Here is a 115,328-nt window from a genome sequence, read left to right on the forward strand (position 1 = left end):
TCAGATATTTGTGAATGGCAGTTCTTACACACAATATGTGCTCTTGGTTAACATGTTTTTAGATAGATAGATAGATAGATAGATAGATAGATAGATAGATAGATAGATAGATAGATAGATAGATAGATAGATAGATAGATAGATAGATAGATAGATAGATAGATAGATAGATATAGAAAATGAGCATTCACTTGCTTTTAGAAATTGGCTATATAAATAAATTTAGCTAAGTATGAGTAGCTCTCTAATGCTTTTTTGTGTAAAAGTAACTCACAGAACAAAAAAGGTTGGAGACCCCTGCTCTGTTAATTAACAATATAAATCCGTAATGTTGTGTTGATGGTTCTGAAAGATAAACTTGTAATGTTTAGAGTCCTAAGCTTTTAATCACAAAAAGAGAGAGAATATATAACTAGTTATGGATTCAACAATATGTTGTTTTTCTACACTGGATGATTAGTTATGTATGAAAAATGAAATGAATTTTATTCACATACTACATATAATGAATGATAATGATGAAGCAAAAACTTTATCTTTTATAAATATTACACATTTTACAATTTATTGAACAACGGCATTCACATTGTTATTGGCACTTTGCACATCTACAGCAGTTAAGCAGAGGTGGAAAGAGTACTAAAATATTTTACTCAAGTAAAAGTACTATTACTTTGTTGAAATTTTACTCAAGTACAAGTGAAATTACCTGTCTAAAAATTTACTCAAGTAAAATTAAAAAGTAGCTCATTTAAAATGTACTCAGAGTAAAAGTTACATAGTTACTTTTTTGTCAGCAGGAGGACAGCCTCTTCTGAGTAGTGCAAAAAAGACAATGGGATAAATCTCAAAGTAGTTGTTTTTTAATTAAAAGAAAAACTTTACAAATTAAAGTGCAGTGGCAGTTAAAGTGCAAGTCTATACATCAAAATGGATAATGGTCACCAAACCAACCAACCAAACTGTCAAAACCATATAATTCTTTTACATGAGAATGTGTCCTAAACTGTCAAATAAGAGAACAAGTACTGAATTGAGCCGTACGGCAGCTGCTATAAAAATGTGTTTTAAGTTTTTTAAACATAGCGCTGCTCTGTTAATTTTGAGGAGCATTTCAATTCAATTCAATAAAACATTATTGATCCTGAAGGTTGACCCCGAAGGAAATTGGGTTAAGGCTGCCGACCTTTGCCAGTGCCATCTTACCCTTCTGACCATACATACATTACACAAACATCACATGGGGAAGACAGGTCAGAGAGGTATAACAATGGAAAATGCACCACATGAGGAAAGATAAGGAGAAAAAAATAACTCTCCCCAGACTGAGCTCCAACAGGGAGATCAGTTTGAGAACAGAAAAAAATACCTCTGCACATAGCACATGTTATTCTTTTGCCTGCAGTGTGAACATATGTGGGTTAAGTAAGAAAGTAGCCGCTTCTGTCTTCTGTCTAATTTAACTATTTTTTTAAAATAAATTATTATTATTAACAAACAGGAAAAATGTAAGTAAACACATTTTCTTTTGACAATTTACAAATCCAGTAAAAAAAAAAGGTAAGTTGCGTGGACAACAACGTGCCCCATAAAAGCTTATGTCTTAACTTAATGTGATTAACTTGAGCACAGCGTTTTTGCTAAAATAAATGTACAAGTTTCATTTAACGTACCTCTACATGCTTGCGCAGGTTTGATGTGGAATTTTTAAAAGCTGCTAACTCGGTCTCTCTGGGCAAACACAGCTTACACTGCATAATAAAGCTGTTGCCTTTCTTGCACTTGAAGCCGAAATGGTCCCTTAAATACGGCCAGGGGTTCACATCCGTTTCTTCGAGTTCAGGGTCAGCAGAATTCAACGGGGTTTCTTTTTTCGCTGGATCCGTACCACCGATATCAGACTCCATCTTTATCGTGACCCAACGCCAATTTGTTCTACTACCCATCATTACCTGCAGTATTTCTGAAGCGCAATGTTGGGGTTTTTTTTGTTTGTTTGTTCTTTTAATTTACTCAGTAAGAGGTGTGATTGAAAATGTAGCAAAGTACAATACTTTTTAAAAAATATACTTAAGTAAAAGTAAAATTACCGACTTGAAAAATGACTTTAAAAAGTACAAATACACAAAAAATACTACTCAATTACAGTAACGCAAGTAAATGTAATTCGTTACTTTCCACCTTTGCTTTTAAGCATATAAAATATATTAAATTTCATTCATTATACATTACAGGGTGACATGAAAAGTTTTTTGCTGTACAATAATGTCTACAAACATACAGTTTGTAAAAATATAAATACAGAGATATTTCATGGTGGGCAATTATTATTATCCTTTAAAAAAATAGTACAGTCACTCTAAAAACTTTCATACCATAATTCTTTACAGGACTGTTTCAGAATCACTCTACATCTACTCAGGTACTTCACTATATTCAACCTCAACCATTTTATTTGAGTATCCTTTTTCCACATTGTGCATTAAATTTAACTTGAAAGCAAATGACTGTATAGCAGACACTTACTACTATAAGTGTCTGTTATACAGGATAGTATTTCACAACCCTTCATAGTGTGGCCTCTAAAAACACTGTCTTCAGGTGGTCTTCAGGTGCTTGTGTTAAATATAAGTACAGTTTAATTTGAACAATTTTATTTACTTTTTGGGTCCAGAAAAAGAGAATAAACAATTTCAGATTTACTTTTCAGATCTCTTCAGTTCATTTCATATTCCCATTGCGAAAGTCCCACATAGCAGACAGGTCTGGCCCGGATCTGGTGTCAAGCCGGCACTGCTGGCTGACCTCTGGAATGGTAAGTGGTGTCATCCAGATATGGGCCAGCCCTGGCATAGATGGCACTGTTTATGTGATAGCATGCCACATCTGGCCCGATTGTGGTTTGGTTTATGTGGCCCAGGCTCATAGAAAACAGGTCTGGCCCAGATCCGGCATCAAGCTGGCACTTCTGACTGACTGGTGTCATGGCAGGGTATATGTGAACCAGATGTGGGCCAGGTCTGGCAATGATGGCACTATTTATGTTCCTATTTTCCTATTTTAGTTAGAAGACCCAAATGCTATGTTGCAACACTATACTGCTATGGTAGCCAACTTTATCCAAAACCTAGTGAGGGTTTACTCATGTTTACCACTGGGTGGCTGTATCTCAGGTGGTAGAGCAGGTGACTAACTGATCAGAAGGTTAGTGGTTTGATCCCTGGCTCCTCCAGTCTGCTTGTCAAGAGTTTTAATGTGTATAATGTGGTTAGGAAGCATTCAGTTTGGAGAAAGTGTGTGATTGGCTGAATGTGGCATGTCGTATAGAGCACTTTGAGTAATCTCTGATAGTAGAAAAGCACTATATAAGAATCAGTCCATTCGCTGTCCGAACAGAGTTTCGTCATGTTACTTTTGCACTATTATGTTCTGGCACATGTTGTTATTACATGGCTTGATTAAGGTACACATTAGGCTGACATCTGGGGCCAGAGCTGAAATTGTTCTGGGCCAGCACTGGCCTTGTGTTGGCCCATGTGTGGGCCACCTCTGGCAAACCAGATCTGGGCCACCAAAGGGCCGTCATTCTTTGCGGTATGTGGGCCATTTGTAAGCACACTGTGTGGGCCAGATCCGGGCCATACCGATTTTGCTATGTCAGGTCCTGCCCACCAGGTAGGAAGTTCTATTGTAAGGAAATGGGCGAGCAGGGGAGGGATTTCAGACCTTCTTTGAAGATTAGATAGAGATCTACAAATATGAACCTTTGTTTTTATCCTGGACCATCTTCCGGTTCTTCAGTATTTACCTTGCTATATTTACTCTTGAAAAATCCAGCCTAGAAGTGCAAGGAAAAACATAAAATTCAAGTAACTGTGCATAAAAATTATGTTAATGAAAAGAAAATTTAATTATTTGTCCACGTTCTCTAATAGCTTTTCTTATGAAAAAATTAATTGAAAAAGTGTGATCATCATCTCACCTTATACAGGACAACTGTGAGTAAAATCAGAAAAATCAACCCTCCCAGACATCCTCCAATGATCTCTTTGATAAAATCTGGCTCAGGGTACACTTCTACCTCTGCCTCAATCTGAAAGATGAAGTGACAGTTTGTAAATAAAATGGAAACTGTTATTATTATTATTATTATTATTATTATATCAAGATAACATTATATACTATATATATTACAAGTGCTCACCTTGTGAACAGGAGAATTGTAGTCAGACCCTGTTGAAAAGTAGACGTACTTGCTTTGGTCGTACTTCAGACTGACTTGGCTGGTCAAGAGGAATTTAGCAGATTGAAGTCCAATCTAAGAAAAAATCAAGAGGGATGAGCTGAATTTGAAAATGAAAATATATATATATTGGAAAATATATATATATGAGTTAGTAGTACCAAGTAAGGAAGAAGTGTGACGTGAAAAAAAAACCCTAATGTAGCACTTAACATAAACGTCCCATCAGTTACCTGCTCTATCCACTGTGAAGTGAGGTTTCCAGAGATTTCATACGTCCTCTTCTCCTGCCTTTCCATAGATGCCAGGCACTCAAACACTCTACACATGGCCACAGAGCAGTCCTGTGGATCATTTAAAGAAGACTAAATGCAACAAAAGTTGATCCATTGTAATGTTAAATCTACAATGTTTAGACTAATACTTACCACTACTTTATTTTTTTGGATCTGAAGAACAAAGTCTTTAACATGTGGTTCTTCATAACTTCCTTTCTTACAGTCTGCAATCTATAATACATTTGATTTATGGTCCCAATGTTACCACATGCATGTATTACACTGCTAAGCATGAGCCATTTTTGTAGTCAATACCTAAAACAACATACAATACTGTGTACAAGCCTTGAGCCACCATCATTTCTCTATGTTTTGCAGGGAAAATGGAAAATAGTTGCAACAATTTACTGAAAAATGCAAACATACATCGATATATAGTAAATAAGACACAGTGTGTAGACTTTGGCTTGAAAGTCAATATTGGTATGACCTCCTCCTTTAATATTCAACACAGCAAAACCTTTAGAAAGCCTAAAGAACTATTATTCAAGACCACTTACATTTATCTTTGATAGCAAAATATAAAGAAATGAAGGGTGACTTAAGACTTTTGCACACTACTGCATATATATTACCTGTAGGTTGTTCGGATGCACCCAAATGTCTTTTCCCCCAAGCTTCACTGGAACCTTGATCCACACAGTGAAATTATGAAGTGCTCTGATATCATTTGTTAGCTAAACAAGAAAAGAAAACAAGAGCTAAGCATAATAGTTGGATCTAAATCATAGAATTACCTTTACAAAATACAGATATATACACATGTCATGTTCTACCGTGATTGATTGCTGGACTGGTTTCTGCAAATCATTCTTCCCAAATGTGAAATTGTTATAGCTGGGGGAGCTAAACAGACATATTTTAAAGATTGATTAAATACCATGTATTAGAATAGTTGTCACTTTCTATTTTTTTGTTTCCTTTTCTGTTACAAAGAGAACAACACATACCCTTTAATTGTCATAAAAATGCTGTATTTTACATCAATCAATTTCTTTTTGTAGAGTTCACTTGTAGGTGCATGCTCCTGATTTCCACTGAAAGAGAGAGGTGAACATATTTATACTGTATCTGTGGGTCTACTGCTTAAATGAAAAGTACATGTACCAGAGAAACAGTACCTGGTGGCATTTGCAGTGACAAATATCTTCCTCTCAAATTGACTATTGGTGTCAATCCCATAGCAGACAATGAAGGAAGCCTTAATGGAATGAGAGAGATGAGTGACTTCTCTTTGTCCTTAAGTTGTGCAAAAGTCAGAAAAAACAAATTGATAAAAGATTTTTTGTACAAATAAAATTAAAAAACAAACCTTAGTTTGGCTCTTGAAAATGGGCTTGTCAATAGTACAGTCTGTCCTTCCTCGTGATAAACCATCTTCACTGTCCAAGGAGTTGCATTCAATTCTTCCCTTTTATTAGGAAAAAAAGATTCTAGATGCTTTGGAAGAGCAGCAGATCAGTGATGAACTGATACAGACTTGATCCTGATGCCTTACCTGCTGACTCGTGAACTTCCTGTAGGAGAGTCCAGCTGGGTACGTGAGAATAACATGGCTGTTGTAGGAGTTTTCTCCTCTGTTCTCTACTGTGACTGTGACATTCAAAAGCTCATCAATGCCCACTTTAACCTCTGAGGATCTGTGGAGTATGAAGCCAGATGAGAATAAAAGGAGAGGAAAACAAGACGACAGCTGAGCTAAAAGCACAAAATGCTAAATTTATGGTAGTTTTCAATTGAATGTTAAAATGGTAACAACTTACAGATCCTAAGGGATGTAGTATATTAACTTATTGCATTAACATGTTAGCATCTACTGATTAGCCATCCACTCACTTTCTACTGCTATCACAGCTAACATTGGGCAAGGGCCAGCAGTATACCCTGGACAGATTGCCAGTCTGACACAGGGTAGGACAATGCTTAAAACTCGGCATTAGGAGGCAATATGGTGTTTATCAAATTGTACAATATTTCAGCTTATGACCTAGTAAAATTGGAAATAAAATATATAAAACGGGTTCAAATAGAGAAAAGTTAATTTTTATCTACATTGGGAGGTCTCTTAGCAGATAATCTCTGCCATCATGAGTAATTCTCTGATCAATTGTATTTCATTATATTGCAGTCTTTTAAATAGCTATGCTTTATTGTGCACCACAACATGATGAAATAGCATAAAAACTCAACCTGACATTTGTACAGTCATCCCACTAACAGGGGAAAGACAGACTGCACTGAGTATTGGTTATTTAATCGTCGTAGCAAGCAGAAAAATGATTTTACACATGGAGTCTCCAGGCAAATAGACATGCAAGAGTATTAGGGCCACATTACAAAAAATATATATTATTCATTATTAAAAAATTAAGTCTAAATTTCGAGAAACAGTTGAAATACTATTTGGGGAAAAAACAGTTTAAATGTGCAGATAACAGTTGTTGCTACAGATGCTATACCCTCTACAAGATGCCTTGAGTAGATGAATTAGTGAACCATCGATATCTTTACATCTGTCCATTACCTGCCTTTTCATTTTTTACTAATCCACTCTTCCTCTTGGTTCAAGGACTTTTGGACTTCTTTGTGCCTCTTTGTTTCATCGTTTGTTTCTTGTTCTTAGTTTCCTATTCATTTAGTCTGTTTCCTTTTGTGTTCTGTTTGGCATAGTGTTGCTTCTGTATGTCCTCCCCAATTAGGTGAGTGATGTCTTCATGTTGTGTATCTGCCGGTTTCTCTAGTGATGTCTATGCATGTCTGTTTGTTTGCTCTCTCGCCCTCTTTCCTCCCTCGCTTTCTCTCTCCTCCCTACAGTAGCCATGGCAGTTTGTCTTGAAACAACAATTGTAATCTCCACATTTCGAATTTTCTCAAAATAATAAATAACATTTTTTCTTCTGTGTCCCTCATACGCCATCGTAAACAGATTTATTATTTGTGTTAGTGTTTTTCTCTTCTTTTTATTTTTGTTTATTTCTCTTTCCAGCTTTGTTGTGACTTATTAATCATAAGGAAGGAGAATTTTGACAGAGTGGCTATAAATTTTATTCAAATGCTTCAGTAGAATAGTGTTTTTATGCTTCATGTACAAGCAATTAAAAGTAGCACATTTCCAGGCACACAAGTTGTCAAATTCTGGGGTGTTTTGTGAATTTGAGTTTAATCATAAATATGTCTGAGTTAGATTTTCAGCGGATGTTTTAATACTTATATTTTTCATTTTGGATTATTTTTTTGGTTTTATTTTGGTGTCCAGTCTTGGTTTTATTATTCTTGGAATGCTTTTAAGTTTTGTGACATAATTGTCTTTTGGGTTTTGGCTCTAGGTATTTTGCCTCCCCAGTGTTTCCCTGAGTGTGATTTTTTTCTTCTTTCTGTATTTCCCATTCCCTTGTGTTTTGGGATTCGGTCTTTTCTTAGGAATGTGTTATAATTTTTAACTTAGCTATTAGCATTAAATTAGGCTTTTTGTTGATCGTGTCTGCTTCCTGTGTTCTACATGCTGGGTCCTTTCAAATCCATGAGCCACACGGTCGCCTGACTGTGACACAAGTAAAGCTTAACTTTAGTAACTGGGCCTCACCTGGTGAAGTTGAAATCCACCTTCAGGTTATCATTGCAATTCTTGTCAGTGCCACAGTTGATCTCAAAATTTAACTGTGGAAGAAAGCATGGTGTATTTACATTATACATTTCACTCATTATAATTTCATTTTATTGTAATTATACCTCTGTACACCACTAAAGTCAGTGTTAAATCAAACAATGTGTGACTGAAGTGCAGATATTTAGCTTTAATTCAAAGGGTTGAACAAATGTCTGCATTAATGGTTCAGAAATAACAGATCATTTTTGTACAGTTTCAGAGGCTGAAGAGTAAATGTAATACCTATGGACCTTACTATGTATTACTATGTATTCCACAGCAACAATGAATGTATTCTCTTTTATAAGTTAGGTGAGTAGTGTTAGCTGGTTATGTCACCAAGCTAAGCAACTGCATGCTTATTGCTGTGAAATGGACTAACATTAACCAAAACTTTCTGTACTGAAGATAAAATTCTTTCTAACGATATTCTTGGTCCACTTTGTGGAGATACAGAAATTCTTTTATTGCTGCCATATAATCTGCATCATTATAATTGCATTAATAACATTCTTTACAGCATTATTTCATGTAATAATATTTCTCACAGTATTGATACTGCATTACAGCTGTTTATTGAAGATGTCCATTTGAGGATCCTTCCATTATGTTAACTTTTATTACAAGTACGGTTAGAAGTATTTTATACACATTGCATATCTGTGCCTATTTTGAGTTGATGTTCGGTTCATTAAGGGTCTTAAGCTTCACTGGCGTGACTGTCCAGGTGAAACATGCTGAGGGAAACTAGAACATAGAAGGATGATTGCATGCATGCTTACAATACATATAACACATATAATCTAGGAATGTGCCAGGCCTGAGGCCTTAACTCATTTGGTGTCTTAATATATTTTATTCTACTTGGTAACAGACGATCAGAGTCAATAATTAGCCTCAGAGACCCTGAGGGCTTGAAGTTTATTACCTTGTATGGAAGGTGTTATAGAAAAGAGAAGTTCTATGTCTGCTTATAGCTATTAAAGATGTACGATTAACTGTGACTAATGTCTGGAACCTATTTTAATCTGTCATTGACGCCATGGGGGGGCGTGTACCCCACTGGTTTATAAGTATCCACAAGATGTATTTTGGTCAGAAGACATATGTTGATGTTTTCTCCGGACTGTTAATAAACTCATCGTTTGATTGCACTTTTCTGGGGCCTCCATGGTTTGTGACACTGCTCTACATTGATTGATTTCGCGACAACTTGTTCCTCTGTAGGTGCAAGGACTCTAGTTAGAAAGGCTTGAATATTTTTAATTCAGTGTTTTCAGTTAGTGTTTGTCACTACTCTTTGAAGACCTGACAAATGCACAGGTTCTTCTCAATGCCAGACTTACATAAAAAGTAAAGGCAAAAGTATTAACTGTACACTTATAGTGCACATTGCTTACGGGATAATTAGTTGCTGTTGGAGCATGCGGGGAAAGACTTGGTGTGAGATTTTCCTCAGAAGGCAAACCATAAAAACTGAATTTAATCTCATTAGAAAGAGGACTGAGAGCATCTTCTGGACAGGCCTGCAAGAAGAGAGCAATGTCAGTGTTGCAGGACTACAAGACTAAAATTAAAATATTTTCTTTACTGACTTAAACATCTGTTGGTTCATTTGATAATTGTGATGTTATTAATAGAATTTACCTCAATAAAAAATGTTACATTTAAACACGTTTTCCCCAAGGTGACATTAATTGATCCAGACTGCTCTTGTTCTTTCACACTGAAGTGAGCTCGTTTTTTTGAAGGTTTGCGAGTGGTATCCAATGTTAACATATAATCAATCCTTGCTTGAGCTGGAATAGATCAGAGTTTGACTTAAATGTTACAAATGCACATGCATACATAAAGTAAACTGATGAATGGTTTAGTGATTTAGAAACAGATAAGAATAATAAACCTGCATGTAGCTCTTTCGTAGACAAGCTGCTCATGGTAAAGCAGACTGTAACGTTGTTCTCCAATGGTTTTGAGCAGTCTACATTCTGAGTAGAGATTTGGTCTGGGCTGAATGACACCTCAGACTTTACCTCTACAATGGGTCTTGATCTGGAAATGGACATAATAGGGAAAGGAGATGATGAACTAGACATGTGAATGACTATTACCTTTGTAATTACTACTAAGCTGACAGCTAATCTTCATTGTAGATGTTCTGATCAAGACTTCACAACTGTGTGCACTTTTCTTTGATTTACTCGCACTGCACATTTTATAAACCACTATGTCTACTTATTTCTATCAATATCTCTGCTACTAAAAGTTTGGGGTCAGTGAGAGATGTTAATTTTCTAAGTAAAGAACATTTTCTCTTATTATATGGCATCAACCAGATATGTTTTAAATGAAATTTAATGATTTAAGGAAGCATTCATTATAAATCTGTAATGCTTTCTAAAGAAGTATCTACAATCACCACCAAGTTTGTTACTGACACCTTGGTAGTACTTGGATGGACCCTCCTTTGCTTTAATTCTTAGTTGCATAAATTCAATAAGGTGTTGTAGACCTGTTCAACCACATCCCAAAGGTGCTATTGGACTGAGATCTGCTGACTGTGGATACCATTGTTGTTAGAGACCAGACTCATCAGAGTGTTTTTCCAATCTTCTGTTGTCCATTTTTGGTGAGTCCTATGCCCTTATGCATACCTTGGGAGTAACAAGTGGTTATGTGAGCTACTGCTGATTTTCTGTCTGTTCAATTTAGCTCGGCTAAACTCTATGTGTAGCTGCATGTGTGCATCACCCTTTTTTCTTTGCAAAAAAATGCATTTTTTCCTGTATGTTCCTGTACATTTTGAAGTAAACTGTGTTCTGCAAACAGAATTTCTAATTACATTAATGTGCCTTTTTTATAATTAGAAAATTTTACATTTACACTAAGTTTTTAGCAGTATTCTATTCATTACAATTGAACCTTCACAAAAAGTACCAGTGACAACAGTAACACATGGCTGGACTATCTTTGACTTACCTCAGCAAGACAACTTTACCCTTTGAACCCACCGCTAAGTCAAGCAGTCCATCACCACTCTGGTCAAAAGCCGACTGACTGATTGTCACTCCAAAGAACTTCAGTCCTGACTGGACCTCAGAGCCAGTAATTCTCTGTGTGAATGAACATATTTTAAATAATAAAGCTGCAGGTTGTATAGATGCACTTTTACATCACAGATAAGTTTAATAATCATTGTGAGTACTTTAATGCTGTGTACCTGTGAGTAAGTAGGACTGATTCTTTCGCCTCCTTCACTGTGGAAAATGTAGATGCTGCCTTCACCATTATTCTCCAAAGGTGCTCCAACTGCCAAATCCCTGAATCCATCTGAGTTTAGATCAGGCAGCACAGCAAGAGAAGAGCCGAACCTTCCTTTGACAGCTGCATGTCCTCTTAGTACTAATGGATCATCAAAATTACACTCCACAAACTGAAAGCAGGAGAGTGAATATTATATGATCATTAGGGAAGTTGACAAATAAAATAATTAATTTAATTGAAGTGGATAAAACTTTGATTTACCAAACCAGTTAGTCTGCAAACATAAACTCTTCCCTCTCTATCAGGCTCCATGTACATTGGGGCTGATATGAAGATTAGCTCAGTGATGTCATCATTATTTATGTCCATGGTACACACCTCTGCCCCGAAATATGCACCAGTCTGATACTGTGTAAGCAAAAAAATATACATTTTTATTTGAAAAAATAATTTATATATAATTTAGATGAGATGAGATAGCCTTTATTTTTCAGTTGCAGGTCTTTTGCCCACAACCGAGATGACAGACCTTGCCGACCGTACATACAATACACAAACATCACATTGGGGAGACAGGTCAGGCTAGGTAGCGAGGAAAAAGAAACATCGAAATGTGTAACACAAAAGGATAATACAGGAATGCACAGGTATCAACACACCATAACACAATAAACACAGACAAGCAACATGGGAAAGTGTTCCAGTGTGTACATCTGATCTGGGACCGCTGCAATCTTTTGACTGCGCCTCCAGCTGACCCGATGTCCACATCAGAGGGGAGGTAAGCGTTGGAGGTGGTGTTGGATAGGGAGGGTGATGTGTCAGTGAGTGCTTATCAGTATCAGTATATGTATGTGTGTGCATGTCCATAGTTCAGCTGAGACAGTTTCCTTCGCCCTGCCAGGCTAAGTAAACAGTCTTCCAGCCAACCCAGGTGGCCTTGCATGGAATGGGAAGGAACAGACTCAACACAGTCGTTATCAGGGAGTTTTTGTTCGGCTCCAGCATTGAGCCCACAGCTGGCGCCGAAGGGGTAGCCGGATTATGATGGTAATTTTTCTTTTTACAAGGTCATTCAGATCTGTCTTGCTGTAAATTCATACCTGTGATGCCAACGGCTCAATCGTTTGGTTTTCAAAGTTGTCTCTGTTAACAGAGACCACAACTCCTCTGTGTTTATATCTTGGAGCACCAAGAACTGTCAGAGAACCACTTTGGGTTCTAGCAATTGCCATGGAGTAACCTAGAATTTGGTAATCAAAAAAGGAAAGACAACTTATTTCTCCTTTTAAATTTTTTTCATGTGCAAACTGATCCACTTGTTTGTGTAAAAGAATTACAGCAGAGCTGTGTATATACATGATCACATGCGTTTGAGTTAGACTGTTAAAGCTGTAATATTCTTACCAAGATAGCTGTCAGGCTCAAAAGACACATCCTCATATGTTTTCACCTTCTGGCCTCCTGTTGTGTATTGCACGTAGCCTCCCCTCCACTGGTTTGCACCAACAATAGACATCTGAATTCCCTACAGTGTACACAGAAAATACATTTAATATACAATAATTTTTTTTATTTAAAATCTGGACTGTGTTCAATTATCTGGTTGCCTTCAAGTTACAAAAGGTGGCACATGTGAATCTCTCTTTCTCATCAGACTAGACTGTCTGATGAGTTTCATGTAGTTTTAATTACCTCAGGTGCATAAACTGTACTAAATCCCTCTTGAGACATTTCCATTTTCAGTGACTCTCCACTGCTTTCTGTGACAGAAAAATAAACAAGACAAAATTTTAATTATTCTTAAAGTAAAGAATTCAAATGACTTTTTGTTGTTTATTATAAATGTGCTGAGTATTTATTGCTCTTTTCATAAAGCAACAAGCTGTTTAACTTAAAATGAGACAAAATTTGTAACATGCAATAAAAAGAATACAATGTGACAGGAATTTTAACAAAGCTTTAATGTTGAATGTATATTTGTACCTTCAATGGGAAAAATTTTGTCCTGTAGATTCTGTCTTATTTCTTCAAGTGCGCTGAATTCCTTCACTTCAAACACATGTTTTTCTGAGGGAGATGATGCAATGCTGTGCAGTTCTTGTTTTGCCTCAGGTTTATCAAATGCATCCCCGACCTGGAGATTGGAAAAACTATGATTAAGTTTTCATACTATTCAAGATCATTTGCTGACTTTGGTAAAATACAGTCCTTAAATCTCACCTGATTTAAAATGAAATCTACACACAGATATTATACTCTCTAACACTGAAAAGAACTCAAATCAACAATAACAGTTATTTCTTGTTGACTGAATGGCAGAACTAATTCACAGCATGTCTGACAAGTGACAGCATCATCAATCAATACGAAACTCAATATTCTACAAGTTTAAATAACTGAAGTGCTTACCCCAATAACAAATCGAGCAATTGATTTATTTTTTGCTTGCTCTACTGCACCTTCCAGGTTCTCACGGTCATTAGATGCTCCATCAGTAATTACAATCAAGACCTTCTTCACATTTGGTCTGGAGCCTTGCTGTGGGCTGAAAACTTTTTCCCTATCAAATAAAAAATAATAATAAAATGAAATTTCAACACAAAGTATTTTTAAAAGTGCACCTTGTGGTCATACATATTTCAGTGTCATTCATATTTTTCATAATTTTTCCAAAATACAGATATTTTTGTACTTTGCAGATGCAGCATTAGATCTGCATGTATTTCAAATTGGCCTTGGTTTGTGCCATCTTGTCCACAACATAATACTGAACATGCACAGTAGTTACTGTGGTCAGATTCACTGAAAAATGCAATGCTTCAGTAATATCTTTGCATCACTTACACAACTTCTTTGATGGCCTTAGCCGTGAAAGTCTGTCCCGTGTGTTGCTGAATTCCTTTGATTTTATCTTCCATTTCAGTTAAGTTAAATTTTTGAAAGTTAAAATGAATCTGTGGTGCACTGGAGAACTGGGAAACAGAAAACTGAAAGAAAGAAAAAATATGTGAAACATGTGTTAGATTATATTTTATGGTGTTAAATGCAAACAAAGATGTAATCTATGTCATGATTTGCTGTTATTTAAGTAGCAGAGGGACAACAGTGTCTCACCTGTGTGTCACTTGAGAGAAATGATACAATTAGATCTCTCACAAACTTCTTCATTGTTCGAAAATCAGGACCAGATACGCTGCCTGAACCATCCAACAGAAAGGCAAGGTCGGCTTGTGTTTCACAGTCTGTCAAAGAAATGGATTCAAAATTAGATTTAGTTTTATGGGGTGATTTTTATATTTTTTCACTCATATAAAAAGCAAAGCAAAAGAATTTTGCACCTCAGTAAAGGCATTATGAATAACACAAAGACAATCTATGTAGTATGCATTTGCTAGTTAATCACTAAAGTACGTATGTTTGTCTATTTAGTGGCATAGCTCAGTCGCTGTTGTCTATGTTAGTTTAACAAGAGAGACAAGAAGATTAAGGGATTAAATGAGTTTGGTCCAAAAATGCTTATCAGGGTTTTACCAAAGTTAATGTATAGGATCTCCAACCACAATTATTGTCATGGTCCTGGGCCATGTTGGCCCAGTATTCTCAGTTTTGTGTGTTTTGTATTTTATTCCCTAGTCTTGCCTTGGTTCCTAGGATTATTTAGTTATGATGAGCCTTATTTGGTTACCTCCTGTGTGCCCCTGTGTATCTGTGAGCCCTCGTCTCTCCTTGTGTTTTATTCTACGTTTTCCCCAGCCCGTTATGTCTGCGTTCTCCCCGTGCTCTCTCTCCTCCTGTTTGCACCTCTGTACTTCCTGTTTTACTTTGGGACTCCCGCACCTGTATACGTCATGTTATGTTCACCCCGCCCTGTCTCGTTATGATTATCAGTGTCAGCTGTGTTCCCCATGTGCTCCCACTTCCCTCGTTAACCCTCGGTGTATTTATGTCTGCGTCTCCCTCAGTTCTGTGTCGCGTTCTCCCTCATGCTGTGTGTGATTCCCCCTGTGTTTCCTGGTGAACTTTATGTTAGTTTTTCCCAGTTTAGTTTTCCTATTATCTTTTGTCAGCAATAAAGCTGCATTTTGAGTTTATCCCCTGAGTCCGTGAGTTTGCATTTTGGGTCCTCATCCTGCCTGCCACACAGCGACCATGACAATTATTCTTAGTCTTATTGTTTACATTTATTTTTATTTCTTTATGAAAATACAGAAAAGCTTAAATTATTTGAAATCCCAGAAGGTTGATTGTGCTCATGTGGATGCAGTGTTTACGGTGGGTTTCATCACTCATCCAAGTGTCTTTCTCAGTCTCGGGTGACTACAGGATTTTCCAACCTTCTAAACATCCAGATGAACAGAATCGACTCTGTCACTTAGAAGCAAGACAAAACATCTCAGTTTCTTACACAAACGTCTTGTGAGTTAAAAATGTTTGTATAACATGACTCAAAACAATTAGTACAGACTACTAGACCTGTTCAATCAAGAAATAACTTAAGTAGAACCTGCATGACAAACTGAAGCATGCTAAAGATCTCAAAAAGCATTATGCCACGATCTAGAGAAACTCAAGAAGAGATGTGAAATATATCTTTGACATTTGTAAGTCATTTCTAAGTTTTCTGGACTCAAGCAAACCATAGTGAGAGCCATTATCTACAAATGGAAAAACTAAGAACAACTAAGAACAGGTGAACCTTCTCAGGAGTGGCCAGCCTACCAAAATTACTCCAAGAGCACATCGGCGATTCATCAAGAAAGTCACAGCCATACCCAGACCAGCATCTAAAGAACTGCAGGCCTCACTTGTCCCAGTTAAGGTCAGAGTTCACGATTCAACAATAGAAAAGAGACTGGGTAAAAATGGCATACAAATAGAGAGTTTGAGGAGAAAAATCACCAAAAAAGCACAAAGACTCGTCTCACATTTGCCAAAAAATATCTTGGAGATTCTGGGGAAATATTCTGTAGACTGAAACAAAACCTGAACTTTTTTAATTGTTTGAGTCCAGTTAAATCTGGAGAAAAACCAACACAGCATTTCATTAAAAAAGCATCACACCAACAATCAAACATGGTGATTGCAGTGTGTCTACGGCTGATTTTGCTGCTTCCTAATGATTTGGCGTAATTGATGGATCTATGAATTATGTTCTCGACCAGAAAATCCAAAATGATCATGTCAAAAGCTCAAGCACATTTGCGTCATGCAACAGAAGAATGATCTAAAACATGAATCATCTAAAACATGATCTAAAACAACCAGCAAGTTGAACTCAAGTTGAGAGAATAAAGGTTTTGAAGTTGCCTAGTCAAAGTCTGGACCTAACGCAGATTAACATGACATTAAAAAGGGCATTCACAGTCTAAAACCCACCGGCGGGCTGAATTAAAACACTTCTCAAAAAAAAAAGTGTGCTGTGGAGGTATAGTAAAGACAAAACAGAAGCCCTAACTTTCCACTCCGATTTTATTCATCACAACACATTAACTGAACACGTCGCGCCACACAACTCGACAAAACCTGTCCTCCCTACTTGGGTTTGAGTGGAGCCCTCTAGTGGGTGGAGCCCTCTAGTGGGCCGCCACAGGGCCAAAAATTCTCCACAGCCACGTGACACACTCATTGACATTTTTTCCTTAATAAATGGAATCATCATTTAAAATCTTTTTTTTTCTCAAAAACATTATTCATTGTAGGTACATTTTCACAAACTCTGTTTACTATTACCGTCAAGAGAAGATGGTATCGGTGGTCCAAATGAATTAGAACTGTCAATCTGAAAGCACACACCGTTGTACATGGTGATACTTTTGCAGTGCTTTGGGATGGATGGACAACACACCTAAAAACAGACAAAGACAAGTTCTGATTAGGCTGATTATTTCCTGTCCCTGTTTCCTTTATTCCATATAAAAATCAATCAGATCTGAAAAAAATAAATTCCCACATAAATCTTCAGTATCAGCTAATGTTTTTGTTTTTTTAAAAGAATTTCTGATTCTGCTCTCTTTCAGGAACATGCGTGTGAATATGTGACGGGTTAAACCTGTGGGAACTCTGGAGGTGTGGTACTCAATCCAGGCTACAGAGCTCACTCAAAATACAAACCTCACTTCTATTCCTTTGTCATCTTTCTACATTCAGAGAGACCTGCTTTTCCTCTTTATCTACACCACACTGAACATTATCTGTACCAGTAAATCATAGAAGGTCTGGGTCTTATGTAGCACTTTTCTTATACAACCTCACTCATTCACACCCACTCAAACAAATGATTTTTTTCTATCCTTTTCCCATGTAAATGCTTTCTATCTGACATTTACATGCATGTATACTCTGACAGATGCATCAGAGTGCAGCTTGGGGTTAGTATCTTGCCCGAGTATGTGTGGCATGCATTCTGGTGCAGATGGGACCACAGTCACCCAGTAACATTAAGCTAATATGTAAGATGTGTTGTTGTTTTTTTTAAATTAGCTGATTCTGTGGAGAACCACTGGGAGGTTCAGTGATTTTTCACAATGCAATTTTTAACACAAGACATTTTACATACATAAGACAGTTGAGTTGGATCATCAGTGATTTTAAAAAGTACTTAACATAAGGTCTGGAGCTAGCAACTCACCACAGTGTTTTCTCCAGAGGGATCACTTGCCATTGACATACCAAGGGACACATTAGCTGTCAAATCTGGGGCTGTATTTAAAGAATGCAATATTTGTTAAAACACAAAAAACTCCTTGATATTGGAAGAAACAGTGAAGCCGAAGACTACAAAGCACCTCAATTAATACACTTCCCTTTTTACATGATCAATTTACACGGCACATTTACAACAGAAAGGAATGCAACACAGAATTCACTTTCACTATAACTTCATTTCATAGCTGTAAAAATTTAAAAAGTAAGTTGATCTCAGTTTTGAAGGCTCAATACAAAGATATCAAACCAGGTTTCTGTGCCAGGGTCTGAGCAGAATTTTTGCAAAGGTAAAATAGTTGCTGTTGAGGTTTTAAGACATTTACAAATTAATGGTTACCTACCTTCTAGTTTTATATCTTGACATTTTGGAGGAGAAGTGGTGCAGCTATATATTCCCCCATTCTCGTGTTCAAGTGGGGCACTGACGATCAAACTGTGGAGATAAATCCAGACCACAATGTAAGTCTAGAGAGCAAACTGTGGTTAAATACACTACATATCTTTTCTGTTAAGAAATATTGCATGTTTGTTCATTTATTACTAACCTATTATGATGTTTGCTAGAAGAAAATTAGTAATAAATAGCAATATTCTTAAAAAGCAAATAGTCCAATTGCAAGGATAGATTTAACAAACATGTATGTGTGTGTACGTGTGATACACACACATACACACACTTTATCAATGTGTCTTGTAAATGGCCTGTATTTATATAGCACTTTACTAGTCCCTAAGGACCCCAAAGCGCTTTACATATCCAGTCATCCACCCATTCACGCACACATTCACACACTGGTGATGGCAAGCTACATTGTAGCCACAGCCACCCTGGGGCGCACTGACAGAGGCGAGGCTGCCGGACACTAGCGCCACCGGGCCCTCTGACCACCACCAGTAGGCAACGGGTGAAGTGTCTTGCCCAAGGACACAACGACCGAGACTGTCGGAGCCGGGGCTCGAACCGGCAACCTTCCGATTACAAGGCGAACTCCCAACTCTTGAGCCACGATCGCCCTTGTGACTTACTCTGATTTTCTTTGAATCACCTTGTACCCAAAACCAGGAGCAGAGCTACTCAGGGTCTTCCAAGCCCCAGGATCAATATTGAAAGAAAGTGCAGGATTTAACACTGAGAATTAAAGAAGCAAAAAAAAAAACATTTGTTTTACTATAAACAACTTTAATCTATTACTTATATAGTAATAGAGGTACTCTAATGTGATTATAGCACCTCTGTTGAATACCACATACAGAAAATTGTATAGAGTCTGTGTTTCTCTTTATTTTTGTTGGAGTGTAGCAGTTTGAACTGAGGTCTGCCTCAGTGGGTGATCTTTTATTACAACTAGAGAGCAGATAAGCTAGATATTTTTAAATTCTAAGAACTCAGAGCAATTATTGTCTTGTAAAACACACCCAAGACTTCAATTTGGAGTCAATTTTATGTCTTAAATTCCATATATACAGTCAAAAGTTTGGACACATCTTATTTAATAGTTTTTCTTTATTTTTAGTACTTTCAACATTGTAAAGACATACTAAAGACATCAAATATATAAATGATATATTGAATTATATAGCAAAGAAAAAAATATAAATAACTCTAAATATGTATTATATTTTACATTCCTGAAAGCAGCCACCCTTTGCTTTGCTGACAGCGCTGCAAACCCTTGGCCTTCCCTTAATGAGCTTCATAATGTGGTCAGCTGAAATGGTTTTCACTTCACAGCTGTGCCTTGTCAGGTTTCATTTGGGTAAATTCTTGCCTGCTTGATGAGATTGGGACCATCAGTCAGTGTGTTGTGCAGGAGTCAGGTTGATACACAGCTGACAGTCGTATTTGACAACTGCTAGAATTTATATTATGGCAACAACCAATCAGCTAAGTAAAGAGAATTGACAGTCCATCATTACTTCAAGAACTGAAGACAGTTGGACTGCTGAGTCTTGTCCTGTGGAGGTGGTCACAAGCGCATGGCACAACATAGAAGAGCCACCTCCACAGGACAAGACTCAGCAGTCCATCTGCATCTTAAGGATAAAGGTCACTCTTTCCAGGATGCCAATGTTCACATTTTGGACAGAGAGGACAGATGGTTTGAAAGAGGAGTGAAAGAAGCCACCTATGTCCACTGTGAGCGACCATCTTTGAACAGAGGCGGTGGTTTACGACACCAACTCTCTGCCATCTATAATCCAGTTTTGAGTTCCCTCCCCAGACGCCTTAACGCCCACTCACATCCTGGGCCATCTGACCTCAGGAATTCACATGATAAGGTGGGGCCAGGTTTCACAATGAGCTCACCCGAAACCCTGGCTGATTGGGACCCACACCCAGTTTCACACCTTGGCTCAGGCGATTAGAGGATCATCAGGGGGTCCTTTTGTCCCTCTGTGGGGGGTTACTCCCACTAGGTTTATATCTGGGACTCCCCACCATTTGACGTTAGAACTGAAGAAGCTTCTCGGATGAGAGGTGAAACGTCTTCAAGCAACTTAAAGAAGTCCAGACGCTTTTCTTTGCAAGCTCCTTTGACTACAATGACATGGATGACTGAGAACCTTCACAGACATGTTCAGAGGAGTGTGAGAATCAGGCCTTTATGGTCAAATATCTGCTAAGAAACCACGACTAAGGAAAAGAAACAAGGAGAAGAGATTTTTTGAGCCAAGAAAGACTAGGATTGGACATTGGACCAGTGGAAAGCTGTGCTTTGGTCTGATGAGTCCAAATTTGAGAACTTTGGTTCCACCTGCTGAGTCTTTGGTGAGTGTAAACGGATGGTCTCTACATGCATGGCTTCCACTGTGAAACAGGGGGTGTGATGGTATGGGAGAGGCTTTGCTGGTGACACTGTTGGGGATTCATTCAAAATTTAAGGCACACTAAACCAGCATGGCTACCAAAGCATTCTGTAGCGACATGCCATCCTATTCAGTTTGCATTTAGTTGGACCATCATTTGTTTGTAAACAGGACAATGACCCCAAACACACCTCCAGCTTTGTAAGGGCTATTTGACCAAGAAAGAGATTGATGGAGTGCCGCGCCAGATGGCCTGTCCTCCACAGTCACCTGACCTAAACCCAGTTGAGATGGTTTGGAATGAGATGGACCGCAGAGTGAAGGCAAAAGGGCCAACAAGTGTGCAGCATCTCTGGGAACTCCTCCAAGAATGTTGGAAAACCATTTCAGGTGACGACCTCATGAAGCTCATCAAGAGAATGCCAAGAGTGTGCAAAGCAGTAATCAAAGTAAAGGGTGGCGATTTTTGAAGAATCTAAACTATAAAACATGTTTTTGATTCCATATGTGCTCATTTATAATTTTGATGCCTTCAATGAGAATCTAATGTAAATAGTGATGAATATAAAGAAGAAACATTAAATGGTTTCATAACCCCCTGAAAAGTAAATTTATTAAAACATTTTATTACAATGCCATGTCCTCAAGTTTTTTTCTTGTCAACACAGTGTTAGTTAAATTATTCATCACAGGATCAAAAAGTACAATGTGACACTGGAAACAGGCCTCAAATATGTGATGATTGCATTAGCATAGAATTATTTGTGATTTAGCATTTACATATTTATTATGGATTAATAATCAAGAATTAAATTTTGCAAAATTATTTATGAAAGGGTTTTTTCACTCAGTGCATGCTAGAGGTGAAATGCAATAAAAATATTGTACTCATTAAGCTATTTTTACTCTCTGAAACTAACTGGGCTGATCACACGTCTCAGTAAGTTTGATTCACAGAGAAAAAAAAAAGGAAATGAGCACAACAGACATACTGCTCCATAATATTTTACTTAAAATGAAGGCATAACTAGACAATGAAAGATAAAAGGCACAAACTGCCTTACCTGACAAGAATATTGTAGCACTAATTAGCCAGTTCATTGTGTTACTCCCATGGAAAATCATTTTAACTGTGATATTTGGTTTTATTTTTAATTTTCACTGCTGAGCAAGGTGCCACTTCTGCTGAAAGCATGTAAGAAGGAGCCAAAAAGCAGAAATAATCAGGTGACTGATCAAAGCCGAGGCATCTTTAGAGGAACTCGATGAAGGAGGAGTTTCAATAGCGGCAGCGCTGTGTTATATAAGAGAGATTGTGGTGGTGGGTGGCCAACTAATTTAGTTTAAGCTCTAATTTTCTTAAACAATAGTATAACAGTAAAGTTTATTGACATGTGGACAACCAGATGAAATTATTTTAAATATAATTAAAATGTTAACATTTAAATAAAACCATCTGCCTCATTAGCAGGTCTAAGATAAATTTTTTGCTGAAAATTTGAGGTCAGTCCGATCAAATTCTTTTTGTTTATCACATTAAATTGTAAATAAGAAAAGGGAATGTTGAGCATCTAACATTATGACTATTACTTTCCCTGTAGTTGACTAGCAAGTTGAATTTGCTTCTTCAGATTTCTACTTAACACATCTATTCCTGTTGCATTGTTCAGCCCACAAGCCCTCCTGTCAGGAAGTTGGCCTCTTTTACGGTAAGTGTGTGCCACTAAAAAAGTGTAGCGTGCACTACAAAACCCAAAGTCTGAAACTGTGAGAACATCCGAGTTGCAAAATTTTATGTCTTTTCATGTCTGTTTTGTGCTTTCCCATGAGCTGAGTGAGAGACACAGAAACAGATGCAAAGTGCAATGTGCCCCGAAAATATGAACCTGCAACCTTTCCCTAGCTTGGCGGTTGACCTCTTCCTGCAGAGCACAGACGATCAAGAAAGGTCGAGAAAAGGTCAGGATCAGTGTGCTGTGTTGCTGCGTCTGGTTTGGATTTCTAAGGGCAGGTTGGCAATGTTGCAACATGCTCAACCCTCTCTCACTCTCACTCTGTTTCTGTGTGTCTGTGTGCACGCAGACACACACATTTAGTGCATTCTACATATACCCCCAAATTTATCTTCCTTCACATACTATTTCAAATGACCTCCAGATATTAGATGTTCTTCTTTGGTGAGGCAGCATATTTTACAATAACTGCAGCTAAATAAAATGTTTAATATAAGACAGAATGTAAAGGATGTGCTTGGAAGATGCATAATTTCGTTTAAGGAGAGTGTAAGAAACACTTACATAGTAGGCCATTCTTCCCTGCACATTTCTGGATAATATCGTCTACTCAACCCCTTCTATGTGGACTTCACCTAAACCCTAACTGCCTGTTATTCCATCGCATTTTGTGCCGTTCACTGAAACACTCTTTGCCCTTTGAGTGGCTGCTTGCTAGCACGTTACTCCAGCCCCAGTCCTGCTGAATGTCACAAGCCATCTCTGGTTGCATCCTGTTCTTTTTATAGTTGGGCAGCTGAAATGTGAGGGGTCACAATGGGAGGATAAATACAAGGGCCAGCAGGCTTGCAGGGGTGTCGCAGACGAAGGCCGGATCTTCTCCCTTCTTCTCTCTTCTCTCAGCTCTCCTCGCAACCTCAAAGGTAAAAGATTGAATTCATGCCCATGAAAAAAACAGCATTTCAAGTGGATTTGTTGGTTAGCTATTGAATGTTATGTTATAAAGCCTTGGCATAATGAGAGGCTTATGACCTGTATACCAGAGATAAAATAAAAACAGTGTTATGCATCTTCTTGTAGCTTTCACAACTGTGTGGTTAACATGACTCGAACTATATCAGTGTAACCCGCAGGTTCATGTCTGTTGGTTAAATGCAAGTGTGCGTCTTTTTTTTTTTTGTTACTTCAACGTCAATGAACCAGATGCTAGACAGATGAAAATATCTCATCACTTTCTATAGTATAACAACATTAAATAATGATTGTGATGAACTGTGAGAACGATTCTCCCTTGATATTAAACAAAGCTGATCATTTTTGGTAAACTTCAGTCACCTACCTTTATCTGATGCAAAGTTTCCATTGAATCGTTGGTCAGTGGTGACTCAATAGTCTGACTAATTTCTTGCTTTACTAGATAAATTCATCTAGACTGCCTTCTGCAATGTGGCATGCCTCATCAACAGCCGGGTGGAACGCTGCACATTTTCTTTTATGCAGCCCATTCATGCTACATGAGCTACAGTGCACTCACTGCCTCATGCAAGCAGTATACTGGGTACACTGGGTATATTTAGTCTAACGTATTGATAGTGGCAACAGGGTGACAGTTGGAGGAGGTATGCGATAGAGGCCAGTCAAGAGGAATGGTGAGGGAAGGGGGGCTGTGGAGGGGAATGGAAAGGTCAGGGATAAGAGGCTAGAAAATGGAATAGGTCACGGACGTGCACACGATTTTTTAAGGGTGGTCAGATGCATGGAGGGTGGGGCATGTGATGGTGGTGGAGGGGGATTTGTGGTAGTTCTCTGACACTGGATCCTCTGTGAGGTTACATATTGTGCCTGGGGAATAGTGTGAAACCAGCGCACAAGCTGCTGCAGCAGTTAAAGCTTAAACAGCTGCTGTCGCATGTAGGACACAAGCTGGTCTGGGTTGTTTTAGCAAAAGATAGTCTGACAGGAAAACATAAAACCATGAGCCAGACGTTTTGTTTTTTTTTTACCACTTCCTTCACACAATCAACCCGATGTTCTGTGCTCCTTTCATCTAGCAGTTTCCCACACATATACCCTGAAACTGTTACACTCAAAAGCAGATATGCAGTGCAGTATAACCTTTCGCCTTGGCGCACTGTAAAAATGTATAACCCCTGTGTCATGTTCATTATTAATTTCTCAAATTTTTGTCTTCCCTCTATTTATATCAAGAGTCAGGATGCCTCACGCATACCCTTTCCTCACTCCTGAGCAAAAGAAGGAGCTCAATGATATTGCTCTGAAGATTGTGGCTCCAGGCAAAGGAATCCTTGCCGCAGATGAGTCAACTGGTAAGAAAATGAACCTATATACTAACAATCAGTTCTTTGGGACAGTCAACTCAACAGTTGCCAAAAACTATGGCTTAAAGGATTGCAGTTAGGCTACAGTTGAAACTGGTTTCACTGTGTGTGTTTTCTCAGACCTGAACTGAAACATTTCTGCAAACGTGCAGACAGACTGTGGCTTCCAACACCTAATAATATACTATGTTTTTATAGTCAATCTGATTTTATCTGTTTCTATAACCTCCAGGCAGTGTGGCCAAGCGCTTCCAGAGCATCAATGCTGAGAACACTGAGGAGAACAGGAGGCTGTACCGCCAGCTCCTCTTCACTGCTGACGACCGCATCAATCCCTGTATTGGTGGCGTTATCCTCTTCCACGAGACCATGTACCAGAAGACCGACGATGGCAAGCCTTTCCCTCAATACCTCAAAGAAAGAGGCATGGTGGTGGGTATCAAGGTCGACAAAGGTGTTGTCCCCCTGGCAGGAACCAATGGCGAGACAACCACCCAGGGTGAGCACAGAAAAGATCCAGACATCATCCGTATTACATAATTATCTTTTAATATCTTTATCTAACGTATTGTGTATGTTTGTCCTTCCTAACAGGTCTCGATGGGCTTTATGAGCGTTGCGCCCAGTACAAGAAGGATGGTGCTGACTTCGCCAAGTGGCGTTGTGTTCTGAAGATCACCCCCACCACACCCTCAAGACTGGCTATCATAGAGAATGCCAATGTCCTGGCTCGCTATGCCAGCATCTGCCAGATGGTAAGACACAACAGACAGATAACCCAGTTTAACTGAATTTTACAAGATCTATTATTGGGTCTATTTAAAAAAAAAAACATTAAAATATTTTTGCTGTTTTTGCTTGTGCATTTGATATGATCATGCCACACGCATACTTCCTGCATGGGTAAAAACACACAATGAGGAAACCTCATAATGTGCCAACAAGCTCAAAAAACTTTTCTCCAAATTAATGCTATGTCATAGTATTATCAAGGCAGCATAACATTAAATTTTTAAAGTCTTCACTTTTGGATTTCAGGTCTTGTCTTCTTAATATGAGCTCCTATTTTACCCTGTCTTTGTGTCCTTGCCTTTCCTAGCACGGTATTGTCCCCATTGTTGAGCCTGAGATTCTTCCTGATGGTGACCATGACCTGAAGCGTTGTCAGTACGTCACTGAGAAGGTCCTGGCTGCCGTCTACAAGGCCCTGTCCGACCACCACGTCTACCTGGAGGGTACCCTGCTCAAACCCAACATGGTTACCGCTGGACACTCTTGCTCACACAAGTACACCAACCAGGAGATTGCCATGGCAACTGTTACTGCCCTGCGCCGCACTGTTCCCCCTGCAGTTCCTGGTAAGAAAGTACATCACACGCTTGCTGATATGCACACTTTTACACTTTTTTAGACATAATCTTTTATGACTAATCTGCATTAGATCTGCAATCTGGGTTGCTAAACTCTACCTGCTTTGCAGGTATTACCTTCCTGTCTGGTGGTCAGAGTGAGGAGGAGGCCTCTGTCAACCTGAACGCCATGAACCTGTGCCCCCTGCACAAGCCCTGGGCACTCACCTTCTCATATGGCCGTGCACTGCAGGCCTCTGCCCTGAAAGCCTGGGGTGGGAAGAAGGAGAACGGAAAGGCATGCCAAGAAGAGTTTGTAAAGAGAGCTCTGGTATGTCTGAATATGAACTGTGTAACTAAAATATAAAGCTATATGAAAGAGTTGTATTATTATTATTAACATCAAACTCATGCTCTAGAGTCCTCTTGTGCATTAAATAATATCATATTTTCTATCTTACAGGCTAACAGCCAGGCCAGTGTGGGCAAATATGTTTCCTCTGGAGCCAGCACTGCTGGTGGAGAGTCACTGTTTGTGGCTAATCATGCTTATTAAGCATAACCACCCTTTTTCCACCCCTACCCCTCCATTATTACATCATCACGGAAAAGGACACGTCCCTTAAGGCACCACCTATGAAATTCACACTCTACTATTAAACGCTACAACAGAAACAGCAGCACTTTTACATCTCAGTAGGAAGCAAAAGAGAAAGAAAGAAAAAAGCTTTGAGTGGTTGCTGCAGCTAGAAGACTAAAACACGTTCTTCCTCCATTCCCTTAGCTTTTATTTTTAAACACCTTTTTTCAGGTGAAGATTCCCACACTGTTTTTACACAACTTGTACTATTTTCCTTGGTCTGCTTCCAGTAAGTTCAGTATATGATTTATACTGTTACCATGGAATAAAGTATTTACCGTAGCGTGATGCTTTCCTTCCTTTTTCTGGTTTTACTTTGTGTTTTACTTCTCACTGCTCAACATTTAAGTTCCCATTAAACTAACACTGTCAGATGCCATAATAATTGCACTTCAAGCAGAAGTAGCCTTACGCGGTTTACTGATCTAGCTTTATTTTTATTAGCAAATGAAGTTTGCTGATGGGACTGTAAGGTAGCAAATTACCAAACAGAAGTAAAATATGTCCTTGTTACTGTTATTCTAAAACCTCTGTTCTAACTGTTTCGGATCCCTAGAGGATTGATTCTTTGTTACTAGTTGAACTGTTTGCACATAAAAAGTAGAAACATTAAGAAAAACAGTCAACGCAGAAACCTTCCCCTTATAGTCAGGGAATTCAGTAGTACTTTGAAAAAGTACATAATAACCAACTTCAACTGCAGGAGATGGAATAAATCCTAAATAACAAATAAATAAAATAATACATTTTATACTGGGGCTTTGGAGGCCCAATTTAATTCTCAGCTGTCTTCTGACTGGCTGCCCCTCATATATAAAAGGCTTGAACAGGAGTTTGTCTTTGTAGGTTTTCACTAATCCAGGTCATGATAGTCCAAGGAGCTTTGATAGAAACCTACTGGACTCCTTTGGGTCCATGAAGAGGTTTCACCTCTCATCTAAGAATCTTTTTCAGTTCTGAAACCAAATGGTGGAGAGTCCCAGCTATTTAAACATTAATGGGGGTTGTCATAGAGCAGCTGCTCAAATAAGTTCTATCATTAATTAATGTTTGAATTTTAAACATGATCAAATTGTCTGTATTATCTGGCTATGTACTTTTGTATTAGAAATTCTTCAGTAATTTTAAAACAACTGATCATCTGCAGAGCAATGGTTTATTTGAAGATTTTCAGTCAGGTTTCAGAGCTCGTCACAGTAAAGAAGCAGCTTTAGTGCAGGTTACAAACATCTTGGAGTTGTTGATCCCAAATGTTCCAGCACGAGTACTGACGGGGACTACAAAGAGACATCATCTTTCTCCTATACTGGCTTCCCTTCATTGGCTCCCTGTTAAATCCTGAATTGAATTTAAAATCCTGCTCCTCACATCTTATCTTCATGACCTTTAAAAGTAGAATGGGAGGCAGAGCCTTCAGACCCCCTCTCTGCTTTTAAGATTAGGCTTAAAACATTCCTTTTTGATAAAAGCACATACTTATGGTTGGATAAGGTGATCCTGAATCCTCCCTTAGTTATGCTGCAACAGGCTGCTGCGGGATTCCCATGAGTGTTTCTTCTTCAGTAACCTTTTTCAATCACTATGTTTTATACACCTCTCTAAATTTAATTATAAGTTATTATTAAACTCTGGCTCTCTTCCACAGCATGTCTTTGTCCTGTCCTCCTCTCATCTCCCTACCCGTCACCCCTCACTCAGCCTGGTTCTCCTGGAGGTTTATTCCTGATAAAGGAAGTTTTTTTATTCCCACTGTCGCCAAAGCGCTGGCTCATAGGGAGTCAGTATGATTGTTGGGGTTTACTATGTTTTCTTTGTAGTATTGCAGGGTCTTTACCTTACAACATAAAGTGCCACAAGGCAATTGTTGTTGTGATTTGGCACTATGAGTATCTGATGATTATCTAATAATGTAACAGGACATACATCAAACATAACAGGAGATAAGCCACTTTAACGATCCTTGATACATCCAGGTTTATTTAAGAAGCCTGAGTTTAAAATATTGTTTTCTTGATCTAAAATTTCCATTTTCTCTGATTAGATTGGAGCATGGCGTAACAGGAAGAGCTACATGTCAAATTTAAAGGTGTCAGCCGTTCTCTTGGACAAAGAAAATGTCATTGGGTGCATCAGTTGCAGTTTCAGATCAAGCCTTTGACCATAAAGTACGGTTTCAAAGAGCATAACTGGTGACAGCTCACAAGCCCGAGACAGAAGTCATCGTGACCACATCCATCAGTGTATCAATGCAGAACCTCTCTTAAAAATTGCTTCCCCAAATGTTCCCACCCACAATTTCCCTGTCTCCTCAAATACTCAGATCACTAAAATAAAACTCATATTTCAGAGTTCTGGGAAGGTTTAAAATGACATGAGCAGCCTCTGAATTAAAAATCTATAACAGGAAGAAAAAAAGCCAAAACCAAAAATCTAGTAGATGTTGTACGTTACGTCCAAACATACACAACTGAGCATATTTATATATTCATATATCTTCTGCATATCTCTTCCAGTCTTGTACATAATGTTCAGTAACACCAGCAAATCAGAATTAGAACCTTTAATTTTAGCTTGTTTCCATATCCAAGGCACTCTAGTTTGGCTGAAAACACAAATTGATTTATAAAGTAATTAACAAAAGAAAAAATATTGATGTAGTGAGTGTAGTGAAAGAAAAGAAAAGCTGATCCACCCGAGCTACAGTGCAGTTATGTTATAGTTGACTATAATGTTTTTTAAAATCAAAATACTTTAAAAAACAATTACCAATTTACATAAGTATTTTTTGAGATTATATGATAGAAAAACACTTTGTTGCAATAAATATACATCGATTAGTGTGCCATTACATCTAACAAATTCATGCATCGTCATAAACTTTATTCATTCAGTCAAAAATACATATGAGTGGGTGCTAGTTTATGCACTGTACCTTTAAAGACACCTTTAAAGACAAAAAGAGCAGAAGAGGAGATATTTTTAGTGTTAAACTAAAATGCAGTCTAGCAACATTTTCACTGAGAAGATAAAAAATCCAAGCTCAGGTGCAAACGTGGCTGAATTTCCAGAGTTAGTGCTGCCAGTGGAGTTGTTGCTGCGACACACAAAGCTGCTGTCTGTGTCGGTGCCACTAGAAGTAAAGCTCACAAAGCCCACATTGGCCCCCGCTACTTGATTTGTGATCCAAGTCTGGAATTCAGACACTCGAGCGTAGACCTCAGGGAAACCTGCCTGAGCACAAGGTACTCCAAAACTGGTAATACCAGCCTGAATCCACTTGGAACCCTGTTTGCACTGCAAGGGTCCACCTGAGTCCCCCTGAAAAGAGTAGGATAAAACACAAACATTAAGAAGGGGACTGAAACAGCATATTCTCAAAACTAAAAAAGCCTATATTTACATTATAGGGCTGAAATTGCAAAAAATAAATAAATAAATAAATAAACGGGTTTTTCTGTAAGGGAGAATACATATTACAACAATTTGCTTTTGTTTTAACCTGGCATGCTCCTTTGTTCTGTTGCCCCGCACAAATCATTTGCTGAGTGATGTTCGCATCTTTTGCTGGGATATAATTGCAGCTGCACTGTTTGTTTCCAATAACAGGAATCTGAACTTCTTGGAGGGGTGCATTAGCTGGCAAAGTCTCTGTGAAAGGCAAAACATGAAATGAGTCCACTCTCGTCCAGTCTTACGAATTCAAAAGTATTTTCAATGGATATGTGCAAACGATAACACGAATGATGATATGATTATTCAATATCTAAACTCCCACAAAAAACTGACATTCCCGTCAGCAACAAACAGTTTGTGCATCTGTCTAGCAGTTCAGGCACCAAAAAGTATTATGCGAATATGTGAACTGCGCACCTTGCAGGGTGAAAAACTTTAATAGCAACAACTTTTAAAGGAAGTAACAAAGAACGCGTTGTGTGTGACGTCTTCTTTTGCGCATGCGGGCCACTTTGAGGGCCATTTCAGGGGAAGTGGAAACACATGGAGAAACAGCTGACTGTAATAGACATAATGACACCACGGGGGAAGTCGAACAAAACACATTGAACATGAAAAATCCTGGCTTTTCAAAATAAAACAGGAAACATTGAGAGACATTACAAAACAAGCTTGACAATAAGAAACACACTGGGTCACAGACCCAGCCCCTGACAGTTGACATGCAAATACGAATTTAAGTGGCAAAGCGAGACTAGAAAAAACCTGATATGATGCTTCCACCTCCACCAGCTACACAGATTAAATAAAAATCTCACCATTCTCTCTGAGTTTGCCCCAGCCAGTGGACCAGCAGGATGTGGAGTTGTAGAACTGACTGGAGCTACTTGCCAGGCAGATAGGTCTGATGTAGTCAGTGAAGTTGACAGGGCTGCTGAGCTTCATCAAGGCAATGTCGTTGTTCAAGTAAGAATTGTTGTAGTTAGGGTGGACAAAGACCTGCGACACACTCTGTTTCACCTCATGAGTGTTAGGCCCAGCCTGAGTCTCTCTCCCAAAGTAGAGCGTCCATGCACTCAGTTAGTTTCTGTATTAAATGAATAATAATGAAATCAGTCCATGGATTTAGAATATTTTCTCAAACCTGTCATGACCTATTTTGTTGGCAATTGGTTTTTATTGTATTTAACCACTAGTGCAAACATACATCCATTATCTCATCCAATTCAGAGTCACATGAGCCTAATCCAGCTGTCATGGGGTAAAAGGCAGGGAACGCTGTGGGCAGGACAACCATTCACATGTACGGCCAAATTATAATGACCAATTAATCTAACTTCATGCATGTTTTTGAGCTGAGAGTAGACCCAGGTGCCACACAGACGGAGGCAGATGAGGCAGACTCCACACAGAAAGGCTTGAACCTGATTTGAACCCTTGACCTTCTCGGTGAATGGTGACAGCGGCAACACCGCAACTCCATGCTGCCCGATAGAAACATGTGTGCGAATTTACAAAAAAACAACAAAACCAGGTGTGACGACAGAAGCTTGTGCCCAATCAAAGTCAATCAAACCCAAGTGATGAACTAGATAAACAGTGTGTTTATGGGTCACCCTGACTTATACTAACTTCACAAACCACAGGGTCAGAAGCTAACTGTGAAAAAAACTTTCTACCTATGTAATCAAAACTTTTAACTATGCATATAAACCATCAATATTTCCCCAACTGAACTTGTACGTGTTGTGCAAACAAATAGAACTGCCACAGACCTTCCATAACCACTACTGAGTTAAATTATCTAACAAACACATTAATACAGAGTTATGACACAGAAAAGTAGCTTATATGGGTGGTAATTTTGTGCAAAAAGTACTTTCTTTGCATGTATACACTGGTACATAGGGCCCAACGTAGTTTTTTGTGGATAGTAAGAATTGATATGAGTAAACATGTTTTCCTTGTTCCTTGTTAAATATAGTGGTTCTATTGTGTTTCTATTTATTTCTTCGGCCTCCTGTATCCTCCAGTTTCCCACATCAGGTTTATTGTTAATCTACAGATCTCAGTGTTTTTGTCTTTTGTTTTTCTGTTTAATTCTCATTTTTCTCCTTCACTAGTTTCACAGCTGTGTATAGAGCACAGGTGTTGAACTCCAGGCCTTGAGTACCAGTGTCCAATTTTGGCCCAAATTGAAAGATCCAAACACAACACAACATGATCTTTGCATGATCCCTTTCAAATTTGGTTTTCTTGCAACTGTATAATTAAAACCAGCCCACACAGGGACAGTAACTTGTTATTTAAATTATTTACTGTCTATACTTGGCCACGTCTTGGTTTGAACATGAGACTTATATTTATAGAAGTCTATGTATGAGATCTATGTAGAGTGCATTGAGCTATCTTTAGACTGTAGATGTATCATGCAAGTTTAAAATGAAGAAACGCTTCATTTATGAGACAGTGTGTTATCAAAGTGTGTTACAACAAAGCAAAGTTACAAAGTAAAAGGTTAAAAAGTAATGCATCCCACTTATTACAGCGTCATTACAGCTGTGCAAAACATACTGTGGTCACATTCTGTAATACATTAATGTAGCACATTACTGCACTGAACTGACTAATCAGGTTACAGTTATAATTATGTGTTTAGTTGTGTTACCCAAGTTGCTCAGTTATCTGCATAATGTAGCCTAAGGTATATATTGGTTATTATGTGAAAATGTATATCAGGTCTTGTTATGCAGCGATGCAGAAGGAATGTAACAAGTAGTGTGACAATTTTTTTTTCAAGGGAGTAGTTAAGTAGTGTAATGCATTAGCTTTTTTTAAAAAGTAATGAGTAATGTCTAATAGATTACTTTTTTCTCCGACTTTCAAGTAAAGCCAAAAATGCTTTTACATAAGTAAGAATAAGCAATAAAACATAAAATTAAAAGCCCTTATCTTGCAGTATGCTCATGTATCACCAAGACTGGAAAGACATGAAGCATATAAATAAGGAATTAGGAGACCTTTATTTGGGTCATTACAAACAGTGTATTGGGTGAACCTGTTTGAGTCAAAATTAATTCCTGGTGACTGATCTGACTGCTAATTAAGCAGATATGTTGCTAATTAGGCAGTAAAATGAGCCACCACCACTAAGTTTCAGTTAGGTGTTGACCTGGATATTTGCCTTCTGGCAGAAAGACTAGGAAATCCTTCGAGAGAACAAAAAGACCAGTGTAGTGCAGGTTTTGCTGGATGAATGGGCCAGACACAAGACGTTCACCCAGAAGACAAAAGTCAAAACTGAATTCCCACTTGGGTTCATGTTAAGGGAAAGTAGGGCACTTTTATAAATGTAATGTAGAGGCTTTGTTGGATCAAATTACGCAAATTGCACAGAAATGCAGAAAAAAATAAGTTTAAAAAGTCTAAAGAAAAAATTTAACTTATTTTACACATGACACAATCTTGTGTGAGTGAGTGAAAGCCTTGCATTTGACCTACTTATGTACCAAGACTCACTTCCTTTACCACATGACTTTTGTATGTGCATTGTATCAAACACTGTGACAGAACTTACAGCGTGAAGGAACTGAAATAGATCGTGTGAGTTCCTGCCTCATAATACCCAGCAGTATTTACATAACAGCAAAGTCCATCCAGGAAAAAGAGCGTTTTTTACAGGACTCTGCGCAGTCCTGTAAAACTTAGCACATCCCACTGACTGGATAGGAATTACAAGGATCAGTAGCAATAGGTGCTTATCTGATCATCAGGAGTTCTGATGTTCTGGCAATTTGCTGGTCTGGAGCATTCAGGTGTGCATTCACACAATGGCACAATCTATCCAGGATTGGATGTCCCAGCAAATGTTCACTTTAAAAAAGGGGTTAGATCTCAGGGTATAGAGGCCCGGGTAGCGTGCTAAATGTTAGAGCTCATCACGGTACAATTAAAAAAAGACTGAAGAAAGAAGAAAGAGCTGCCAGGAGAAAGCGTCTTCTCTCTAAGAAAGAAACAAAACAAAGCATGGAAACATTGTTCATGTTTGCAACAGTTTCCTTTGAACAAACCACAAAACCTTTGCAAAGTTTCCTTTGAATCGATAAGATAAAAATGGAGAAAATGTGTCCATAATGTACACTTCCATGTATGGTAAAAAACAAACGCAGCATGTCAGCACACACACTTCAAACCACCAGTCGATCATGTGGTGTAGGCGTGACGATTTTAACACCCACAGGACCACAGCACCTTGCAGTCGGCCATAAAGTATTCTGTACATATACATGCTTCAACAAGCTACTGAACTGGATTAATTAGGTCAATTCACCCTCACAGCATCAGGTTTAACTTAGCATGTTATTTTCACTAAAGTCAGGGTGACTAGTCTGAATGTGTGACCTTTAAATGTACTGTGTATGACACGACAGGAAGACATGCTAAGAGGATATTTCTTCATCCGTTGGCAGACGCCTGTCATGGTGCAAAATTGTTATCACACAGGTTGACTATTGTGCAACAAGCAAAAGTTCAAGTTACGAGGAAAACATCTTAAGCGTGAAATTCTTGTTTATCAATCAGATGTCAAAGCAAAGCAGTGAAACATCACCAGGTTTGAGGATTAGATGTAAAGGAAAGAGCCACTTCTTGACAAAATTTTTTTACTGATTACATCTATAAAAGGTACCGCCAGCTAACACTGCTATCAGTGTTGACACCTTATCATTCTGTCTCAGGAACAAGCCTGTAGTCACACTTAGACAAACACTTCCTTCTGCACATTTATGGTTTGTGGCAGCAAGTTTGTAGAAAGAAAGTAGATCCTATGTAAAGCACAAATTGGGGGTTTTTGTTGCATCAGTACATTACTATTGTTTGCTTGCCTGTTCAGCAGTTTAAGCACCAGAAGACGAGTGCCACTTAGCAACATTGTATTCAAGATAACATACAGGAAATAACTCATTTCAACATTTAGAGGTACAAATAGCACTGAAGGCCAGACGTAAATATGTTAATTTGATTTTGTACAGCCGTTCTTTTAATAGTTTATTAACATAAATATTTGTTCTGATGAGCTGGAATCACCATTATTCACTGAAGAAACACCTTCTGCACAATAGTGAACTGGTTGAACTTGTATGTTAGTTATGCTAGTTATCTGTAACCAACAAGTATTGATTTGTATCAGCTAACTTTATTAAAACTGCTCTGTGAACACGTCTAGCAGGATATTTTACTCAACTTTTAATTCACATGCTTCACTTGTTTTTTGAGTCTCTCACTGATGTTTGGTTTTCTTTGAGGTCTGCTGGGCAACATAAATAATCTGACGGCTTTTTTTTTGGTCTCTAAAATACTGAATTTGAACACAATGTTCCCACATAGGCTTCCGGTAAAAACGTGCAATACAGAATGAAACAAAGAGTATATCTTACGTTATAATGCAGTGAGCTGCTGTGAGCACCCACTGGTCACTGATGAGGGTGCCTCCACAGATGTGAGATGATTGATAGTGTACGCTCACCTGCCAGGGCCATGACCCAGCTGGGGCATTCTGACCACCCACTATTCTTGTATTGAGAGGTGCCACCCCACAATCTGACAGAGCAAAGACAGCTGGGTGTCAGGTGATATGCAATAAAATTTCTCATGCTTGATTTTAGTCACACTGGAATATGAACATTCAGAGTATTTACACAGTTGTATGGTATATATGAAATGTGATGTGCTCACCCTGAGCCTTTGAGCCTGTAAGAATAAGAGAAGAAGTTACTAGAAATTATAACCTTTGTGAATGTTGCCATAAGTGTGTAACAACAGCCACATGGGGACACTAGAGTTACAGCTTTTTTCCCTTACTTTACCTTTTTTTCCTTAACTTTTCCGTAACTGTAAATACAGCTAAGTGGATCACATTTTACTCTCATTATTTCAAGTCAACAAATTTGACTTGATGCAGGCCGCACTGTATTTCTGTCGAATACATGAAAAACTTTCTGCATTGTGATGTTACATTGTGGTTTGTTCTGACACAGTGAAGACTTGTTGTTACTAAGTTACTAAGCAAAAGGTTAACAAAAATAGTTTAAGCATCGCTGATAACCAACAGTACGTCTGTTTAGTGAAGCAGTATTGCTGTAATTCCTGTTTTCATAAAGTTCATACTGACAGCAGAGGGTTTGTTTTGCTTTACTTTCTCTTACATTTTTTACACAATACACTTCAATACAAAACCATCATTACCCGGATTCTCAAACATTGTACAAAATAGCTCTAACAAAACCAAAAAAGCTGTTAAAGATTAGGGCTCACCTTGCAGAGTGATGAGCGCACACACCAAGAGGATCCAGGCTGCCATCCTGTTCACTCACAGTAAAGTTGTATTTACAATAAGCAGAGGTGTCATTGTGATAGTTTTCTTTCACTGCCTATTCTAACCGGTTTGTCAACATTCCAGCATAACTTAAGTGTCACGATTCTGGGTTTTGTACCCTGCGTTTTATATTTGGGACTGTTTTCTGTTTGATAGTTTCCATTTGACTTTGTTATAGTTTTCAGTTTAAACTTTACCTTTGCTTTGCTTGGGTTTTTATTCTGATTTTGCATTCATCATATTCTTTGCTATTCTTTTTCCAGCCCTCCTACGATCCCGATGCCAAGTCTGTGTTTCTGTGTTTCTTCCATGTTTTGTCTTTGTGTTTACTTTGGCCTGTCAGGTTCACGTGTGTTAGCCTCAGTCTCAGTGTTGCCTGTTATAGTTTGATAGTCTCTTCTCCTGTGTGGGTTGTTTTTCAGTTTTGCTTCTTTCTTGCTCATTAATTGGTTCTGTTCACCTGTGCCTTCTCTTCCCCAGCTGTGTCTCTTAATCATGTCTATTTAAGTCCTCAGTTTCCCTCTGTTCTTTGTCACACCATTGTCATTCCCACCTTGTATGTGTGCCCTGTCTGCTCAGTAATCAGTAAGTTCTAATCACATGACAGAATGACGTGACCATAACATGATAATATAATGCTGAAATGGCTTCCCAGCCCACATGCTTTCACTTGGTTTCAGTCGCTTTTGCCATGATTAATAATTGATACTGTTTGAAATGTTAAGGACATTTTAGAAGGCATCCTCTATTTTTAAGCTGGCTATTTGATCTGAGTGCTTCATATCAGGTTGAGTTTTGTGTTCCACAGTTGTGTCGGTTTGAATCTGTTCTCCATGTTTTTGAGTCAGCTTTCCCAGAAACTGTTTGTGCTGTCCCGCCTTCATCTATAGAAACTTTTTGTAATGTTTGACCAGTCGTCAACAAGACTGTTCATGCCTCCCAACCTGTGGCTGTGAAGACTGTTCGTCTTCCTGTGATCATCCCCGAGCATACCTGTCCACCTGTTCCTGTTCCCAGGGCGACTAAGGTCCAGCCATTTCCTGCACCCATACCAGTTCCTCAGGTGGGAACAGCTGATGTCCAGCCGTCACTTGGTTTGTCTGCCCTAACCTGGGCAGGTTTATATTATTGCTCAGGATGTCGGATGTTACCTATGTTAATAAAAACAAAATGTATACAGTTTTATATGCAAGGCAAGATGGTGAACAAACAATCCAGTTGGACTTCCACTAGGCTACTTAATAATGTAATGGTGCATGGTGTTGATGTGGGTATGGAATAAGACTGGGCTGACTATTAAAACCACATCACTTTAAAAAATGAATGTATAAAGCCTGTCATGAAAGTGAAGCCGAGTGATTCCCATGTTGTGGGTGGTTACTCACCATCCTATGTACTCATATTTTATCTTCATGCTGCACAGGGTACATGTCACAAGATGGGCACAACAGACTTCAGTCTTGCTAGTAGCGGTGAACTTGATTAGGTGATGTGCAAAAAGAACTAGAGTCACATACAGTATTTTCTTGCTGAGGACTTCTCTGCACCCACACAACCACAAATATAAAATGTAATTACCTTATGAGCTTTATCCACAAAACAAATGTACAACTTTCAATCAAGAAATTGTTACATCTAAGTTCTTTTGGGTTACTTATACACAGCAGTCATGTCTGCATAAGCCTGAGTGAGAGCAGGAAAACAAAGACTATAATTTGCAGAGCAAATAAATGGAAGACATCAACAAGGGGTCGGTGTCTGTAGTTAAGACTTTCTGTACACACCACTGAGGTTAACTGGTTATAGTTTTCATATGTCCACAAGTCCACAGTGGCCTGTTTTGGTCTAGGTAATGTAAATTTTGTCAACCTATCCACAAACCTATCTGAAACCCTACGCCTTAGCTTACGCCATAACCTGTCATACAGTTCGCTAGAAATGTAACCACACATTCACAGCAAAATCTCCAGTGTTAAATTAACACTAGAGAGTGTCTATATGGTTCCATACCTCTGGGTGTTAAATACAACACTGTTGAGTGTTAAATTAACACTTTTGACAGTGTTATATGTTTAAAAGTAACCTAGTCAGTTTTGAAGATTAACAATGACTAACACTGAGCAGTGCTGATTTTCTAACACTGGAAAATAACTCAAAATGTTAGAAATAGTCCAGTGTTAGAAAATCAGCACTGCTCAGTGTTAGCCATTGTTAATCTTCAAAACTGACTAGGTTACTTTTAAACATATAACACTGTCAAAAGTGTTAATTTAACACTGGAGATTTTGCTGTGACAGCATGTAATGACTATTATTGGCACGTTCAGTACCGTCATTTCCTCCTATGCATTCCTCCTTCAAATTGACAGGAAGAGAATAGATCTAATGGAAAAAAAAAACACTTGCTGTGTGCATTCGGAAGCAGTGCTCTAATTTTGTCCTGGGTTAAAAATGCAGCACACCTGTTTCTTTATACTGCTGCACTTTCACCCTGTGACCTCCCACAATGGAAGTTGCAACACCAGTTTCAGGCCTAAAACACTCAGTAGTCTTTCCTAAACGCCACCACCAATGCATTTCTAAACACCTTTCTGAATAACTGAATAACTTTATTAATCTAGGATATTATTAAGCTACAACAAACTGACAGGCAAATATTGCCTTTTTAAGTCCAGATCATGCCAGTTATTACCACCATTTTAAGAATAATCCTGCACAGAAGCTCAGAGATGTACAAATACACAGAGTGAGATGTTGTATATGTTTAGGAGCTTGAGTTTGTGGAAAGAAATTTGCAAAACAACAAGTCAACACTTAACAAAGTCTTGGCTCCTGGTTTTAACTTCTTATGCTCCCTATTAGCACGTTTTCTCCACTATTGACTAAATGGCGACACCTATCGTTTAGGACAATACTGCAGCGGCTTCTTACACCTTGGATGACAGCATCTGTGTGACGACAGCGAGGCTCTGAGCGAAGCGACCACTGCAGAGGGTATATTGGAAGCTTCGGGCTGTTTTCTTGAAACAGAAGAAATGGTTGCTGAGATACCCAGAAACAAACAAATCATTGAGTATGTCTTGATAATGATTCTTAATTATAGAAGTTCTGACAAGCTGGGAATGTGTGTTGTTTTAATAATCACACACAAACCATAAAGGCCTTTATAAAGCTGACATCTTTTTTTATTTCTACCTTGTATTCAAATCATAAACTTATTTTCCTCATACTTCAGCTTCAAAGGTTTTTGCTGACATCATGGTCACATATTGAATAAGAGCATCAATGAGACAAAAGCAAAATGTTCACAGTAGTTAAATAACTTCATTCCTTCAATCAGCTGGCCCAGATTCACATGCCCCTCCTCTTCACTCAATCTTCCAGCCTGATGAAAGCAGCGAGCATGTCAAGAAGAGAAAACACAAAGTTCAGTCACAAAGAGCTGGATGTGAGCACAGGTTCAAGACGAACAAGGATTTGGGACACATTAATCACACTTTCAGTTCTTGCTTTTGTTTCCTCCTCATGCAAAGTACAGCAGAAAAATACTGACTGACTACTTCAGCTCAGTGACGCACATCCCCTCTGGATCAGAAATTAACCCTTGACTGATGTGCGTGTTAAGACCAATTAAAGTGCAAAGTCAAACAATTTAAACTCCTAATCAAGTTAATGACTGTTAAGAGGGGGGATTGACTAGATAACACCTTTTGTTCTCTTCAGACATCAAGCGCTTGTTCTGGTTAAATATTATCAGAGGAGCTGACTGAAGAGACAGGGGGGCTTGTACAGAGGGGCATAAAAGAACCTCCTTTTCTCCGCAAAATTCATCGGCACCCGAACCCTCCCACAGACAGAAAAGAGTTGTAGTCTCGCCTGAGTGTTTGCCCACATAAACTCAGTGGGATTACTCACTCTGTTTGTTCATGGCAACACTGCACCAATGTAAAGTAGCCCCGAAACCTTGGCCTGAGGCCCGTCTGAATTTTAAGTGACCAGTTTCCCCATTTGTGCGTCCCTGCACATCTCCCTCCTTTTTTCCTCTCTCCCGTTTCCACCCTGTTGCTCTCCAGGCCTTGCTTGCTTCTGGAGGAACGTACACATATCAAGGGCCTCCTTTCACTCCCGAGGTCCAGGAACGATATTTCTTATTTCACCGACTTGCAGGACAATCCCGCCCACTGTCACCTCGTAGCTCTATATAAGACAGGGAAAAGGACCTGATGATAAGAAGTCGGTCTCAAGACAAGCCCAGCCATGCAGTGTAAAGTCCTCGCCTATGCTGTCCTCCTGACTCTGATAAAGCATGGTGAGTATTATGGATGTTTACAGAGGCGGCACTGATCTTACTCTGGCTGATGACAAGGTATGAGGTGGGCTACCTCAGGTGGGCTATAAGTGAATCTTTTAGTATGGATGGTGCATATTAAAGACCTTAAGTGTTAGACATTGTGAGCATCCACCTGACCTTTATGTTGTGTTGATTCCTGGATTAAGTTACAGTGTATGTAACGGTGCGATATGACAGTATGTGAAGTGAGACGTGAGTGATTTTTAATATTCATGTAGCTTTTGTTGTTTTCTTTATAGGCCAGTGTGGCCAGTGCTGCCTAATGCGGCTGTTGGGTTTATAATGTCTGGTGAAGTTCAGCCGCTTATTAAGTGGAAGTGGCACAGTATTAACAGCCCATCAGACACAATGCATCACAGCTTAACTTCTAGAAAATATGTAATATAAACCTGGTAATGCAATATAAGTCTCTCTCCACCATGTCGAACTTAAAGTGACATCAGTGAGTATAAATGAAAAATAACCTCTTCCTCTTTGGTGCATCAGCACGAAGTTTGCTATTAACTGATTCGAGGTGCTTTTCAAAAATAGCCTGTCAAAAGCGTCAACAGTACAGTTTGACCTCCATTCTTAGGTTGCTTGTTAATCTGCTTTGATCGACCCGTCATTTAGCGAGAAACGTAAATAAGCGCTTCATGCTGATGGAAATTTTTCCACCGCTTTGTGTTACACCTGCCAAGAAGTGTTTATTGTACTAGTTACTAATTAAGCTGATTGGATGGCCGGGCCTGTCTTAAAGGCCTTGTATTTGCACTGAATCAATAAAGTGTAGTCAGATTACTGATTTACTCTCAGGGATGAAAAGAGAGAATGTATTCACTGTTCATTTAATTTAAGTCAACAAACTGGACAAGTGTTATTTGTCCAGCCTTAGACAGCTATTTGCTTTTACGGTTTTACTTTGTTCTCGGTGCTTTCTAATGACATTTATTACATAATTAAGTCAAACACATTAGAAAGACAATTTTGTATCTTCCACTAAACAATATATGTACAAGGTGCATGTTTGCAGTCCTGGGTTATTTTCGTTTTTAAAAGAACTCAAATGGTTCTGTTTTGCATCAGCAAAAACAGGAAAATGCCATAAGGTCATGTAACTGGTTTGTCAGTCAGTTTCGCGGCAACCTTTCCAGTTGTAAGAGGAAGATTGTGATATTTCTTCTTTCTAAAGAAGAAGTTGTTTCACAAATGTTACAGGACAAGAGTTAAACAAAAAAACAACCCAATAACTCAAGAAGTCATGGCACTTCTTACCAAGTGCACTGGAAACATTTATTGAATATGTAACAACTTTTGATCATAACATAGTATTGTCTGTAACATAGTTTTTTTTGGTGGTGGTGTGGGGGTTCCTGAAATGCAGACCCAACCACACAAAAAAGGGCACATTGCATCTTACAAGCCCTCATGTGTTGAAGTAAGGAGCCTTAATGATTCCCGTTTTGTTTTTTTCCGTCCATCTCTCTCTACTTTCAGTGTCTTCGAGTGAAATTCAGGCCAGTCCAAATACAAACGCAACCCTCCCCTGCAACGTGACGCTCTTTGCTGAGGGGGACAACATAAACCAGTCTCTGATCGCAGTCAGCTGGATAAAAAATGGCTCTGAAATCGCCTCGTTTGGAAAAGCAGCAACCCAAATAAAGGAAGGCTTCAGCTGGGACAACGCTGACTTCGTCAATGGGGACTTCTCGCTGGTCGTCCTCAAAGCCAGTCTTGACCTGCAGGGGATGTATGAATGCACCATCAGCTACAACTTTACTATTCTGCACTACAGCAACGTTACATTTAGTATCATCGGTACGTCTTGTTTCCGTTCTCGTGGTTTTGATTCCTTTTTCTCACCTATGATCACATCTGAATCTAAAAATTAAGCTCAATTTAATTTCTTCTTCTCCCCCCATCCCCTTCAGCATCTCCCACTCTCTCAGTTCCTCATCAGTGGGTGGTGCTGGACACTAAGACCCAGCTTAAATGCCATGCAGACGGTTTCTACCCTCCTCCTGTCTCTTTTTCCTGGACCAGAGCGGGAGAAGTGATTCAACCTCCTTACCAGGTTGAAGTTGAACTGACCCCAGATGGGTACTACAGGGCTGTGGGGAACCTGACCTTCTATCCTTCCCACGAGGACCAGAATGTGACCTTTGGCTGCAAAGTCTCACACAGTGGAAACTATCAAGAGCTGGATTTTCAGCTCAGTATCACCCGTGAGTCACTGAGAGTCACTGTTTCCATATTAGTGGCCTTAATGCCTCATGGCCTGTCAGTATTTCTCACAGTACTTCTAATATTACATCCTCTATCACTCCATAACGTCACTTCTGTTCTTTAAAACCTTTAATCTGATGAAGCCTGTGACAAACCACAAGCTTTTTTTAAAAATACTTTCTTTACCCTTCTTCAGGTCCTTCCACTCTTAGGCTTTCTGTCCTGCCGACAACCTCCAAAAACTCTCCTCTTACTCTTTACTGTGACGTGGAGAGTTTCTACCCAGAGGAAGTGTCTGTGTCCTGGTATCAAAATGGCACAACCCTCCCTGACCTGCCTGTCACTGAGCAGAAACCAGATGGGAGTTACAGAACCAGACGCTACTATACTTTAAGCCCCGAGCAGAGGGCACAGCGTGGCAAGGTGGAGTGTGCCGTGAACCAGCCTGGTTTAGTGAATCCCGTCAGTAGCTCAGCATACCTGGACAAGCTGGATCCTCAGAGTATGACCCAGTTTTGAATGTGCAATTCACAAGATCATAATGAAGTAACACAATGCTTTGACTAAAAATTGCTTGGATTATTTTCTTACTGCCGGTCCTTCTTTGAATCATCTGATAAATATCTCTCTCTGCTTCCTCTTAGATGAGGCCCCAGTGCTGAATAACTCGGCCAAAGCAGCCGTGGCTATGATGTGCATCTCTATAGTGCTGGTCTTCCTGCTTTGCTTTGGCTTTTCTTGGAGGAGAAGAGATGGTGAGTCAGAGCTCACCACGCAGTAACTGCAGCAGGAGATTTGTGATACTCAAGGGATTGAAGAAATAAGGCAAAGTCTATTTTTGTCCTTTGTGACTAAGGAGGAACTAAATTTGTACAAAACCTTTAGAGAGGAGGAAGTTGTAGTTTTTTTAGTCTCGGAAAATACACATACTCGAGAAAAGCCTTGAAAAAGTTCTGAATAATAAGAGCGTGACTTCACGTTTGTCATTTTCTCCCACTGTAGTTTCCAAGTAAGCTTCATCCTTACAGAAAAGCTAAAAGCATTACAACACAACAGCGCCCCCTTTTGAATTCTGATCTTTATCAAAAAAAGGTCCACCGACACCAAAGAGTTGAATCTCTTCATCTGAATGCTGTGTTTTCACCACTCATCCAAATTTCTGGGATTTCCTTACGCGAATGATTGTGCTTGCATGAAGACATTTTAATCCACTGATGTTCACTATGGCATTATTCACCTTACTCCAAGTGTGGAGCTGTAGATAAGGAATTTAAAGGCATATTTGTATGTGAATATATCACCTTATCTCTCTCTCTCTCTCTCAGTGTCTCTTATTTTATAATTGCTTGTGACCCTGCTCAGAGAAACAGAAATCTCTCAGCGTGTCAGGGATCATCCTCCCTCCCCGAGTGATAGTAGGTCAAAAGGGGAGGGTGTCACTGAGCATTGAAGGCAGGAGGGTGGACCAGGTGCAGACCGCATGGTTTCTCAATGACACCCCTATTTTTGACAACTCCCTCGCAGGTAGGATGCGTCGCATTCTCCTTTTTTTTCTGTGCTCCAGCTGTTACACTTATTGTTTGAATGAAGGAATTAATTTACACATATTTAAAGCACAGCAGAATCAATCTTTAAAGCAATTTTTGGTGATGGAAGCTGGTTGTTTAGGGAACTGGGGAAATGAAATGCAAGTGTTGGTGCTACACATGTTGGATTTTTCTCGCAAACACCCTTTAACGTCCTCTGTTTCCCCCTCTTTAACACGTTGATCTAACAATTGACCACCTAACACTCACAGGGACTTCCAAAGCTAACTTTAACTGCCTCTGTAACCCCCTAATCACCATCCATCTACCCTATGGTCTAACTCTCACCTCCCCAGTGTCAGAGAAAGGTCCTCTGCTGCCCTCCAGAGGTGAAATGGGTTACTACAAGCTGCACACTCAGGGGCCGCTGCACTCGTCCAAAAACGGCACTCAACAGCTGATCTCCTCGCTCACCTTCATCCCCAAGATTTCAATCCACAAGGGTGCTGTGTTTAAGTGCCAGGTGTCCTACATAGGCAAGGACAAGATCGTGGAGGAGAGGGTGTCAGAGAAGTTCACTGTTCTGTGTAAGAACATGTTTTTTTCTATTATTCAGTTTATTTTTGTAAGTCCTGCAGCTGAATCACTTGTATGTTTTGTTGCCCAGCTCCTCCTGAGGTGTCAGAAATACAGCTGGCAGAAACACAAAGAGACTCGGGTAATTCAAGAAGACTATCCTTTTGTATTGCATATTTAAAGTTAACCTGTTTGCAGGAGGCTACCATTGATGACATTTCCATCTTCCAGATGTCATCAGCCTGACAGTCCGAGCATCCCATTTCCATCCAGACGTCATCACTTTCCGCTGGTTCTGCCAGGGCGGTGAGCTCAGCCCCGTGGCGTCCCAGGCATCGTCCTCCCCTCGGCCCAATTCGGAGGGATTCTTTTCAGCCTACAGCCAGTGTAAACTTCCCCGCGCTGAACTGGAGAAAGGAGCAACTAAAGTGTGGGTTAGCGTCCACCACATTGCCCTGAAGCAGCCCATCACCCGGGAGACCAGAGGTAAGGATGAGGGATGAGGAGGGAATGGGGGAAATGTTGAAAAATCAAAGATTATTTTTTTATTTTGATCCCAAACAGGATTCATCAGGAGGCCGTGCGTGTCTGAAATTGTCAGCTCCACCATTTCCCAAGATCAAACTCTAGGATGTGAAATCACAGATTTCTACCCTCCGAACATTTCAGTGACTTGGCTTAGATTCAGGGAGGGAGAGCAAGATGATGGAGAGGAGGAGGTGATAGAGGGAGGAGAGATATGGGGCCCCATACAGACTGAACCCAGACGCTACAGGGTGACAGCCACTCTGAAGAGAAGGGCAACAAATCAGGAGAAAATCGACAAAAGAGGAGGGATTATTTGTAGAGTGAGACACTGTTCCCTACAGGATCCTGTTGAGAAACACTGGAGAAATGCTGACATTGGTAGGACTGACTGACGCACTTTTACCTGCTTTTTAAACTGCACGATTAAAGTCTCAAGGATGTTCCAACGGTAACTATCTGTATCCCTTGTTCCTCAGTCGCTCCATCCATTCCTCCATCAATCTCAGTCTGCTGGAGCAGCGAAGGCATTGGTGTGTTCTCCCTCTTGTTGAAGGGAGGTCACCCAAAGGCCAAGTTACAGTGGTCAGCAGGAGGACCCACGCTCTTGCCACTGGTGTCCAATGAGACGGAGGAGATCGGAGATGATGGACAAAGAGAAATGAAAAGCGTGTGTGCCCTGGAGATGTCCACAAGCCAACCGAGTCAGACAAACGAACCGCTGAAGAGACAAACAAATGGATATGCAATAAGTACTGAGATACATAAATATCTACACGTAAAAGGAGATAGATAGATAGATAGATAGATAGATAGATAGATAGATAGATAGATAGATAGATAGATAGATAGATAGATAGATAGATAGATAGATAGATAGATAGATAGATAGATAGATAGATAGATAGATAGATAGATAGATAGATAGATAGATAGATAGATAGGACAAATTCAGTTGTAACCTTTCTTAGAGTCAAAGATGGTATAAAATACAGATGGAACCCACTGGTTTCTGATGGTTTTGAGTTTAAAACTACACCCACACTGGCTAATGATCTGGGACTGACAGCTCATTAGACAATGAGCTTTTCATATCATAGATAATCCTCCATATTGTGACCAAAATATACGAAACAGACTCAATTTTATTCTTTTTGCCATGCAACTGTCGCCATCTGCTGGCCGTCGGATAGAATGCAGTTTACATACACCTGGAAAGCTGAAAGTCTGAATGCTTTCTACTGTCTATGGTCTGGTAGACTAAACGTGGAACGCTATCCCCTAGGATTATTTTTAAAGGAAAATAAACACTGAAGTAAATCTTTCTTTGGTGTGCATTAAAATGTCCACTTTCATTTTACAAGCGAGGGTGATCGTAAGAAAGCAAAAATATACAGCTCTGTATGTGTTTTTTGAACTTTCATCACTTTTCAGAAACAAAAGCGGCAGTCACAGACCCTGACATCGAAGGAATACAGTACATCGACGAAAACGTGGATGAGGAGAATAACACCATAGACAGGGATGAGGACTCGACGTCAGACGGCGAGAAGGACGGAGAGGACGACCCGAGCGCGCTGCACATCAATAAGGTCAACTTGAGCAGGGTTCTCAAAGAAAACGAGAGGGCACGTCTGAGAGTCTGCGTGGAGATCACGCACCCTGCTCTCAAGCTTCCTGTTTACCGGACATGGACAGGTGAACACTTAAGCCCTCCTCCTGTTGAAGTAACCTCAGTAAGGCCAGAGAATCACTTATCGAGTACTTGCTGTTATCTATCCGTACAGGAAGAGGCTAATTCGATCACATGGAGTAGGGGAGAGTTTTTCTCATGTTTTGCTCTTTTCCTCTTCCAGAGCCCAATGAGGAGAATTCATCCACTGCATGAAAGTCCTGCATCAGTCTATTTCTATTATGATGTATCTAATATTTATCCCCTCAGGAAATATGAACTATTACTGACACAGTTTATGATGTGATCATGCATTTATTTATATTCTTAGTCTATTCTTACTCTGACATCCTTTTATTTTTTTCCTTCCTGCTTATTTTTACAAATATTAATTTTTTTTTTACAAATAATGTTACAACAGTAATTGATTAGCTTTAATCAGCGTTTTGAAATAAAAGCTAAATATTCTAGTCTTTCAAGGCTCTCGTGATAATGAGTTATTAGAAAAGGTTACTGCAGCAAGCCTCATGCAAAGGAGATATCTGTTGTTGGTCAACCGACGTATCGGAAATTACTTCTCGTTTTAAAAGGCACTTCTGCTTTGACGCTGGGCTTTTCTTTTCTGTTTTTTTACTCTCCACTCTTGACCACAGCAGCACCGCCTCCGCAGTGCTGCGAGGAGGTGTTGTGCGGCTGAGCCCAATAAATATATAACTTCTTAGTTCTTTAGCTTGCAGCTTCTGCCTTTCAGTTCATAGAGCAGCTACTTCTGCTGCAAATATGTTAACAGCCTCCCCGTAGATACTGCAGCGCACCGTTTCAGTTCTTTGATTGTAAAAATAACGGTTATCTTACTTCCACCTCTTCCATGTTGTAGAAATTGCATATTATTTCCTACATATAAAAACATCAACAGCTGCTTAACTACCATTAGAAATCGTTCTATATAAAAAATAACAGAGCCCTAAAATTTGCCCCAGAGTTACAAACCAAATGAAAAGTGAGAATAATTGTGACTTTGTGAGCATTTGATTCGATGGTGACAGTACGAAGGGCTAAAAACATTTTCACTAAGAGATATCTGCTTAATAATGGAACTTAGAGGTGAGTCACGTCCAATTGGTCAATGACGTCACTGGAAATAAGGTATTTTTTAAGAAGCTAAAATCAGATGAAACCAAATTTGGGACATGCTCTTTTCTAATGCCAATGTGACTCATTCGTGCTCAGTTGACCTGACTCTACAGTGTGTCATGAGCGGGGGGAGGGGGTTGGTGGTTTGGAACAGGCCACCTTCACGCCCCCAGATGTTTTTTTGGTTTTTTTGTTTGTTTGTTTTTTAAGACTTGCGGCGATCAGCTGACTCATATCGCATCAGCTGGAGCTATTTCTGAGACTTTGCACAGCTCTCTATGTACCCATAAAAGGCATTGTATTATTATCCTTCATATGCAGCAGCACTCAGCAACAACTGGCTGGTGAAGTCACCCATTTATGATGCACAAAAAGAAGATTCATAAAATCAAGAAGCTATCTTCAGAAATATTTTATTGCTCGTGCATATGCCTTATGATTTATTTTTGTAACTTGTGAAAATAATGACTCTGTCTTGGTTTATGGGTCTCTTTGAATGGTGTCTAATTCAGTCAAAAAGTATCCTCTGTGTTCCATTTCATTAATGTATTCATGCAAACAATAAACATGTGCTTATATATGTGGCGGTCTCAGTCATTTAATCATGAATGCGTGTTCTCAGGTGGATCCTGGCAGCGCCGTTTCAGAGCAGCGCTTCGGTATCTGTCACAGAGTTTTACGAACTTTTTTTTTCCTGTGGCTATGCTCATTATTCACATCCGCAAAGTCTGCAACGCGTCTTCTTATGTTAACGTGTGAATGTGTGTGTTAATCTGTCTCTTCCTCATTATCATACCCCGGACATATGTCAGTTCTAGGGGGAGGAAGTGAACGGCCACTAACAGCTGATGTGTTTCCATCCTGGACGCGCTTGGCTGCAACTTTCTGTTGACTTTCTGCCTGGTTGCAAAGACCGCTTAGGGGGGGGGGAAACTAAAGTGACACAGTGCTTTGGTTTGTCCATGATTTTTTTTTTAATAACGAGAACGTCACGTCAGATGGTCAGAGAGTGACCAAGGAGGAATCGTAAGGATGGACCCTGAAAGTCCCGTGTCCCGCATGGAGAGAACTTTGTGGACAGTCTGGGTGAGAAGCCGTCATCATTTCAATCCAAACCTGTAACGAAACGAAAGATTTGTGTTTTAAACTTTTAAGTCCGTCAAACGTGGATGTAAATAGTCTCTCTTCCTGTGTGTCAGTGGGTCTCTCTCTCTCCACGCGTATCCGCCTACGTTATAGCAATGTCTCTGCTTACCCCCTCCCTTTCTCGGGGAGAGGGAGAGAGGGGGGGGATGTCTGTGAATCACTGGCATGTTCACGTCCAAGACAAAGAAGTCTTCTCCATGCTTATTTGAACCTGGGCAGTAATTCTTCAAAAGTAAAAACATTAAGTGCAAATCAAAGCTTAACAGTTCAAAGAAATCTTTTGTCCATCTGTTGGAACAGCTTCTCTGTTTTAGACAGAAGCCTTTATTAACTGCTGAAACCTTTTCTCCTTCAAAGTGCACATTAACCTGCTGGATGCTGATTGAGAGATTATGATTATAGATCACAGCAGACGTTTGAGATCTGATTGCTCTGTTGGTCATCAGCTGGAGACTGTCTGCAGTTCTTTCTGAGAACTGATCCTTGTAATATGTGCGCTCCTTGCAGTTGCAGCATTAGTGAGATTCCTCACAGTGCATCCCGGAGCGCAATGACTGTTTGAGACTGTTATTACACAGGAGACAGTCTTACAAACAGGAAACGCAGGTGTACCATTTACTGGGTTTAAATTTCAGAGTCCTGCTGTTATTGTTGTTCACTTCTGCTAGGGTGCACTGATTTCCTGTTTGGGGATTTTGTTTGTTTGGGTTTTGTTTTTTTTCATCTATCACAGCCATAGACTTTGGAATTATCTGTCTGTCCATGTTAGGATTTCCCGCTGGTTGCCTGTTTTTTTAAAACACACGTTGAAACTAATTTAAACTACTTGGCTTTTAACCCAGAATGATAGTGCTGTGTTCTTACTTTGTCTTCATCACTGTTTTTATTGTTTTATTGCTGTGCCATGCTTTGCTGCTTCATACAGCACTTCATGAAACTCTGTTTTTTAGGTTAGATTAAAATATAATTGGATTGGATGTTTAATTATTTCACATTTCTGGTAGTGATGAACCCACATCAACTAATAACAGTTCGCATGACATCTACAAAAAAAATTCAGCTCCTTTCATCTCTTTATTTTGGACTCACATCTGCTTTTAAACCACTCTCGCTTCTCTCATCAACCTGCTTTTCAGACGTGGCAGGTAGTTATTGTCACAGTTTAGTCGCCTGACAGCTGGTCTCGATAGCCATTGTGACACTTGGTGATATACAATGAAAATAAACAGATTCTGATGTTTTAAAACCTGTTTCACCAGTTTGAACAGGTGACCCATATTCTGGGGGCTTGAGTCTCCTTTCTAGGTGCTTGGGTTTGAGTCTGCTTACTCACACTCCTTCTTCCCACTTCTGAGTCTATTGTGTGCACTTCTGTGTCCAATAAAGGACATGATGCCCACAAACAAATCTTAATACAATCAAACTACTTGCTGGTGAAGTGTGTTCACCAGCAAGTAGTTGGTGAACAGTGTGCACCAGCTACAACAGACAAATATGGGGAAGTTGGAGATAAAAGAAACAGCTAAACAAAGAAAATATCATGAGATCCTCAAAAAGACATAAGTTGAAATAAATGCAGATGTTTCTCAGCGTAAACTAAATGCTTTATGTTTGCCATGTTGTATTTATAAAATGTTTGTGTTTTGGTCAATCCTGTAAAGAATGGACCATGATTTTTATTTTCTTTTTTTAACAGGAGTGTTTGTTGGACATCTTAACAAATGAAACAAAAATAATACAAATAATTCTTATTCTCATTTTTATGCAATTCTTTCATTTGTTTGTTTGTTTGTTTGTTTGTTTGTTTGTTTGTTTGTTTGTTTGTTTGTTTGTTTGTTTGTTTGTTTGTTTGTTTGTTTGTTTGTTTGTTTGTTTTTGGGGGGTGGGCACTGACAGGGTTAAAGTCTATTACATTGAATTTTTCTTTTTACTTTAATACATTAGCAGCTAATGTAACTTATAATCAATGAAGTCAGGATTCCATGGAGGCCGGTCAGGTTCTTCCTGTTCATGGCTGTGTTTTGTGCATGGGAGTATTGTGGTGCTGAAACAGGAAAAGACTTCCACGAAGTTTCTGCAAAGCTGGAAAGAAACTGTTGTGTAAATAGCCTTGAATGCAGTGACACTAAGAGTCTTTAAATGCTACTTGTGCATCTTTAAAAAAAAACAAACCAAAAAAAACATGGGCTATACAAACTACCTGGAATGACTGAAAATAAATCAATGCGGGGAAAACAAATATATTCACACTTTTGTCTTTTGTTGGATTTTATTGATGCTGCAAATTAAAGTGTTACATAATGCAAATTTCTTTTTCCTTCCTTTTTTTCTTAGTACTACATAACTGGAGCTGTAAACAGATTCATCAGGCCACAGCCCGCTGACACTGTCAACAATGACCCAAACACAAATCAGGAATCTGCAGCTGAAATCAAGCACCCTCCCTCTGACTCAACAGAGGGTGACAGTAGCAGAGAAGGTGTCGAGGAGGAGCAGCTTGTCGCAACATCCTCTCTGCTGAGCTCGTCTCGCCCCGTTGTCAAATGGGAACTTTGCACCACAGAAATCGACTTAGGGGTTGATGAAGAAAACATGCAGTACAAAACCCAGCTGAGAAAAGTCGACGAGAGCAAAGAGGATGGTGAGGGCAAGAGAGAGGAACAGCGTGACAAGACAGGAAATGATCATTCAAATGATTCAAGAGCAAAAGAAGACGAACGACACACGATGGAGATCGAAAAAATGCCCACTTGTGCAGGACTTGCAGGGCCTGGAAATGATGAACATGAACATGCCGCTTCTGGACCACAAAATTTGTCCGAGGTTGCAACATGCCAAGAAACAACTGAGGAGGAAACTGATGCTGAGAATGCAACAGTGAGATTAGGGTTGCCCGGTGATCATCCAACAAAGGAGGAAAAAATAAAAGAAACCCAAGTAAAAGGAGAAAAGGATCAAACCCATGATAAAGAGAAGGAAGACCTTGAAGCAGAAGACACTTTGAGAAAAGAAGAAAATGATGATAAACTGCGCAGTGAAGATGAGCGAGAGTTAAAAGCAGAAAACACTGAGGTAAAAGCATGCATAGCTGCAGGTATAAGTCCAGATGATATGGATCACATGCAGAAAGGAAAGGGAGAGGTAAAGGAGCATGATGCAGTGTTATTGGATGATCATTCAGGAAGGGAGGAACTTGTTAAAGAAACCCGGCTGAAGGAAGAAAATGCTAAAGCAGATCATGAAAAGGAAGAAGATTCAGAAGCAGAAGCCACTGAAGTAAGAGAGGAATATAACAACATGCACTGTGATGATGACAATTTGGTAGCAGAAAACAACGCGTTCAAAGTATGCATGACAAAAAGTCCAAAAGAGGAGGATTACGTGCACGAAGGGGAAGGAGAAGTACAAAAGATTGATACGGTGACACCAGATCATCATCCAAGAGAGGACCAAATTATCAAAGACACCCAAATAAATGAAGAAGATGATACACTTCATCATGAAGAAGAGCGAGATTTAGAAGCAGACCCAGAGATAAACGTGTATCGAAGTATCAAAGATATAAGTCCAGAAGATCAGGCTCATACGTACGAAGGAGAGGCAGAGATACAGAAGAATGATGCAGTGACACTGGATGATCATCCAAAAGAGGATAAAATTACTGAAGAAACTCAATTAGAAGAAGATGATCAAATCCAGCATGAAGATGAACAAGATTTGGAAGCAGAAGACACTGAGATAAAAGTGTGCATTAGCACAAGTTTAAGCCTAAATGATTATGATAATGATCACCTGCAGGAAATAGAGTCTGAAGTACAGAAGAATGATGCAGTGACACTGGATGAACATCCAAGAGAGGATGAAACCAAAGAAACCCAGTTAGAGGAAGAAGATGATAAACTGCAGCATGAAGATGAACAACATTTGGAAGCAGAAGACACTGAAGTACCAGAAGAAGATGAAAAAACAGACTATGAAGATGAACAGCAGTTAGGAGCAGAGGGCACTGAGGTCCAACTGTGCATAACTACAGATATAAGTCCAGTACTGGATGATCACAAGCAGGAAACAGAGGCTGAGTTACAGAAAACTGATACAGCGACACTGGATGAACATCCAAGAGAGGATGAAAGCAAAGAAACTCAATTAGAGGAAGATCATCCAATAGAAGATGAAATGTTCAAAGAAGACAACTTAAAGGAAGAAGATGAAAAAACAGATCATGCAGATTTCGAAGCAGAAGACACTGAGATAAAAGTGTGCATTAGCACAAGTTTAAGTCCCGATGATGATGATAACCATCGCCTGCAGGAAATAGAGTCTGAAGTACAGAAGAATGATGCAGTGACACTGGATGATCATCCAAGAGAGGATAAAATTACTGAAGAAACTCAATTAGAAGAAGAAGATGATCAAATCCAGCATGAAGATGAACAAGATTTGGAAGCAGAAGACACTGAGATAAAAGTGTGCATTAGCACAAGTTTAAGCCTAAATGATTATGATAATGATCACCTGCAGGAAATAGAGTCTGAAGTACAGAAGAATGATGCAGTGACACTGGATGAACATCCAAGAGAGGATGAAATTACTAAAGAAACCCAGTTAGAGGAAGAAGATGATAAAATGCAGCATGAAGATGAACAAGATTTAGAAGCAGAAGACACTGAAGCACCAGAAGAAGATGATAAAACAGACTATGAAGATGAACAGCAGTTAGGAGCAGAGGGCACTGAGGTCCAACTGTGCAAAACTACAGATATAAGTCCAGTACTGGATGATCACAAGCAGGAAACAGAGGCTGAGTTACAGAAAACTGATACAGCGACACTGGATGAACATCCAAGAGAGGATGAAAGCAAAGAAACTCAATTAGAGGAAGAAGATGATAAACTGCAGCATGAAGATGAACAAGATTTAGAGCCAGAAACTGTTGAGGCAGCAGACGACAATGATAAAACCGACACTGAGGTGAAAGTGTGCATAGGTACAGATGTAAGTCCAGAAGAGGAGGCAGAGGTACAGAAAAATGATGTAATGACACTGGAAGATCATCCAATGACAGATAACATTAAAGAAACTGAGTTAAAGGAAGATGATAAAATGCAGCATGAAGATGATCAAGGTTTAGAATCAGAAGCCTGTGATATTATGCTACAACTGGACTCTCAAAATGTAATCAAGTCAGAGGAGAAAACAAGTCAAGCTGAAAATCAGCTCTCAGCTTTTGGAGACCAGCCAGATACATCAGTGGTTATGCTCACTGTTATCACAAAATCTTATGCAATGACTCATAGCAGTGAAAATGATGAAGGTGAGAAAGAGAAGTGGGTTGAGACAGAGCGGCCTGCCGTCAACGAGACAACAGAAGTGCCAGATCTGGACGAGAACATCGGAACAGAAGCAGAAGACACTGAAGGAGAAAATCTTTTAACTCAATATGATTTATCCGGTAAAGAAGCTGCACTGAAGACTGCTTCACAGCTGCACACAGCTGGATTCACAGATGAATACGAGGAGGATATGAGAGTCCCAGGAGTGCAGACCAAAACTAGGCAGGCCGGTGTGACAGTAACAGATATTTCAGAAGAGAGACTCATTGATCAAGACCAAGAAAAAGAGGAGAGCGTCTCCAGTGAATCCTACACCGGAGAATTTTACAACGAAATTATAGATTCAAGCACCTCAGTTACAGTAAAGCCCAAAGGCGAAACAACGCAGGAAACAGACGAAGAATTTAAAAACACTCTCCCGGGGATCAGTGAAGGCCAGTGTGCCGTGCTGCAGGAACTAAATACTCCAACATGTGAGGAAATTCAAGAGGGAGTTTCCAAATATAACAATGAGCTTCGGAGGGCCGATGAAAATACAACACAAAGGTTCCTGGAAGCAGGAGATTGTGAGGAAATCCCGGCAACTCAATTACCAGAAGAGGTGGAGAGCGGAGATCAGGAGAGCCTTGAAAACAGTGACTGCAGGACTGGAGCTGACCATTTACTGCTGAAGGAGTCCATGGAAGACAAACAAGAAAGCAAAGAAGAGACTGAGACGAGCTTTGGTTTGTTTGTGGAGGAGCACGAAGGCACACCGGACCTTGAACTAGAGGCAGAGAGCAAGCTTGTTGAAGGAGTAATTCAAGAATCGGGACTTGACAAAGAAGAAGGAAAATTACTGACAAGTTCAATGAAGACAGAGGTGACTGGAACACATGTTGGTTTAGTGGACGAGACTGAAAGGAGATCAGAAGGGCTGCATGATGGTGGCAGAGGATCTACAGGAGGTGAAACAAGAGAAGCGGTTGCAGCAGCAGAAGTGGTTGGATTCGTCATTCAGGAGTCATTAGCAGCCATAAAGTTGGATCAAAGCATCAGCAGACCGTTAAGTTTACAAGAAGACACGAGTGAATATGGGTTTGTGAGACCCTTAGCTGAAACTGAGCCTATATCCGTTGATGATACCTCTGTTGAAATGCAAGATAAAGCCATTGAAAAAGAAGGAAGGGGTTGTGAAGATGAAGAGGAGGAAGCAGAAAATGGAATCCAGACCTTAAATGAAATGGATTTACAGATAACTAAAGAAACTGCAGGTGAGCTAATCACAGAAAGAGGAGACAAAGAGATTCCTCTGAATGCAGAATTGGAAATATCTCAACACTCTGAGACTCAGGAGATAAACAATCAGTCGCCACACAGAGCACTTGAGATAAGTGAGACACAAATAATAGTAGCTGAAACAGCTGACGAGCCCAGACCAGAGGATTTGCCAGTGACGTCATCAGAGGAAAAAGGCGGTTCAGTCAGTGGACATCAAGACGTAATTGATGAAGAAATCCTTGACTTGTGGATTGAGGCGGTGATGTCAGAGGACACTGATGAGATTAGACAAGAAGAGCCCAAGCCAGGGCAGCTATTGGACGCCAAAACAGACACTTTAAATGAGGGTGAAATATCAACAGAGAATGAGAAAGTGTCACTAGCAGAGGCCATTTGTAGGGAATCTGAGGCAGTAAGTGACACAGAAATGTCTTCATCAACTGTGGAGTCTGGATTTTTGGACCAGTTTCTCAGTGAATCGTGTATTCTGAGTAGTGAGACTCAGCTGCTGAAATCAACGAGCACTGACTCACTCCAGGGGATCCATGAGCTGGTGGCTAGCGTGTCCACAGACATCTTTGGAGTTATCGGACAGCCTCAAACTCAGGACTTACTGACAGAGGAATCAGCCGAGACAGAGAAAGAATCGGTCGCTGATATAGAAGCTCAATCACATCTGAACCAGGAATCTCAAGAAAAAGCAGAAGAAAGAGCTGAAACATTAGAGACTGAAAGTGGATCACGGAAAGCGTATGAGGATGTTGAAGAAGCAGATGTAACAACAATGACAACACAGAGCTCTCCTTCGCATGACAAGAAGGTAGAAGCTGAGGAGGAGCATCTTGAGGTAACCGCGTCTGATTCTTCAGATGAACTCAAACCCGCTGAGTCTGAAGAATCTGAAAGTGACTCACAAAGTGAACCTGAGAAGGACACACTGAATAGACCACAGCCTGCACATTCATCCTTATTTCCTGTGCTAAACGAGGCCCAGGTAGCAGAAGAGCCAACAATTGAATATGAGAATAAGGTATTGTTTCTATATGGCATAAAAAAAATTTTTGATTAAAATCAAACAATGTTCATAACAGACTTTTGGGGCATTACAGGTGGATGGCCCTGTGCTGGACTTTGCTGTGCAAAGGTCACGAATTGCTGTTAAGAACCCTCGTGTAAGGCCACCTAAAAATCCCCGCTCCCTGCTTCATATGCCCTCGGAGGAACCCACACCCACACCTACACCATCTTCACGTTTGCCGGTCAAACTCCCTGGAGGTGTGCCTTTAGGAGGCATAGGTATTGGAATAAAACTCCCTGGTAGGTCACTCATGATACATGAATCCCAATATCTTAGTCTTGATAGTCTATTAAGACTTTCTCTGGTCTTTATATCCTGTTATTTTCACAACTTCCAAATAATTTCACACGTTTGCTTTTCTTAGGGCTCGGTGCTGGATTTCCTGTTTTAAAAAAGACACAGCGGGCAGTGAGAGACGAAAATACCCAGGAAACAGTGTCACAGGTACTGCTAAGAGTGTTTAAATACCTGGTTTTTTTTCCCACTTAAGTTAAGATATATATATGTATCATTAAAATGACGGAATTACCACAGGAACCTGAAACAAAGCCAGAGGAGAAGAACGACGCTCCCCCACAGGAGGAGGAGGAGGCACCGAAGAAGCCTAAATGGATGCCACCAAAACATCCCGGGTAAGGATGGCAAAAGGGGGGGAAAAAACAGTCACCAGAAAAGACACGTCCTGTTTCTGACTTTTTAAAAATTTATTTATTTATTTTTCTTCTGTGTCCACAGAGGATTTGGAAATCCCCTGATGGCAGAGCTAAAGACCAAACTGAAGAAAACACCAAAGGAGTGAGAAGCTCAATGGCTGTGTGCAAATACCTGAATGTAATAAACATATGGTTTTAATTTTGTGTACTGAGAAATTGTTCTTTATGTCCCCTACTTGTTCAATGTAATTTGTAAAATAAAGATAAACTTTCTTGCATGAAAACAGTGTTGATACAATTAATCTCAATTTAAAAAAACAAAACAAAACAAAGAAACACGAGTTCCCTTGTATGAGCAGTCACGAAAACATTTCTTCTCCAAACTGTTCAACTGAGTTGCCACCCTAATAAACTCATTTCTAACCCCTACTCTATTTCTTTTCCTAAATGTCTATTCAAACATGGTAGAACAGTTTGAATTGACATACCTATCATGCACGGTGTAGAAAACTAAAGGGGAATCTAAAAAGAAACAGATCAGAGAGCTGCGCACAATGTTATAATGAATACTGTTTTAAACCTCCTGGAGCAGTGGTATCAATCATAATGTCTGGTAGCCAAAATCGCCACGACAAAGACTTCAATGCAGCCCACTGCATTGACAACTTTTGTACAACTTTTCCTACTGATAAAGAGCTTCACCCGCAGTACACTAAAGTAATCAGGTGACACATTTAATCGTTTAAATGACAGGGAAGTTCCTTATACTATAAAAATGTATGTGTTTTTACAGTGTGTGCATGGTTAAAAAGGAATTAAATGACAGAAGCAGTTAAATGCTATTATATAATCATTCAGACATTTCTGGGGGTTTTTTTTTTTTGGGGGGGGGGGGGGGGTTGTTTTTTGTTATTTGTCTTTTTACAGTGGTGCCAGTGAGCTTTTTCTATAATTTTACATATGTATTTCTTCTCGTTTAAGCCCAAATAGTCATACTGGCACATTTCTTTCATTTGCTATAGCTGCATTTTTTTTCTATGATGTAGAAAAACTGAGACATACTGTTGAAATTGCATTCCTTTTTTACATTAAGATGGATTACATGTGTAGTCAACCTTATTTACACACTGATTGAAAGGAGCGTTTCACTGGCCCAGCCCACTTAAGCACACTTTAAAGGTCACGAAATGTTTTCAGAACAACGTTAGATGGCACTGTAACGCTATCGTCTGTGCATGAACGCTAATTCACGATTAAACACAGAAGAAGAATCCTTGCGTTATGATTGGTGTAAACCATCCAATGAGCGTGAAGGAAACTGACATTTTGAACTAGACAGGCGCTTCGTTGGTTAACAAGATAAACGTTTCAGAGTTTATGCTGATATTTATTTTGTAGTATCCGTGTTTGTCTTATCAAACCAGAATCTCGTTGAGACTAAAACAGTTTCACATCTATAAACATCCGCTAAGAAGTTCGTGTTTACAGGTAAGCAGAGCTGGTTCCGTTCTTCTAACAAACGTTACAAGGTTTTAGCTATGCTCGTTCAAGATGATCTCGTGTTCCGAGCATTACATGAATGAAATAACTATTTATCGTAAATATGACATAGTAAACAATCGGAAAGCAACGTTTTCCAACCTAAAACCGCCGTAACTCTACGTTAAAAACCAAATCTGTGTTCCTAAGCTATGATGTTGCTGTATGCGTTACCTAATCTCTAGTTTTACTGGTTTAAAATAAATTGACATGGGTTTTGTTTTTTCCCCTTTGGGGGGTGTAACATTAGAAACTCAGCACAAGTTGAGATTACATGGTCGTCCGTTACTGTCGGTGCTAAATTGCATTTTGATTTTGCTGTTTTAATATCTAGTTTGTATAAATAAAATAGCTGTAAAATAATTCAGCAGTGAGACATTTTCATTCAGTTGCCTACATAAGCCAATGAAGTCAAGCTCTGTTTTCTTATTTTAGGCACAGGGAGTCTGAGACAGCTGATAATATGTGTGGAGTCTGAGTATTGCCCTCTGTTTTAAATAAGAAGCCCTTCATTTATTCTGTGCGAGAAGAAGCATCACCATCCATGGCCAACAAACCAACTGGGCGAGGCTTATACATTCGGGAAAATCCAGATGCCGATGAGTGCTGTGAAAACATTCCACCCGGGGGCACTGTTAAAGCTGGGACTTCTAAACTCAAATGGCCCCATGAAGAAAACAAGCCTCTTCCTGACACCTGCACCTTTTCAACCCCTGCTCCAACAGGCAGCAAGCCAAAGTCACGGATTTCTTTCCAGTCTGCTCTGACACCAATTTTAAAATACTTAAATATCGGCAACAAATCTCCAGAAAGTTCAACACATGAAAATAATCGTCGTCAGACACTTTCTCTTTTCTCCTTTGGTGCAGCCACAGCAGATTGTCAAAAATCAACAAAAGGTTCTGTCCAACAGTTAAACTCAGATCCCCCTAGTAGCTATTCTGGGCAATTATTCAGTGACATGGATGGTCCTGTGTCCTTTCTAGGTGACGAATGCTTGCCAGAAGTGACCCTATTTGATTCTATGTGTGATTCTACCATACAGCTTACTAGAAATGACTCCCCTGCTCCTGACAGCGCACCTGCAACTTCTGCAAGCACAAGCCCTAAAATAAATATTCCTGAAATTCATCCTCCTGATCTTTCACAACATATGGCAACAACAGAGATTACAGACCCAGATGTCAAAATGATTGATGCCTCTCAGAACAAGCATGCTCCAGTCCCCTGGCTGATACTTGACAAATTCTTGCCAGAAATTACTCTCCTTGATGTTACACGTGATTCACCATTATCATCAGGAGAACAGACCACCTCCATGGATGTGACTCAGGCTCTTCCTCCGCTTGATTTGAAACGCGACAGGTCTTTTAATGGAATGGAAAGTGGAAAAATCGCGGCACAGCCTAGCAGTTCAGATGTCATCTCGGGCGAAAAATTGCTAAGTACAAGTGTACAATCCGACAAGTGTGTGGGGGAAAGCACAGCAAAAACCTCTTTGGATATTACTATGGGAAATGTTTTGGAAAATAGCAAGTCTTCATCAGAGCCCAGTGAATGTAATATAGAGACGAGTCAAGCATCGGCAGGGGATACACTTGGGAAAAATCCTGCTAATGTTACTCGAGAAATAATATCTTCTAGTGACATACCTGCAGACTCTAATGTGGAGTGCAGTGCTAATCAAAAAGTTACCTCAGAGATCCGGGAAGAGCCTGTGGAGTTTTCTGATAAACCTGAAGCTATCATTAAAGACCTGATTGCCAGCCATGAAGCAAAGTCAGCCAACGAGCCCAGTGGACAAAATATGAAGATGAGCTCAACATCACCTGATGATACATTCAGCAGTCAACCAGCTAATGTTACACATGACACAACCTCGTCCAATGACACGTCAGCTCAGAGTGTAAGGTCTACATCGAATAGGGAGTGTAGTAGTAGTCAAAAGGACGCCCCCTCAGAACTTGTGGAATCTTGTCACAAAGTAAACGATGAGTTGAAAAACTATGCGACACAGCCAAACCCAAAAGCATCAAACTCCGGGAATGGAACATTTAATGTCGTGCAGGCCGCTGATCTGAGCGTGTCTAATGATTTAAATACTACTGCTTCAGTTTCCCACTTTCAGAATAAGACACTTGATCTTCCTCCATTTAATGTAAGCTGCACCAAAGATGGGACTTCAGGTCAGGCAGGTTTTGGCACCACTGAAACATCCCCCATCACAAATCAAAATTGCTCATCTTTAAAGGAATGTGCTCCATTTGCTGTGCAGAACGCCACCTTTGAAAAGCATTCTCTGCATAAAAGCAGTGGCAGCACAGTATTAGGGGAAGACCTCAAGAACAACACCTTTGATTCTCAACCACCTTCCAAGAAGAGCGACACAATAACTTTGTTGGAAACGGTCCAGAGTGAAAGTAGCCAAATTTCTTCAAAGCCTAATAGCACAAAAACTCTGACAGAAATGAGCTCATGTGACGGTCACCAAAGTGCTTCCAAGCCAAATGGAACAATAACTTTATCAGAGGTGAACCCGAGTGACGATCACCACAATACCTCCAGGCCCAATGGCACCATAACTTTGTCAGAAACAAGCTCATGCAACATCCGCCCGGGGTCTTCAGACAAGCCCTCCACACCTGAAGTCAGTAATCTAACCACCAGCCCTAAAGACAACAATATTGACATTGCCCCTGATCTATCAAAGCATAATGTTACGACAGATGCTAAGGACCATAGTGGCAAGGAGGTTGAAACCCATGATGACGCTTCTGGCAGTGGTAGCTGTGAGACTAAAGATCTTTCAGGTCTGCCTGTGGTGGGCGGGCTCTCCGATTCTTTAAACCGTCAAAGCTTTGGTACAGTGAACCTCAAAGCCAAGTGTTTCAATTTGGATGACACCCTGGATTTAAAGGCAGACTGTTTGATTACTTCAACACCAATGACTAAATGTACAATGTTCAACTTGAACACTGAGCAAGTTGAGGGCTTACACCTAGCAGTACAGAAGAAGCTGTACACAGATGGTCCCAGGAAGCCAGCTGATCAGGTGCCATCAGACCCATCAAACCTTGTCTGTGACCGTAAAACAATCTTGAAACAGCCAGCTGCTAAATCCCTTTGCCCTCCCCCAAAAGCTGGAGCTCAGCTGATGAAATCAAAGTCACATTCCTCAATTCCAGCCAGGTTGAATACAGTGGCATCCAACTTACCTACGAAAAGACAAAGAACCCAAGCTGAAGCTTCAAGAAACACTGCTGCCACTGCCCCTGATGCACCCCAGGGGGTAGGACTTAAATGTTTGCAAAATGTTGATATTACCATCTGAGAAAATGAACACAGGTTGAACCTATTAGTTATTATTTGTTCCATTTTATTTTGTACTGATTAAAAGCTGTACATCCATGTACTTGACAGTCTGTCGTTAACGTCCTCTTTTCGTGTGTGTGTATTTAAGACCACAGGAGTAACATCCTGCTACAACCTGCGTGCTACAGCAACAGGTAGGAAGTGTATACCTTTGTTTGCATAGGTCCCAGTTTTGTTATTCCCATAATCATGTGTTTAATAACCTCAGTGTAACTATGTACTGTATCTGTGTGTTCGCACGGTGCGTCCGGGGCATCTCTGTCTTCCCCTTTGTACCAATACCAGGATCCAAGCTGCCCGCTTGTGGCTCACAAAGATCGCAGTTTAGTGGAATCCCATCAGGGATCCAGAGAGCTACTATGTGTCTTAGGCCACCTTTAACAAGAAGCAGTACAGCAATTTCTTCAAGTACCGACAAGCTCTGTGGACCTACAGGTACTCACACATTTGTCAAACTGTATCTGTACATTAGAAAGTTTCAATTTGCCCTCACTTCAGATACACAGTAAAGTTGCCTTTCTTCTGATACTCGAGGGGGGGGAAAATTGATAAAAATGCAGCTGATGCCAAACTTCTATGTGTTTTCTGGTTTAATATTGCCTTCTTGTTCTTGAGTGTAACTAGTGGTTTTACACCTCATTGTAAACTCTCTGTATTTCCATTTATAAATGGCTTCTCTTGACTGGAGGTCTTGACAATGATCCTCTACTTCCTCCAGCGTGTTGTGGACTTTGGTAGATGTTGTGAAGTTGTTTTGTTTTTAACCATGGAAATAATTCTGTGATCATCTGCTTTAGTTGTCTTCTGTGGTCTTTCAGGCTTTTTATAGAGAAGGAAATTACTGTGGAAATGTATCTGATTTTTGTGAAAGATGTGTTCATTTATTTTTCTGTAACGGTTTCTCCTTTTTGTCTACATAGCAACTAACCCTGTGACCAAGACTTCACAAGCAAAGAAGCACCCTCTAACCAGAGCTGACAGTTTGCTAGTGTCAAAGAGGAAGAAAATGGGTAAATAAATAAGAAAATCATGCTCTAGTATTGCAGCCTTTTTAACAGCTTTGTTTGGTATTTTTGGTATTTGCATGAAGCTTGAAACCTAAGTGTAAGTGTACAGTCATGTAGATTTTTCTTTTTTCCACCCTTTGCAGATGCTTCTGATCCATGCAATAGTGTCGGAGCTCCAGTATCTGCCAGTGATGCTACAAACAAAGCGACAATCCTCAAGCAGCCCAGTAAGAGAGCTTTGCCTGCCAAAGCTCAAGGAGAAGGTATGTTGGAAATTTACTGGAATTTCTGCACTTGAAACTTGTGACATGGTTTGAACTTTATCTAAGTCACAGGTATAGAACAGTACTTCACTGTGTTTTCTAAAGATAAACTAATCAGTGCAGATTTCCTGATATGCCAAAGGGTTTGTTGGCTTTTTCCACTAACTGTTGGGCAGTTGGCCAAAGTTTGATGTGATTTATGCTGCTGAACAGCTTCACGAGCGCAGTAACCTGTAGTGAACTCCTGTGGTGCTTTCATGCTTTAAGAGGCTGCAGTGCCAGCATGTATGAGTGAACCCTCAAAAGCGTGTAATGCTCCCAACAGAGCCAGGCCCCTGAAACAGCCTGGAATCAGCAATAAAGCACCACTACCTAAAACCCAAATCCACAGTAAGTTGAGAGTGCTGAGGAGACAAGTCTCAGCTGTGTAATTTCTAGTGGACTGTTGGTACTCAGAACCAATTTGGTTGTTTTGTGTTTATTAAAATCACGTGTTCATGTTGTCTGAAGGTTACTTTTACTCTGTGTTGTTATTATTATGTGTTAATTGGATTTTAATTTCATGTCATACAATTGTGAACATTAAACGACAACAACAACTAACACAAGATTGTTAAGTCCTATGTATTCATACAATGTCCCAGTATATCAATTGCTATTTAAAGACAATGGTGAAAATAATTAGCATAGACTGTAAATTGTGGGCGTTACAATTTCCCATTTGTCCTCTTTAATTAATGATGCAAACTGTTTTTCAGGTTGCGCAAAATGTGCTGAGCTTGAAGAACAACTTAAACTGATATCAGAAGAAAACACAAGGCTGAAAGAAGGTATCAGATGGCCTGTTACTGTGGTTATATGGGTCTAAATTGTAGAAATTATTAAGAAGTCAGGAGACATTACAACTTGAAGAATTTGGACTTTACTCAATCAAATCATATCATATACTCAGTATTATCAAGTGATCCTCTTTTTTTTTTTTTCCTTTTTGGTTATGTTATTTATGTTACACAAGCAATCTTTTATTGTAAGAACATAATTAAGTTTTCCTCTTTTTCTCTTCTAGAGTTGCTGAAATACACTAAACAAGATGTCCCAGTGAAACCCCGGTGTTAATACTTTAAAGCATATCTGCTGTTTTTAAATGTTAATAATTACGTAAAATAATTTACTCACTAAAGTAGAAATGTTTTTTGTTTTTTTCTATTTTGCAGTGAGGATGAGATTTTGTCTGTTTGTGTGTTTAACATTACACTGTTTATTTTCAACTCTAATAAATTTAATAATATGTGTTGGTCTTTCATTTGGTTGGTCTAACACTTTGGAGAGTGCTCTGCTGGGAGGACACATTTGAACACCTTTTTTTCAGTATTTGGAAATTTCAGTCTTTGCGATTTAGAATTACTGTACTCAAATACTGATACTCATTGTCAAGCTGCCGGGTATAAATAAAACATCAGCATATTCAACACGCATAGCTACTGGCATTCCACCACTGAAATTAAATATTGTATAATAGATTAATATTCTATTGTTAAAAATATTGAATTTCCAGTGAAACCCTGTGACTTTGGATATCTTTATCTCAGGTTATTCAACACACTGGTATATCTCTATAAATACAAGAATACGGTGTAGGCAAATATTTACCATGCACTGCGACTTAAAAGCAAGGTTTTCCAATACAATATTATATAAAGGTAGAGTTGTTAAAACTTTACCCGTATGTAATGCTTTCACTGTTACTTTTGTCCAGTTTTGCTGGTGTAATCCCTTTCCTCGGAAGCAGTGGTGAATCAGCTAAGGAAAAAGTGGAGACCAACGATTCGTTTTTTTTCTCCAAACTCCCGTGAGAACAACAGAATGGGATTTTTAAATGCACTGTTTCAGCCGCTGAGTGGCGCTGTGAGCGGAGAGCCTTCAGTGCTGCGGACTATTCACGTTGTTGATCATCAGAGTACTTCCTGTTCTGACGAAATTGCCCGGTAAGAGTGCTGCACGCATTTTCTTTTCCTTCGACAAGAAAACTGGATTTTTAAACAGCTCAAACTAAACACCGCGGAATAACTTTTACTAGGTTGTAGGTGAGTTTAATTCACTAAGTGTGCGACTTTTTTGTATTTTCGTTTATTTGCCGTGAAAGCATTCTGGGTAAGGCGTGTAAGCCCAACTGCAACTTGGTTTTCATTTCTTTTGTCGACTGTAATCCAGTCTGTTTGCTAGCATTAGGCTAATATTCTGCGGTATAGACGCATTTAAGTGTCAGCACTATAAGGCCGGTGGACGTTTTTCTGGAAAATAATTAAAACATTTAAGTTTAAAAACTGCCTATATTTAAACTGCTATAAATAACTTGTTGGTCTATAATATGTGAAACATATATCAAATGTATCACTCATGAATGATATCAAGTCATCTTGAGCGACAAACAACATTCCTCTAACAAGGTAGAAGCCGCAATCAGTTTTTGGCAATGACTTTTATAAATCCTGTATTTTCGCAGTTAAAAAAAATTCTTGTTGACTTTAAAAATGCCTCTTTTAAGAGTAATCTGGCCAAGAGGACAGCTGAAATTGCAACAAATACAACAATAGTTCTGTAAACATATTTTAAGTGGACAAAAGGGACTTGATTGATTATAATGTAAGTACAATAACACAGTTATAATGATAGTTGAGAAACGGGTATTTTTTTAAGTTTTATATATAACTCCTTTGTAATACCTGTTCACCAAAGTCTTTTTAGCAACATACCTAACTATATTACACATAAAAAATACACGGAAACATTGGAAATCAGTTTTTGGCAGGCAATCAGTTTTTGGCACAACACCAGTGTTTCAGATTGACTGGTGATGGTCAAACAGATGTGTGGCAAACTTGCTTTTCAGGAGCCGCTACCGATAAACCAGCAAAAGCATCAAACTCTGGGAATGGGACATTTAATGTCATGCAGGCCGCTAATCTGAGCATGTCTAATGATTTAAATACTACTGCTTCAGTTTCCTACTCTCAGAATAAGACACCTGATCTTCCTCCATTTATTGTAAGCTGCACCAAAGCTGGGACAGGAACTTCAGGTCCGGCAGCTTTTGGCACCACTGAAACATCCCACATCAAAATTGCTCATCTGTAAGGCAATGTGCTCCATTTGCATCCTCTGCATAAAAGCAGTGGCAGCACTGTATTAGGGGAAGACCTCAAGAACAACACTTTTGATTCTCAACCACCTTCCAAGAAGAGCGACACAATAACTTTGTTGGAAACGGTCCAGAGTGAAAGTAGCCAAATTGCTTCAAAGCCTAATAGCACAATAACTGACAGAAATGAGCTCATGTGACGGTCACCAAAGTGTTTCCAAGCCAAATGGAACAATAACTTTATCAGAGGTGAACCCAAATGACAGTCACCACAATACCTCCAGGCCCAATGGAACCATAACTTTGTCAGAAACAAGCTCGTGCAACATCCGCCCGGGGTCTTCAGACAAGCCCTCCACACCTGAAGTCAGTAATCTAACCACCAGCCCTAAACGACTACAATTCTGAAGTCGTCCCGATCTATCAAAGCATAATGTGACACAGATGCCAAGGACCATAGTGGCAAGGAGGTTGAAACCCATGATGACGCTTCTGGCAGTGGCAGCTGTGAGACTAAAGATCTTTCAGGTCTGCCTGTGGTGGGCGGGCTCTCTGATTCTTTAAACCGTCAAAGCTTTGGTACAGTGAACCTCAAAGCCAAGTGTTTCAATTTGGATGACACCCTGGATTTAAAGGCAGACTGTTTGATTACTTCAACACCAATGACTAAATGTACAATGTTCAACTTGAACACTAAGAAAGTTGAGGGCTTACACCTAGGAGCACAGAAGAAGCTGAGGATGCAGAACACATTGAGCGATCCACAGCTAAGGAAAAGCCTTATCTGCAGTAACTTCATTCAGCAACCTGACTTTAGATAAATTACTCTGACAACATAGTTTTTCTTTCAGATTGAATGCACCTGCTGTGGAGAGTGGTACCGCACAGTGTGTGTTGACTTTTCTTGTGCAGAGAGCGATTACAGATGTAATCTGGTTGTAGGCTATGGCAGTTGGCCACAGGTGGCAGCAGTGAGCTGTTCTCCATTTGAGACTGCTCCAGCTACTATGTGATACGTCAGTGGATCCAGCTACAAAATAGAGGTCATATGTAATTTGGGGAAATTAACTTATGAATATTCTTAACTTAGAAAGTTGACGTTTTAAAATGAACTCACCTAAAAACTCCAAAACACATGACACACCAACTGGCACACAAGAGTTACTCACTTTCACAAGGTCTACTTAATCACACTGACTCTATTGCTTACTAATTATTGTCTAACTGCTGTACATTTACTGTATGTCCTATCTCCTCACAAATGTTTGTTAAATTAACCAAACAGTTCTCGCTAGCTGTGCTAATCAGTTATCCCATCATTTCAAATGTTTTTCAGAGAAAACACTATGAGACTATGATAAGAGGATGTGATGTTGCAACACCAGTCAAGGATTAATGTGTAATGTTTGCTGGAGACATATTTCTTTGTTATGGAAAAAAATATTAAAATCATTATGAACAATAGGAGTGCTAATTTAATTTTGGTACCATTTTATTTAGTTTAAAGGTTTATTTGCGAGATCCACAAGGACAAAAAACAGTGAAAGTTACAATTATATTGTGCATAAAATTATAATTCAAACATGGTAATAGAGCCAGGTGCAGATGTGTCAGAAGTTGATCTGACTGTAGGCTATGGCACTTGGCCACAGGTGATGCTAGTTGGCTCGACTCCATTTGAGTGCACACAAAGCAAACTGCATGCTTTATTTGTGGGGCGAAAATGCTGAAATTGGAATAATAAAATGTACGAGGGGAACAACAATGAAGACATGATTCCCCAGATCATTGATTCTTGTCCTGTAAACAACATCTGCGTGGTGACGTTTATTTGCCGTTTTCGCAGTCGCCTCGTGAGAATATCGCCTCGTGCATGAGAATATCACCAGGTAAACTCAAGACAGTTAATGTTTTATTGTTGAAGAGTAAGAAGACTTTGTGTTTAAGGTAACCTCACAAATGTCAAGGACGAAATATTCAGTGTGTATTTGCTGGTTTGTTGGTAGTGGCTCCTGAAAAACAAGTTTGGCACACATCTGTTTGACAGTGAATATCTTTGTCAGCTGAATATGTGCTGGTATACCACACGTAGAATCTGGAGCTGCATCTCTGTAATACCACTCATTACTTTGTATTTCTCTACAGATTGACAGCATCCTTCAGCAATGTCTCGATTCTTTGCCAGGTCTGACAGTGAGTCAGAGGAGTCCTCATCTGACGATGAGATCACTGATAAAGCACCCGGAGCCACTTTCAAGCAGTAAGTGAAACTTGGAATAAATCTCATCACAAGCTCATCACACACATTGTTCTTCCTGTAAAGATCTGACTTGTGCACTTGGTTTTCACAGGTCGCTGCTTCTTAGCGACGATGAGGAGGACACAAAAAGAGTGGTGCGCAGCGCCAAAGATAAAAGGTTGGTGTGGTATTTTTAAAAGGTCACAACTTTAAAGTCTATACAAAATTTTGCCCCTTTTTTCTTTCTTTTGACTAAATTTATTCTTGAATCTTAGGTTTGAAGAGTTGACGAACCTCATAAAGACTATCCGCAACGCTATGAAGATTCGAGACATGTCCAAGTGTCTGGAGGAGTTTGAGCAGCTTTGTCGAGCCTTCCTTAAAAGCAAGAATATAGTGGATAAAGAGGGTATTCCTCCCTTCTATATCCGCCTTCTGGCTGACTTAGAGGACTACTTGAACCAGGTTAGTAGCTTGGACAAAAAATTAAACTGCAATTTAATGATTTAATTGTCATTGTGTTTGTCCTAATCAAATACTTAACATTATTTTTACAGCTTTGGGAGGATAAAGAGGGGAAGAAGAAGATGAACAAGAACAATGCAAAAGCTCTCAGCACCCTGCGTCAGAAGATCCGCAAGTACAACAGAGACTTTGAGTCAGAAATAGCAGCATACAAGGAGGTAAAGTCAAAGACTAAATCTTCATGTTTATTTTCTATGCATTGTATGAATCTCTTGGGGGGGGGTGTAAACTTAGGTCTCATCAGATCTGTTCTGTGGTCAAAAGACTGTCAATGTGCTGAGCAGCTTCCTTCTGGTGTTATTTAATCTGGTGTATTAGAATTTATATGAATTTCAGCCTTAAAAAAAGCAGTTATCAGAATGTCTTGTCTCTCTCTCCCTGCTAGAATCCACAGGAGTCTGCAGATGAGGAGGAGGAGGAGAAGGAGCCAGAGGACTCTGGTGAGCTGGTTGTTTATACAGGTTATGTGTAAAGGATTCAACCCGGAAAGCATAGGATTCAATAGGGGCATAGGTGAAATGTGTCTATGTGTAGTGCACGTGTCAAGTCTCATCATGAGTGATCAATCATTCTTGTACATCAACCTGTAGGCTGCCAGTGAAAATGGGCTTATTAAAAAGGACTGTTGAAGGTCCAGCTCCATGATATATTATACATTATACATATATTATACAGAATCTGAAGTTTAACTGCAAAAACTAAGCTGATTTTAAAAGTTTGTTCGGTTGAAACTTTTGACTGTTTTTAATCTACTCAGAAGAAACTCCAGCAGCAGATTAATCAGTTATAACTAATGAAGTTTAGAATGTTTTACGTAAATTATGAAGTTTACTTTGTACATTATTACTTAAAAACTCAGTTTAAGAGTTTTTTGCCCCCTTTCATTACTTCATTCTGTGCTTCAGTCAGTCACATTTTCACGTGCTGTACAAAGATTAGCTGCAAATGATGAGATGATCAATGTGTGTTGGTGCTGAGGGGAAAGGAGCCAGCATCGTCTGATTTGTCTTTTTGGTCCACAAGGCTCGTCCTCTGACAGTGAAGGAGAGGTGTCATCAAAGTCCTTCTTGAAGAAAAAGCCTGAGGCGCCTTCAGAAGCCACCGACCGTTCTCAGACTGCCAAGGAATCTGAGGTAAGAGGTCATTTAACTAAACTACAGCAAAAGATCTGGTGGGAAAGACAAAATACTTGCACAGTTTATTTGAGAGGATGCCTGAGCTAAGATTTTGAGTTTTTCCCTTCTCTCAAAAGGATAAGTCCTCTTCTTCTGATGAAGATGATGATGATGATGATGATGATGGAGACTGGAGCCCAAGCGACTCAGACAGCAGGAGTGAAACCTCTGATAAGGAAGAAGAAAATGCCTTAAAGAGGAAGCGTCTTGTGACCTTCCTCAAAGTTAAAAGGTCTAAATACTTTGAATATCTGTTCAGACACTTTTTTAGATTTTAAGTCAAATTTTACTGCAGAGAGAGTCATGTAGAGTGAATGTGTTGTTACCAAACACTGCGTCTGTCCTCAGGTCCCAGGACACTGAAAAGCCTGGAGTCAGGAAGGAGGAGAGGAAGAAGAAGCCCAAACAGAAAGAACAAATTGAGGAGGAGGCTGAGGAGGAAGGAGGCTGGGAGAAGGTTAACAGAGGAGTACCTCTGGTTAAGGTAAAGAACAGATGGTAACATAAAACTGTTTGGACTTGATGCCGGCCGGACAGAAGAATAGATGCACCGGTGCTGCTTCTTATTTTAGTTTAGCTTGTTTGTGTTTCAGTGCCGACGTGTTCATTTATAGTAATGACAGTGATAAAATCAACATGCAATTGTCTGGTTAATTTAACAAAATCAATGACTGTAAAAAGAAAAACTTGCCTCTAAGAGTTTATTCAACACGTTGTTTGTATTTTTAATTTTAAGTTTGTTTGTTTTTTCCCCCATTGCGACCATTCAGGAGAAACCCAAAATGTTTGCTAAAGGCACCGAGATCAACACAGCGGTGGTGGTGAAGAAGCTGAATGAGATCCTGCAAGCAAGAGGCAAAAAGGGAACAGACAGGTACGACTGCATTTATCACTAAAGCTTAAAAATATATATTTAAAAAAAGTTACGTATTCACACGACTGTTGATATCCAGTCAATGTAAAACCAGGCGTGTCATGTGGAAGTATGTCCAGTATATGAATTTCAGAGAAATTCTTCTCCTGAACAAATCCTGACTCCTTTTTTTCTTTTTTCTCCTCCCTCACTGACAGGGCGGCTCAAATTGAGCTATTTCATGCTCTGGCAGCCATCGCTGCAGAGAATAACTTGGGCCAAGGTATCCTGGTCAAGATCAAGTTCAACATTATTGCCTCCTTGTACGACTACAACCCCAACCTGGCAGCCTTCATGAAAGTGAGTGACACTGCTTTTAATTCTTACAGTATCAACAAAACCAAAAGGGTTCCTGTGATTTACTGTAGTGTTTCATGTTACATGAAATATCTTAAAATTGCAAGTCATCACAAAAATTATTTGTGCTGTTTAACATTTTGGATTGAAAAGAATGAGTTCCTGAGTTATGGTTCTTCTGGCTTGTCTCCTTTTTTAGCCTGACATGTGGAAAAAGTGTCTGGATTGTATAGATGAGCTGCTGGACATTCTCTTTGAGCACAACAACATCTTCATTGGAGAGAACATCGCAGAGGACAGCGAGAATCTGGCCGTCTCCGATCAGGTGATCCCACTCATCCACCCCAAGCAATCTGTGGACTTAAAGAAAGAAAGCAGTTTAGACTAATAAAACACTCACATAGCTGTTGAACTGTCTGCATTTGTATCAACTGTCTTGTGAACTATGGGCTGGTATTCATTTCTTTGTGTGTATTTGTTAGCCTTTCAGGGTGCGCGGATGCATCTTAACCCTGGTAGAAAGGATGGATGAAGAATTTACAAAGATCATGCAGAACACTGATCCCCACTCTCAGGGTGAGTGGTGCCAAAACCTGAGTGACGATTATTAACTGCTGTGAGGGTGAATGTGTTAGGACTGTAAATGTGGATTAACGGGTTGCAATCTAAAATGTGGGATTTACATCACCCTTGAAATTTGTATTGATGTATTTGCTGCTCACATGGATGTATTTTGCTTATTCTTTCCTCTCTTTTTTTTTAAATCTTCCTTCAGAATACGTTGACAATCTCAAAGATGAGGGCAGGGTTTGTGGCATCGTTGACCGGCTGCTCACCTACATGGAGAACAAAGGCTCCACAGAAGAAATTTGCCGTGTCTACCTGCGCAGAATCATGCACACCTACTACAAGTTTGACTACAAAGCTCACAGACGCAGCCTGGGCCTGCAGGGAGAGACCAAGGTGAGAGACGGCACTGTGCAGAATCAGAACTTTCTTTTCTTGACAAACATCTGCATCATGATGCTATTTTTATGATGTTTAATGAAATGTTATGCATAAGGTGTAAAATGGTGTGCTGAAGTGTTTTTCTGTTGTGTAGTCCGAGCAGGACCAGGAGGAGAACAAGGAGGAGAACAAGGAGGAGAACAAGGAGGAGAACAAGGAGGAGAGCGAGGGAGAGGACAGCGCTGTGATCATGGACCGCCTCTGCAAGTTCATCTACGCCAAGGATCGCACCGACCGTATCCGTACCTGTGCTATCCTCTGCCACATATATCACCATGCTCTGCACTCACGCTGGTACCAGGCACGTGACCTGATGCTGATGAGTCACCTGCAGGACAACATCCAACACGCTGACCCACCTGTACAGGTAGGCACTCGTAATCATTATTTCTTCATATCATCGTCATCATCATAGTTTATTTATATAGCACTTTAAAAACACACAAGGCTGACCAAAGTGCTGAACAATAGAAATATAAGAGATACAATAAGAATAATAAATACGATAAAATAATAAACATAGCAAAAACAATAAGTATAAGTAAATACAAGTCAGTTAACCACTGAACCAGCGAATAAAAATGCATTTTTAATCTGGATTTAAAAACCAGCACTGATGTTGATTATTAATATAATAATAATAATATAATATAATAATAATCTTCGAGGAAGATTATTCCAACGCTTTGGAGCCACGATAGAGACGCTCGGTCTCCTCTCAGTTTCAGCCGTGATTTGGGGACTTGGAGTAACGGCTGCTCAGCTGACCGGAGCGAACGAGTGGGGACATAGGGCTTCAGCAAATGAGACATATGCAGGTGCCAGACCATTTAAGGATTTAAAAACCAATAAAAGAAATTTAAAATGAATCCTAAATTCAATTGGAAGCCAGTGAAGGGAACCCCAAACCAGAGTAATGTGCTCAAATTTCCTTCTACCAGATAAAACCATGCCGCAGCATTCTGTACTAGCTGCAGGCGTGTCAGAGTGCCCAGTCCAACCCCTATTATTAGGTTATAAACGCATGGATAACAGTCTCCAAGTCACGCCTTGAAAGAAAAGGTTTAACCTTCGACAGACGCCTGAGTTGATAGAATGATGATTTCACCACCCCATTCCCGTGGCCATCAAAAGTAAGTGCAGAGTCGATTTTTAACCCACGATTGGTAATCGAGCTCTTCAGGTGAGGGGTCAGAGCAGCAAGGTCAACATCAGGGATATCAGAGGAACGATTCGGGCCAAACAGAATTGCTTCCGTTTTACGTTCATTAAAATTTAAAAAAGTTTAGAGCCATCCATGACTTAAAATCGCTAAGGCAATCAAGCAGGAGTCTAATTGTGGAGCTATCAGAACGACTGAAAGAAAAATAAAGCTGGCAATCATCAGCATATAGATGAAATGAGACTTTGTGTTTACGAAAGATTGCACCCAGTGCCAGGAGATACAACGAAAACGGTAATGGCCCAAGAATAGATCCCTGTGGTACACCCCATGGCAGAGGGGCCACAGAGGATGATGATGAACCCAACTTAACACAGAAGCTCCTGTTTGAGAAATATGATTTTATCCACAGGAGTGCCAAGACAGAAATGCCCACACAATGCTGTAATCGAGAGATCAGCAGGTCGTGATCCACTGTGTCGAATGCAGCAGTCATATCTAGAAGTATAAGCACTACGTGTTTACCGCAGTCCGTCGCTACCAGAATATCGTTCATAACCTTTATGAGAGCTGTCTCTGTGTTATGAAACGGCTTAAAGCCGGACTGAAAAACTTCAAACATTTGAGAGTTATTTAGATAATATGAACGTGTTCTGACTCTAACTATTAGTTGTATATACAGATCGCCTGTTTTAACCGTTTTCCCCTCCTCCTACCAGATCCTGTACAACAGAACAATGGTCCAACTTGGCATTTGTGCATTTAGGCAGGGCATGATTAAAGATGCCCACAATGCACTGCTGGACATTCAGTCCTCTGGCCGTGCCAAGGAGCTGCTGGGTCAAGGTCTGCTCATGAGGAACATGCAGGAGAGGAATGCAGAGCAGGAGAAGATTGAAAAGCGAAGACAAGTAAGTGCTGTCTGACCAGAGCAGTTAACTCTAACTAACATGTTGGTTTCTCTGTCAGTGTTGACCTGCTTGTAACCTGGATTTACTCTGTGAGTGAGTGAATTTTTGGGCCCCTCTCTCACAGCTGCAGGACAGATTTCCAGAAGATTTCATACAATTGTTCATGTGCACTTGGTGACTAGTTACTTTTTTGTTTTTTCCCTAAATGGGCCTTGACCTCACATTAATGTGCCAACTATTCCATGGTGTCTCCAGCTGCCTGTGTCCACAATAGTGTGAAATCAAGGCTGTAATGAAACGACAAATGTTTGGGTCTTTATTTTTAAAACACTGATGTGTCAGACATCCATTAGATGATACACACATGCATCGTGACGTTTATCCTCCCTAATAGGTGCCGTTCCACATGCACATCAACCTGGAGCTGCTGGAGTGTGTGTACCTGGTGTCAGCCATGCTGCTGGAAATACCCTACATGGCCGCCCATGAGTTTGATGCCCGCCGCCGGATGATCAGCAAGCAGTTCCACCACCAGCTCAGGGTCGGGGAGAGACAGCCCCTGCTAGGTACGAAACGCATCACGAGAGCTCGTTGTAGCAGGAAGTTTCATCCACAGAGGATAACCACAGCTTTATTTGTCCTCCAGGACCCCCAGAGAGCATGAGGGAGCACGTGGTGGCAGCCAGCAAAGCCATGAAGATGGGAGACTGGCGTACCTGCCACTCTTTCATCATCAATGAGAAGATGAACAGTAAGGTTTGGGACCTGTTCCCTGAGATCCAGAGAGTACGCGAGATGCTCGTCAGGTTAGCATACACTGCCCCTGTTCATCACTTGGTTCATTCACCAGTGTGATAATCCCACTTAGACGTCCTTATGTTTTGTTTTTTTAATAGGAAAATCCAAGAAGAGTCACTGAGGACCTATCTGTTCACCTACAGCAGTGTATACGACTCCATCAGGTGAGCACAGATGTATTAGTTTCATCAGTCTTTACTAAACCACAGATTTCTGTAGACCACTGCAGCTTCCCCACAGACCAAAGATGATCGGTCACTGTTCTGCCAAACCTTAATTTTACTACGCTTGTCTGTCCTTCAGCATGGCTACGCTGTCTGAGATGTTTGAATTGGAGATGCCCACAGTCCACAGCATAATCAGCAAGATGATCATCAACGAGGAGCTGATGGTAGGACTCGACGTTTCTGTTCTGTGGACTGAAAATATAGACACAGCAGTCTCATGGGGGCTTTTATATTTGAGAGTGTTTATATTTGTGATTACTTTTTATATGCCTTTAATTTGGATCCCCCCATTTTTCTCTTCCCAACAGGCGTCACTCGACCAGCCCACACAGACGGTGATGATGCACCGCACTGAGCCAACGTCTCTGCAGAACATGGCTCTGAAGCTGGCAGAGAAACTGGGCAACTTGGTGGAGAACAACGAGCGCGTATCTGACCTGAAACAGGGCATCTATGGCGGTTACTTCAACAGGGGTAAGTTCATCATGTTCTCACAGTACTTAGGGATCGTTAAATCTGGAACTTATTTCTAACCTTTCTGAACCATTTATTTTCCAACTTTTGCTATTAGATGATAATTAGCTTTCATTTGTCATACAGATCAGAAAGGTGGCTACCAACAGAAGCAATCCTACCAGAGAGGTATGTTAAATTTCACTGAGGTCGTTTCCTGTTTTATGTCAATGAGGTAGATTTGGGTTGGGTTCTCTTTTCAGCAGTAGATGCTATTTTAAATTCATCCATCAGTATTACACCTTTGTGGTTTGTTTTTTTCTTCTTTTCTTGTAGTTTAGTGAATTTGTGTGAACACTAATGAGATGATTGTTGTCTTTGTACAACCGCAGATGGGAAATCTTACCAGCAGAAGCAGTCGGGTTACCAGAGAGGCGGTTACAGGAATCAAAATCAAGGAAATTACTGAGCTTGAAGTTTGTGGATTTCAGTTTTTACAGCAGAGCTGGTCTTCATTCCAAGACAACATCAGTACCTCATTTTGTGAGTTTGGCTCTTGGCCGTGCTCCCTCAATGAAACTGTTTTGCTGCTGTTTCTATGTCAGTTAGCATTGCTTTGTGTCAGCAACGGCAGAATGTGATATTACATTTCTGTCAATTTCTTGGAATAAATCTGGAGTTTTATTATTTTAACAGATTAATAAATAAATATTAAACAGTGTTGTGTTTTGTTTGATTTTTGTTTGGGGTTTTTTTTGCAGTGATAATATAAATTCAGTACATGTATGGAAAACTAAAAGCATATCATTAAAATCAGTCTCAGTCCACCTGCTTTAAGATGCTTATCAGTGGATTGAGGGTGAATTAAAAAGTGGTACATCTTTTGTTGCCTACATATAAGTCATTGCATTTTGTACAATGCTTTGGACAAGTACAATACTTTAATTCACAAGAAAAGACATGCAGTCTGTCTGCTAACTAAAGCTACAGAGGCTCTATAAAGAGGACTGTGTGTGTGTGTGTGTGTGAAATTATATTTATTATATAAAAACCGGAAAAAAGCATTTCGATTATGCTTTAAACAAAAATCTTGCAAAAGCAGCTTAGTCTGTAGAGAAGTTTGGATCTGTTGCTTAAGTCTAGTTTTATAAATCCTCACCTGTAGGTTACAGAAAATTCTGAGCATCATGTTTTCCTTTTTTGTGAAATTTGATAAGCATTTCACACATTAAAGTATATGAAAGCAATCTTTTGATTTTCTGTACATCAAATACCACCTCGATTACGTTGCTGTCTCAGCGTGTCACAGCTCATCTCACTGACTCCTCGTTGTGAGTGGCCACTATGAACCTGTACCGCTCAGGTTCCTGCGACATGACGTCCAGCATCACATCAAGGCATCCGTTATAACTGTTCAAGCAGACGTGAAATGTATCAAGAGTCGAATCAAGATCAAAAATGATTGGCGATTGTTATACTCCGGAGGTTTTCGTTCTGTCTTACCAGCCTGTCATTGGTGTCCTCCCAGCTCTGATGGATGGGGTCCTGGTGACCCTCTTTCATCGCTAGTTTTCTCTCTTTGTCCATGTAGGCTCCTCTCACCAGCTTGACACCCAAACAGAAACACTCATTCTTGGATAGAGACAGCGCGTCTAAGAGGAGAGACCTGGAGTCCTGATAACCACAGAATTTAACCACAGACACAAAGAATTATAATTAAAACCATTAACTGCCAGTGAAAGTAACAAAGTGTCTGATATTTGATGATAAAATGAGAAGAGAAATAGAGATAGTTGCCTTCAGGTAACATTGATATGTGTTCCAGATCCAGAGACCATCTTTGTTAAAAAGAATCACTTTTTATTTAAAAATAAAAAATTGCATCTACACTCATTAAATTTGCTTCATGTAGTCAAAGTTGGCTTATTGTGCTTCTCTCCGTTTTCTCCATAAATATTCAATTACAGTTGTGCCTGTTTTTAAAATAATGTAATCCCTAACTATGTTTTCTATACTTCTATACAAACTGACATCACTTTGGTATGGTCTCCCTTTTATAATCACCTCAGGCACAGTCAGAGCTACAGTTTTGACCCTGACTGAGGAGATTGAGTTTACAAACGCCAAAAAAAAATATTTTTTGCATTATAAAAATAGTTGTTTTTCTTTTTCAATCACCCATCTTAGCAGTAGGATATACATGAAAAGAGAAACAAATTAAGTTTGAGTGAAAATGTAAATTTTTTGCACTCTGGTCAACTGACTCAGTGACTCAAATGACTCATTCAAACTCTATTCAGTAAGAAGAATCGAATTTACCATCACTAACCGAGACAGCGGTGACGTAAATCTGAAGGCTAGACTATCCAATTTCACAGCCTCGCACTTCCGGCCTTCTCGGTCTTCGAAGGACCCGGCCCAGGTAGACCGTGAAGGCCGGGTCCTCCTTTTGCGTGATGACGTCAGCACACTTCCTGTCCTCACGCGAGTAACAGTTGTGCCGCACGCCTTTTCTGTGCCTGCTCATACAGCAAAACTGGATTTTAAAACAGTTTAAACGAAACATCACTTTCACCCGGTCGTAGGTGAGTTTGGCTCAGTAAGATTTAAGATAAGAGTGTGTGACTAAGCGATGCTTATTTACCGGCTGCACAAACGAGGAGACCCCATGCTTTCTTGTTAGGGTGTTAGCTTAGCAACAACCCCGCGGCACGTTTGTGTTCCGTTATCTGATATGATACAGTTAACTTGTACCCTTGTTAGCTGCTGTGTATTTTTTGTATTTGGTTTTATTTGGCGTAAAGCATTTTGGGCACGGCGTGTAACCTATACTGCAATTTGGTTTTCATTTGCTTTGTTCACTCTAATCCAGTCTGTTTAGCCTGTATGCTGGCATTAGCCAAATAGTCTGCGGTATAGACGCATGTAAGCGTCAGCACTAAGTCCGGTGGACGTTTTTTTTTTTTTTTTCTGGAAAATAATTAAAACATCATACACACTACAGTTGCAAAAGAAAAGAGAAACATTGGAGACTGAAGAAGTCAGTTGGATGAGTGATGAAACGTTTCTCCCATCGAAAACGCTACGTCCAGATGAACAGAATCAACTTTTGGAGAAACGCCGGTTCCTTGTTTGCCGGTTGCTGCATCAATAACTATCTAATACTGGCCAACCAGATAGCAGCTGGGGTGAAATTAAAGGCTTTAGCACTGTTATAGGCCATCACGTTAGCAACTTTTAGTGGAACCTACAGTATTATTTGTCCCAGGTTTTTTATTATTATTATTATTATCATCATCATCATCATCATCATCATCATCATCATCATCATTACCATTTTATTCTTGGCGGGTGTTTAACGCCGTCCAAGTAATAAAACACCCTCTATATCAGGGGTGTCAAGCTCAAATACACAGTGGGCCAAAATTCAAAACTGGAACAAAGTCGCGGGCTAACATTAATATTTATTGGGGGAAAAAAAAATCTTCCTCCAGATATAAGAATGAATCTTTTCTTATGGACTCAGACAAGTTTTTCTGAAAAACTGAATATGGAACAAGCAAAGCTTAATACTAAACAATATATATATTAGCTGTATAATACCAGTAAGCCAGCTCTAGTAGTAATTTGGTATGGCTTCGTGGGCCAAATGTAATTAGGCTGCGGGCCAGAGTTTGACACCTATGCTCTATATGGAGCCAGAAATTTTTATTTATGTGTTTGAGTATATTGAATGGATTTACCATTTTCAAATGTGGAGTTGCATAGTAGACCAGTGTTTCCCAACTGGTGTGCCGTGGAAGATCGTCTGGTTCCACCTGATTAGTACCTGGGTCAACACACCTGAATCAAATGATTAGTCCATTAATAGGGCTCTGGAGAATTTAAAGACATGTTGAGGAGGTAATTTAGCTATTTAAATCAGCTGTGTTGGATCAATGACACATCTAAAACCTGCAGGACATCGGCCCTATGTTTTAAAAGAAAAAGTAGTCAGTCTGACCTGGGTCTTGGAGAAAATCCCAACCCGGATGAAGGCCCTAGCATGAGTAGTGGTAGAAGAAAGCAAAAAAATGTATACTGGGGACTAGGGCTGTTTGATACAATGATATATATCGGATGACGATATAAAAACTTCTATCGTTTCATTTTACGCTATCGTTTGTTTCGTGGTGTCGCAAAATGAACTGTTTACGGCAATATTTTTTTCGTCGTTTTGATGGTCACTGTAGTGGCTATATTAATTTATTAAAGTTCTATCTTTCTCATATATTTAATATAACCATACTATGGATGGACAAGCGCCTGTTTTTATGCCTTGTCGTTAGCAACAACGATGGTAAAACCATTGCGTCTGCTGGTTTAGTTCCACATAAACCTTTCACAATAAAGCTAAAGATCCATTTGAGACTTTTGAAAATAAACTGAATCACGTGAAAAGGTTTGGAGAGCATTTACGGATGAGAAGCCAAAAAGAGCAGTTCAGGTGGTAAAGAATAAACCTTAGAGTTAAACATTAGAATAGGCTTTTATCCGCAGAACGCTGTGTAATAAATACTCACAAAGAAAACAGCGGCCGTTACAACTTATGTCTAAAAATGTATAGTTTCATGCATTAGTTAAAACACTCCACTCCAGGTACACAACGCCCAGCTAGAAACACTTCACGTGAGTCGAGCTGCCCGAGATTCACAGAATTTACGGAAAATGTTAAGTTTTTGTGATTTATATAATTATCGGGACGTCTTATATTGGGATAAGAGATTTTGGTCATATCACACAGGGGACAAACACTATACCTGGCGCGTGGGGGAAAATTACCAATGTGCTTTTTGTGACACTTTTGTGTGGTACCGTGTGATTTTCTTTTTTCTAATGTGAAATATGTGCCAAGGTTGGGAAACCCTGTAGCAGATTATGTGTGGTTCAAGTTTAATGAACAAAAGATCCCTGATCACTAATAAGAATGGACACAAATCCCTTTCAGGATGCATAAGGAAGGGAATACAGTCTTTTTCTTCTTTCTTTTTTTAATCTCCCAAACTACAGTGTGGTGACCCCCTTTGTGATTAAGGGACTTAAAGCATCAGCTTCTTTTTTTTTTTTTTTTTTTTTTTTTTTAAATAGATGCACATAGAGCAGGGTGATATGGCCAAAAATTTATATCACGATATATATTTGAAAATTTGCGATAACGACATAACTGACTGTATAATTTCTGGGAGACAAAATACAACTCCACAACTTTACTAGCGCAAAAAAAAAACCATCCATTTATTTTCACTTAAACGAGCAGCTGTTTTTTTATGTGCATTAAAGCTATATACAAATTTAACAGTGCAAATGCAAATTCCTTGCTGAAAGTTTAACCAAAAGGCATTTCCAGTAGAAATGGGCTGACATATCCTGAGCATAACCATGTATAATAACCACTGAAGTTAAAAAGAGGTGCTTTGCAACATTATACTGCAGTGTGCCAAATAAAAAAGTAAAATATGTATTTTTCAGACTATAAGGTGCACAGGATTATAAGGCACATTAAAGCGAAACAAAGCAGTCAGATAAATCAAACTTTATTAAACTCATTCTTCTTGCTTCCTCCACTTCTGTACCATTGATTCATTAATGCTGTATTCTATCACAGCTACTCTATTCCCATGTTGCTGCAGTATATTAATGACTAACCTCGTATTGTGGATGGATTATCTCAGTTGTTCTCCTGACTGAAGTTTGGTCCGTTTACAGCATCCTGCCATTCGATAGCAGATGTCTCTAACCATCAGGAACCTTCACGTTAACTTTTATCGAGTGGAAAAGTGTTAGAGTTCATCCTCCAGCTTCACTGTTTATGTTATGCTAACATAGCATAGCATACTGCCTAGCCCAACTTCAGTAACCCTACAAACGTCACTGCTGTTTAGTTTCCTGTCTTCATTTATGTTGGAAGTGATAGCAGAGCTGTACGTTTGAATTTTTTCAGAAATCTCTCAGTCAGAACATGCAATATCATGCTTAGGTAACTAGCAAAACTAGCGAGCTAACTTCCCATAACTTACTGCTAACTTCTAACGCCGTTAAATGTAATAAATTCTGTTTTCATGGATGCCTGGAAGTTAAACTTCATAATTACACCTGGTAAAGCAGCAATGCTGATTGTTTTATTAAAGTTGAAAGAATTTAGACAGTTTTTAACTCTCAGTGATGCTGGACCTGAAGCCCACGGAGTTTAGGACCCAGATTACTCCCAGATTTACGAGCACCTTAGTCTGACAAATACGGGAATAACAACGGCCCACTTGCATGTTCTACAAAAAAAAATGTTCTTTGTGTGTATCTGTCAGACAAACACCAAACCAGTTCCACATCACTGAAGCTGCACCATTTTCACAAACCAATTCTGGTTCATCCGTTTCACCCAACAATCCACTTTCCCCCTAATCATTCTCTGTTGCCGCCGTGCTTTTTTGGCCATGTCTGTATGAAAACAAAGGCACTGCGCATGCGCGTTTTACCCATATTCTATTGTGATATTTCATTTTCTTATCGTTGCCTAACATTGTACCGGTATTATCGTGAACGGTATAATATGGCCCAGCCCTAGATGCACAGTGATTATCTTTGTCAGCTGAATGTGTGCTGATAGAACATATGTAGACTCTGGAGCTGCATCTTTGTAATACCACTCATTACTTTCTGTACAGATTGGCAGCATCCTTCAGCAATGTCTCGATTTTTTGCCACTGGGTCTGACAGTGAGTCAGAGGAGTCCTCATCTGCCGATGAGATCACCCCTAAGGCACCCGGAGCCACTTTCAAGCAGTAAGTGAAACTTGGAATAAATCTCATCACAAGCTCATCACACACATTGTTCTTCCTGTAAAGATCTGACTTGTGCACTTGGTTTTCACAGGTCGCTGCTTCTTAGCGACGATGAGGAGGACACAAAAAGAGTGGTGCGCAGCGCCAAAGATAAAAGGTTGGTGTGGTATTTTTAAAAGGTCACAACTTTAAAGTCTATACAAAATTTTGCCCCTTTTTTCTTTCTTTTGACTAAATTTATTCTTGAATCTTAGGTTTGAAGAGTTGACGAACCTCATAAAGACTATCCGCAACGCTATGAAGATTCGAGACATGTCCAAATGTCTGGAGGAGTTTGAGCAGCTTTGTCGAGCCTTCCTTAAAAGCAAGAATATAGTGGATAAAGAGGGTGTTCCTCCCTTCTATATCCGCCTTCTGGCTGACTTGGAGGACTACTTGAACCAGGTTAGTAGCTTGGACAAAAAATTAAACTGCAATTTAATGATTTAATTGTCATTGTGTTTGTCCTAATCAAATACTTAACATTATTTTTACAGCTTTGGGAGGATAAAGAGGGGAAGAAGAAGATGAACAAGAACAATGCAAAAGCTCTCAGCACCCTGCGTCAGAAGATCCGCAAGTACAACAGAGACTTTGAGTCAGAAATAGCAGCATACAAGGAGGTAAAGTCAAAGACTAAATCTTCATGTTTATTTTCTATGCATTGTATGAATCTCTGGGGGGGGGGGGTGTAAACTTAGGTCTCATCAGATCTGTTCTGTGGTCAAAAGACTGTCAATGTGCTGAGCAGCTTCCTTCTGGTGTTATTTAATCTGGTGTATTAGAATTTATACGAATTTCAGCCTTAAAAAAAGCAGTTATCAGAATATCTTGTCTCTCTCTCCCTGCTAGAATCCACAGGAGTCTGCAGATGAGGAGGAGGAGGAGAAGGAGCCAGAGGACTCTGGTGAGCTGGTTGTTTATACAGGTTATGTGTAAAGGATTCAACCCGGAAAGCATAGGATTCAATAGGGGCATAGGTGAAATGTGTCTATGTGTAGTGCACGTGTCAAGTCTCATCATGAGTGATCAATCATTCTTGTACATCAACCTGTAGGCTGCCAGTGAAAATGGGCTTATTAAAAAGGACTGTTGAAGGTCCAGCTCCATGATATATTATACATTATACATATATTATACAGAATCTGAAGTTTAACTGCAAAAACTAAGCTGATTTTAAAAGTTTGTTCGGTTGAAACTTTTGACTGTTTTTAATCTACTCAGAAGAAACTCCAGCAGCAGATTAATCAGTTATAACTAATGAAGTTTAGAATGTTTTACGTAAATTATGAAGTTTACTTTGTACATTATTACTTAAAAACTCAGTTTAAGAGTTTTTTGCCCCCTTTCATTACTTCATTCTGTGCTTCAGTCAGTCACATTTTCACGTGCTGTACAAAGATTAGCTGCAAATGATGAGATGATCAATGTGTGTTGGTGCTGAGGGGAAAGGAGCCAGCATCGTCTGATTTGTCTTTTTGGTCCACAAGGCTCGTCCTCTGACAGTGAAGGAGAGGTGTCATCAAAGTCCTTCTTGAAGAAAAAGCCTGAGGCGCCTTCAGAAGCCACAAAGTTTCTAAAGTCTGCCAAGGGATCTGGGGTAAGAGGTCATTTAACTAAACTACAGCAAGAAAAGCGGAAGATCTGGTGGGAAAGACACAATACTTGTACAGTTACTTGAGCTAAGATTTAGAGTTTTTCCCTCTAAGGATGAGTCTTCTTCCTCTGATGAAGATGATGACGATGATGATGATGAAGACTGGGGCTCAGACCAGTCAGGCAGCAGCGGTGAAACCTCTGATAAGGAAGAAGGAAAGACCTCATCCATGTCTATGCTCTTCCTCAAGAAGTGAGTTTTTCTCTATTTTGTGTTGCACAAAAAAATGTATGCAAGTTCTAAATACTTCAGAAAACTTTTGAAACACTTTTTTAGATTTTAAGTCAAATTTTACCGCAGAGAGAGTCATGTAGAGTGAATGTGTTGTTACCAAACACTGTGTCTGTCCTCAGAGCCCAGGACACTGAAAAGCCTGGAGTCAGGAAGGAGGAGAGGAAGAAGAAGCTCAAACAGAAAGAACGAATTGAGGAGGAGGCTGAGGAGGAAGGAGGCGAGGAGGCCGGGGGAGGCTGGGAGAAGGTTAAGGGAGGAGTACCTCTGGTTAAGGTAAAGAACAGATGGTAATATAAAACTGTTTGGACTTGATGCCGGCCGGACAAGAATAGATGCACCGGTGCTGCTTCTTATTTTAGTTTAGCTTGTTTGTGTTTCAGTGCCGACGTGTTCATTTATAGTAATGACAGTGATAAAATCAACATGCAATTGTCTGGCTAATTTAACAAAATCAATGACTGTAAAAAGAAAAACTTGCCTCTAAGAGTTTATTCAACACGTTGTTTGTATTTTTAATTTTAAGTTTGTTTGTTTTTTCCCCCATTGCGACCATTCAGGAGAAACCCAAAATGTTTGCTAAAGGCACCGAGATCAACACAGCGGTGGTGGTGAAGAAGCTGAATGAGATCCTGCAAGCAAGAGGCAAAAAGGGAACAGACAGGTAGACCAGGGCGATATGGCCAAAAATATTTATCACGATATATATTTGAAAATTTGCGATAACGATATAACCGACGATATAATTGATGCGAGACAAAATACAACTCCACAACATTACTAGCGCAAAAAGACAACCTTCCATTTATTTTCACTTAAATAAGAAGCTGGTTTTTATGTACATTAAAGCTTTATAAAAATGTAACAGTGCAAATGCAAATTCCTTGCTGAAAGTTTAACCAAAAGGCATTTCCAGTAGAAATGGGCTGACATATCCTGAGCATAACCATATATAATATCCACTGAAGTTAAAAAGAGGTGCAGTACGTATTTTTCGGACTATAAGGTGCACGGGATTATAAGGCACATTAAGCGAAACAAAGCAGTCAGATAAATCAAACTTTATTAAACTCATTCTTCTTGCTTCCTCCACTTCTGTACCATTGATTCATTAATGTTGAATTCTCTGGCAGCTGCTCTATTCCCATGTTGTTGCAGTATATTAATAATAATAATAATAATGGATTAGATTTATATAGCGCTTTTCAAGGCACCCAAAGCGCTTTACAATACCACTATTCATTCACTCTCACATTCATACACATTAATGACTAACCTCGTATTGTGGATGGATTATCTCAGTTGTTCTCCTGACTGAAGTTTGGTCCGTTTACAGCACCCTGCCATGCGATTGCATTTGTCTCTAACTATCAGGAACTTTAACGTTAACTTTTATAGGTGGAAAAGTGTTAGTGTTCCTCCTCCAGCTTCACTGTTTATGTTATGCTAACATAGCTGTGTCGCTAGCGATTACGTAGCACATCATTATATACCAGCTAGCCCAACTTCAGTAACCCTACAAACGTCACTGCTGTTTAGTTTCCTGTCTTCATTTATGTTGGAAGTGATAGCAGAGCTATACGTTTGAATTTTTTCAGAAATCTCTCAGTCAGAACATGCTATATCATGCTTAGGTAACTAGCGAAACTAGCGAGCTAACTTCCGCTAGCTTCCTGCTAACTTCTAACTCTGTTAAATGTAATACATTTTGTTTTCATGGATGCCTGGAAGTTAAACTTCATAGTTACACCTGGTAGGGCAGCAATGCTGATCGTTTTATTAAAGTTGAAAGAATTTAGACAGTTTTTAACGCTCAGTGATGCTGCAGTGTTCGTTTGAACTGAAGTCCACGGAGTTTAGGACCCAGATTACTCCCAGATTTAAGAGCATCTTAGTCCGACAAATACGACAATAACGACGGCCGCTTGCATGTTCTGCAAAAAAATGTGCTTTGTCGTGTATCTGACGGACAAACACCAAACCAGTTCCACATCACAGAAGTTGCACCATTTTTACAAACCAATTCTGGTTCATCTGTTTCACTCAACAATCGGCCATGTGCGTATGAAAACAAAGGCACTGCGCATGCGCGTTTTACTCATATTCTATCGCGATATTTCATTTTCCTATCGTTGCCTAACATTATACTGGTATTACCGTGAACGGTATAATATGGCCCAGCCCTACAGACAGGTACGACTGCATTTATCACTAAGACTACGTTCACACTGCAGGTCTTAATGCTCAGTTCCGATTTTTTGATCAAATCCAATTTTTTTTGTCTGCTCGTTCACACTACAAATAAAATGCGACAGCAAACGCACTCTAGTAGTGATGGGTCGTTCGCGAACGAAATGGCTCTTAGAGCCGGCTCTTTGACGTGAACGACGAGAGCCGGCTCCTTATCGCGAGCCGTGACGGCTCATGTTTTTTTTTTTTTTTCTCTCAGCCTCTGTCTCGCACTTTTTTCCGCTTCACTCTGCACGCGAGCCTTGTGCTTTACGCTGGGCAGAGGGGGGAGGGGCGGTAGTTACACTCAGTAGCACAAGAACAGAGCCAGAGAGAGAGAAAGAGAGCCAGGGACAACAACGTCACATTAGAAAGGTATAGTAATCATCCACAACTATTTTCGGTTGCAGATGATAAAGGATTCAGAAAGTGCGGATTCATGCGGGCCCATATGACAGAATGTGCATGTTCTTTTTGTTTTCATATTATAATTTATATTTAATTGTGTTTTGCAGTGTTTTGTGTTGTTTTCACTTTAATTTTGTAAAAGGAAACAGCTGAAAATTTAAATAGTTAAAAGTTGAAATGTGAATAGTTGATTTTTGTATTATATGATTTATTTATTACATTTTATGTGGCGTGAATAAATAAAAGTATATTTACAGTGGTCCCTAGAGACAAAGCACATACAAACTTCAAATCACGTACGAACTCTGAAGCATGTACAAACTCCAAAACACGTAAAAACTCCAAAACACGTAAAAACACGTACAAACTCCGAAGCACGTAAAAACTCAAAACACTTACAAAAGACAACAGAAGTGCTCCAGGATGCTGGGCGCAGTGTTTAGCTTTTGTTATCTTGTGGCTACACAATCCAGCAAGTACCCAACGACCGGATTTGGTGTGTGATAGTAACAGGTAGATGAACTTTTTTTTAAATTATTTGAATATATTTGAGTGCCTGTGTATAAATACACAAACAATACACACATGCTTTCAATTGTGTAATTTAAGTGATCTAGTAGCTCTGCTTTGGAAGTTCAGTTCATGCTAGAAATGTGTTTTGGAGTTTGTACGTGTTTTCAGAATCAATCAGAATCAGAATACTTTATTGATCCCTGGGGGAAATTATTTTTTGTTACAGTGCTCCATTTTAAACCAACATTAAGACAAGACAGACAATACACTAAGAATAGTACAATATATACATATATATACATACATACATAAGTCACTCATAAATAAATAGTCGGAAAAGAAACATGTGTAGTTGTAGCAGTAAACAGTGTGTTAAGTGGATGCGTTGTACAGGGAGATGGCCACAGGCAGGAAAGATTTCCTGTGTCGTTCAGTGGTGCTTTTCGGTAATCTCAGTCTCTCACTGAACGAGCTCCTGTGACTGACCAGCATGTCATGGAGAGGGTGGGAGGTGTTATCCAACATTGTCTTTATCTTGGACAGCATCCGCCTCTCCGACACCACCTTGAGGGTGTCCAGCTCCATCCCCACAACATTGCTGGCCTTACGGATTAGTTTATTAAGTCTGTTGGCATCTGCGACCCTCAGCCTGCTCCCCCAGCATGCAACAGCATAGAGGATTTTGTCTCTAGGGGCCACCGCATATATTTATATATAAACATATATAAATAAAACCACTTTTTTACGTTAGTAATTCCTTTTGTGCATAATTTTATATTATTGTGAATAATAAATTAATTAAAGCAACAAAACAACCTGAAGAGCCGGTTCGGAGCCGAAAGAGCCGGCTCTTTTTAGTGAGCCGAGCCGAAAGAGCCGGCTCTCTAAAAAGAGCCGGAAATCCCATCACTACACTCTAGTGTGAACGCTCAAAGCGGCCCGCATGCGCAAAAGAAGACGTCACACACAACGCGCTCTGTTTAGACCCAGAGCAAACAGTATTGTTTGACTGATGGCCTTAATATAAAGACTTCGGACTTCATGTTAACCAATTTTTGCTTTAAGTTATTTTGTTATTTACATAATAATGTAGATAACGTAATAGTTATCCTTATTGCTGTTTTAGAGGAGCGGTGCTTCAAAGGATAGTTACAGATTTCTGTCAGAATCTGCAGGTTATACAGTACAAATAAAATGTTAACGTTTCTCCAACGTTGTCTTCCCAGCAGTTTCACCGGATGGCCAGGAAGCGTTCACGATGTCTTCTCCGGTGCTGATAATTGGCGTCTGTCTTGTGTCAGTGACGTAAAAGACGGATTTAATGCGACTTGACCGTTCACACAGCAGTCGCTTTCTGAAACATCGGATATGTATCGGATTCAGTACCACATACGAAAGTGACCCAGATCGGATTTGAAAATATCGGATTTGTGCCGTTCACACTGTCATACCATGATCGGATATGGGTCGCATAGGGTCAAAAAAATCGGATTTGATGCGCTTTCGCCTGCAGTGTGAACGTAGCCTAAAGCTTAAAAATATATATTTTAAAAAAGTTACGTATTCACACGACTGTTGATATCCAGTCAATGTAAAACCAGGCGTGTCATGTGGAAGTATGTCCAGTATATGAATTTCAGAGAAATTCTTCTCCTGAACAAATCCTGACTCCTTTTTTTCTTTTTTCTCCTCCCTCACTGACAGGGCGGCTCAAATTGAGCTATTTCATGCTCTGGCAGCCATCGCTGCAGAGAATAACTTGGGCCAAGGTATCCTGGTCAAGATCAAGTTCAACATTATTGCCTCCTTGTACGACTACAACCCCAACCTGGCAGCCTTCATGAAAGTGAGTGACACTGCTTTTAATTCTTACAGTATCAACAAAACCAAAAGGGTTCCTGTGATTTACTGTAGTGTTTCATGTTACATGAAATATCTTAAAATTGCAAGTCATCACAAAAATTATTTGTGCTGTTTAACATTTTGGATTGAAAAGAATGAGTTCCTGAGTTATGGTTCTTCTGGCTTGTCTCCTTTTTTAGCCTGACATGTGGAAAAAGTGTCTGGATTGTATAGATGAGCTGCTGGACATTCTCTTTGAGCACAACAACATCTTCATTGGAGAGAACATCGCAGAGGACAGCGAGAATCTGGCCGTCTCCGATCAGGTGATCCCACTCATCCACCCCAAGCAATCTGTGGACTTAAAGAAAGAAAGCAGTTTAGACTAATAAAACACTCACATAGCTGTTGAACTGTCTGCATTTGTATCAACTGTCTTGTGAACTATGGGCTGGTATTCATTTCTTTGTGTGTATTTGTTAGCCTTTCAGGGTGCGCGGATGCATCTTAACCCTGGTAGAAAGGATGGATGAAGAATTTACAAAGATCATGCAGAACACTGATCCCCACTCTCAGGGTGAGTGGTGCCAAAACCTGAGTGACGATTATTAACTGCTGTGAGGGTGAATGTGTTAGGACTGTAAATGTGGATTAACGGGTTGCAATCTAAAATGTGGGATTTACATCACCCTTGAAATTTGTATTGCTGTATTTGCTGCTCACATGGATGTATTTTGCTTATTCTTTCCTCTCTTTTTTTTTAAATCTTCCTTCAGAATACGTTGACAATCTCAAAGATGAGGGCAGGGTTTGTGGCATCGTTGACCGGCTGCTCACCTACATGGAGAACAAAGGCTCCACAGAAGAAATTTGCCGTGTCTACCTGCGCAGAATCATGCACACCTACTACAAGTTTGACTACAAAGCTCACAGACGCAGCCTGGGCCTGCAGGGAGAGACCAAGGTGAGAGAAGGCACTGTGCAGAATCAGAACTTTCTTTTCTTGACAAACATCTGCATCATGATGCTATTTTTATGATGTTTAATGAAATGTTATGCATAAGGTGTAAAATGGTGTGCTGAAGTGATTTTCTGTTGTGTAGTCCGAGCAGGACCAGGAGGAGAGCGAGGGAGAGGACAGCGCTGTGATCATGGACCGCCTCTGCAAGTTCATCTACGCCAAGGATCGCACTGACCGTATCCGTACCTGTGCTATCCTCTGCCACATATATCACCATGCTCTGCACTCACGCTGGTACCAGGCACGTGACCTGATGCTGATGAGTCACCTGCAGGACAACATCCAACACGCTGACCCACCTGTACAGGTAGGCACTCGTAATCATTATTTCTTCATATGAACGTGTTCTGACTCTAACTATTAGTTGTATATACAGATCGCCTGTTTTAACCGTTTTCCCCTCCTCCTACCAGATCCTGTACAACAGAACAATGGTCCAACTTGGCATTTGTGCATTTAGGCAGGGCATGATTAAAGATGCCCACAATGCACTGCTGGACATTCAGTCCTCTGGCCGTGCCAAGGAGCTGCTGGGTCAAGGTCTGCTCATGAGGAACATGCAGGAGAGGAATGCAGAGCAGGAGAAGATTGAAAAGCGAAGACAAGTAAGTGCTGTCTGACCAGAGCAGTTAACTCTAACTAACATGTTGGTTTCTCTGTCAGTGTTGACCTGCTTGTAACCTGGATTTACTCTGTGAGTGAGTGAATTTTTGGGCCCCTCTCTCACAGCTGCAGGACAGATTTCCAGAAGATTTCATACAATTGTTCATGTGCACTTGGTGACTAGTTACTTTTTTGTTTTTTCCCTAAATGGGCCTTGACCTCACATTAATGTGCCAACTATTCCATGGTGTCTCCAGCTGCCTGTGTCCACAATAGTGTGAAATCAAGGCTGTAATGAAACGACAAATGTTTGGGTCTTTATTTTTAAAACACTGATGTGTCAGACATCCATTAGATGATACACACATGCATCGTGACGTTTATCCTCCCTAATAGGTGCCGTTCCACATGCACATCAACCTGGAGCTGCTGGAGTGTGTGTACCTGGTGTCAGCCATGCTGCTGGAAATACCCTACATGGCCGCCCATGAGTTTGATGCCCGCCGCCGGATGATCAGCAAGCAGTTCCACCACCAGCTCAGGGTCGGGGAGAGACAGCCCCTGCTAGGTACGAAACGCATCACGAGAGCTCGTTGTAGCAGGAAGTTTCATCCACAGAGGATAACCACAGCTTTATTTGTCCTCCAGGACCCCCAGAGAGCATGAGGGAGCACGTGGTGGCAGCCAGCAAAGCCATGAAGATGGGAGACTGGCGTACCTGCCACTCTTTCATCATCAATGAGAAGATGAACAGTAAGGTTTGGGACCTGTTCCCCGAGGCACAGAGAGTACGCGAGATGCTCGTCAGGTTAGCATACACTGCCCCTGTTCATCACTTGGTTCATTCACCAGTGTGATAATCCCACTTAGACGTCCTTATGTTTTGTTTTTTGTTTTTTTAATAGAGATTGACAGACCACGTGACTTTCGCGCATTGCATGCCGGTAACTCGTGGCAAAACAATCCAAGTACCTGCATCAAATGCAAGCATTTGCAGCACCGCAAAACGTTCATTCTTCGGTTCCAATAAATTCTTGCTTTTTCTTTGCCCCACAAAAAGGTATGTACAAAACGAAGGAGAACAATGCCGGTCCGTACAAAGACAGACTTAATGAAAAGTCAAAGAAAAGATACGAGGAAAAAAATCAAACCAGTGAAAGTGTTAGATCCTTACGAGCACACAGAGGGACAAAATACGTTAGCGTGCTGCCCAACTTCACCACGCTCATATTTATAATTATACGGTTCTTTGAGTGAATGCATACACTCGTGAAGTTTAGTAACTTCAGGTCACTGCAACAAGCCCAGGTACAGTTTACCGACGGATGGGTACAGGACCTTGAAATGCACCGTGTAGAAAGTAAAGACCATCGTACATATAAGTTTACCAGTCTCACAAATTGTCTTCATAAATACACATTCGTTAACCGTTTATTAATAGGACCTTTGAGCTCAATGGTAAGTAATTAGTAGTAGAAATAATTTCTGGTACGCATCACAGAAATGTAGCAGTGACAATAATACTGTATGCTGTAATCGTACTGGGCAATTAGTGATACAAAACAACTGTTTTATCCTGTGAATAAAAGTATATGTTTTTGTCAATGTACCATAATAACAGAAGCGAAACACAATATTGTGTCAGGACAATTCACTATTTATGCACAATAAATAAAGGAGCATAGCGCAACAATTTCTGTTCAGCACCAGACCTTCTTGTAACCTATATCACCAATTATGTTAAGAAAAATGACGCATTAACTACAACAGCAGACTGACCTTTGTGGAAATGCTTGGAGCAGACTAACCTGTGAGCTGGAGTGTTCTGGGACGTTATATTTTGTCTTTGAATGGCTGCAATCCAGGCCACCCGTTGCCTCTTTGTTACTTCGGAAACAGGACTCGAACAATTTCTCTTCAACGACATAATCCGATAACAACCGATCTCTTTACCCGTCGGCTTCCCGTGGCTGTCATGCGACCGGCTATTGCAGTTAATAATACAACGGCTTCTTGACATTTTTTGTTTCTTTTTATCGCTGTGTGACTGATTTCAATTGAAAGCCTGCGTGCGCTAGTACCTCTTGCCACGAGTTCCCAGAATTCTTTGCGGTTTTACCCCTGAGTGACATCACATTTTCAATCTCTATAGGAAAATCCAAGAAGAGTCACTGAGGACCTATCTGTTCACCTACAGCAGTGTATACGACTCCATCAGGTGAGCACAGATGTACAGTGGGGCAAAAAAGCATTTAGTCAGCCACCGATTGTGCAAGTTCCCCCACCTAAAATGATGACAGAGGTCAGTAATTTGCACCAGAGGTACACTTCAACTGTGAGAGACAGAATGTGAAAAAAAAAAATCCATGAATCCACATGGTAGGATTTGTAAAGAATTTATTCATAAATCAGGGTGGAAAATAAGTATTTGGTCAATAACAAAAATACAACTCAATACTTTGTAACATAACCTTTGTTGGCAATAACAGAGGTCAAACGTTTACTATAGGTCTTTACCAGGTTTGCACACACAGTAGCTGGTATTTTGGCCCATTCCTCCATGCAGATCTTCTCGAGAGCAGTGATGTTTTGGGGCTGTCGCCGAGCAACACGGACTTTCAACTCCCGCCACAGATTTTCTATGGGGTTGAGGTCTGGAGACTGGCTAGGCCACTCCAGGACTTTCAAATGCTTCTTACGGAGCCACTCCTTTGTTGCCCGGGCGATGTGTTTTGGATCATTGTCATGTTGGAAGACCCAGCCTCGTTTCATCTTCAAAGTTCTCACTGATGGAAGGAGGTTTTGGCTCAAAATCTCACGATACATGGCCCCATTCATTCTGTCCTTAACACGGATCAGTCGTCCTGTCCCCTTGGCAGAAAAACAGCCCCATAGCATGATGTTTCCACCCCCATGCTTCACAGTAGGTATGGTGTTCTTGGGATGCAACTCAGTATTCTTCTTCTTCCAAACACGACGAGTTGAGTTTATACCAAAAAGTTCTACTTTGGTTTCATCTGACCACATGACATTCTCCCAATCCTCTGCTGTATCATCCATGTGCTCTCTGGCAAACTTCAGACGGGCCTGGACATGCACTGGCTTCAGCAGCGGAACACGTCTGGCACTGCGGGATTTGATTCCCTGCCGTTGTAGTGTGTTACTGATGGTGACCTTTGTTACTTTGGTCCCAGCTCTCTGCAGGTCATTCACCAGGTCCCCCCGTGTGGTTCTGGGATCTTTGCTCACCGTTCTCATGATCATTTTGACCCCACGGGATGAGATCTTGCATGGAGCCCCAGATCGAGGGAGATTATCAGTGGTCTTGTATGTCTTCCATTTTCTGATGATTGCTCCCACAGTTGATTTTTTCACACCAAGCTGCTTGCCTATTGTAGATTCACTCTTCCCAGTCTGGTGCAGGTCTACAATACTTTTCCTGGTGTCCTTCGAAAGCTCTTTGGTCTTGGCCATGGCGGAGTTTGGAGTCTGACTGTTTGAGGCTGTGGACAGGTGTCTTTTATACAGATGATGAGTTCAAACAGGTGCCATTCATACAGGTAACGAGTGGGGGACAGAAAAGCTTCTTACAGAAGACGTTACAGGTCTGTGAGAGCCAGAGATTTTCCTTGTTTGAGGTGACCAAATACTTATTTTCCACCCTAATTTACGAATAAATTCTTTACAAATCCTACCATGTGGATTCATGGATTTTTTTTTCACATTCTGTCTCTCACAGTTGAAGTGTACCTCTGGTGCAAATTACTGACCTCTGTCATCATTTTAGGTGGGGGAACTTGCACAATCGGTGGCTGACTAAATACTTTTTTGCCCCACTGTATTAGTTTCATCAGTCTTTACTAAACCACAGATTTCTGTAGACCACTGCAGCTTCCCCACAGACCAAAGATGATCGGTCACTGTTCTGCCAAACCTTAATTTTACTACACTTGTCTGTCCTTCAGCATGGCTACGCTGTCTGAGATGTTTGAATTGGAGATGCCCACAGTCCACAGCATAATCAGCAAGATGATCATCAACGAGGAGCTGATGGTAGGACTCGACGTTTCTGTTCTGTGGACTGAAAATATAGACACAGCAGTCTCATGGGGGCTTTTATATTTGAGTGTTTATATTTGTGATTACTTTTTATCTGCCCTTAATGTGGGTCCCCCTCTTTTCTCTTCAAAATAGGCGTCACTCGACCAGCCCACACAGACGGTAGTGATGCACCGCACTGAGCCAACGTCTCTGCAGAACATGGCTCTGCAGTTGGCAGAGAAACTGGGCAACTTGGTGGAGAACAACGAGCGCGTCTTTGACCTCAAACAGGGCGTCTATGGAGGTTACTTCAACAGGGGTAAGTTCATCTTGTTCTCACAGTACTTTGGGAACTTATTTCTAACCTTTCTGAACCATTTCTTTGTCTACTTTTGTTATCATAGGCTAATCTTGCTATTAGATGATAATGAGCTTTTATTTGTATTACAGATCAGAAAGGTGGCTACCAACAGAAGCAATCCTACCAGAGAGGTATGTTAAATTTCACTGAGGTTGTTTCCTGTTTCATATGTTAATGAGGTTGGGTTATGTTTTCAGCAATAGATGCTATTTTAAATTCGTCCAATTGCAATTGCTAGAAAACATGCAAAGTCCTTCAGTGTAACACCTTTGTGTTTTGATTTGTTTTGAGGTTTGTTTGTTTTTTTTCTTCTTTTGTTGTGATTTAATGAATTTGTGTGAACACTAATGAGATGATTGTTGTCTTTGTACAACCGCAGATCAGAAATCTTACCAGCAGAAGCAGTCGGGTTACCAGAGAGGCGGTTACAGGAATCAAAATCAAGGAAATTATTGAGCTTGAAGTTTGTGGATTTCAGTTTTTCCAGTAGAGCTGGTCTTCATTTCAAAACAAGATCAACACCCCATGTTTGTGTGCTTGGCTCTTGGCCGTGCTCCCTCAATAAAACTGTTTTGCTGCTACTCCAATGTCTGCTAGTGCTGCTTTGTCTCAGCAACTGCAGAATGTAATATTCCACTTCCAATAAATATGAAGTTTTATTATTTCTAACAGAAATTACTGACGTTACAGTGTGGCAGTACAGTTAAGGGATAAAAATGTGTTATTGACTAATATTTATCAAATAAATAATAAAGTGTGTTTTGGTGCTTGGTTTTTTGTTTTTTAATTCAGCACAAAGACACTAAAGCGTGGAACAAAATTTTTAAAAAATGTGTGGAAAACTGAGTCCTCCCCACACATTCAAAATCATTAACGTCTATGTTTATCAGGGTCGAGGGTTAATTACAAAGTGTTACATCTTTTGTGGCATACATACAAGCCTTAGTGCTTCGGTAATTTTGGGTAAATACAAACCATGGGACAGTCACTGTGTCACTACCACTGACATTTATTACTGATTAGTCGATGCGTCACAGCAACTTGAATCACATTCTGGCGAAGCAGTGGAAAGTTGTTTATTAAATTCCCCAATAATCTTGCAACAGCAGCTTACTCTGTAGAGAAGTTTGAATCCGTTTCTTCGGTCTAGTTTTATAAATCCTCATTTCTGAGCATCATGTTCTTTTGTTTAATTACATTTCATAAGCATTTCATACATTAAAGTACACAAAAGCAATCTTTTGATACCCTGTCCATCAAATACAGTGTTCTCTCATGATCCGATCTTTATTCAGTTCGCCCACACACATTAACATGATAGAATAGCCTTTATTGTCATTGTACAGAGTACAACGAAATTGGAGTGCCACTCCCTTAATCATCATTGTTAATTAAATGTTTTATGCTTAATTCAGTTTACCTTCTGTTGCTAAATAACAGGCCCAGTAGTAGTTTTCAGGAGCTTTCTGGATATTACACCTTCAAGAGATATGAAAGTGTATTAAACAACAGTGCTCCCCACTAAGATCTTTTCCACACCACCTCCTGGTTGCAAACGTTAATATGAAACTGCAGAGTTCAGTGTTGGTTGATTGTTAGCTGCCTCCCCTTAAACTCAGCCGGAGTCTCCGATTGAGCTCTTTCCTCAGTAGGTCTCTTTCTTTCCGGATTCCCTGCAACACCGTGTGGTTCTCCTGAGCTCTGCGCACCAGGTAGGGCAGCGTTTCATCCACTGAGCCATAGGGCACTGACTTGTACACTAAGTAACCCTCCTTAGCTGGAAGGGAGAGGAGAGATGGGATGGTGTGATTGTCAGACAAGTCAAAACCATAGCTTCCTTTCTCAACCCACTCAGGCAGTGATTGTGCATAGGTTTATCAGTTTTGGTGATGAAAGCGTGGACAGTCATTTAATAGTTATGTTAAGTGCATCAGTCAAGCTGTGATGTGACGAAAATCAGCTCACCCAGTGTAAGGGAGACGTGGTCACACATGCCCAGCAGCTGACCGAAACACACTGAGCCTCCATCTCTCTCTATCCCCAACTCCTCCATTCTGATGAGCATGTGCACAACATTTATATATATTAAATGGCAGTGATTCCCAACCTTTAGGGGTCATAAATACATTTGAGGGTTGTACCTTTCTCACCAATAAACATCTATAAACCTCTATCACATAAGACCAAAGGAACACCCCTAAGCTTCATTTTATCCTTATTGTATTTGCTCTGCAAGACAGTTGAAAGTATCATAAATTCTGCAAAAAAAGTAATTGTTTGTGATTATTTCTTGGATGTAACAATGCTACTTGGAAAAACAATCTTATTGTTGGAAAGCATTTGGTGGTTGAGCAGCAGAGTTGAGTATCTGAGTTAAGCCCGTGAAAAACTTGCCAGATATTGCCTGTCAAAGCTAAACAACAATCCAGTAACATTAACAGTTTGTTGTATTTTTATATTTAAAGTAGTTATGAAAACATTTGCTGATTTGTCAACTTTATCACTCTAGTATGGATTTTACATTGGCTCACCTATAACTGCACTTCCATTATGCATATGTTGCACACATACCACCTCGATTACGTCGTTGTGGATTCTTACCGTTTCACGGCTCGTCTCACTGACTCCTCGTTGTGAGTGGCCACTATGATCCTGTACCGCTCAGGTTCCTGGGATATGACGTCCAGCATCAAATCAAGGCATCCGTTATAACTGTTCAAGAAGACGTGAAATGTATCAAGAGTCAAATCAAGATAAACAAAAATGATAGTTGACTGTTGCACTCAGGACATTTTCCTTCTGTCTAACCAACCTGTCATTGGTGTCCTCCCAGCTCTGATGGATGGGGTCCTGGTGACCCTCTTTCATCGCTAGTTTTCTCTCTTTGTCCATGTAGGCTCCTCTCACCAGCTTGACACCCAAACAGAAACCCTCATTCTTGGATAGAGACAGCGCATCTAAGAGGAGAGACCTGGAGTCCTGATAACCACAGAATTTAACCACAGACACAAAGAATTATAATTAAAACCATTAACTGTCTCAGTGCAAGTGACATAAAGTGTCTGATATTTGATGATAATATGAGAAGAGAAATAAAGATAAAGATAGTTGCCTTCAGGTAACATTGATATGTGTTCCAGATCCAGGTACCATCTTTGTTAAATTTCTTCATCATTGCCATGGCGACAAGAGAGAGGGCGGGGTTCATGTAGGTGTACTCAGCATCAACCAGGACTCTGACTTTGTTCACACTTGCCTAAAAAAAGTTTTATTCATTTCATTCAAAATTTGCATCTACACTTATTAAATTTGCTTCATGTGTCAAAGTGGGCGTATTGTGCTTCTCTCTGTTTTCTTTAATAAATATTCAATTACAGTCGTGCATGATTTTAAAATAATATAATCCCCAACTATTTTTTGTATACTTGTGCCGAACTCACATCACTTTGAAATGGTCTCCCATTTATAATCACTTCAGGCACAGTCAGAGCTACAGTTTTGGCCCTGACTGAGGAGGTGGAGTTTACAACCAGCAAGTTCTGGTTAAGTCAGGAGAGGGGCAGCCAATCGGAACAAAGTGGGCTTCTAGGCAGAGGGCATTACAGAGACAAGCATTAATAGACCGTCTAAATGCCAATATTTGCATGAATTACATATTTAAAATTGTTTTTATTTGTTAAAACTGTGAATACTCTTGGTAAATCTCAGAATAAAAGTGTGTGAGCATAATAGGTCCCATCTATGGGAGCATTTGTTAAGTGTTCGATTGTCTCTCCCCTACCTCGGCTATCTTGTTGAGTCTCAGTAGGCCAGATCGTAAGTGAGCAGCTTCCTTTTCATCTAAACCGGGGAAGCTGATTGGCTGAAAGAGACGATTTTAGGCAAAACTTCTTTATATGGGAACTGAAAGGTGACACCTAAGAAACTGGATCACTTGTTGAATTGTGGACTCACCTCACCATCCATTGATCTGATGAGGAGATTCAGATCGTATGGCTGTTGCCTGATGATGTTTGTGAGTTTTACCTTTAATACAACACGTACATTTTCAGGAAATAAACAGTGTCAAAACTGAATAAAAACAGGTAAGGCAGATAGGTAGGGGGAGCTGGGTTTGCACATTCAAGAACAACCTGGAACAGCTGTGGATACACCAAACTCTGAAATGTGTGTCCTTATCTTTTTTCCCACACATTTGAAGCCTCTGATGTTAACACCCCAGTTCCCATACATCCAGAATACTCAGAAATGCCTCCACCTACCCACCCACTCAAAAAAAAAAAGTTTAAAGTCTCCTCGAGCATCTGTTCTAAAAAATAATAATATTAAGGACTGGGGACTCTGATTTGGAAGCCTTACACACAGCTCTGGGCTGAGCAGCGCTGTGATCTTCAGCTGCATCATCGGGTCTTTGCTCCAAGCGTTGCTGTGGGACATTCGCACACACTCCAGCATGGTGTCCATGTTGTCGTCGTATCTTTTCTCACTGCAGGCGATAAACCATAAACCGTAACATGAGAACCGCGAAGAGTGGACTTCACACTCAGGTGTAACAGCTGTGCACAGTTGTGTGTGTCGTGGGTTGGAGCTGAGTGTGAGGTCCTTTAACTTTTGTCCTCATACGCTTGAGATGCAGAGGCAGGAGGTGGGCTGGGACCTATACTGCAGACTTCAGACAGTCTACAAGCCACAATTCATAGAAACATACATAAACAAAAAAACGTATGAAATGTCTGAAATTATGTACAAATTAATGCAAACCTGTTGAGAAGAAATTTCAAGATTTCAAGATAAAAATCCATCAATCTACGAGCAGTCTCAGCTTCCACAGAGGAAACACAGCTTCTATCAGACTCTCAGTGTGTATTGGATTCCCGTTGACCAAATTCAGAACATATATGAATATTTGACACTCTTTTCTTTGCCTAATTTTTTATCAAAATAAATAAATACCACAAACATTTTATTTTATTTCATGTCTTTAATATTTGATAGGTGCAAGACAAATATTAAAGACATTGTTTGTAGCTGCACAAGTGAGCTATTGAGTTTGTAAGGCTGGCTTTGAGGGGAGCAATCTCTCCCACTCAACTGCTCTTTAAGCAAAAAACATCTGCATCAGATTTTTCTCACATTTGTGATTTGTGATGTGTTTCTTTCATGGTTGTGTGCAGTTAAATGAGTGTTTCTGTCTCTAGCAAAATTAGAAATGTATTTATTTGTTCTTGTATTTCAAAATCACATCATTGTTCAATTAAGTTAAGTTAATAAGTGTCCCAAAAACCTAAACGTCCACATGCATTGATCTAAAGTGTAGTGAAGGCTAAAATCTGCCCAGCAGCTGCGAAACTTCCAAGTACTAGGAACATTGAGTGAAAATTAAAAAGTGTCTTTTGAAGCAGCCTTTCAGCGACTTCTTAGACTCAGTCATACCCGGTGCTTTCTCCGAGGTCCTCCTCGATCGGCACGGCCAGCATGGGTCTCATTCCCTGCAGGCTCATCTTCTGCATGGACTGTGAGATTTCAGCCTCATTTTCTCCAGCCACAAACTGGGCATACACAGTGGGCCTCAGCAGCAAGGAAAACCCCCTTTTCCCCAGGAGCGTGCGTGCCACCGACATCAACTGAAATTAGCAGAAGAGGAAAGTAGTGAATGGATTGAATGCCAGATGTCAATTTGTATATTTTGAAGCTTTTCTGACAAACCGCAGTCTCACCTTTCCACAGTTATTAACCAGCGCTGGGAAGGAGCAGAGGCGGAAAACGCCCAGAGCACGAAGCAGCTCACCCAGACTCTTCACCTTGAAGGCACGGGGGTCCTCAAAGGCCAGAGTGTCTGAGAGCAGTTCATGCTGTTTCACCGCTGCCACCCTGGAGGCCGCAGAACTCAGGAGCCTCAGCGGCAAAATGTGAGGGAGAGAGGGACGTAAATAGGAGCACAGCATGGTCCCGGGAGAAGTGTGCAGTGCGTGACTGATGCAGCTTGTAGATAAAGCTTTTTCTTTTCTTTGTTTCCTCTCAAATGCAGCAGTGTGTTAAATAAAATACAGACTCTCAGTGATCGTCTCAGGAAGAGTTATTCCCTGTTGAAAGAAGAAAGTGTCTGTACAGTTAGTCGGCCTTACTCCAAGAACGGTCAGTCACAATCATGATGAATCAGAAGCAGCGTCTGTTACTATCCATTGCAGTAATAAAACTGTATAAACAAACACTTTACCGTCCATCCTAACAGTGGCACTCGGAAGAGCTAAACAATGAAAAGCCAAAGCTTTGACAGTCCAAGTGTGAGCCGGTAGAATTTATCATATTTGGTTAACTCGCTGGTTAATAAATGACAACTTGGAAATTTGAGTAAACATCAGGTTGACCCTTAGAATGAAATCAAACGAATGGACAAGAAAAGCTCACCTGTGTATAGATATCATGTATAAGATATATAATCATGTTGAATCTAGTCTTTTTGTATTGTAGACTTTTTTGTTTCCTAGAAGTTTTAAAATAGATTTGTCTGAAGAGTCCCATTAATGTGGATCAAATTCAGTCAAATAGTTGAGCAAATGAGCTGTGTAGTTTGTGGCCCATGTGATGTTACAGTAATGAACAGGAGAGAAAATTGTACACTTAACAAATGCTGAAAGCTCCATTATATCTAGAGAAGGGTTGAGCTCAAACATCTGTTTCCCCAAAAGCCACGAAAAGCAGCCGAGAGAGGAAATGATTAACTGCTGCCTGCTGACGTCCTCGTCAAGTACCTTTGACTTGTTAGTCTAAAAATCCTGTTAATCCCCCACAATCTCTGCTCTCCCAGCCATAAATGTACTCATAGCTGTCCACAAAATGACTGATGCTGTCTTTGTCTGCACTGTGGCAGAGATCAGTGACAGAGCTTTAACTGCTTCTAATCTTCTAGATCAGGGGTGTCAAACTCATCATCAAAGCTAAAACTTTTGCATAACAAATTATAAGATAGAGTCATTTTCTGAGTAAAACTCAATGGAAAGAAGTAAAATTAAATTCTAAAAGCTTTAAAATATAAACCATCTATTTACAAAATAGTATTTCACATTTGATTGAATGAATGGGGTGGAGCTTATTAGACATTCAATCCTGACCCATGTCTGAATATGGAAAATCAGATGTTTCCTGTTTAGTCTTCCTTGTAATTTGCGTAACAGCAATTAGGAGGTACACTTATGTGAGAAAAATAAAGCTTTCAGTGCAGTTCTGAAGCTGGTTATCGGCAAGTGTGAGCAACTCTGTAAACGCAGAAGGTTTGATAGTTTAGTTCTGGGATATTCAAGTGTGTGTTAACACAATACAATGATACGATTGTTAGTGCCCATCAGTCTGGAAAGTTCATGACAGTACACTCAGCAAAAGACTGAAAAAGTATGGCTTGTTTGGACGGGTTTCCAGGTTCTCTAAAATGAACATGGCTTAGGTTTGCAAAGTTGCATCTGAACAAACGACAAGACTTCTTGTGGATAAGACCAAAGTGGAGATATCTGGCAATGTTTAGAGAAATCCAAGCGCAGGCATATCAGCACAAACACCTCCTACCAACTGTCAAACACAGTGGTGGAGGGGTGATGATTTGGGCTTGTTTTGCAACTACCGTATTTTCACGACCATAAGGCGCACTGTGCTAAAAGGCGCAGTCTCAGTTATGTGTGCCCTTACTGTATTTAACACACACATAAGGCGCACTGGACCATAGGGCGCATACAAGTACCGTATGCGTATTTAAAAATAAAGCGGGAGCAAACCTGAATTCGGTACCTTACTCACATTTCTATTGCCGGTAATCGTCATCATCAACAACACACAAGCATACAAGTGTGCATATTTAAAAATAAAGCAGGAGCAAAACAAAGTTTGGTACTCACATTTTTATCATCAATCAAGCCCATGGAAGTCCTCATCCTCTGTGCCTGAATTGAACAGCTGCGCTAAATCTCCATCAAACATGCCAGGTTCACTGTCTTCACTGTCAGAGTCACTTTCCGTGCCGTGCGGCTCCTCGGAAACGATGCCGGCTTTTGCGAAAGCTCGAACAACAGTGCCAGCAGACATGTTAGCCCAAGCATCTACAATCCATTGGCAAATTGTGGCGTAACACCCCCGGCGCTGCCTTCCACTCTTAGTGAAACTGCGTGGAAAAAACCACCTGGTCTCCTTACATACACCTCCCTCAGCCAGTCTTTCATCATTTCCTCATCCATCCAGCCCTTTTCATTTGCCTTAATGATGATTTCTGCTGGAAACTTCTCTTTAGGCAAAGTCTTTCGCTTAAAAATCACCATAGGCGGCAGTTTCTGTCCATTAGCATGGCAGCCAAGCACAACAGTAAAAGAAGACTTTTCATACCCCGTTGTGCGTATCGCTACCGTGCTGGTCCCCTTCTTCTCCACAGTGTGACTCACCGGGATGTCAAAAGTGAGCAGGACCTCGTCCATGTTTGTGATGTGGCTGGGCTGGATGTTTTTGTCGCCGATGTGTTTGCTGCAGTAGGAGCGGAAGATGGCCAGCTTTTCCTTATAATCTGCTGGAAGTTGCTGCGCTACCGTAGTCCTGGTCCGGATGGAAAAATGGCACCGTTTCATAAAACGAAAGCACCAAGACGGACCTCCTTGGAAATGTTCAATGTTCATCTCTTCAGCTAGTGAAACTGCTTTTAGCCGAATGGTGACCGTCAAAACGCTTCTCCCGCTTGCTCTTTGCTCGATGATCCACCGCTCGAGTCTTTCCTCCAACTCGGGCCACCTCGCCTTATGTCCGCGGAAACTCAGCTGCGTTTTCTTGACCTGCCGGAGCTTGTTTTCCAGCTTCCTCCATTTGCGAACCATCGATTCGTTAATCTTAAATTCTCTCGCCGCTGCTCGATTTCCATGTTCCTCCGCGTACCTGATGGCCTTCAGTTTAAACTGTGCTTCGTAAGCGTGTCTCTTTGCCATTTTCAGGGTTGTTAAAACAACGATGTCCTGCATAATGCACATACCTGTTTTTTTATACAGGTATGTGCGATTGTCCCGGTATATACGATCAACGCCCACACTTCACCCTTTAACGTTCTCATGGTGTTCTCTACTACGTCCTCCTTACAACACATAGGGCGCACCGCGCTATAGGGCGCGCCGCACTTTTTGAAGAAAATCTAAGACTTTTAAGTGCGCCTTATGGTCGTGAAAATACGGTACAAAACCTGGCAACAGTGCTGACATCTTCGATTGCTAACTCGGGGTATGTCAGCGTGCTCCGATCTTCTGAGTTGAGGCAGGATTCCACAAAAGACATTTCTGACTAGGAAGTCGGAATTTTTGACTTTTTGAGGAACACACCATAAGTGACATCATGGTGGCAGCGTCCATCCTTTTTATACAGTCTATGTTTTCATTCAATGTTGATGAGAGTGGTAGGTTACACTGATTGTTTGGGGCTAATATGCATAGATTTTCCAACCAGTCCAACAGTCAAATTTAAGAAGATGATTTAAGGCAGAAATTCACTCAAGAGTGCTCGATTTTTTATTTTTTACATTGTATCTCTAGTTTCCAGTCTTTACTTAAACTAGTCATATCTTCTCAGTAACTCCCCAAAGTCTCAGCTGGATATCTGACAAATCCTTCAAGCTACATACAAATATTACAGTCTTTGTCAGCAAAATATTTCAGTTGAAAAGGATTGAGTCACAAAAGCTTGAAAAAACAATATTTTATTTTTCACACTGGAATGAATATAGAAAAGAAAATCTTCAACAAGTATATACAAACGAGGCCCAGTTTCATCAGTCTGTCAGCTGAACTGCTGAGAAGACACAGACACACAAACACTGGGCTTAAGCTAATTCTACACATCATTGACTCCCCTTAAAAGTTCATCCATATGAAAATACCATATTTCAAAACATTGGTCTTGTGCTCATTTCCAGGTAGGACCCCTGTGAGAGTGAGTGGCCATGTTGTTGCCTGTACAAGTGCCTGAATGGGATTGAGAGGGAGGGGTGAGGGTCCTGACATAGCCGGAGAGGGTAGGATTTAAAGGTGGGGTAGAGGGCTGGGTTAGGGGCAGAAGGGGGAAGTGATGGATCCAGCTGTGGGAGAAGAGATGGGTGGTGCCGTACCATCTCTGGACGATAAGGTGGTGCAGGATTGAAGGGAGGCACTGCACCAATTTCAACAGCAGGATATGAGGGCGTAGAAGATGATGTACAAGGATTGTGTGCTAGTGGCGGCAGTGTGGCAGCAGGGGTGACGGACTGCTGGAAAGAAGAAGCAACAGCCAAGCAAGAGGAGGGTTGAAAAGGAGGATGAGGAAGGGTGGATGGTGGGTAAGGGAAAGAAGAGGGAGGAAATGCAGTAGCTGGAGCAAGTGAAGGAGCTTGAGCTTGGTGGGTCAGATTTGGGAGGTGGAGGGCAGGGTGGGCCGGGCTGGGAGATACATGGGAAAAAGGCAGATTTTGCATCTGTGGGGGAATAGATGGAGGAGCAAAAGATGTGGAAGAAGCATGCATGGGTAAGGAGCAAGACAGAACTGGAGCTGGTGGTTGGTTTTGACAGGGGAAAGGCTGAGCAGTGCTCAGAGTGGGGCTGGGATTTGTTGGCACAATATTTTGATACATAAACGCTGCAGAGCTTTGATCACTGGGTGAATCAGTGGCGAGAGGTCCAGCCTGTAGCTGCTGGCCAGGCTGGGTGAGCAGAGAATGAACAGCTACTTGGTCCTGGAGATCTGACGGACATGTGGTGGACGACGGGGCATGAAAAGAGGCATCAGTAGAAGTGTGGGGGCTGATGGTGTCTGGGACTGCATGGTAGTTGTTTGAGGAAGAGGAAGGGGAGGATGATGACGAAAGGAGTGGTTGTGGGGAGGTGGAGCTGGAAGGGGGCGGAGTGGGGAAGGTGAAGGAGGTCTGCTGCAGCGAGGGAGTGTTGGAGGTGGAAGAGAGTGCGGGGGAAGATGACAGAAGGGAGGGATAGTTGATAGGAGGGATGGAGGGCTGAGGATCAGATCTGTCCGAGGGGTCAGAGGCAGGATGGGAGGGGAAGGAGGAGGATGACTGAGGGAGCGGAGCAGAGGGGAAAGAGGAGGAGCTGGCTTGAGCAGCAGGGAAGCTGGAGGTGTAGGCTGCCTCAGCCATTGTGTCTGATCTGTGGAGGAGAAAGGAAATGAGAGCTTGAATCAATTTAGTGTCGTAATTTCTGAAAATAATAATAATCAGCCATTAGAGATGTGTGTAAACCACACATCTCCTAGCAGTAAGACTGAACCAGAAATTTTGACATTGCTAGGTTAGGTTATGTAAAGAAGAATATAAACTAAAAATATAAAACATTATTCTTTGTATAGTCTATCAATGTGAATCATGCTAATATCAATTACATTCCTCTGCCTCCTACCTTTCAATCATACTATTTGCCCTCTCGCTTCCTGGCAGCTCTTGTATGCCACTGGCCAATGTGATGCTGATGTCAGACATCTGGGATGCCATAAACTCCTGGCCGAGGTCCAGTGACTGCTCCGGGACCAAAGTGTCCTGATAGGAGGTGTCCCCTGGTCTGAACCCACAGGAGGTTTCGGGCAGTGCAGGCAGAGAGGCCAGAGCGAGGGCCTGCAGGTCTGCACCGGTTACTGGGGCCTGCTGCAGGAGCTCAGTGGAGTCGCATGGATCACAGTTCACTGATGGCAGACAAGTGGAAATGTTTCAAAATGAGAAATACATTACATTCATTTTTAAATTAAGTTACTTAACGTGCCATAAATCTGGTTTTCCCCCTTACCTATATCTAAAGTTTCTGTCAAGACGGCAATTTTGCGTTTCTGTCTCGCATCTCTTTGTCTATAAAGAAAAAAGGCATTTAGATCCTGCACAACAACAGATGAATGTAGACTGTGAGTTTTTGCTGCTTGTGTTGGGAATTACTTTTTGCTGTTCATGCCGTCTTCACGGAAGCCTTTAGCAAAAGGGTTGGAGTTGATCTTAAGCTCAGTGATCTGAAAATAAACACAAAACACATTTAATATTACATTACATCTGTTGTTTGAAATCATGTTCTTAATGTTGCAAAGAATCTCTTATATATCAAATGAATGAGTGTCTCTGTGAGTCTGTTGCTTGGTAACACAAAACTCGCAGTCAGAGCAGAAAATAACGGTACCTTGCTGTTCTGGTAGGCGGTGACGGTGATAAACTGGGTCTCGGGGAAAACAAAGGAGTGCTGCCCTCCACCCCACCTCAGTACATCCCGGGCTTCTATCACATGAATTCTGGGCTGGTATCGATGCAGAGAGTGTAGGATGATCTTTGAATAGAAGAAAAAGGCTTAACTCAACATGCACCACTGAAGGTTATGTGCTGTATCTCCACTAGGCCTGTTCATGTGCAGTACGTACATGTCCCTGTGTGTCCAGGGTGTTGTTTGTGAGCTTGGCGTAGTGAAATGACATGGTGCGGCTCTGCCAGTGGGCACCTGTGGCAGGAGAATCTGGGTGGATGAACACCCGGTCTGGTAGCCTCGCCTCTGCAGCTCCAACAGCTTGCCACCCGCCACCTTGGAAACGATAACGGGAGTTGTCAACGGGAACAATATCCAGGAGGAGGATATAACGGAGTGATGGATTCAGGCCCGACAGCTTCAACTTCAAACCAGGAAACATCCGTCTAAAAAAACAAAATGAAATAGGTTCAGGACACCAAAGGTCACAGAAAACAGTAAATGAGAAGGAATTAGGGAAGAACTAAAACTGATGAAGGCAAGATGGGATGAAAACATTAAAAACAGAGGAGTATAAAGTTAGAAGAGATGGTAGACTGCTACGACCCATTTAGGAGGCCACGACTTAATGAAAAGTAAATTTATTTCCCCAAGATGGGTCATGATATGACTTTGGGGTTTGTCTGGGATAAATTGCTACACCCCACAAATAAGGGCTAGGGGATAAGGGGAGTAATACAGATGTAATCTCTCACCTGCCCTTCTTTGTGATGATCATCTCTGTCCCCACCGAGCTGAATTGCTTCCATAAAGACGAGTTCTCCAGCTCCATCTTCACCTCATCTTTCGGGGTTGTGGTTGCAGCCTCATTGGAGACGGGAGCAGGAGGAGGAGCCAGCAGCCTTGGAGGCAGAGCTTTGGCGGCTGCTTCGCATGCCGGAGGGAACAGCGGTATATGCACAGGTGCCTCCCGCTCTGTGGGAAAGAACAAATCCAAGGAAAAAAACTTTATTTAACTGGTGAAAGTGAAGCAAATATGGAGCCATATTTTAAATGTATACTTAAATTAAATATATTTAATTACTTGTACAAACTACTGAATCACTAAGTTTCATTCAGTCTTTTCCATCTGATCTAAAAACCACTTTCATGTATTTTCAGGTGTACAAAAAAAGGTTTAAAGAGTAAATTGTGTCTTCAGCACTTAACTGGAACTTTCAGTGCAAACGTTTTTTAATGTAGTATTTCTGGTTTGGCTGCTGCATTAAAGGCCCCATCATGCCTTTGTCTTTGCTGTAGGGCATTAATATATTTGTTTTGTCATTTTCTAAGGACCTAAAAAGTGAGAAATTAAAAAGGTTCTGATTTATGAAAACATTTATTCCTTAATGTACAATCAACAGTATAAAATAAGACATCTGTTTATGTTTATTGCTTAAACATGAATGCATTCAGTCCCTCTCACCTCTGTAAAAGCAGTCTCCAATCCTTTGTGGTCCCAGAGTCAAACCAGGGAACATCTCCATGCTCAGCATAGTCCTTCTTGTCTGTCTTTGTCTCTTTATTCGTCCTCTTCACCGGATCCAAATTAACATTTCTTCAGCTCCTTTTGCTCTCTCCTGTTCCTCGTACAGATTTTTCTCTGCTTTCTATAACAAAAAAGTAGCTGCAACTAGAGAGTTTTTCACTCAACTTCTGACTCGCGCTCTTAACCATCGGCTGTCCTTTTTCCGTCAGAGCCCACAGGGCTGACGAGCTCTCTTAAATAGGTGAGTGGGACTTCACACCTATGGCCAAATGGGCCCATTTTCACATAGAGTTTTATTTGCCTCCCTGTCTCTCCTCCCTTTACCCTCAATTCTCATTTCTGTTCCAACAAAGAAAACAAACAACACTCATCACATTGGAGGAAATCAGGGTTTATCTCAATATCTGAAAACACTGATTGTGATTTACTTTCCTTTATTCTTTTACTTACTCAGTGCACTGAAGATCATTTATTTTACACGCAAATCTGTAAACTATCTAACTATGGATTCATGGAAGGTCAAATATGCTAAATCACAACCATCAACAAGAACATGCATTAATGCATCAAGCACAGTCCAATACAACAGTCTACCCCTTCTTTATATTTTGTTGGGAAAATGGGAAATAGATCCAGCAATTGATTAAAACATACAAACATGCATGAAAACGTAGTATATAAGAAAAAAACAGAATTTTGACAATTCTATAATCAGTTTGAAAGCTGATATTTGGTATGACCACCTTTATTCTTTAACACAGACTGAATTGTCTTGGGAAGCCTTCTTGTAATTCCTTGAAGTACTCTTCAGGAATACTTCTCAAGGTTTTTGAAGAAAATTCGGAGCGCTTCTTTGGATGATGGCTGCCTTATGTTCTGTTCTCTGTTAAGATGATCCCTCACTGCTTCAGTAATCTATGGTCAATCTATGGCTAATTATTATAACATCTTTATCTTACAGTATTACATATTTTGAGGAAACTGTTGTTGTGATTTGGCACTATATAAATAATACTGAACTGAATTGAACTGATAGTGTTCCTTTATGTTTTTTTTCTGTCCAAGCATGTTTTTACTGCATCGTCAGTGTAGTTGAGATTGTTGTCATGCTGAAAAACAAAGATGCTGCCAATCAGATGCAGTCCAGATGGTTTTGCACTGTCGCTCATAATCTCACTGTACTTTTTTGCAGTGCCATTAATTTTTAAAAGATCTCCAACACCATTGATGGAAATGCAGCCCCAATCCATGACAGATCCTCCACCTTGTTTTGCAGATGTCTGTAGACGCTCACTGCTATTATTTTAAGGAAACACTGCACACCTTGCTAAGATATGCCAAGGTTTTGACTAATAGCTCTTTAGACGCCTTTTTTTTGTATGCTTAAACAATTCATTAATCAGTGTAAAGAGGCATTCATCTGAATATGGTCAGGTACAAGGACTGGACGAAAAATGACCCCAAAAAAGCTAAAGTGCAAAGAAAAGCTTTGAAAGACTTTCAGAGATTCTCAACACCAATTTAAAACCTACATGGAAGTCTGGTGGTTCAAGGCATTGGCACAGTAATGCATGCAGGAGAAAATAAGTAATTTTTTATTTTATTATAATTAGTAACTATTTACTTTTGTTGTTTTTTGCATTTATTGATGTAAATGCAGAATAATTTATACATAGTTTTCATCTAGCTATTTTTTTAACTTTCTTAATTTTCTCTAATGAATAGTTCTTGGAAATGCAAAACTTCTTATACATTAAAGGAGTTTATTGCTTGGTCCCCTGGGGCTTTCTGATGACTTGATGACATGTTTCTTCCTCCCAGCAGGCTGCCTGTTAGGCTGTCTCAGCAGGGAGTCAGACCCTGAGTTTAGGTGGAGGAGGGCGACAGTTTGGCCAGTGGCTGCAGTTTGGCCACTAGACAAGTGTGACTGTCTAAGTGTTTATATGCAAGTTTGTATTTAGGGATTATGCGCCCAAAACAATGGACCCGTTCAAACTGATTCACAGTGTCCTGATTTTTTTTGTGACTGACATTTGTTAAGCAGGCATGTAAATGTAGCTGTACCACAGGGTCATTACACTCATTTGCAAGAAAAAGTAAATGTGTTTGGATTAAATAATCATTAATAGGAATGGTCTGCACAGGATTTAAGGAGTAAAAAATGGAGTAACCATAATTTGTTTAATAATTTTTGTAGTTTTGCCTCTGAACACCACTGCAGACGAGTTTAAATGATTCAAATGTGACTTTCAGCTTTAATTCAAGGATTTGTACAAGTTTTGCATCAACTGTTTAGGAGTTATGGTCATTTTTTATAAACAGCCCTTCATTTTCAAATGGTCAAAATCGGACAATTGATTGATAAGCAGTTTCATGACCAGGTGAGGCCCTTTTCCTTGCAATTTAAACACAAAAAATAATTATAGCTGATGTGGATTCAAAATTTTTGAATTTTTTTAGCTTTTCGCTGTAATTTTAAAGCTGAGCCCCAAAGAGATGTCGGTGGAGCCCGTCATTAGATTGGAAAAACAAAATTATTTATCAGAGCAGCAAAACAGGAGGAGTGGAGGAATCATAAGAAAAGCAACTTGACAGCAAGTAAATGAACACCAAGTCAAGGATACTCTGGAGAAGAGAAGCCTTCATGAATGGAAAAATAAAGGGTTTGCAAGAAGGTGCAAACCACTTGTTACACTCAAGAACAAGAAGGCCGGACTGGACTTTGCCAGAAAGTGCCTAAAAGAGTCTGCACAGTTGGGCAAAACAAAACAAAAACCCCTCTTTGAACAGATGAAAACACTATGAACTTGTGCCAGAATAATGGGAACATTTAACAGCTGATGATCTGAAGCATACCGCATTAGCTGTCAAACATGCTGGAGGCAGTATTATGGCATTATTATTATGGTATTGGTATAATTTGGCTGCCAGTAGAACCAGGTCACCGGTGTTTCTTGATGATATGACTGCTGTTTGGAATAGCAGGATAAATTAAGAAGTGTACGGTCTGCTCAGATTCAGCCACATGCTGCAGAACTGCTGAACAGCACTTCAAAGACCCAAAGCAAACTGCTGAAGCAAACCAAGAGATCTTTGAGACAAAGAAATGGGATATTCCTCAGCGCTCAAGTCAATCACCTGATCTCAACCCAACCCATCATGCTTTTCACTCCCACAAACAAGCGGCAACTGAAGACTGAAAAGGCCTAGCAAAACGTCTCAAGTGAGGAAACGCAGCATTTCTTGGCAACTGCAAAAGATTTTTATCCAAGCATGAATAATAATCCTTAAATTTAACATTATATCATTTTATCCAATTACTTATGAGTCTCTGAAAAATGAAGGACTGTTTTTTTTTTTATCATAATTTCGAAACAGTTAATGCTCATTTTAAGCCCATCATCTAAAGATGTCTGCACTTAAGTCACTCCACTGTGATGGTGTGCAGAAGCAAAGTATAAAAGTGAAATATTTTACTCTAAATTTTACTTTAAAGTAAAAATACAGTATCATTTTATATCAGCATTTTTTTCTTGCATGCAGCAGTCCTCATTCTGCTTTTCCTGAATCAGTTTCAACTCCCTGACTTGGTAAAGATCACAGAAAGTTGTCACAAGAAACTTTAGTTCAACAGGCTGCTGCTGAGTTTCATTAGACTTATTAACCAACAGACTCAACAAACAGACTTTCAAATATAAATCAAATAGAGACTTTAAAGCAAATTACACTCTGCAGCTTTGCCTCACTGTGGATGATGCCCTGCAGTATATTTATCCACCTCGTAGGGCTCAGTGGGAAAAGGAAACTTTCAAGCTGACAGGCCTCAGACCTACCTGCTTGCACTATAAAAGTGACAGCTGGAGTCGGTTTACAGGAGCGAAGTATACGCGTTGTTCTAGCTGTTTTCCTTCTCCATTTGTGTGTTGTTAGGGATAAAAGCTGCTGAGGACTGAAAGGAAGCGGAGGTGTGAACACCACACTGAGAGAAAAGCCACTACCCTGACGGGGGGGCAGCGAAGTGTGTGATGCCTCCTAATGTTTTTATGAAAGAACAGGTGTGTCATAGGTGGTGCAGGCGTAAGACTCTGTAAAAGTCAATAATGAGGACTGTTACTAGTTTTGTTTTTGTTTTTAAGCCTCAGCAGTGGGGCAGGAGTACGTGCACTGAAGCAATACCAAAGGCCTGCTCTTTGACATGTATGTGCTAAATCGTTTGATTTCCATCCATGTTTGTTCAGAGGTTAAAAGGTCATCTTGTTGAGAAGAACCTGTCACTTTCATTTATCTTTCACAAGTTATGAGATACATTAAAAAAAAAATCCTTGAATTGCAGCTTTGAATCTTCATAGCTGGCTCAGGCTGGTGCTGATGTCTCCTGTGGAGCAGGTGGGGTCCAATATCCACGTTTATACAGCAACAGCAAACATTTTAATCCCATGAGGAT

The 115,328-nt window shown here is 40.2% G+C and overlaps 9 protein-coding genes across 12 annotated transcripts; 5 read left to right on the forward strand and 4 right to left on the reverse strand.

The window, feature by feature from the left end:
• Positions 1-3,592: 3,592 nt before the first annotated feature.
• LOC113019308 (integrin alpha-M-like) lies at positions 3,593-23,289 on the reverse strand. Its single transcript, XM_026162917.1, has 30 exons — positions 22,072-23,289; positions 19,226-19,328; positions 18,541-18,632; positions 18,123-18,193; positions 17,225-17,339; positions 14,609-14,736; positions 14,339-14,481; positions 13,904-14,054; positions 13,478-13,628; positions 13,187-13,254; positions 12,899-13,019; positions 12,595-12,734; positions 11,753-11,899; positions 11,448-11,660; positions 11,207-11,340; positions 10,131-10,279; positions 9,875-10,026; positions 9,628-9,753; positions 8,165-8,238; positions 6,080-6,221; positions 5,894-5,992; positions 5,703-5,782; positions 5,532-5,618; positions 5,358-5,427; positions 5,157-5,258; positions 4,672-4,752; positions 4,477-4,587; positions 4,205-4,318; positions 3,983-4,093; positions 3,593-3,838 (listed from the first exon to the last, which is right to left on the reverse strand). The coding sequence occupies exons 1-30, from the start codon at positions 22,130-22,132 to the stop codon at positions 3,773-3,775; spliced, it is 3,402 nt and encodes a 1,133-aa protein (XP_026018702.1). The 5' UTR covers positions 22,133-23,289; the 3' UTR covers positions 3,593-3,772.
• A 294-nt stretch (positions 23,290-23,583) lies between these two features.
• Positions 23,584-27,357, forward strand: aldoab (aldolase a, fructose-bisphosphate, b). Its single transcript, XM_026162918.1, has 7 exons — positions 23,584-23,663; positions 24,949-25,067; positions 25,312-25,578; positions 25,674-25,834; positions 26,179-26,437; positions 26,560-26,759; positions 26,892-27,357. The coding sequence occupies exons 2-7, from the start codon at positions 24,956-24,958 to the stop codon at positions 26,982-26,984; spliced, it is 1,092 nt and encodes a 363-aa protein (XP_026018703.1). The 5' UTR covers positions 23,584-23,663; positions 24,949-24,955; the 3' UTR covers positions 26,985-27,357.
• Positions 27,358-29,902: 2,545 nt separating this feature from the next.
• On the reverse strand, positions 29,903-36,887 carry LOC113013037 (polyserase-2). Its single transcript, XM_075410365.1, is given in 6 exon segments — positions 29,903-30,386; positions 30,568-30,716; positions 31,340-31,608; positions 35,957-36,119; positions 36,255-36,269; positions 36,834-36,887. Coding segments are annotated over 6 exon segments (975 nt in total). The 5' UTR covers positions 36,880-36,887; the 3' UTR covers positions 29,903-30,053.
• Positions 36,888-40,942: 4,055 nt separating this feature from the next.
• LOC113014340 (trichohyalin) lies at positions 40,943-58,636 on the forward strand. Its single transcript, XM_026155796.1, has 18 exons — positions 40,943-41,202; positions 42,721-43,041; positions 43,155-43,448; positions 43,646-43,951; positions 44,094-44,204; positions 44,812-44,973; positions 45,332-45,562; positions 45,643-45,693; positions 45,783-46,037; positions 46,116-46,457; positions 46,556-46,828; positions 47,511-47,774; positions 49,868-49,968; positions 52,363-57,651; positions 57,731-57,938; positions 58,064-58,143; positions 58,234-58,331; positions 58,435-58,636. Exons 1-18 carry the CDS (start codon positions 41,151-41,153, stop codon positions 58,496-58,498), a joined length of 8,502 nt encoding a protein of 2,833 aa, XP_026011581.1. The 5' UTR covers positions 40,943-41,150; the 3' UTR covers positions 58,499-58,636.
• Positions 58,637-59,572: 936 nt separating this feature from the next.
• On the forward strand, positions 59,573-65,721 carry LOC113019313 (mucin-17-like). 2 transcript variants are annotated; one of them, XR_003272002.1, is made up of 8 exons: positions 59,573-59,840; positions 60,327-63,180; positions 63,352-63,397; positions 63,549-63,698; positions 64,184-64,273; positions 64,414-64,533; positions 64,859-64,923; positions 65,292-65,356. XR_003272002.1 is itself a non-coding variant. In XM_026162920.1 (8 exons), exons 2-8 carry the CDS (start codon positions 60,436-60,438, stop codon positions 65,647-65,649), a joined length of 3,273 nt encoding a protein of 1,090 aa, XP_026018705.1. In that variant the 5' UTR covers positions 59,573-59,840; positions 60,327-60,435; the 3' UTR covers positions 65,650-65,721. The 2 variants fall into 2 exon arrangements, 1 of the variants encoding a protein (XP_026018705.1); XM_026162920.1 differs by lacking the exon at positions 64,859-64,923 and adding an exon at positions 65,600-65,721 and having other exon boundaries at positions 65,292-65,363.
• Positions 65,722-66,440: 719 nt separating this feature from the next.
• Positions 66,441-78,100, forward strand: LOC113019314 (eukaryotic translation initiation factor 3 subunit C-like). 2 transcript variants are annotated; one of them, XM_026162922.1, is made up of 23 exons: positions 66,441-66,518; positions 69,818-69,932; positions 70,024-70,089; positions 70,187-70,376; positions 70,469-70,594; positions 70,822-70,876; positions 71,460-71,569; positions 71,689-71,843; positions 71,960-72,095; positions 72,382-72,485; positions 72,683-72,824; positions 73,021-73,146; positions 73,304-73,397; positions 73,597-73,784; positions 73,924-74,196; positions 75,711-75,902; positions 76,297-76,468; positions 76,549-76,708; positions 76,799-76,864; positions 77,004-77,091; positions 77,236-77,401; positions 77,528-77,569; positions 77,773-78,100. In XM_026162922.1, exons 2-23 carry the CDS (start codon positions 69,838-69,840, stop codon positions 77,847-77,849), a joined length of 2,823 nt encoding a protein of 940 aa, XP_026018707.1. In that variant the 5' UTR covers positions 66,441-66,518; positions 69,818-69,837; the 3' UTR covers positions 77,850-78,100. The 2 variants fall into 2 exon arrangements, with proteins under 2 accessions (XP_026018707.1, XP_026018706.1); XM_026162921.1 differs by having other exon boundaries at positions 66,473-66,617.
• A 1,642-nt stretch (positions 78,101-79,742) lies between these two features.
• Positions 79,743-97,903, forward strand: LOC113019315 (eukaryotic translation initiation factor 3 subunit C). Its single transcript, XM_026162924.1, has 23 exons — positions 79,743-79,965; positions 84,082-84,199; positions 84,291-84,356; positions 84,454-84,643; positions 84,736-84,861; positions 85,091-85,145; positions 85,729-85,838; positions 85,948-86,087; positions 86,249-86,402; positions 86,687-86,790; positions 90,981-91,122; positions 91,319-91,444; positions 91,602-91,695; positions 91,895-92,082; positions 92,222-92,446; positions 92,553-92,744; positions 93,139-93,310; positions 93,391-93,550; positions 94,895-94,960; positions 96,708-96,795; positions 96,937-97,102; positions 97,234-97,275; positions 97,524-97,903. Exons 2-23 carry the CDS (start codon positions 84,102-84,104, stop codon positions 97,598-97,600), a joined length of 2,781 nt encoding a protein of 926 aa, XP_026018709.1. The 5' UTR covers positions 79,743-79,965; positions 84,082-84,101; the 3' UTR covers positions 97,601-97,903.
• Positions 97,904-98,496: 593 nt separating this feature from the next.
• On the reverse strand, positions 98,497-103,456 carry prodh2 (proline dehydrogenase 2). 2 transcript variants are annotated; one of them, XM_026162925.1, is made up of 11 exons: positions 103,362-103,456; positions 102,862-103,227; positions 102,578-102,768; positions 101,504-101,630; positions 101,099-101,170; positions 100,926-101,006; positions 100,257-100,400; positions 99,957-100,123; positions 99,746-99,856; positions 99,110-99,198; positions 98,497-98,921 (listed from the first exon to the last, which is right to left on the reverse strand). In XM_026162925.1, exons 2-11 carry the CDS (start codon positions 103,087-103,089, stop codon positions 98,740-98,742), a joined length of 1,392 nt encoding a protein of 463 aa, XP_026018710.1. In that variant the 5' UTR covers positions 103,090-103,227; positions 103,362-103,456; the 3' UTR covers positions 98,497-98,739. The 2 variants fall into 2 exon arrangements, with proteins under 2 accessions (XP_026018710.1, XP_026018711.1); XM_026162926.1 differs by lacking the exon at positions 103,362-103,456 and having other exon boundaries at positions 102,862-103,355.
• Positions 103,457-107,042: 3,586 nt separating this feature from the next.
• On the reverse strand, positions 107,043-110,891 carry tbx6 (T-box transcription factor 6). Its single transcript, XM_026153614.1, has 8 exons — positions 110,822-110,891; positions 110,112-110,331; positions 109,535-109,802; positions 109,300-109,443; positions 109,065-109,135; positions 108,922-108,980; positions 108,541-108,820; positions 107,043-108,291 (listed from the first exon to the last, which is right to left on the reverse strand). The coding sequence occupies exons 1-8, from the start codon at positions 110,889-110,891 to the stop codon at positions 107,043-107,045; spliced, it is 2,361 nt and encodes a 786-aa protein (XP_026009399.1).
• Between the last annotated feature and the right edge of the window lie 4,437 nt (positions 110,892-115,328).

This window comes from Astatotilapia calliptera, chromosome 3, assembly GCF_900246225.1.
Source record: "Astatotilapia calliptera chromosome 3, fAstCal1.2, whole genome shotgun sequence".
Taxonomy (NCBI): Eukaryota; Metazoa; Chordata; class Actinopteri; order Cichliformes; family Cichlidae; genus Astatotilapia; species Astatotilapia calliptera.

Excerpts from the sequence above, each read along its gene's own strand:
- LOC113019308 (XM_026162917.1), bottom strand. The coding sequence starts at position 22,132 with ATGATTTTCCATGGGAGTAACACAATGAACTGGCTAATTAGTGCTACA. Across the intron at positions 14,055-14,338 it reads AAGGCCATCAAAGAAGTTGT|GGAAAAAGTTTTCAGCCCAC; the intron begins GTAAGTGATGCA and ends TTTATTTGATAG. Across the intron at positions 3,839-3,982 it reads TCACAGTTGTCCTGTATAAG|GCTGGATTTTTCAAGAGTAA; the intron begins GTGAGATGATGA and ends TTGCACTTCTAG.
- aldoab (XM_026162918.1), top strand. The coding sequence starts at position 24,956 with ATGCCTCACGCATACCCTTTCCTCACTCCTGAGCAAAAGAAGGAGCTC. Across the intron at positions 25,835-26,178 it reads ATGCCAGCATCTGCCAGATG|CACGGTATTGTCCCCATTGT; the intron begins GTAAGACACAAC and ends TGCCTTTCCTAG. Across the intron at positions 26,438-26,559 it reads TGTTCCCCCTGCAGTTCCTG|GTATTACCTTCCTGTCTGGT; the intron begins GTAAGAAAGTAC and ends CCTGCTTTGCAG.
- LOC113014340 (XM_026155796.1), top strand. The coding sequence starts at position 41,151 with ATGCAGTGTAAAGTCCTCGCCTATGCTGTCCTCCTGACTCTGATAAAG. Across the intron at positions 45,563-45,642 it reads AGAGAAGTTCACTGTTCTGT|CTCCTCCTGAGGTGTCAGAA; the intron begins GTAAGAACATGT and ends TTTGTTGCCCAG. Across the intron at positions 47,775-49,867 it reads TGTTTACCGGACATGGACAG|AACGTCACGTCAGATGGTCA; the intron begins GTGAACACTTAA and ends TTTAATAACGAG.
- LOC113019313 (XM_026162920.1), top strand. The coding sequence starts at position 60,436 with ATGGCCAACAAACCAACTGGGCGAGGCTTATACATTCGGGAAAATCCA. Across the intron at positions 63,181-63,351 it reads CCCCTGATGCACCCCAGGGG|ACCACAGGAGTAACATCCTG; the intron begins GTAGGACTTAAA and ends TGTGTATTTAAG. Across the intron at positions 63,699-64,183 it reads CAAGCTCTGTGGACCTACAG|CAACTAACCCTGTGACCAAG; the intron begins GTACTCACACAT and ends TTGTCTACATAG.
- LOC113019314 (XM_026162922.1), top strand. The coding sequence starts at position 69,838 with ATGTCTCGATTCTTTGCCAGGTCTGACAGTGAGTCAGAGGAGTCCTCA. Across the intron at positions 70,877-71,459 it reads GAAGGAGCCAGAGGACTCTG|GCTCGTCCTCTGACAGTGAA; the intron begins GTGAGCTGGTTG and ends TTGGTCCACAAG. Across the intron at positions 77,092-77,235 it reads TCATCAACGAGGAGCTGATG|GCGTCACTCGACCAGCCCAC; the intron begins GTAGGACTCGAC and ends TCTTCCCAACAG.
- LOC113019315 (XM_026162924.1), top strand. The coding sequence starts at position 84,102 with ATGTCTCGATTTTTTGCCACTGGGTCTGACAGTGAGTCAGAGGAGTCC. Across the intron at positions 86,088-86,248 it reads TCTATGCTCTTCCTCAAGAA|AGCCCAGGACACTGAAAAGC; the intron begins GTGAGTTTTTCT and ends GTCTGTCCTCAG. Across the intron at positions 94,961-96,707 it reads AGTGTATACGACTCCATCAG|CATGGCTACGCTGTCTGAGA; the intron begins GTGAGCACAGAT and ends TCTGTCCTTCAG.
- prodh2 (XM_026162925.1), bottom strand. The coding sequence starts at position 103,089 with ATGCTGTGCTCCTATTTACGTCCCTCTCTCCCTCACATTTTGCCGCTG. Across the intron at positions 101,631-102,577 it reads GACCTCGGAGAAAGCACCGG|TGAGAAAAGATACGACGACA; the intron begins GTATGACTGAGT and ends TATCGCCTGCAG. Across the intron at positions 100,401-100,925 it reads GACTCAACAAGATAGCCGAG|GCAAGTGTGAACAAAGTCAG; the intron begins GTAGGGGAGAGA and ends AACTTTTTTTAG.
- tbx6 (XM_026153614.1), bottom strand. The coding sequence starts at position 110,891 with ATGCTGAGCATGGAGATGTTCCCTGGTTTGACTCTGGGACCACAAAGG. Across the intron at positions 108,981-109,064 it reads GACGGCATGAACAGCAAAAA|ACAAAGAGATGCGAGACAGA; the intron begins GTAATTCCCAAC and ends TTTTCTTTATAG. Across the intron at positions 108,821-108,921 it reads GACAGAAACTTTAGATATAG|TGAACTGTGATCCATGCGAC; the intron begins GTAAGGGGGAAA and ends GTCTGCCATCAG.